The 144,179-nt window shown below is 50.7% G+C and overlaps 1 protein-coding gene across 2 annotated transcripts; it reads right to left on the reverse strand.

Annotated features, from left to right (window-relative positions):
- Nucleotides 1–7,652: 7,652 nt before the first annotated feature.
- Nucleotides 7,653–110,218, reverse strand: LOC144949318 (myocyte-specific enhancer factor 2C-like). 2 transcript variants are annotated; one of them, XM_078879275.1, is made up of 11 exons: nucleotides 110,079–110,218; nucleotides 105,616–105,750; nucleotides 71,700–71,917; nucleotides 68,857–69,060; nucleotides 35,976–36,101; nucleotides 33,368–33,488; nucleotides 29,278–29,334; nucleotides 27,064–27,245; nucleotides 24,171–24,255; nucleotides 16,875–16,995; nucleotides 7,653–15,154 (listed from the first exon to the last, which is right to left on the reverse strand). In XM_078879275.1, exons 3-11 carry the CDS (start codon nucleotides 71,751–71,753, stop codon nucleotides 14,743–14,745), a joined length of 1,362 nt encoding a protein of 453 aa, XP_078735401.1. In that variant the 5' UTR covers nucleotides 71,754–71,917; nucleotides 105,616–105,750; nucleotides 110,079–110,218; the 3' UTR covers nucleotides 7,653–14,742. The 2 variants fall into 2 exon arrangements, with proteins under 2 accessions (XP_078735401.1, XP_078735402.1); XM_078879276.1 differs by lacking the exons at nucleotides 105,616–105,750; nucleotides 110,079–110,218 and adding an exon at nucleotides 84,517–85,140.
- Between the last annotated feature and the right edge of the window lie 33,961 nt (nucleotides 110,219–144,179).

The following is a 144,179-nucleotide window of genomic DNA, read 5'->3' on the forward strand; positions in this document are numbered from 1 at the left end:
CTTTGCCTAGTTACATTTTGACTCGCCGCGCGCCTCCGTTAAGTCGGCGAAAACGCGTGTCTATATGTTTTTACGTCTTTCCATTGTTAACCTCTTTACTTTTCACCTCTCAAATATTTCCGTTCAATCGTTCCAGCTTACGGGCTCTTCCCGCGAAACGTTTTGTACGATTATTGTCGAGTTCGTCCGAAATTCGCCGCTTGACGCGTTCGACGCCGTTCTCGCGAGCGGCCCGGTCCAATTCCCCCTTCGTTGTGCGTGCACGTGATCGTTATTGTTCCGTTCCTCGTTTTTTCACGATTGCAATTCACGGCCCTTCCTCTCCAGCACGCGCGCGGCTCGCAGCCGCTGGGCTTTGCTCCTGAGCGGCAGTGGGGGGGGGGGCATCTTCCTGTGCCCTCCCCGCGAGCTCTTGTCGCTTGGCTCACCCGGGAGGGCACTGAAACCGTTGCCCTCCAGCGCTTCCGTGGCCGTCGTTAAGGTCTGGCCGCGATAAAAAGAAAAAATGTAAAATATAAAAAAAGAAAAGAGGTGAAACATGTGAGCGAGGTGACCGGGTGGCCGGCTGGCTCGGAGGAGGTCAGAGCGTTGAGTTGACCTGGGTTGGATTCCAGGTACAGCTGCCTGCGATTTAGACCGAGTGCTCAGAGTGTAATCGAGTTGATGGTCTAAGCCCGGTCACCAATGACCACACACAAAAAAAAATCCCACTGACTGTTTACTTAATTCTGGCCAAATTTCGTACTGAGAGTTAAAAACATCCGAATTTGACTGTCATGTGAATAGCACTGCTAGGCCGTAGCAGAGTGGGTGGGAAAGTGCTGTCCCCTATTGTGTGGAGCAAAGGTAGCTTCGAAAGGGATCTCTGTTGTGGCTCCATGACATCCACTTCTGTGGGCTGTTATCTTTACACGGAAAGGGTTTTGCGGCAGTGCGAGAAATCGGATATAAAAAAATATATATATATATTTTGTATCATGACATGGCAAAAACAAATATGGCCTTGTTTAAAGTTGACATTACACGGAAAAAAAATCGACTCTCCCAATTAATGAGACGGGGCAAAACACTGCAGTAGCTAAGGATTAAGGCTTTCTCGTGATTCCATTTAACGATCGATGTTTTTTTTTCATTCGCCACGGTGACGAATCAAGCGCCTCCAGTGGCTGAAGGGTTGAGAGGGTTAGCCAACTGCAACTTGCACAAATCGGCCGATGGATTTATCATGCCAGACCTGGGAGTCGAATCTCGTTTCAATGCCGAAAGAAAACGGTGAACGGAAATTATTTTGTTTGTTTGTTGCAATTACACACCGCGGTTTGCGAATCGCACAAATTACAATGGGAACCGACCCCCAGGTCCGTCTCGCACGCAGAATTCGACTCTTATGTATCGCAAGCCAGCGAATTGATTTTAATCGCCGAATCGACGGCATCCACCGTTTTAAACCTCCTGAACGTTGGTGATTTCCACGTTAAAAAAAAATGTGTACGGCGAGTCCTCGTTCAAAGTGCTGGTATCAGATGCCTTGCTGAAAAGTGGCACGTAAAAAGGGAAAAAAACACGAAAACAATTTCCCCCCCAAAAAATGATGCAACGGTCAATTTTGGCGAGATAACAATGTTAGCACACAACGCAGTGAGACTGCGGGACAAATAGCTGATGGTACGCCGCCGCGTTACTGTATCATTCCGCGTACCGTATCACCGTACCGCTCAGCCGCGGAGCTCAAAAAAGTAGTTCGTCGTCGACCGCTCAGAAACCGTGTTGTAACGACGCGTTATAACGGGGCGCGTTCCGCATTATAACGGGAGGGGGGGAGGCGCGTTCAGCGTTATGCGAAAAGTCTTCCCGAATGAAAGCAACAGCGTTGCAGCAAAAACGCTGTGTGAGCACCACGCGTTAAGCGAGGACACGCCATACAATCTTTGGGGTTTTTCGCGTAAGCAGTTGCTCGGCTCCCAAATCGGTGTTTGGGAGCCGAGGCTGTCGCAGCCACGCGCACTCCCAGGTGCGGTCTCGCAGTCGTACTTTCGCGCGTGGGAAGAAAAAAAATTCCCAAAATGCGTGCCTAACACGGAAGCTGCACTTGGGCTGTAAAGTTGGTGCGAATGTGGGGGTGGTAGAATGGAAGTGGCACTGGTGGCACGGTGGTGGTGGCACGGTGGTGGCACGGTAGTGGAACACCACCGGCACGGCTCCTTCACTTAGTGGGCGTGAGAACGTTGCCAGCGATGTTGGGGCGGAGCGCGTGTTCGCATTTGTCCGAGCAACAATGCACTTTGCCTCCCTGAAGCGAGGCTTGATAATTTTAAGAAGCTTAGAGAAAGAGAATACAAAGACAATTTAATAAAAATCATCCTTTACAATCTGTGACTGGCCCTCAAGTTTGTACGGCGCGCAGTTTGTTGTTGGTCGCAAATATCGTTTTAGTTGTTTTACATTCGTTCTGTTTCCCCCCCCCCCCTCGTTGTTTCTTAAATGTGTATTTGATCAAGTTCTGCTCTGCACTACCTGGGAGTAGGTGAAGAGATGGCACTACCGCAGGAGATTCTTGAATCCATCTGTGCGGAGCGTTGGATGTTCTCCAGGTCCGGAGCTGGCCCAAACATCCTGAGAGCCCAGCTAATGCGGCTCTCCTGGGCACAATTATTTGTATTCATCTTCTTGGTGCTTTCGGTAAGTCACGTAGAATTGAAATAATAAAAAATAAAACATAATAACTCTGTCTCCTCGACAGACCTGTTCTACACCTGAGGACGGCTGCTTGCGTTGTGGCCGAAACGTCGTGAGAATTATTTTATTATGTTTTATTTTTTATTATTTCAATTCTACGTGACTTTAAAGAACCAAGAAGATTAATCCCTGCAGTCACGAAAGCTTTAAATCGAAATTATTTGTATTATTACACGCTTTTTATTAACTCTGTTGATGTATTCTCAAATCTTGTAATTCAATTTTAACTCTCTTCCCAATGTGGTGTAGACTGCAAACTTGGTATACTTATGTCATACTGATGACAATACTATATTTTATCATAAAAAAATATGTATTTTTAAACATTTTTTATATGTTATGTTTCGGCTTGGGTCTAATTGTCCATATGTCAACTGACGTTGGCTGTAATTGTCCACGGTCCCGTATGTTATGGCAAGCTTCGGGGCCACTTCTTGGAGTCGTGGAGTTTTGCCATTACTAGTACATTTCATGAAAGCGTGTTTTAAAAAAAGTTTGTTTAAATATTACCTATTACGCTTAGTTTTGTTGTCCTTCCGCCGCACCTCCGATTGGCTACGTATGGTGCGAAAGAAGTTCAACCTACGCACACGAACGATTGGTGGCAGTAATCGGGTTTGGCCAGCAGACGTCGCCAGAAGGGATGGACCATGGCCGGAGGTCGACGAGAGAGACGACGACGAGTGGGCAGCTCGATGGGAAAACAAAGATCCCCCGTATAGCCTTAACAGACTTGGGGGCAAGTGCTGTTAGCGAGCGGCACCTATAAAGGCCGGAACAGAGTACGAGTGGGGGCGGGTGGCCAGCACCGCGCCCGTCCGCCGAGTTGGTGATGTTTTACACACCGCACCAGGTACTCACTTTTGAGGCTGAGTCGACCGAGGGGTACGCCAAACACCGGTTCACATAATCGTCACCGGTGTTGACCGTGAGCGAGAATCGAACCTGTGTCGTCGGGGTTCGTAGCGTAGCGCACTAACTCCTGCGCCACGGTCGCTTCTGTGGCCGTCTGGAAGGTTCTTTATTCCGATATTAGGAAGCCACTGGAGCTATGCCGGGTGAGGCCCTTCCTCACCCGGCAGTGGGCGCGGAATTGGTGACCGCGTGGAGGGAAGATGGGGGTGGTGGGGGGAAACGCGGAGATAAATTTGCTGAACGGTCGTGGTGGTCGCCGTTGGGTTCCGTGGTTTTCCCGACAGGAGCCCGGGCAGACGCACGGGGACACGCGCAGGGACACGTGAACGCACGTGGACGCACGCGGACACGAAGGAGTCAAAGTTGCGGAGGGGGGGCGACAGCGGCACGCAATGTTTAAAGCTTCGTTTATTGCCATGAAACGCCACAGTGTGCACAGCCATGTACACGAACATCTGCAATTCACTGTGTAACCCCCCCCCGCCCCAAAAAAACAACACCCGGGACCGATCCTATCACAGCGCAGCGTTGTCAACAACATCATCATCTCTGGTTTAAAACAAACGTTATATCCCTGTCTCCCCCCCGCCCCCCAATAGTTTTATATTTACGTCTCGTGTGTGTGTGTGTGTTGGTGGGGGTGCGTTTTTTTTGTTCATTTTTATAAAATGATTTTTCATTATGATAGATTTTTTTTGTTTTTCATTTTTTTATAACACCCACTCGTTTTTTTTTTGCAAATAGACGGAGGCAGCAAGAGCCAGCTCGTGCCTCTGGCCTCTTCTGCGGTGACACAGAGCCCCCCCCGCACTGAACCCCCCCCCCGAGCCCCCCCCCCCCCCTGGGCTCCCACAACCCCCTATCCCATGCGCAAGCGCCCGCGCAAATCCCCCCCCCCCCCCAAAAAAAACAACAACAACAACAACCACGCGCGACATCGCGAGAAGAAAAGAAAAACCACAACACAAGTCGTCGTAACAAACGCTCCGAGCTGGTTTCTCTCTCTCCGTTTGTTTTCGTTGGTTCTGCGAGCTTCTTCTCCCCGCGCTCTCTTCCCCGCCCCCCCCCCTTCCAGCACGTGGAGCGAAACGTCGGGACAAATCGTGGCCGATCGACGCCCGCTGAGATCCTGACGGACGGAAGGCGTCGGTAGGGCGATTTGCTGCGCGACCGTGTGTCCAAATCTACGCGCGTTTGCCCGAACAGCGGTTAACAACCGGGGCCTTAATTTCTCACTCAAAATCTATATTTTCGTTACTTTAGTTTTCCGGGTAGCTGGTGAGAGACTGAACTAAAGAGGAGAGTTGGTACGCGATGGATATTTAGTCGCAACCATGGCGACGGGTACACTCTGTGTGGTGTGGGTGCAAAAGTGTTCTCTGGGAGGCATGTAGATTTGAAGACATTTGGCATGTGACAATTGTCCCACAACCATTGACGACAGGAACGATGGATGTGGTTTGCAGGGTGCATGAATCTGTTTCGGTTCGCCGATGCAGGCAGACCCAGCTGAGATCAACTTTTCTTGTGTGTGTGTGGGTTTAGGGCTGCTGCGATCACCTATTTTATCAATTTGGTGGCGGCTCGCCCCAGCGTTAGCGGCAACGGGCCAAGAAGTTCGGGCCGGAGTTGTTGGTTGGTGGGTGGAGGGGCCCACCAGCACCCAAGATAACTCTCCTCCCTAGCGGGGTGCATCGTCACCGTTACGGTGGCCCTCCACACAAGTGGCTCAGCTGGTCTCCACCTCCCGAGAGGAAGGAGACGGCTCCGCCAGGTGTACCGATTGGGGCAGCTACATTAGTTTATAACAAACAAAACATTCGGGGGACGACAGCACGGTTGGCTGCGTGCGGTGGCGAGAAAGAAACTCAACGGACGTACATTTAGCGAATGGCGCCGGCGGCTGCTGCTGTCACGTGTCTGTGTTGGCATCTATGTGGTCGGATGGGCACCAGCGCAAGGTTTACCTCCGTGAGAAATTTAGCAAAGTGGCGAAAAATAAATGTTGCGGTTTTGTTTTGTTGTTGTTGCCCGAGTTCCACGTGCGTCCGAGCCGACCGTCGTTCGCTTTCGCAGAATGCATTTAAACCGGCGCGTGACCGCCCTTCGCTCCCCAATGTGCTCGTGCAGGATTGAAGTGCCACAGGGCGATTGTTTATTTAAAAGATATCCCACGCCGCTTTCAGTGAGCGCTGCGAGAGTGAACGACGCTACCGGCGAACGCCGCGCGTCACCCCCCCCCCCCCGCACGTACGTCCACGTGTCGTGTTCCACCAGCGCTGTGTAGCGGTCGCCCAACGCTCTTCCTTCCAATATTAGGAAGCTACCGGAGCTATGCACTTTTAAATCATCTAGATTGAAAACTAATTTCTTTAGAGCTGCTTTTTGTGTTTAGTTTGCTGTCCTTCCCCCGCGCCTCGCATTCGCACCGTTGGCTACGTACGGTGCAAAAGAAGTTCAACGTACAGTACAAAGTACAGATCGCTTAAACAAGAGACCGCTCGGAAAGGACAGCCGCGTGAATTCGTCCGCGAGAGTGACCGGAGGTCAGGCGAGGCCTTCGACGGAGTTGCCGGGTCTGTTCCAGATGACCGATCGCGTCGTGCCCGTTCTCAGAAGTTCGGCAGGGACATCGAATCTGGATTAAGTGCTCCAATGGGCGACCACCAACCCGGGCGTAAGAGAGGTGTCGTCGGCTGCTGCTGCTGCTCCTACGGTTCAGCAGAAGTCACCGTCACCGGATTGACAGCGCAGCAACGTCGCTTTGTTGCGCCGTACTGCTGCCATGCTCTCGACGTCTCTACGCCTCCCCCCCCGCATCGTTCGCCAAAACCCGGCACTGACCAGAGCGCGCGGTCAAAATAAAGCCCCGTGACCGGCACGGCGTGGGCAGGAAGGGCCTCCCCCCCTCCCCCCTCATCATCCAGCAGTGGACGTGACTCTCGGGAGAGGGCTGCAGCGTGTTCTATGTACAGGCATCCGCGACTCGCGCAGCCCCCTCTCTGGCCTCCTGCTCGTTTAGCCCGTTCACTACGACCTCGAGCCCGCCCATAATCACGAGGTGGGTGACTGAACCTGGCCACCACCTCCACCACCCCCCCACCCCTCACCGCGGAGGCCAAAAAAAGTTACCAGCCTTTTATAAGTTTGTCCACGTGCGCACGCACACACACATACATAAACACAGCTTGTGGACAGTCCAGTGCTTTTGCAAGTTGAAAACGTCTATTTCATGAAAACAAGATTTTCGTTTTTTTTGCCTGTAATTTCAATGGGTAATTTTGAGGCATGACTATTAGCCGTATCTCATTAATGAGACATTTTCAGCTTTGGCACACAATTTGGGGGTTTAAATTATTTTACGCGTGTAAAAAAAAAAAGGGGGGGGGGGGAGGAGTGGATAAAGGCGTAGCCCTGCAAGTGCTTGTTTCCACCACTGCTGGTGAAAGGAGCATCCTTATCAAGGGAGCTCTATGACAGCTCCCTCCCCACTGACCTACACTTCCAGACTGGCCAAGATATCTGACAAGTGGGGGGTACCCACACTTGACCCCACCACACGTGCCCTGGGGCTCTCATAGACGAACTTGCAGTGAATCTACTTAATAAAGTAGTGGGCGGGGGGGGCAAGGGGGGGGTATTTAAGAAACTCTGCCCCCATTATTTAAACTGCTGCGCCAGGAGATGGAATCGAACCGGCGACCTCTGGATTGCAAGTCCTGCGTGCTAACCATTACACCACGATAGCATCCCACGTGTATATATAGATTTGAAACTGATTTAAATGAAAAAGAGGCATTGTTCTTACTCCAAACACTGGAATGTCCAAAGCGAACCCTAAAGGAACACAACATTAAGTTATATATTTTTTTCAAGCTATAAATATTAAACCTCAAAGCATTAAAAAATAATGTGTGCAGCACGCACGCTGGCGTGCGGATGTGCTTTCACTGTTTTGCTTAGTGTGGCTTACAAAGGCCCCCCCTCCCCACCCGCCAGAAAAAAAAATGATATCTACCCCCCTCCAATTTAAAATCTCAACCAATTTCACACGCATGAAATTAAAAAAATAAATAACGTAAAATAATAAAAAAATACTCTAATGATAAAAAAGTACACACCATTCCAAAAGAGAAAAAAAAAACATCACATGCCACAAACCAAAACTTTTTTTTTTTACGGGAGCCATTATCAATCGGTAAGGGCTGAAATGTTACTTGCGATAAGTTGCGTTGAGCTCGAAGTGTTAAACGCGTACAATTATAAATAATATTCATCTTTTATTTTATTTACGTAAGGACCTCAGCGAGTCTCAAGCAGTCGTTTTCAAGAGGGCCCCTCTGCTACATTGGGATGTCAGTCCAATTCCATTGACGGGCAAAACTTTTTGCATGTGGGAGCAAACGCCAGTAGAGTCTGCAGAAAATGCACACAGACACACAAGAAGGGGGGATAACAACTCAAAACCTACGCTTCGCGTTCGCGATACAACTATGTACAAGAGGCGGTTTTAAACTACAGAACCTGCCCTTGAGTCAAGTCACATTCCCTCGAATATCCACAACTTCACTTACGGGACACCGTTTGCCAATAACAGTCCTTGAAATCATTCACTTTGTCCACCTACGTCGTTTCGTTGTTTACCGGGCCAGCGTATCAAACGTTAAAATGACGAGTGCCGCCGCAATGCCACATTTCCGTTTGGTGGTTTCCGATGACTGGACCGCTCACGCGGCCAACGCGAGATTTTTGTCCCACTGCCGCTGTCGCTTGCCACGGTCCCGAGCCATTGCCCAAAAGCTTCTATCGCCCTTTTGACAACTTTCTCACGACTTTTAACTTGTCGAAATTCGGACTCGGTAACTCCGGCGTAACTCCGGCGGGGCGACGAGCGTAGCTCGTCGCCCCGCCGATCCTCAAAAAACCAACGCAGATACATCGTCCACGTTTGCGTCGCACATTTTCTGTTAACTCTCTCCAACCACAATCCCATCAACAGCCACCGCTACCGCCACCGCCCCACGATCGTGGGGCGCTACATTCACACGACTCCCCTCCGCGAACCTTTGACAACGCTTCAGCGCCCCCTCAACTCCATCCGTCGCCTCCTCGACAGCCCACAGTTCACATTTCTCGCACAAACCTACACGTCAACATTCTCATCGTCGTCATCATCATGACGTCGTCTCTTATCCCCGTGCTCGGTTATGAAATAATAGTTTCGGCGTAATTTCTGGCCTCGTCTTTCATGGAACTGTTTTGTTAATTGGTGGTTGCAAGATCAGATTTTTAAAATAATTATTATTATTGTTGTTCTAACTCGAGGATAATTTTGTCTCCGTACACAACGGAAACGGAGTGAAAACGTTGAAAATCATGGGTGTAACGATGCATCGACCCGTTCATTAACATCGGCTATTATCGGTTATTAAGCTCACCGGTGCACGCATGGAATCGCGCGCGGGATATTTTTGAAGTCCTTCAATTTGTGTGTGCGCGCTGTGGGTTCAGGTCACCCCTGGAGCCACTCGAGACGCGAAACCAATCGCCGCAGTTTGGGGGAGAAAAAAAAAATATATTCAGTTCTGGAATCGAATTACGACCACGAAACGGCGTCAATTCCTCGCATCACTGCAAGAGTGGGCTGGGTTTAGCTGGTGAATTGCCAACCGCTGACGGAAAATACTTTTCAAATGACATCGGAATTACAAAAGGGAGGAGCAACCAATGAGGATAGTGGGTGGATATTTTGTGTTATCGTTTTTTAAAAAGTTTACCGAGTCAGATTATTGGGATTGTTGTTGTTGTTGTTGTTGTTTCTGTGTGTTGACAAGCAAAGTGCACACCTTACGTCAAAGCCACACTCCCGTGTCCATGTTTCCAAATGCTCGAAAGTTTATTTAGAGTTGTTAAATATAATGATGATAATAATACAACTCGACCCTGTTTGTAAATCCGTACATTTACCGAACAAAAAAAAAATGTATCACTGCTATTAGTAATTTAGAATTGTTTGAAACATTGATGATGCCAGGAGCCTTGGGTGGCTCAGAGGACGCTGCTGAGGTCCTGGGTTAGAATTCGGGTTTCAGGTCGTTCAAACTGAGTTCTTAAGTGAAGCGAGTTAATGGCCTCTGCCCTGTCACCAAACAATAGCAACTGCACACCAGAGACCCATCACGTTAACTTTGGTTACACACTGAATTTGGCTAAATTCCAGCTCGAACAATTATAAATATTAGTTTGACTGCCATGTGACAAAAGCCGATCTCGGAGCAAGAGTGCGTGTGTGTGTGTGGGGGGTGAAAAAGTCAGAAGAGCAAAGATAAGAGCCAAACGACCACGAAAGCTGCCCTGTGGGCCCTGGCAGGTCATTTGTCAATACTTCACAACGCTGGTTAATGCGGGTTGGTCAAGCCCCGTGAGCAGAGAGCGTGGGAGCATAGGTGTCGGAGTACAATTCTAGATTTGAAGCTTTCGTGACTGCAAGGATTCATATTCTTAGGTTTTTTCGGTAAAGTCACGTAGGTAAAAAATTTAAATTAATAAAAGGTAAAATAAAAATCACGACGTTTCGGAGGCAACACAAGCTTCCGTCTTCAGGTGGAACCGTCACAGCACGATAGCTGTATCAAGTGAGAGAAATTCCAAGAAAACAGTCCTTGTAAAGCGATGGGTATTACCTTGTTATCTCGGCATCTCTTTAGGAAGGCCAGCTCGTGTTGCCTCCGAAACGTCGTGATTTTTATTTTATTTTTATTTTACTTTTATTAATTTAAATTTTTTACCTACGTGACTTTACCGAAAAAACCTAAGAATATGAGTCGGAGTACAACTTTACGGATTTACCTGCCACTGCGTAGCCCTGCGGCATCCTCTACGGCAGCCGCTCTACGTGCGGTGGCGCTCGCCCGTCCAGGGCGCTTGCCCAGGCTGAGCTTCTGAGACCACACAGCAGAGGTCGCAACCGGGTACCCGATACCCGTACGCTACCCGATACCCAGCTACCCGTACCCAGCCGGGTACGGGTACGGGTAGCCGTTTGCGACCCTGGTGCGGCTGGGTACGGGTACGGCTAGGCCGTGAGTCACTGGTGAGTAACCGTTTGTCACTCATTTCGGGTAGGGTACGGGTAGGGAACGGCTACCTGTACCCGGCCGGGTACGGGTACGGGTACCCATTTGCGACTCTGATGCGGCCGGGTACGGGTATGGGTAAGGAATCAAAACCCGTTTGCGACCTCTGCCACACGGGCTCTCAGGACCCCCGTTGCTCCGTCCACGTGCACGCCGGCGATTCGGTTTCTAACAACGAGTTACTGAAACGAACGTGGTTTTCATCGTCGGCAGGGTGGAGGGGAGGGGGCGCGCTGTCATTGAGCCGTCATTCCGCGCCGCGTGGCACGCATTGGGGCGTCTTTGTTTGTGATGATGGGAGACACCTGGGAAGGTGAGGTTGGCTGATTTAATTAACCTAACGATGTAAAGTGTTAATGAACCGAAAACAAAAAAAAATTAACGGGGAAAAATACTGTGGGGCTTTTTGCTTTGTAAGTCGCGTTTTTTTTTACTGTTAACAAACGTGCAGGTCTTAGCTCCTTGGGATAATGATGGCGGATGGATGAGACTGGTGACAGAATGGCAGCCAAAGGATGGAATGCGCCCACTGGGCAGGATTCTAATGACAGCTACCACGAAAGAAAGAACGATCCCTGGGGGGGAAAAACCCGGGATGGATGGCGAGGCCTAGGTAAGACTTATAAGGCTGGGTAGGGACTTCCCACAATGCAATGCAACAAACCACAGCTACTAATCAAGTGCCCCTCCCCCCCCGTTTCTCACCCCAGGTGAGATGGGTGTCTTATTCTACACGATACATTTTCAACGATTATTCACATCCCCACCGTGCTCCCCCGCGCTGTTACAAAGTGGCATTCCTTCTTTTTGAGAGTGCCAGACAAAGTGTTTCTGTGTTCGAGTTCCATACAAAGTTGTGACGATGTGCGAAAGTATTTTGTATTTTTTTTGTTACTTACATATGGCTTGTTATTGCGTCGGTTCGCAAGTTAACAGTGAATGCTAAAACACAAATTTTGAATGTGTGTTTTTTTCCTTCCATTCACACTGCGAGATGCGACGTTTGCTCGCGTGAACTTGTGAAATGAACAAGTGCCAGATCGAGTCCGTCGAAAGATTACTCTCCTACGCAGTGCAAGCAGCCGCTGCCTTTTCCAAGAGAATATAAATATTCTAGGACAATAAATAGTAGTAGTAGTAGTTATAATATATATAGATATAAAAAGACAAGAGTCTTCCCATTCCTTCGCCGACCAAGCTCAACAAATATTTAGGGAAACCCAAAAGAAAATTCAGTGACGAAAGTCCACTCCGCTGGAAAAAAATATATTGTTTTCTCTCTAAAGCGTGAACATTTTTTTGAACGTGCGCAGATTTGAAAATAATTCTTTCTCGGCAGGGTGCCGATCGATTGTCAATGGCCGGGGCAGTTTTGCGCGGAGCGCTTGGGGTTAGAGGTCACGCAGTCAGAGGCATCTCCAAGAGACTCTTATGGCTTTTCACGTTTGACCAATCGTACATAGGGGGACGCCGTTTGTCCTCGCCCAATAAAACTCATTAAAATAACATGTACAATAAAAAAAACATCTACAAATGCCAATAAGTTGTTTTGTGTGCTCTCATTTTTACAATATATATTTTTTTAAATTAGCAAACAATATCCAGGGTGTGGCAGCCTGCGTTTAAGCCTTTGGCTGTGCGTCCATGATTGTCTGCAGCGAGGTCAGGCAGGCTGGGGGTCTCCGGTGTGTTTTCAGGGAGGCGGTTGTCGCACGTTGCGCTCCCAAGCACGTGGGGCGAAACGTCGGACTCCGGGCCGAGCAGTACGCAGGCACGCCCTGAAATCACGTCGGAGAGCCGCACTTCAGCGCGACTGCGGAGGAAAACAAGAAAAAAGAAAAACGCCCACGCAGCGGCAGCCGGTCTTGGGCGGCGCGCACCGCCACCGCACTCGCTCACTTTACCCGAAATAAATTCGCTCGCCGGGCTAGCCGCGACCGACGCGACGCAGCGGTGAAAACAAAAAAGCGGCGCGCGCGAATCTTGATACGGCGCCACCACTCTAACCCCCGCCCCGTTCGTCCGCGATTGTCTCGAGATGAGCGTCGTGTCGGGGAGGGAGGGAGGCCACGACGCGCGTCGCGATGCCCACGGGCTTTGCGGAGGGCCACGGCCTCGGACCGCTCGCGTCGTCGTTTGGCCGGTTTATTGCGCCGCCGCCGCCGCCGCCGCCATGAGAGAGGCGCCGTAGGTTGTGGAAGGGTGCAAAGACGAACGATCGATTCGCCAAATCCAAAAAAAAAACAATGCCGCTTGAAACGATCGGTTATGTAAAGCAACAAAGCCGTGACGTAATCGTAAATGTTTTCTCCAATTTGCGATATGTTGACTTGGGAGAGCTTCCCTGAGTCCCCAAGAATTTTATTTAGTTTATGAGAGTCCGCCTGCATGTAATGTTTGGCCAAATTACGTTTTTTGGCGATGAGCAAAGTTTGAGATAAAATTCTGCTGTGGTTCGTGACGGCTTCGCAGTTCACAGGCACGGAACGAATCGGATTAACATCGGTTCTTACACGCGTGTGTTAGAGAAATTAAAATTGTGTGGGTGATAGCCGATTGGTTATGACTTGTGTGTAATCCGCACGCAAAGGGCTACGGAAGGGCTAATGGAACGAACGAGACGGGACAAACGAAAGACAATTGACTCTGCACAAATACAAACGAGACAAAAACACAATCGAAGCTTTAAATAATCGGACGTTTGACCCAGCAATTGAATCGTGGTGGCGCCACGGGTGGAATAGGGGGGGGGGGTGGTGTAAGGGGCCAGTGAATCGTGCCTACGACCGGTTCACCATGCGGCCTTGCTGCCCGTGAAAATACATGGTGATCCATTTACAGACACCCCGCAGATATCTTCTCTCTCTTTCTCTTCTCAACGAGCGAGTGGACACTGTGAACGCGACTGCCCTCCGCCGCCACCGCACCCCGTGCCTTGAGGAGGCTGAGCGTTACAAGGTGCGAGGGGGAGCGCGTTGACCTTACCGGTGGGACTCCGAAATAAAAATCGTCTTTTCCCTCTCCTGGGTGACCGGCTCGCAAGTCGCCGTTATTCTGGCGGGGCGTCTCTAAACGGATCACCACCCTCCCTCCGCTTGTGGAGGGAACCGGCTCGAACGCGACGGGCGGTCGTCGAGGGTTTCACGTTCCCCCGCGACCGAGACGCACGCTCGTCGTTCCGTTTGTTCGTCTGTTGCTGTGCATTGTTGCGTGTGTGCGGCGCGCGCGTGCGCGAGCGTTGATTTTCAACATCTTTTTTTTTTTTAAACAGAACAGTTTGTATATAAAATAAAAACGATAACTCCTCAGCTTTGTTCGGCTCGCTCGCCCAACCGCTCAGCGGCTTTCGCACCCCTCTCCCCTCCCCCGTGCCCGCGGTTCACACTCGGAGGAGTGCCCCAACGTCAAGTTAACATGTTTTTGCTTATCTCTTTATTATTCTAAACGCCTCTCGCCCCGCGTCGCGAGGACAACGGCCCCGCCGAGCGACGCCAAACCGCGGCCCGTTGTGCCAGGCTAGGTGCACTTTTAATCTGTACAGGTACAATGCTCGGCCGTCTTGCTTTAAACGGCTCAAATTAAACGTACGCAACCCGTAAATGCCTCGCTCTTTTAAACGGCCGTTTTGGGGAATCGCGGCGTTTTCCTAAGAAAAAAAAAAATTTGCTCGTTGATGCCTTTGTTGATAGTTCTACTAGTTGTTGTTGTTGTTGTGGTGTGTGTGTGATATTTCACTCCAGTCTTTATGCTCACCTCTATTTTCTTAGAAATGTCTTTACTTATACCATTATTATTAGTAGTATTACAACTACATTAAATTAGAAAGTTTTCTCAATTTGCGGGGGGATGTTAAAATACGCGTTGCCGTTGTTTCTAACGTTGTTGTTGTTTGTTTGTTGTTACCGCTAACGACCGCCGTGGGGTTTCTCGTTTCCGTCGACGCCACGTGGCATCCCTACGTCGCCCAACTCTCCGTGAGCCGCGCCCTCTTCAACAGCGGCCCTTCCCCTCCGCTTGCCTCATGCTGCTGCTGCTGCTGCTGATGGAGGTGGTGCTGATGATGCTGCTGATGATGCTGCTGCTGCTGCTGCTGTTGCTGTTGCTGATGATGCTGCTGCTGCTGCTGCTGATGAGGATGCTGCCCCGCCCGACCCATCCCGGCGGGCATGAGGTAGTCGCCCCCGGTGCCGCCGCACGGGTCGTCCGGCTCGCCACCTTCGTAGGGGCTCAGGCGTTCGCTCGGACGCCCCAGGGGGTCCTGCCGCTGCATGGTGGCGGCCCCCGGGTAGCCGGAACCGCCGCCCGACGAGATGGGATCCCGCGACGGAGACAGCGGCTCCGACTTGACGCTCGGATAGCCGCACGACCTGCGACGGGACAACGCATTAGCTCAAGGTGCTCCGTGACGCAGTTTTACAAGCGGCAACAAAAAGAAACGCGAGAGTGGTTGAGATAGCGGGGGTTAGTGTAAGGGCCCGAGGGGCGTGTACATCGAAATTCAGGGCACGTGGGGGTGACGAAAGGGCTACAGGGGAGGGATGGGACGGAGTGGAGGGGCGAGGGGAGGGAAGAGGAAGGCAATGGGCGATGGAGAAGAGGTGAGGCTTCGAGAGAGGAACAGAAGGAGGTTAAGGAGGGGGACTGCTTCAAGCACAGGGGCAGTGTTGAGTATATGGGTAGTGTGAGTCTATGGGCAGTGTTGAGTCTATGGGTAGTGTTGAGTCTATGGGTAGTGTTGAGTCTATGGGTAGTGTTGAGTCTATGGGTCGTGTTGAGTTTATGGGTAGTGTTGAGTCTATGGGTAGTGTGAGTCTATGGGTAGTGTTGAGTCTATGGGCAGTGTTGAGTCTATGGGTAGTGTTGAGTCTATGGGTAGTGTTGAGTTTATGGGCAGTGTTGAGTCTATGGGTAGTGTTGAGTCTATGGGTAGTATTGAGTCTATGGGTAGTGTTGAGTCTATGGGCAGTGTTGAGTCTATGGGTAGTGTTGAGTCTATGGGTAGTGTTGAGTTTATGGGCAGTGTTGAGTCTATGGGTAGTGTTGAGTCTATGGGTAGTGTTGAGTCTATGGGCAGTGTTGAGTCTGTGGGCAGTGTTGAGTCTATAGGCAGTGTCGAGTCTGTGGTGCAGTGTTAAGTCTATGGGCAGTGTTGAGTCTATGGGTAGTGTTGAGTCTATGAGTAGTGTTGAGTCTATGGGGCAGTGTTGAGTCTATGGGCAGTGTTGAGTCTATGGGCAGTGTTGAGTCTGTGGGCAGTGTTGAGTCTATAGGCAGTGTCGAGTCTGTGGTGCAGTGTTAAGTCTATGGGCAGTGTTGAGTCTATGGGTAGTGTTGAGTCTATGGGTAGTGTTGAGTCTATGGGGCAGTGTTGAGTCTATGGGCAGTGTTGAGTCTATGGGCAGTGTTGAGTCTATGGGCAGTGTTGAGTCTATGGTGCAGTGTTGAGTCTATGGGCAGTGTGAGTCTATGGGTAGTGTTGAGTCTATGGGTAGTGTGAGTCTATGGGCAGTGTTGAGTATATGGGTAATGTTGAGTCTATGGGTAGTGTTGAGTCTATGGGTAGCGTTGAGTCTATGGGTAGTGTTGAGTCTATGGGCAGTGTTGAGTCTATGGGTAGTGTTGAGTCTATGGGTAGTGTTGAGTCTATGGGCAGTGTTGAGTCTATGGGCAGTGTTGAGTCTATGGGTAGTGTTGAGTCTATGAGTAGTGTGAGTCTATGGGTAGTGTGAGTCTATGGGTAGTGTTGAGTCTATGGGCAGTGTTGAGTCTATGGGCAGTGTTGAGTCTATGGGTAGTGTTGAGTCTGTGGGTAGTGTTGAGTCTATGGGTAATGTTGAGTCTATGGGTAGTATTGAGTCTATGGGTAGTGTTGAGTCTATGGGCAGTGTTGAGTCTTTGGGTAGTGCTGCAACTGAGCGTGCGAGTGAGCGAGTGGTGGAAAGAGCGAACGAGCGGTTGAATGAGTAAATGAATGAGCGACTGAGCGTGTGAGTGAGCGAGTGGTTGAATGAGCGAGACAGTGGTTAAATGAGTAAATGAATGAGCGAGCGAGCGAGCGATTGAACCAACGCCCTGTGTGTCACTCACAGCAGCTGGTTGATGTTGGTGCCCTGCTGGTGGTGCCAGTTGGAGAGGGAGCTGATGCTTAACGAGCCGGGAGAGTTGAACCCCGTGAGGCCTGACAGGTCGGCGCTCGACAGCGCGTACTCTGCGAGGAACAACACACGGACCACGGGTCACAGACGTACGCAACGTTGAACTTACACCATTGGAACCTCATTTGCCAGTAAAAAATATGCTAATTGTTTTTTTACCCTTCTATCTGGCAACAAAACTGACACCTTTTTTACAAGGAGTCATGTTTGCATAGACCACAATACCTGCAGTCATAATGCGCCTTTTGGCGTCATCTGGTCCAACACCATGTGAGACTAGGCTCTAAGGAAAGCTGTCTCAGGTGTGGACCAATCAACTTCAAGGATAGTGCACATTATCAGAGTTATGTTTTTTGTTTGCATTATGACTGCAGGTATTGTGGTCTATGCAAACATGACTCCTTGTAAAAAAGGTGTCAGTTTTGTTGCCAGATAGAAGGGTAAAAAAACAATTATCAACGTTGAACTTCTTTCGCACCGTACGTAGCCAACCGCCTCTAATCGGAGGTGACGGGAGCAGAAGGAAGACAAACTGAACGCAGAAAGCACGTCTGAAGAAATGGGTTTGTCAATCTGACGATCGACTGACGCGACACGGCCAACTCGATCGTGGCGGGTTCTAAATTCCCATCGTCGACGGCGACGACGACGACGACGATGACGTGAACGGTGGTGGCGCCGTCTGTAACGAGGTTCACGTGGCACAGGGCAGGTGTATGTTGTATGCATGTTGAACTTCTTGTGCACCGTACGTAACCAACCGTGATAATCAGAGGTGCGGGTGAAGGATAACAAACTAAAAGCACAAATTCTAGATTTGAAGTTTTCGTGACTGCAAGGATTCACATTCTTAGGTTTTTTCGGTAAAGTCACGTACGTGAAAAAACCTAAGAATATAAAAGCACAAAGCCCGTTTTCAAGAAATGAGTTTTCAATTTAATTTTGGTGGTGGTGGGTGGGCCGATCTCACAGGCCCTGGCGATGCATTGGCCTCAGTGAGTGAACCCTCTTTTGCAGACGCTGGAGGGCGCTCTTGAATTTTAATTCCGAAGCAGCCAGGGGCGGTAAGATCGTCATAATCATGATTATGTATACAACTGGCACGGCACACGAAGCGGTTGGGTGGTCAGCAACCACGCCCGGCCGCCTTTGTCTCCCGAGTAGCGATGTTACTAATACTACATCGATGTTACTCCATCGCCACTCCGGCGAAATGTCACAGAACTCGAATTGTAAATGTTGTGGGTTTACTCTCCAATACACCGGTTGGTGCTATACTCGTAACGAATTGGCACGTTCTGTTAACGTGAAAAGCCACCCTAATTAGGCTGTGTCGGGTGGTGGCGGGTTTAACGACACATATTTACGCGATCTAACCCACCCCTCCCCTCCAGCTATATTATGGGTAACAGTGGTCGTGAAAGCACGACTACCTGTTCAGCTTTACTACAACACAGCACCGGGTGCTCATTTTCGGCTGAGTCGACCTAGAGGAGGATGCCAAGGACCCGATTCAGATAATCGTCACTTGGTGTTGGCCGTGAGCGGGGGGGGGAATCGAACTCGCCCGCTAATCTCGACCACTCCTTGTACCGTACCAATCTACGACAACAACAAGATCAACAACAACATCAACAACAACAGCCCGTTCAGTCTGTCATCAGGCGCACAGATTCCTTCTGCAAGGTCAAGTCGGCAGTCGTGTGGACCCCCACACACCCCCACCCTCGGGCCCGCGTGGTTTATTTAAAGGGTAATCAAACACAAGGAAGGAAAAGAAGAATAAGCTCCCGTCAACACACTGGCAACCCTCCATGATACGTGGCTTTTTCTGGGGTTGGATCGTGTAAATATATGAATGTGTCGTTAAACCCGCCACCACCCGACACGGCCAACTAGTGAGCTTTGTCACGTGAACAGAACGTGGCCAATTCGTTACGAGCACAGTACGCTAGTTGTGTGTTGGAGAGCAAATCCACAACAGTTACAACACACCGGTTTGCTGTACTAACAACGAATTGGCATGTTTAACGACGCATTTCTAGATTAACGCGATCTAACCACCCCAAAAAATACCTGTATTATGGATGATATTGGTCGCAAAAGCCTACTACGTGTTAAACTAACAACCCTTTGGAAGCTAGCCCAAGAGGTGTGCTTATATCCAGAGTGAAGTGGTGTGCTTGTTTCAGAGGCGTATTTGCCGAGTAAAACCCATTGAAGCTGAGTATCCTTGTGTGTCCTCCTTTAACCAGCGGTGTAATGTAAGCAAGCAAGCACGTGTTGCTTATATCAGAACAGTGCTTAGATATGGTGTGCTTACATCCGGCTTTGACCGGAATGATTATTTTTTTGAGTTAAAACTCGCAAAAAAAATGTTGTAAAACGTTGCTTTATGTTGTTGTGTGAAGGCCGCTATTCTTCTCACACCCGAGCAATGAGCTCATACGTGCGCGGTGTTAATGTTTACACATTTGATTTCATTTAAAACTTCAGTCGGGTGAATATGGTTGAACTCACTGATTAATTCATAATAAAGGTTTTTGGGCTAGATCGCGAACTAACCCAAAAACCTTCATTATGAATCGCACTCGTCGCGAAAGCCCACGTGTTAACTCACTTATTAATTGTTGGTGTTCACTGTTTGTGTCTTCACCAGCACCCTTTGTGCGTTTGTTTATTTATTAGCTCCCACTCACTGGAGCCAATCTCGTACCTGGCAACCCCTTATCAGTGGCCCTACTTTACTACAGACCAATTCAGACCTTCTTCTTGGTTCTTTCGGTAAAGTCACGTAGAAGGGAAGTAATAAAAATCAATTCAGACCTTATTGGTCACTTATAAATCTCAACGTTCATCCTACAAAGTTCCATCACAAGGGAGACACACAAACAAATAGACACATTTTTCTTCTCTCGTATTGAAACGGCTGTACGCCGTATGGACCTGAAAACTCAATGTGTCTCTGTACAAGAATACGGAATAAACCGTGATGGGTTGACAGCTATGCACTTGACCAGTGTAGTGAAGTATGGTCAAACAACCCCACAAGGCCAAAGCTGAAGTGTTGGGGGGAGGCCTTTATCCCTGCAGTCCATTCAACAGTCATTAATTCTCGATTCAAAGCTTTCGTGACTGCAGGGATTCATCTTCTTGGTTCTTTCGGTAAAGTCACGTAGAATGGAAATCATAAAAATAAAACATAATGAAATAATTCTCACGACGTTTCGGCCACAACGCAAGCAGCCGTCCTCAGGTGGAGAACAGGTCTGTCGAGAAGACAGAGTCAGAGTCATTCTACGTGACTTTACCGAAAGAACCAAGAAGAGTCATTAATTCGTTATTTATTGCCGTTGAAATAATTATCATCAGTCTCCATATAATTTCACGGTTTGAAATGTTCTTAGATTTCACGTGATATTTTTTTTAGACACGTATATGTGTTGTTAGCTTGATAATTAACAACTACTCTCGCTTCAAAAGAAATATTCGCATCTGACGACGAAACATTTGAATGTCAACAAAAAATTACAATCCAGTCATGATCATTCCACTCCTGTATGAATGCATCTCGGACGCCAGCTGTCTATATCCTGTATAATGACTACACGAGACTTGATGGGAAAAATAATAATCGGCTTTGCCCTTCCCGGCGATAATCCAGGAGGTGTTTAAGATGTCCACACCTGTTTCAAGGCATCAATACAACATGCAATGTCCTTGAAACTGATTGGCCTACACCACAGCTACAGCCTCCTTGATGGCCTTGTCTCACCACCGGTGTTAGACCAGCAGAACAATGCCAAAAGGCGTAGAGCACAAAAGGAAATGCAAATGTCAAAACAATAATAAGCTCGGGCTAAGCAGTTCTATCTATTTGGACTCTTCTTTTCTTTGTTTGCCGGTATCAAAATGATGAAAAAAATTAACCCATAAAAACAAAGTTTTTCACTATAAATCCTTTATATGCGTGGCGGCTAGAGTCCTCTCGTCCTCTGGCTTGAGCTGGCTGCCACCTATGGGCCAGATGATTGCCTGCCACCATTAAGCAATTGGTAGTTAAATATAAAAAAAAAATCCTAAAAAGTGTAAAAATTTGGGAAAATAAATTTCACGAAAATTAATTGTCACGCACAACGAGTCTGTGTGCAAAATGTCAGCTCGATTGGATCACGGGAAGTGGGTTAAAAAACGACCGAAAGATTTGCACGGTCGTAAGCGCGCAAGCAAGCAAGCAAGTGAACTTAATATAAAGGATTTAAAAAGAGAACAGGCTTCACCACATGATGTCGAGATGTTCAAACATCAAATAGGCACCTCTTGCAAGGCATCAAGTCTGCATGGACCACACATCGTTTTGACACCGGCGAAAATTATCCCATAGTTTACAGCAGAGATGGCCTATGGTCGGCAGGTCGTATGTGGTGGGGTAGTAAAGTGTGGGAACTTCCACCAGTGCCAAGACGTTTGGCTAGCATGGAAGAAAGAGTAGGCCAAATCACCCTCCCTCTAGACGGGTCTTTATGGAGCTCGCTCCAGTCGAAGCCCTTCCGCTAGCACGGTGGTGAGATGTTAACCCCTTTTCCTGGTATACAGGAAGTTGTGGCTTCGATCCAAACCCTGATATCCTGTAAATGTGGAGTTTGCATGTTCTCCCCGTGGTAGCGTGGATTTTTCCTCCGGTTTTTCCCTCCGCATTTAGAATCATAGAGTCTTTTGGCCGCTATGAGCATCTGACGATAAGCCGCTTCGTTGAGCTATCACTTGTGTGGCCAAGTCGCTTCTGAAAAAGAGCTACGCAACTCAGTGGGCCTTACCTGGTAAAATTAAAAAAAAAAATATTATAGTTTCAGCAACGTGGTGGGCGGTCGAGCGAGCGAGAAGTTGCCGGGGCTGCGCCCGTGTTCCGGAACCGCTACTCTCGCGGCAAATGCAATTTCCCCAGATGTTTTCCGCCTCGCGCGTTTTTTTCCTTCCTTTCTTTCTCTTGCCGTACACCGGTCGGCGCGGTTGGAAGAAGAAAGAAAAAAAACACCGCGCCCGCCGTGTAAAGCCGCCGGTGGCTGCGGCCGCGCGTCGAGTGATTTGACGCCGCCGCCCCGGTGTGCGTAGTTGTTTGTTTTTTTCCCGACTCAAGCGTCTCACTTGCGAGACAGACACCAGACACCACATCTCGGTGGGTTCTCACCGTCGGTTAAAAACAAACTGGGCCAACCCCCCCCCCCCACCGCCGCCCCCCCCCCTCCACCAGATGATTTATCCACCCCCACCCCATCGGATTGAAAAGGCCCCTCCGATTGTCGATGCCAGTTTCGGGTCGTCCGCCCGCACATCCGATTAGCGCAGCAATTAGTGAGGTCATATAAGGGGGCATTTTTCAATGCCAAAAAAGGCGAGGATTGCAGTCAAAAAATTTCTGCGTTTTCTGAAGAACCTCCCAGGGCAACGTGGAGACATGCTCAAATTAAGTCGCTGAGGAAGCTGCAAGCACGTGGGTGGGTGGGGGGGGGGGGCGAAACGTCGGACGTCGTGCGGACACGACCCCCCGAAAAACTCTTTGGGAGAGCCGTGGAAAAAAAACTAAAACGCCGAGCGGCCCTGCCACGTTCTGTGGGTCCTCCCACCGGTCAACAGGGCCACCACCACCACCACCGCCGCCCCACCACCTGCGGCTACGAGTCGACGTTGGGCACCAACACGACTCGCCGCTATTCCGCGAGGGTTTCGCGTTTCGTTTTGTTTTCGCGTTTCGTTTACCGGAGGGAGGGAGGGAGGGGGGGAAATCTTAGGACTTTTATTCGGAAAAGCGAAACAGAGAAAGCGAGGAATGTTTGGCTTAAATTCCAGGCCCCATCAATGAAATGCTTTATTTGAAAGCCCCTTTAGGTGAAGTGTCCTTTTTTTTGTTTGACGAGAAAACGCAGGGAGGTAGTTTGTGACTGGAGTGAGCTGCCTTTCGAAGGGGGCCTCGTTAATACACCCACCCCCTGTGACTGTACTAAATTGTTATGCAATACATTTACTCACAAGCAAATGAGGGCGTGTAAACAAAATATATATTTAAAATACTCTCTCGCCAGCCCGCGCTGCTGACCAGAGCGAGCGTGGTGAGTTGTGGTCGATCAGCCCCCTGTGACCGACGCGACATTGGGAGGATAGGCCTTCGTCCAGCGATGGATTGAACAAAGTTCCGTAAATTATTGTTCCCATCGGCAAATCCCATCATCATCATCATCACGAGCAGTCATAGTCGATCCACTGCTGGACGAGAGCTATCCCCCCACACCAGAGGTCGCAACCGGGTACCCGATACCCGTACCCTACCCGATACCCGGCTACCCGTACCCCGCCAGGTACGGGTACGGGTACCCGTTTGCGACCCTGGTGCGGCCGGGTACGGGTACGGGTAGGCCGTGAGTCACTGGTGAGTAACCGCTTGTCACTCATTTCAGGTAGGGTACGGGTACGGGTAGGGAACAGGTACCCGTACCCGGCCGGGTACGGGTACGGGTACCCGTTTGCGACCCTGATGCGGCCGGGTACGGGTAAGGAATCAAAACCCGTTTGCGACCTCTGCCCCACACCGTCGCCAATCCTCAACAGTCCCACGGCGTCACAGTCCATCGCGGTCCTGCGCGTGAGCCGATCCCCTCGCTCCGTCTCTACGGTTCCCTCCTCTGTCTTCCATCAACCGCCGCCCCTCTCGTGGTCACGAGGTGTGCAGCCCCAGCGTCGCGTGTGTGTAAGTTTCTCAACAGTCAGCAGGCGTCTTCGACGGTCGCCCCCCTCCAAGCATTCTCCAGTCTCAAACCCTCGCCTAGCCTCCGAGATCTGACGCGAATGCGGAGTGGTCCGCTCACGGGTTCCGTCGCGAGCCTGTGGTGCTAAGAACTCGCCACCGACCCACCGACCGACTCGGCTAACCCAATCAAATCGTAGCGCGGAGCACAAGCGTCGAACGGCGATCGTTTCTGCGGCCGTCTGGAACGCTCTTCCATCCGATATGAAGAAGCCACTGGAGCTATACAACTTTTAAGTAATCTACGTTGAAAACGCATTGCTTCAGAACTCTTTTTGTGTTTAGTTTGTTGCCCTTCCCCCGCCCCCTCCCCACCGTACCTCCGATTCGCACGGTTGGCTACGTACGGCGGGAAAGAAGTTCTACATACGTACAAAGTCGCAAAAGGGGCCGCAGTGCAAGGGATTGTGGGAAGGAGGTTACACTCACCTGTGCTGTAGTTTGGTTGGTAACTGCTGAGTTGGCTGGGTGTCACCAAGGCTTGCAAAGCGTGGGAATTTGTTAACCTTTGATTCTGCAAGGGGATAGAAAGTCACAGAGACGTCGTTTAAAAATCAATCCCGTTACTCGTGTGTTCTTAAGAAGAAGAAGCAAAACTAAAGCTAACTCCTCATGAAATGTTTTAAACGAATGTAATTTTCCTGTTGGTGGCGATAAAAGGCCGCTTTATTTTGACTGTTGAAAGTAAGTATCGAATGTAAATCCCCATTGAGAGCTGTAAAGTGACTTCATACCAGCTCTAATGCAAACGTTATTGTATCTAGACCGCAACTTACTGAAATAATGTCTTGTTCACGGTAATAAAAACACGCATATATATGCTTATAAAAGCGATTTCATCTTTACGTGCCATTAAAAGCACTAGCAGTTGGCAGGGGGCAAAAGCAGATAAGGAAATGTTTTATAGAGAAACTGTCTCCTTAAGTTTAACACGTGGTAGGCATTCGCGACCAATATTATCTATAATAGAGGTTTCTGGGTTAGATCGCGTAAATACAAATGTGTCGTTAAACCCGCCACCACCCGACACAGCCAATAACTAAGGTTTGTCACATAAACAAAGCGTGCCAATTCGTTACTAGTACAGCACACCGGTGTGTCGGAGAGTGAACCCACTACATTCGTTTACGATTCGAGTGCCGTGACGTTTCGCCGGTAATTACAACAACAACCAACATCATCAGGCGACAGCCACAGAGTTGTGGAGAAATCCTCTTCCTGTTTCGGTCTTTACTAGAGGGGATAAATGTGATGTCATCACTTGTGAGCCAATCGGTTGCGAAGGTCAGAGGAGGAGGGGGGGGGGTCGTGGTTAATGTATGCATATAAATTACAATGGATAACCATTAACATTATCTCTCCTTAAGCCCTCTCGTGGCGAGCAGACCTCAACATTGGAATTTAGCTCTTGACGAGAATATTTGATCATCTTCTTGGTTCTTTCGGTAAAGTCACGTAGAAGGGAAGTAATAAAATAATAATTGTTTTATTATGTTTTATTTTTATTATTTTATTACTTCCCCTCTACGTGACTTTACCGAAAAAACCAAGAAGATGAATCCTTGCAGTCACGAAAGCTTTAAATCGAAATTTAATATTTGATCAAATACATTTTTAAACCCATAATGCACGGGGCCTTTGGCCAAATCCACTGCTCGATGAATGTCTCCCCACGTGACCATGTTCGCCCCGGGGGTTGATCGAGCACGCTGGTGACAGTAAGGCTTTGACTGGACATCTGCGACAAAGAGCTTCACAGCTCACCGGATTCCGTCCGATGGCTTTGGACAGCGCTCGCCACGGTGACGTTGGCCGTGGCCGGGAATCAAACTTGGGCTCGCCAGGTGCAGCTCGCTAACGACGTGTGTTATATAACATCCTTTGAATTTTGTCTATGTGTGGACATGCCTATATATATAGAAATACTTATTTTTAAAAAAAGTATATATGTAATTAATGCCCATCATTAGCGTTTTAACACGTTATCGTGGCTTGACAGGTCTTTTTAAATACTGTATTGCACGATCCGAAAGTCCAATTATTTTGCATAACACGGGCACACAAACGTCTCACGAATCGTCAAATCCCCATTAACACCCCTCCAAAGTTGTGATGCCAATTAAGCCGTCTCAGTGACCAAGACACTGAGCTGTTATATTCGGCACATTTTTTTTGTGTGTGTCGCTGTCCCCCCCCCCACCCCCCCCACCACCACCCCCCCCACCCATTCCCCACCCTCACCCCCTCTCCCACCGCAAACCGCACCCCCCCCCCCCCCGCTCAAACTGCAACGAAGGGACGGTGGGATAACGAGTAATAGATTATTAAATTCAAGGGATTTCGCAACAACACGATGGAGCGGTGAGCGTTCAGCTTTGTCGCGGACGACACGGTTTGCCCCCCTCCTCGCCACCCCCCCCCTTCGTCGCCGCCGCCGCCGCCGAGATCATCGGGGCGTGCGCACGGTGCCCACTCCTCCGTTGGCGCCGTCGAGGTTGGGCGTAAAAGACCGTCCCTGTTGGCGCGCTCGCCAAACTCACTTTTGGCCACGCCAGCCAGAAATCGGCCAAACCACCCAACTGCGCCCTCGCTCTCTCACTCACACGCTGACTGGCACACCACCATCACCCACACGCTTCCAGCCACACCACCATCACACACATACACACACACCTCCAGTCACACCACCATCACCCACACGCTTCCAGCCACAACACCAACTGTGCCGTCACTCACATACAGAGCGCCACACCACCATTACACACATACACACACACCTCCAGCCACACCACCATCACACACATACACACACACCTGCAGCCACACCACCATCACACACATACACACACACCTGCAGCCACACCACCAAATGTGCCGTCACTCACACACACACCTTACAGCCACACCACCATCACACACATACACACACACCCCCAGTCACACCACCAAATGTGCCATCACTCACACACACACCTTACAGCCACACCACCATCACTAACACACACACCTACAGCCACACCACCAAATGTGCCATCACTCACACACACACCTTACAGCCACACCACCATCACACACATACACACACACCTTACAGCCACACCACCATCACACACATACACACACACCTTACAGCCAGACCACCAACTGTACCATCACTCACACACACACACCTTACAGCCACACCACCATCACACACCTCCAACCACACCACCAACTGTACCATCACTCACACACACACACCTGCAGCCACACCACCATCACTCACACACACACCTTACAGCCACACCACCCGTACCGCCACCGCTGTTATCTCGGCACTCACCATGCTGCCAGCAGGATTCTTGCAACTCTGGGGTACAACCGCCCGCAGGTCTGGCTTGCGTAGGGGGTGCCCTTGCGGCGGGGGGGGGCTCTTGGCGGCCAGGCCGCCCCCCCCAGGCCGGATCACGTGACCACCAGGGCCCAGAATGCCCGGCGACCCTCTCTGATGAGGGTAGCCGTTTGCTGGTGGCACAGGAACACGACAAGCACGTGATGTACACGTACGCACAGACAGTCGTCAGAGTCGGGATGTTTATTTATCGTGGGGAAATCCGATGAGCCGTGAAGCTCTTTTTTTTAACAGATGCCCATTTAGGGGCCGTCAGTCATGAGGACTCTACAAAGCGTACCCATCAACAGATCACAGTTGCTCATCCTGTCTGTGCGGAGCAATGAGCGCTATCCTCCCTCATGTGCGTGGGTTTTCGCTGGGCATTTCAGTTTTCTCCTACGTGTACAAAAACACCCACACACCACACACAACCACAAACACAGACCCCCCCGTGGAGCCTTAACAGACTGTTGGGGCAAGTAGCACCTATGAAAGCCGGCATAGCACACAAAGGGGTGAGTAGCCAGCACCACGCCCGACCGGTGGCGATCTTTACACACCGCACCAGGTGCTAAGTTTGAGGCTGACTCGACCTAGAGGAGGCCCAGGACCAGTTAAAGAGGGTTCGTAGTGCAGTGCCCTAACTAGTGCGCCACCGCTCCTCACGCGCTCACACGCGCTCAAACTCACAATCACACTCGCACACATGGGTCTGCACACACGCTCACACGTTCACACAACGACAAAGATTCTCCCTTAAGCCTTAACAGACTGTTGGGGCAAGTGCCGTTAGCAAGTAGCACCGATGAAGGCCGGCACGGCACTGGAAAGCGTGCGTGGCCAGCACCACGCACCAGGTAACTCACATGAGGCTGAGTCGACCTAGGGGAGGCCCAGGACCCATTCAGATAATCGTCACTGATGTTGGTCGCTGGGTATGCAGCACAGTGCGCTAACCACTGCACCACCGCTCAGCGCACGCTCACGCACACGCGTGCTTGCACACACACATACACGTGTTCCCACACACACACACGATCTCGCTCACACACGCGCGCTCACACACTACATCACAGTCTTCGGCGCTGTGAGTGCGGCTTTGTGCCTGTTAATGGGTGTTTAAAAAAAGACTGTGTGCATGGCTGCCTTTACAAGTGTAAATTATACTTTATACTTATTTATTTATTTGTCTGGGATTTTCTGTCCCTAATAGCAGGTTGATGTGTTGCGTTGTACCTGTCGCATCCCCGCAAGTGTTCCTGTGCGTGTGCGTGTACGTACGCACGCGCTACGAACCCGTCCACCAACACCAGTTATGAATACCTGAATTGGTCCTGGGCCTCCGCTAGGTCGACTCAGCCTCACATGAGTAACCTGGTGCGAGGGGCTGGTGACCCCTCCACCTTCAAGTCAATTCCCAACATTTTTTTTATCACTTAATCATCAAAATACGTTTGTGTCAAATGCCTCAATGGGGGGGGGGGGGGGGGGACAGGCATCTATGATGTCTTCTGACCAAGCCCCGTTTGGTGGAATCAGGAGAGTGAACCCCTCCCCTCGGAGTTCCTCCAGAAACAGCAGGAAGCCACCGCGGCTGGCTCACATAGAATGTCCTGTGGACTACAGGGGGTCTGGTGGACTGCTTCTCACTCCAGTAACCACGAGGGATAGGCAGTCCTCCATTCGGGGCAGGAAAACTGAAGGTCACTTTCGATTTAAAGCTTTCGTGACTGCAGAGATTCATCTTCTTGGTTCTTTCGGTAAAGTCACGTAGAATGGAAATAATAAAATAATAAAAATGAAACATAATAAGATAATTCTCACGACGTTTCGGCCACGTCGTGAGAATTATTTTATTATGTTTTATGTTTATTATTTTATTATAATCCATTCTACGTGACTTTACCGAAAAAACCAAGAAGATGAAGGTCTCTTTGTGAGGGTCACTCTGGGGGTCACGCTCTGAGGGTCACTGTGTGAGGGTAGATATGAGGGTCACTCTAAGGGTCACTGTGAGGGTCATTCTGAAGATTCACGCCCTGAAGGTCACTTTGTGAGGGTCACTCTTGGGGTCACGCTCTGAGGGTTACTATGTGAGGGTAGATATGAGGGTCACTGTGAGGGTCACTGTGAGGGTCACTGTGAGGGTCACTCTGTGCTCACCTAAAGGACTGGTGCCTGCACCAGTCAACACCGTCAAGTCTCCTCCAAGCAAGCTTCCTGCACACACGCAAAAAGAGAAACGTTCGTTTTAGTAAAGAAACAAAAATCGCATGAATTTCACACGGCGCAAATGTTTCGGTTTGGTCAAAGTTTCTTTGAAAGTATCTTCTCACCCATTTAAAATAAACCTGAGGGCTGCGGGCATTTTCATTGCTGACCTTGCAACGGTGAAAATATTTCCACGTTCTTTTGGATGCTTTACGACGGAGGCACAGAACTTATTCCGGCAACTTAAGTTCGAACCTCAGCACTGGCTAAGATCCGAACTGGGCCTGGGTCTACCCTTCGCCATCTGACAGTTATAACAGAGTGGCAAAACAATCAGTCCGTCCAGAAAAACGCGATTATGCGATCGCAAGATTTCACGCAAAATCAGCCAAAATCCGCATATTTATGCGGGGGGCGCGTTTTTTCAAATACGCCGCACTTTCGCCGCATAAATTGCAGATTTCCGCGCGCAAAATATGCGGGCTTGCATGATTTCATAATCCCCGCATTTTCGTTGCAAAAAGTCACATATATCTTAGCAGAAAGTTGAAAAATGTTGCGTTTACTTCACACAAGCGCAGCCATTTCCCCTGTTGCCATGGGAACGTTATGAAGTGACGTCACTCATTACGCGACATCATTGAAAAGCTGCAAACCCCGCGATGCCAATGAAACCATGATGAAGCCCGCAAATCTTTCTCATTTGCCAACAAACATGAGCGCAAAAGACCGCGCAAAGCAGTTCCCCAGTGTGTTACATGACAGTGGGGGCAAATTATTTTGCATAGCTACCTCTGTAAAACAGGAAGCACACATTTTTTTTTTAATATTTTATTTATTCATTTTTACAGAAGTTGTAGCATATTCATTTTGTAAAGCTACAGAACTTGTTCGACTCAATGTTTTGTAAGTTTGAGCCATCTGTTTGTTAAGGTCTGAAATAAAACAAGATGAGAACTGAAATATTCCCAGCACTTTCTGTGATGTAGTATGCTTGCTTATCATAGGAAGTAATAAGAAATGACTCTTTACATTAAAGTAAATAGGGTGTTGGGGGAATCACTTTTTTTTCTCTTTTTCATCAAACCGCAGTTTTTGCAAGTTCCCGCAATTTAATCGCATAAAATTGCATAAATATCCCGCATATTCCATCGCATTTTTTAAGAAAACGTGCCGCATAATCAACGATTTTTGCCCGCAACAATCACCAAAAAACTCCGCGTTTTTCTGGAGGGACTGAACAATGTCTTACGGTACACAAGTTAAGCAACTTATCATAAAAAAAGTTGTTTCTCTGTAACGGGCCCAATGCATGCATCACGCACAATCTTCTTGGTTCTTTCGGTAAAGTCACGTAGAATGGAAATAATAAAATAATTAAAATAAAACATAATAAAATAATTCTCACGACGTTTCGGCCAAAACGCAAGCAGCCGTTGTGGCCGAAACGTCGTGAGAATTATTTTATTACGTTTTATTTTTATTATATTATTATTTCCCTTCTACGTGACTTTACCGAAAGAACCAAGAGGATGAATCCCTGCAGTCTGTCACATGTAGCGTATCTTGATTTAAAATGTATTCAGTGTGCACGGAACAAACCAAAATTAGGGATTGCAAAAAATGTATCTATCTATCTATCCCGTTCGCGAGTAGAATACGTGCACAATTTAGACATTTAGTCGATTTCCGAACAACTTTGATTTGAATCGGCGAGACTTATTCGAATAAAAAAGAGAAAAGAAGAAGCACCTAGCGTTTCTCGATGCAGGATGCTAGCGGCTTGTGGAGCTTTCCCCAGCAAGAACATTTTTTGTTCAAATCGAGTGGCGGCAAAACTTCCTGGGAGGACACGATGCAGATTGCCGTGGCAATCGAGGCGTGCGCCAGCGATGCCGCATCAGTTCACTCCGCACGATACTCGCTAAATTGTCCGGTGACATTTTTGGCGACTTTTTAGAAGGTCGATGCGGCTACATCTACAGACTTTTTGATGTTCGCTTGTCGACTTTCCGCTTCGGAGCGTTGACCACACTGCACCAGTGCGCACGACGCACTGAGCCATGCACGAGCACGCACACACACACACACGAAAACACAAAGATCCCCCGTATAGCCCGTAACAGACTGTTGGGGCAAGTGCTGTTAGCGAGCACCTATGAAGGCCGGCACGGCACACGAGGAGGTGGGTGGCCAGCACCACTCCCGGCCTGCCTTTGTCCCCCTAGTGGCGATGTTTACACATCGCACCAGGTACTCATTTGAGGCCGAGTCGACCTAGGGGAGGCCCAGGACGGGTTCAGATAATCGTCACCGGCATTGGTGGCCGTGAGCGGGAAACGGGTTCGTAGCGCAGCGTAGCGCTAACCGCTACACCACCGCTCCCCACACACACGCACTTATTACCCCACCCCCCCACCCCAGCGAGCCTTGTTGTTGTTCGCGACGTAATATCGGTAATTAGGTTTTCCTTTGTTCAACTAAGCGTTTCGCGAACGGGACGGGCGGTGAATCAGAAGGGGCCGCTGCACAGCGACGGCGCGACGAAGAGGATGGGGGGATGAGGAGGAGGATGCTGGGAAGGGATGGCAATGGTCGTCGGTGCGCGCAAAAAAAAAAAACCGAAGCGTTTTTTAAAAATCCCGTCTACAAATTTCACAGAAATTCCGCGCGCTTTCCCTCCAGAGTGAGCGGGGACAGCGGTGTTTGTGCGGCACTGTTTTTTTGCGCCGCGGCGTCGTTGTTGTTGTTGTTGCCGCGTGGCCACCTCCCCGCCAACTCTCGACGGGGGTCCGCAAGAGCCTCCCCGTGATCGGCGTGCGAAGGCGGCGCTCGCTCGCAATCACGGCGCAATCACCGCGAGCTGTTTAGAAAGCGGCAGCGAGGGGATTACGCCGCCGCGTTCGAGCGAGCTCCGTCCCTCTCTCCGTGTTGCGTCCGCGCTGGGCGGGGAGCGGCGGCGCATCGCGCTGCAAACCGCCCAGCGGTCAGCATTCGCTTCACGCTCGTGGCCGAAGCGCGCCGACTCACCGGTCCCCTAGGGCGACTCGGCCTTAAACGAGTACCCGGTGCGGCGGTGCGTAAACGCCACCCACGCCCCTCGTGTGCCGCGCGGGCGCTCGCTAACAGGCGCTCGCTAGCAGCACTTCTTGCCCGCAACTGTCTGTTGAAGACAATGCAGGGGGATCTTCGTCCTTTTCTTTGTCAGTGTGTGCGCGCGAGTGCACCTAGGCTGGCGCAAGCACTCTGGTGATGTCGGCACCACTGAGTGGCGAATGGTGGTGTGTTTTGCCGCGCGTGTATGCAATGAGTGTGCGTGTGAACTGTGAACACGGAGGCGGTATAGTCTGCTTATTTATTTTATTACTTTATATTCTCCACAACGACGCTAAGGATTATTCCGTGCATCCCCCGGGTAAACTTAGCCTTAAATAAGCACCTGGCCTAAATAGGCACTCCCCAAACACCACTTGCACGCGTGTATGTACGCACGTTCCGTACGTGCAACACTGCTTGACTAGATCTACCCAGAAACTGTAGGGTTTGTTGTACACTAACATCACTCACTGTGGCATCCTGCATGGGAGATCGCGGCCAATGCGAGACCACAAAAGTCAAGGACAAAGATCCCCCGTAGAGCCCCAACGGACCGTTGGGGCAAGTGCTGTTAGCGAGCACCTTCTGAACGCTGGAACGGTACACGAGGGGGTAGAACATCGAGGGATGGCTGTACACCTGGACACGCGTGCACGCGCACCTGCAACACTCGCGCACGCACACGCGCGTTGCCCACGCACACGCGCGTTGCCCACGCACACGTGCGTTGCACACGCACACGCGCGTTGCCCACGCACACGCGCGTTGCCCACGCACACGCGCGTTGCGCACGCACACGCGCGTTGCCCACGCACACGTGCGTTGCACACGCGCGTTGCCCACGCACACGCGCGTTGCGCACGCACACTCGCGTACGCACACACACGCACGCACACACGCACGCGGCGTGTGCGTGTGGCGCGCGCGATTGTTGAGGAGCAGTTACCCGTGCTCGCGGGTCGCATCCCGGGGCTGGAGAGCGTCGCTCCCCCCGTCACCCCGTAGCCCATACTCCCGCCGGAGCTCATGCTCAGCGGTAGCTGAAAACCGTGGGAAGGGATTCCAGCCTGCGGGGGGGGGAGAGAGAGAGAGAGAAGTGGGGAGGGGTGGGGGAGTGGGCGGCAGAGGAGAGAGGAGGAGTGGAAGGGGGAAGCGGAGTGGAAAATGCGGACGGGGGCGGGTGGTTTAGTCACCGTTGCTGTTATTATCGCAGACCTTCCCGCCCGCCTACCCCCTCGCGGCCCGCAGTCATTAGCCCCGCGATCACCGTCGCTCCTCTCAATGTCACCGCCCCCTGCACGCCGCTGACGCCGCGCGGACCGAGGGCCGGTGGCGCGGCGGGAACGCCCGTCACTCGCGGCAAGAGGGACCTGGGTTCGATCCCATGCCCAACACCGCCCCCTCGACCGTCTTGGGCCCTTTTACGCCGTTGGCGAGTTTTGTATTCTCTCTGCCCGCACCCCGGCTCCGTGCGAGTTTCTTTCTCCCGGGTTCCCCCGGTTTTACCTCCCGCAGCTAAAGACGTGCGACGACAATTCGTGTGTCGGTCAAACATTCTCAAGGCAGGACCCTCCTGTAAAAAAGTTGACGTTATTATTACATTCGCGTTTAATAACATCCGGCCGGGATAGTTTTACATCTTCGTCAAAGGTGGCCATTGTAAGAATCGTCTTGTAATTTTTTTTTTCATCTCTGCAGAATGATCATTTGTTCGCAATTTTAATCTTCATTAACTGTCACGAATATTGATCGCCAATATCGTTAGAGGCAAATATGATGATCATAAAAATGTACATAAACTCCAGAAAACAATATAATTTAGGTTGCAGTGATCATGAATAAGGTTAATGCCACCAACAACATTAAGGCATCAGCAGAAGCAGCATCACGATCATCTGCACAAGTAGGAACAGTAGCACCGTCAGGAGTGCTGTCATTATGAGCAGAATAACCATCAGTCATTATTGATGGAAGCAGCATCAGCACCATCATCAGCAGCATAATCATCAGCTGTACTGTAGTATCATCATCGTGATCAGAAGCAGCAACAGCATAGTTTAACATCTCAGCCAGCAGCAGCACCCTCATCAGCAGCACCACCACCATCATCATTATCACCATAATCATCATCATCACCAGCATCATCATCAGCAGCTTTATCATTACAACCATCGTCGCGCGCAAACAACATCTCCCGACTACCGCCAGGCACGGAGCGATTAAAGGCAGCGCGTTGCGTGTCAGGGAGTCCGAGCATAAACAGGAACGACAGTGCGGACGGAGGAGGAGGTTACGGTCGGTGGGGTGCGGTGGGGTGCAGGGGGGGGCAGTGAGTGATGTTGATGCAGTGAATGTTTAAGTGCAGCAAACAGGAAACCGGCGCTCGCGACGAGATGCTCGGAGGGCCGGGGGCAAAGTAGGTGCACGGGAGTGGCGTTTGTGGGGGGGGGGCATGGCAAAGGAGTGGAGGAGTTGTGGGAGGCTGTGTAGTGGGGGGGGGAGGTGCGAGTGGAGGAGATGCAAGGGTCCGCGTTGGGGCGCCGCAAAATGACTATCTCTGGCTTTACACGACAACAACAAAACCAGACGGGGAGCTGGCCGACTTGCTCAGAGGTCAGGAGAGGTCACAGCGCGTGAGCCGCTGAGCACCGCTGAGATCCTGGGCTCGGATGCGGGTTTCAGCCGCCGCCCGTGTTTAAACCGGGTGCTCAGGTGCGGAGAGCTGGCGGTACCAGCCCGGCCGCTATTTGAATGCGCACGCAAACCGAAGGGAGAGCCTCAGATTCGCCGAACGCCCCGCAGGGCGGTGGCACGGTAATAGTGGTAGTGAAAGAAAAAACAACGACCGCTTGCATTACGTCGCGCGACGGGAAGTTCTTGGTCACGCGCTGAATTTGGCCAAAAATTGCAGCTTCCGAGAAACAATTCGAAAAAAAATATATCGGTGCGACTGTCGTGCGGCGAGCCTCGCTCTCTGTCGGCAGAGCGGGTGGGAAAGCGCTGCCCCCCCCCCTCTCCTGCGTGCGGAAGAGGTCCGCTTCATGGGATCTCAAGTAGTGGCTCTGCGGCGTCCGCTTCTTCTCGAGCGTGATTGGTAAACATGCCAACGTTGGGCTCACGTTGGCTTGTCGTTGCAACCGTTGGATGCACGTCGGCCCAACGTCCAATGTCAACTTGGTTCCTGCCTTGACAAAACACGCGCATGTTTTGCAACTGGGTGGCTCGTGGCTCAGGCATTGGCTGTGCATGGTTAGCGCCTCTAGTGGCTGGAGCGGGTTAAGCGAACACACCGCATACAACGGACGCACACCGGAAAACACACATCCGCGCGCACACGCTTGGGAAGCCGACGTTAGTCAAGGATCCGACGCTTCGTGGTTGCACGGCCGATCGGAGGAGCGCCACCCGGGCACTGATTTCTTTAGCTTCGTTTCACGCCGATTTGTCGTCGGCGTGGGGGAGAGGGAACGATGCAGCAGCAGAGATTCGTCGACTGATGTGGAAATGTTCTGACGTGGATGGGGTGGGTGGGTGCGGTGGGGGGGGAAACTCACCCTCCCCGTCATGTCTCCGTCGTCGCGTAGGAACTTGTCCTGTCCCATGGGGCTGTGCGGGCCGAGCAGCTCATCCACGTCGCCCTCGGGGCTCTCGCACCCGTTCATGCCCTTCTTGCGCAGCGTCTGCGGGCACGGAGGGAGATGCGGGGACGCGGACGGAGGCGGGGGGAGAGAGATGGAGAGAGAGAGAAAGACAGAGATACGGGAGAGAGAGAGGGGGGGGGGCAGGGGGGCAAAGAGCGACGTAGGAGATGGAGACGCAGAGGGAAACGGGGAGAGAGACAGAGACACACGGAAAGAGAGAGAGAGACACAGAGAGAGGCACGATTTAGTTTGCCGTCACAGAGCCAGCACCACTGAGAGCCTGGGTTCGAATCCAGGTGTGAGCCTGGAACGCAGGCCGGGTCTCAACCCGGTCACCAACAACCGCACAAGTCAGGTCATCATATCACATTCGTTAACTTTCCAGCTCTGAGAATTTTAAAAACAAAAACGTGACAAACATTTCCCTCTAGCAGCGGAGGCGCGTGGGAAAGCGCAGCGGGTGCTCCCCATAAAAGTGTGTGGACAGCACCAGGCCCCCCCCCTCCCGAAGAGACCTCAGATGTACTTCTGCGATATCCCATTCCGCAGAGCGTCCTCTTAGCGTCCGGGGCGACGCACCGGAGCCGGCTGCGCAAGAGGAGTTCCGAGCAGACGCGTCACCTCGACCCGCGGCACGAAGCCAATACGGCCGTCGGGGTAACAGCCCGCTGGGGGGCAGCACTTGGGGGCAGTGCCTGGGGCAGCACCTGGGGGCAACGTTAGGGGGCAATTTTGCCGCTGTCCTACCTATCGTAGCAACGCGACGTTGCGCTCACGTTTAGGCTATGCTGGATCATCTTCACGACGATTCTAGATTTGAAGCTTTCGTGACTGCAAGGATTCATACTCTTAGGCTTTTTCGGTAAAGTCACGTATGTAAAAAAGAAAAAAATCATAATCAAAATAATAGAAATAATAATAGAAATAAAATAATAAATCACGACGTTTTGCCTCCAAAACGTCGTGATTTATTATTTTATTTCTGTTATTATTTCTATTTTTTTACCTACGTGACTTTACCGAAAAAACCTAAGAGTATCTTCACGACGGTCACCGCGTGCACCCGCCCCCCCCCCCCCCCCCCATTACAGATGGACAGAACGAGATCTACTTGAGTTTTTGAAAAATATATATAAAAAAACAAATGTAAGGCAAAGGCTCTTCGTCAGAGCAGAAACAGAAATTACCCAGCTACCCCGCATTTTCTTTTCCTCTCTTAAAAAAAAACACTCAAGGATAATATTGGTCTGGAAAGCCGACGAATAGGCTGATGGAATAAAACACATTTGTATTTGCGTGGGGAGAGACGGAACGGAGTTCTACTTATGTCTGCTCTGACCCATAATGTTCCGTTTCGGGTGCACGGTGAGTTTGTGCACGACACTGCTTTTTGCGTGTCGGGAACACGGTCCCCGCGGTTCGCGTGGAGTGCTCATGCCAATAGCATCCGGGAGTCCCAACAGCATTTGCTTAACGATCGTGGCTCTGCTCACGTGTCCCAGAAAGTCAGAACCGGTCCGGAATCGGTTCAGACTTCACGCTCTCTTAAACGAGCGCTGCCGCGGGGATAATATCGGTGTGGAAATCCAATAATTGGTATTTACAGTCCGTTCTCCTGTAACGTGGTAGTTGCGTTCCTGAAGTAAACCACGTGATGGGAAAATCGCGTTATAATAAATAATATATAGTCAATCACAGTCCGTGATAACACGCGAGATGCGTACGCAGGCTGAACGAAGACTTGAGGCTCGTGCGTAGCATCTAGACACATCCAGCAGCATCCCAGTGCCACGTGTGACGCAATACGCCGAGGCAGCCACACAACCGCACGACCACTTATTCCTAAATTTCGATTTAAAGCGTTCGTGACTGCAGGGATTCATCATCTTGGTTGTTTCGGTAAAGTCACGTAGAATGGAAATAATAAAATAATAAAAATAAAACATAATGAAATAATTCTCACGACGTTTCGGCCACAACGCAAGCAGCCGTCCTCAGGTGAAGAACAGGTCTGTCGAGAAGTCATTCAGACTCTGTCTTCTCGACAGACCTGTTCTTCACCTGAGGACAGCTGCTTGCGTTGTGGCCGAAACGTCGTGAGAATTATTTTATTATGTTTTATTTTTATTATTTTATTATTTCCATTCTACGTGACTTTACCGAAAGAACCAAGAAGACGCTTATTCCTACTCGCGCCGTTCACTCGATCGCGTTACATCCAATTCGCGTTTAAAAAAAAAATGTCTTCCCTCGTACATTCGTCGAGTTGCGTCCAATCCGTGTCACAAAAACAACACGTGGCATCATTGGAGGAGAGAGACTTCACGTGGCGTCCGCCCTTGCTCTGCGTAGCGCCAGGCGGCGACATCAGTTTCGCGAGGATTCGGCAACGGTGACGGCGTAAGAGAGGATCCGGCGCGGTATTTTCAGCCGAAGTTTCGACGCCCGCTTGCCAGCACGCGGGACGCAGAAGCGCCGTTCGAAGGCTGCGAGTCCGCCGCTCGTCTATTTTAGAACTTTGTTTTCCAGCGCGCCGCGGCCTGTCGGCCCGGCAGGGTCGGCGCGGGGTTGGGGGGGGGGGGGTCACGTAAACGCGTCGCGGCCTTCGCCGTGGTTCCTAGCCGTCGTCGACGCGATCGCGACGGGCCGCGTGGTCTGTCCGCTCGTTGTCGTTTGCAAGCCTCGAGGTCGTGCAGACAAAACGTTACTTTCGGGGTTTTTTTTTGGAGCCGGGACGAAGTGACACGGCCGTAGTCGGCCTCGCAGCGGCGGCGGCGGCGGTGGCGGTGGGAGCGGCCGGCCGGCCGGGGGGTGGCGGTGGCTGAGGTGGCTCAGAAGCCCACCTTTTACATTCTTTATGAAGTCCAAGAAGTGTTGGAATGATATTTAAAGTGCACGACACTTAACAGTGGGGCCGACCGCATCGTCATTATTCGTCGTGCAGCTGAGCACCCAACGGTCGTGCTGACGTCTTTGTAGAACAGGTAAAGGTGCAGCCCCTGAAAGCGCTTGCTCGCTCACGCCACTGCTGGCAAGTTTTGTCTGCTTGTTTTTTTTTACCAGGTAAGGCCCCACTGAGCTTTCTAGGAACTCTTTTTCAGAAGCGATCTGGCCACAAATGATAGCTCAACGAGAAGTCGCTTATCATCGTGTGGACATTTATATCAGCAGCCAAATACTCTGAACGCGTGGCGATGTTGATTCTAAACGTGGAGGGGAAAAACAGGAGGACCCGGAGAAAAATCTACGCGACCATGGCGAGAGAGACACGCAAACTACAAATATACAGCAGGCGTCAGGGTCGGGATGGAACCCACAACCTCCTGTATACCAGGCGAGGTAGTTAACATCTCCTAGCCACCGTGATGATGATGAGAGAGAGAGACACGCAAACTCCAAATATACAGTAGGCGTCAGGGGTCGCGATCGAACCCACGACCTCCTGTATATCAGGCGAGGTAGTTAACATCTCCTAGCCACCGTGATGATGATGAGAGAGAGACACGCAAACTCCAAATATACAACAGGCGTCAGGGGTCGCAATCGAACCCACGACCTCCTGTACACCAGGCAAAGTAGTTAACATCTCCTAGCCACCTCCCCGTACCCCTCCCACGTTCCCCTCCTCACCGGTCCTTCGAGCAAGGTCAGGCTGCGGGGTTGACCTTCAAACGGACAGGTACGGCCAGAGAGATAAGAGGGGGGAGCGAGTGGGCAAGCGGCGAGAGAGGGGGGGGGGGTGGAGAGTCTCGGGGGGGTCGTGATGAGGGGGGGGGGGCTAGGCAGAGGGAGGTGGGAGAGCCGTTGCCGCCGATGCTGCCCAGGGTCACGCACTCCGCTGGGGGTGGGGGGGGGGGGTCCTGCCTAAAATTATCCGCCACCAGAGAGACCAGGTCGGGGGGGGGGGAAGTAAATAGCCGTATAAATAAATATATAAATAACCTCCGGCGCAATTAGGCACGCGGTTGCACGCAACTGCTCCTCCTCGTCGCATGCGCGTGTGTGTGTGATGTGTGTGTGTGTGATGTGTGTGTGTGATGTGTGTGTGTGATGTGTGTGTGTGATGTGTGTGTGTTGTGTGTGTGTGTGATGTGTGTGTGTGATGTGTGTGTGTGATGTGTGTGTGATGTGTGTGATGTGTGTGTGTTGTGTGTGTGTGATGTGTGTGTGCGTGACTGTGTGTGTGCGTGACTGCGTGTGTGATGTGTGCGTGCGTGACTGTGTGTGTGCGTGACTGTGTGCGTGCGTGACTGTGTGTGTGCGTGACTGTGTGTGTTAGCGTGAGTTTGTGCACACTCACTAACAGCACTTGCCCTGACAGCCTCAAAATGCTGCACGCTCTGAGATCTTTGGTATTTTGCGCGAAGCGGCGGTGCAGCGGTTAGCGCGCCGCACTACAAACCCAGCCACCCGCGGGTTCGATTCTCGACCAGGGGCCCACATCGGTGTGACGAATATCTCAACCGGTCCTGGATGCTCCCCTAGATCTACTTAGCCTAAAATGAGCACCTGGGGCGGCACTGACGACGCAAATGCGGCCGGGCACGGTGATGTCCTCACATCCCACCTCGTGTGTCGCGCCGGCCTTAATTGGTGCGTGCGTGCCCGGGTACACGGGCAGCCGCGGTCGCGTTCTGTCCCGCGCGCCCATCGTGCCCATATAACCTCTCTCGCTCGCGCGATGGCAGCTCCCCAACCACACAGCCAGACCGCCGTCACTCACATCGCAAAGCCCCCGGCACCCCCTTCACTCCCCCCCCCCCCCACTTATGCCTGGCATCCTCAGCTGTTTTGCCACCTGTCTTCACACCTCCCTGCCCCACCGCCAACGGGCAACAACACCCACACGCACCCACATTCACCCACACCCACCCACACTCACCAACTCTCACCCACACTCACCCACACCCACCCACACTCACTCACACTCACCCACACTCACCCACACCCACCCACACTCACTCACACTCACCCACACTCACCCACACCCACCCACACTCACACTCACCCACCACACTCACACTCACCCACACTCACCCACACCCAGCCACACTCACCCACACCCACCACACTCACCCACACCCACACTCACCCACACTCACCTACACCCAGCCACACTCACCCACACCCACCCATACCCACCCACACTCACCCACACCCAGCCACACTCACCCACACCCACCCACACCCACCCACCACCCACCCACACCCACCCACACTCACCCACACCCAGCCACACTCACCCACACTCACCCACACCCACCCACACTCACCCACCCACCCACACCCACCCACCACCCACCCACACCCACCCACACTCACCCACACCCAGCCACACTCACCCACACCCACCCACACCCACCTACACCCACCCACACTCACCCACACTCACCCACACCCACCCACACCCACACTCACCCACACCCAGCCACACTCACCCACGCCCACCCACCTACACCCACCCACACGCCCCCACACCCACCCACACTCGCCCACACCCACCCACACTCACCCACACCCACCCACACCCACCTACACCCACCCACACTCACCCACACCCACCCACACCCACCCACACTCACCCACACCCACCCACACCCACACTCACCCATACCCACCCACACTCACCCACACCCACCCACACTCGCCCACACCCACCCACACCCACCTACACCCACCCACACTCACCCACACCCACCCACACCCACCCACACCCACCCACACTCACCCACACCCGCCCACACCCACCCACACGCACCCACACCCACCCACCTACACCCACCCACACGCCCCCACACTCACCCACACCCACCCACCCACACTCATCATCACCCACCACCGTCATCACCATCAATGCCAACAATATCCATGCCAGAGAGTGAATGAGTGAGCGAGCGGCGAGCGAGTGTGTCGATGAGCGAGCGAGCGAGCGACTCCCACCGCCATCAACATCCAAGTGAGCTAGTGAGCAATTGAGAGCAAAAACCTGGTGATCAAGTGAGTGAGTGAGCGAACGAGCGAGCGAGCGACTCCCACCATCAACAACATCCACCACCACCGCCCCTCCCGTCAAACCTCCCTCCCTCCCATCCATCCACTGCCCCCCTGCCTCCCACCGCTGCACCACATCCCTTCGGCTGCTCGCTCGCATGACCATACAAGGCGACAGGCGGGCAGCGAAGAAGGGGGCCGATGGGGAATTGGCACTCACGGAGCCAGGGCTGCGCTTGTGCCACGGGTCAGCATTGGCACACGAGGGACACGGGGGCGGGGGGTGTGGTGTGGAGGGGGGTGGTAGCACATGGGGGCAAGTCGAGGCAGGACAGGGGCAAGGCTGGGTTGCTGAGAACCTCTCCAGATGCTGTGAGTGACGGTCCAGCGTCAGTTTGTGGATTCATCGCTTCTCGCCGGCGCTTGCAAACGGGGGCCCTGGGGTGGGGGGGGTAGTTGGGGGGGTAGGTTGGTGGGTAGGTGGGTGGGTGGGTAGGTGGGTGGGTAGTTGGGTGGGTAGGTGGGTGGGTGGGTGGGTAGGTAGGTGGGTGAGTAGGTTGGTGGGTGGGTAGGTAGGTGGGTGGGTAAGTAGGTGGGTGGGTGGGTAGGTAGGTGGGTGGGTGGGTAGGTGGGTAGGTGGGTGGGTAGGTGGGGGGGTAGGTGGGTGGGTAGGTGGGTGGGTGGGTAGGTAGGTGGGTGGGTGAGTTGGTGGGTGGGTGGGTGGGTGGGTAGGTGGGTGGGTAGGTGGGTGGGTAGGTGGGTGGGTTGGTGGGTAGGTGGATGGGTGGGTGGGTAGGTGGATGGGTGGGTGGGTAGGTGGGTAGGTGGGTGGGTAGGTGGATGGGTGGGTAGGTGGGTGGGTAGGTGGGTGGGTAGGTGGGTGGGTTGGTGGGTAGGTGGATGGGTGGGTGGGTAGGTGGATGGGTGGGTGGGTAGGTGGGTGGGTAGGTGGGTGGGTAGGTGGATGGGTGGGTGGGTAGGTGGGTGGGTAGGTGGGTGGGTGTGTGGGTGGGTGGGGGTGCTGTGGCTCGGTGGTGGGAGCGAGCGGCTCGCGATCTGAGAGAGGTCGCGAGTTCGAATCCCGCTTTTGTGAGGGTTGACTTGGCCCACGTCAAAGCTCCGGGGTGTCCATAAAAATGAATACCCCCTATGGAGAGACTCGCCCGCCGTCCGTAGGGAATGTGGAATTTCCACTACTGTGGCTCTGCAGGGGGAGGTGAGCGCCGATGATGGCTCGATGCTCCCTGGAGCCGCGTGCTGCGGGGAGCTCGCGGTCTCTCCGCTGCCGAGATGGAGGCTTCTCCTGCGCCGTGTCCGTAGTGGGCGGGTTGTTTCACCATACTTCACCGTGCCGTTATCGCGGGGTAGGGGGATGCACGGGACCGGTTCGGGGTCGCTCGGCCACTCGCGTTAAACCCTGGCTGAGAATCGAACTCAGGCGGCGTGTGAGGGTTCGTAGTGCAGTGCGCTAACCACTGCGCCGCCACTCCACCATGCAAGTTATCTTATGCTTTCATAATTCAAGCTTTTGTGTACATTTAATGTAACAGCGTAAAGAGTTACCTCCCTAACATGCAAATGACCCAGTGTTAAATGCGTTACAAAGTTCAAAAGTATATTTAGTTGAGCACTGCATATGCATCTTAGGACTGGAATTAATTCCGAATTTTTGCAGTATTTTTTTTTACCGAGATAATTCCAGGTCGAACAATTGCTCCCCCCTCCCTTCCTCACTCCCTCCGCCCCCTGGCTCATCCGATAAATAATCACGATTCAGGGTCGCAATTTGATTGATTCGTCTTGAAACACCATAGTGGACATGGCAGACCCCAGTGTCTGCAACGAGGCGATTCCAACGGGCGTCACACGGCCCTGAAGAATCGCTAACAGGCGATTCATCGGCGCTCCGTCATATCGGCCCCCTCACCGAATTACCCAAAACGTCTAAAGCCCCCTTTGACGTTTGCCTGCCACTGTTCTGAATCCCCCCGAACCGACGACCAGCGGAGACTTATCGCCTCACCGCCGTGGCGTCAACGACGCCGCCTTCCGTTTGCAGACGTCGCTTGCGCCCGCGCCGATATCGCCGCGTGGCCTTCGAAGGAAAATATTTTACGAGCGGGCAAACGTTTCGGGCAATCAGCCCTTCTCAACAGTATACGTTTTCCCGAAGCGTTGCCTTATGAAACATATTTTCATTCACTGATGAAAGCTAAATAACGGTTTTGCTTGTAGACTTACCGAGTTACTATTTGAACTGCACGTTTGTTCGAAGTTTTAGTGGAGGATAATAATTCAAGGCACGGGTGGGGAGAGGCCTCATTTTAAGACCGGAGCCTGTTAAGAAGTGAGGTTTGATTGACGAATGTGTTGGGTTGTTGTTATTGTTTGCGAACCACCACTGCCGTTGAAGCAGTAGCAGCGGTAATCACCAGATACGTTGTTTGATGGGAAACGAGCAGAGCGACAGTGACCCAGTGAGCGTGGGGAGCGGTGGCGCAGTGGTTAGCCCGCTGCGTTACGAACCGGAGTTCGATTCCCGCTCACGGCCAACAACACCGGTGACGATTATCTGAACCGGTCCTGGGCCTCCCCCTAGGTCGACTCAGCCTCAAATGAGTACCTGGTGAGGTGTGAACATTGCTCCTGGCGAGACAAATGCGGTCGGGCGTGGTGCTGGCGACCCACCCTCCCGTGTGCCGTGCCGGCCTTCGTAGGTGCTACTCGCTAGCAGCACCGTGCCCCGACAGCCTGTTAGAGGCCACGCGGCGGGGATCTTTGTCTTTAAACTTAATTTGGAGCTTTCGTGACTGCAGGAATGACTCTTTGGTTCTTTCGGTAAAGTCACGTATAAAGAGAAAATAATAAATTAAATACTAGCATACGACGTTTCGATTGCAACACAAGCAATCGTCATCAGGTATAAATGAAATAGAAACACACATCTAGTATACTTAGAAATGTAATGTAATACAACAGAGAGTCGGATAACATAACAGTCAACACCCTACCTGGTTGATTACGTTCTTCCTGAGAATGCTAAATTTGAGAGAGAGATTAAACACAGAACCAGATACATATAGACAGACATATAAGCAGACAAATATCACAAAGATACATAGAGAGAGAACAAACATAGTTCTCTCTCTATGTATCTCTCTCTCAAATTTAGCATTCTCAGGAAGAACATAATCAACCAGGTAGGGTGTTGACTGTTATGTTGTATTACATTACATTTCTAAGTATACTAGATTTGTGTTTCTATTTCATTTATACCTGATGATGATTGCTTGTGTTGCAATCGAAACGTCGTATGCTAGTATTACATTTCTTATTTTCTCTTTATACGTGACTTTACCGAAAGAACCAAGAAGAGTAATCTTTGTCTTCGTTGCTCGAAAGCCGAGTTCGTTACTGCCGTGCGAGCCGTGCGTCACCAGCCAGAACTTTCAACGCGAAATTCCGTGAACTTTGGTCAAACCCGGCCTGGGCCCCCTCACACCTCCCCAAACCCCCCCCCACCCCTTCCCCACTCCACCATCGCCAATTCCCGCTCTGTGGCGCCGTTATCTGCAACGGAAGTGTGGCAAAAAGGAATTTTCGGCGGTGTAGCTGCAATTCGGCCGTGCCTTCACAACGGAAAAAAAAATGTTCAACACATGTTGCACGTATTTACATAACAGGAGTCTGGTCCAGTAGCCGGGGGGGATGGTGGTGGGGGGGGTCTCAGGCTTGTTGGGATGGTGCCCCCCCCCCAGCCCTGTCCCACCAACGCCCCCCACCCAACCACACAACCAGTGCCGGATTAAGCGAGTGTGGTGCCTGTAGCAGATGTTATAAAGGGGCCCGAAAAACACATACATATTAAAACGCACATTTGTAACTCGCACAGTAAAGTAATTGTATTTTTTCATTTGCTATACAGCCAGGTAATACGACAAATCGCTAACCTTGAACACCCAGTCGTTCGTAAAAAGTTGAAGGCGGTATAGTACTATAGTAATAGAGCAAGTGCAGAATCACTGAACCGGGAGTGACAGCTTGAAAGCATTTAGCGTGGGGCCCTTCAAAGTACGGGGCCCGTAGCATATGTAACTACTTTTGCGACTAGGATAATCCGGCACTGCGCACAACGTGGAACCAACCCCAGCAACCCCACGTTCAAGAGACCACAATATCAAAGGGGTCACGTCTCCACACGCTCCCACAGACTGTTGGGGCACTCAGCAGCACCTACGCTGAAGGCTGGCACGGCGCACGAGGGGGATGGGTGGCCAGCACCAAGCCCGGCCACCGTTGTTATCGCCAGGGATGATGTTTACTACACACTGCACCGGGCACGCATTTGAGGCTGAGTCGACCTAGGGGGAGGCCCCGCACCGGTTCAGATAATCGTCGATGTCGTTGGTGGTGGCCGTGAGCGGGAATCGAACTCGGGTCGTAATCGCGCGTATGCGTACTAGCACGCATATGTACTCGGACACGTGTACTCACACACACACACTTCTTCTCCAAGCGTCTACGGGCGTCATTTCCTCCGCTGGAAAAAAAACTCAGTGTGCAACACCTGGGAAAGAGCAGCACGGGAACGGCGCAGCCACGGCCACGTGCGCACTTCACACACGCACAGACTCACGCATACACGCACGGACTCAAAGACAAAAACAAAGATCCCCCGTATAGCCTTCGCAGACTGTTGGGGCAAGTGCTGTTAGCGAGCACCTATGAAGGCCATCACGGCACACGAGGGGGTGGGTGGCCAACATCACGCCCGGACGCCTTTGTCTCCTCAGTGGCGATGCTTACACAACGCACCAGGTACTCACTTGAGGCTGAGTCGACCTAGGGGAGGCCCAGAACCGGTTCTGATCATCGTCATTTGGTGTTGGCCATGAGTGGGGAATCGAACTCGGGTCGCCGGGCTCGTTGCGCAGCGCACTAACCGCGGCACAACCGCTCCCCACACAGACTCACGTACACACACTCACGTACGCACAGACTCACGCACGCACCAACGTGTGTTCCCGTTAAATTCCCTGCCCCCCCCCCCAACTGACCACAGAGAGGCAGTGCCAGAGGCCAAAGAAAACACAACACTTAGCCTGGTATCGGAAACTCGCAAATTCGTGTCCAAAGAAGACAAAGAAAGCTGACGGTTTTTTTTCTTTTCAGCGATCAAAATGAACATTTTTTTTGTCGTAGTTTCTGCGCGTGTGTGCTTTTTTAGCGGTTACTGTGCCTCCTTAGCCGGACGCGCTTGCCATTCCGCGGAGTTTTCTGCGCGTTTGTTTCGTGCGTTCGCCCGCCCGTGTGTTCGTTCCCTGCGCCGGCAAGAGCAATCATTTTCGCGTGTTTCTATTAACATTTCAAGTCGACAGTGGCGGCGATGAGCGGGCGAACCGCCGCCAAGCGTGACGATGACTACGGCTTACCCACCAAAGCGCGGATCCTCCCCAGTGATCACGGAACGCTGGGCCGACGTCGGGCCCAACGGTTCCAATCACATGCCAACGTTGGCCGAACATTGCATGTTTATTTTCGATTTAAAGCTTTCGTGACTGCAGGGATTCATCTTCTTGGTTCTTTCGGCAAAGTCACGTAGAAGGAAAATAATAAAAATAAAACATATTTTTTTTATTTTATTATTTTCCTTCTACGTGACTTTACCGAAAGAACCAATAAGATTGCATGTTTACTGCGTCCACCGGCGATAACTTTCACCGACGCGCTCGTTTGCGACGAAAACATTAGTCCGCTCTGTGTTTTCTCCGTCGGCGGTGACAACGAGCGGCCGAGTTCTCATCGAGCGTGACGATGTGCATGACCGCTGCCACCAGGAGACAGAAGCGCGCTCAAGGTGACCCGTAGACTCCCATAGACACCAACAGGCAAAGGGCTCGAGGTCACAGAATTGGTGAAGAGGATCAGAGACACTGAGCTGGGACCACTGAGATCCTGGGTTTCATTAAGCCGGCCATCAACCGCAGATTAAAATGGGTTCTCAGGTGCACTGAGTTGGTGGCCTCAGCCCGGCCACTAATGAGCGCACAACAACAACAAAATCAGTCGCGCTGAATTTGTTTTTCACTTCATGTTGCTAGACTCGAGCATTACTTTGCAGGAAGGCGCCGGACAGGAAACGTGCCAATGCGTTGTGCGTCCAGAAGATCACTTGGAAGTAATCTCAGAAGTAGTTGCGTGAGATCTGTTTCCGCGGGCCGTTTCCCTTAACAGCGCCGCGCTTTGCGTCCAGCTCTGGGCTTCCCCGAATTTACACCCCCATCCATTTCCCCTTCCCGCCCTGCGATGTCCCGGTAACTTGCCACCGACTGCTGACAGTCTTGGGCCGCGGTCACCCTTGGGGCGGTTGGCCCTCCTCGTAGCGAGAGATCGGCCCCACAAGGGGGCCTTGCTCAGCTGCAAACGAACGCCTGAGCCCGGAGAGAGTCAAGGAAGGCACCGGAAGACGTCGTCGGCCAAGCAGAGGTCGCAAATGGGTTTTGATTCCTTACCCGTACCCGGCCGCACCAGGGTCGCAAATGGGTACCCGTACCCGGCCAGGTACAGGTACTCGTACCCTACCCGTACCCGTACCCTACCCGAAATCAGTGACAAACTGTTACTCACCAGTTACTCACGGCCTACCTGTACCCGTACCCGGCCGCACTAGGGTCGCAAACGGGTACCCGTACCCGGCCGGGTACGGGTAGCCGGGTATTGGGTAGGGTACAGGTACCCGATTGCGACCTCTGCGGTCAAGTGCGGATAATGATTAAAAGTGGTTGAAGGAAAAGGGCCCAAACAGAATCGGCTAACTTTAAAGACGGGAAGGTACGTCCCTCACCACTCGGTGGGGCGGTGGGTGAGTGGGCCCACTTGAAACCCAGGTGAGGTCCCTGCAGATTTTTTGTACCCCCACCCGCCCCGACCGCGTCGCGGCTTATGCTCTTTATTGGGCTCGCGTTGAAATGCAATAAACAAAAATACATCTTTTATTTTATTTTTACCCGACGGTACGGAAAGTGTTGGACGCGGCTCGCGGCGGCGCGCGTTCGCCGCGACGAGGGTTCTACGTCGCGATCGGCGGCTAAGCGTGATTAGACCAAGAGACGGAGAGTGAAGGTCGAGTTTTCTTTAACGTCGGTTTAAGTCTTGACAAGTTTCCTCCTCCACCCCGCACAAACCTCCCCGCCCCACACCTCCCTTTCCTTGCGTCACTCTTTCGTGTATTTTTTTCTTTAAACACAATCCCAGCCGTTTCCCCCACCCACCCACGCCAGAGAGAGAGAGCCAGAGAGAGAGGGAGAAAAAAATCCCAACCAAGGGCACAGCGCTATTTTTAGCTCGGACGCCCGAGCTATTTTTAGCGGGCGGAGGTCACGAAAGTGGAAAAAAAAAATCCGGCCGCAAATGGGATCGGGATAAGGGAAGGAAAGGGTGTGTTTTTTTTCTGCCTAAGTACCCGCAGTTATGGAACACACACGAGGAGAAGAAGAGAGAGAGAGAAAAAAAGTTTAAGACGAAAATTGAAATAAATAACAATTAACAACGCTCTCACGCGCGCACTGTTTCTGCTGCTGCTCGTCGCAACGATCGTCGGTTTGTTCCGAGCGTTGCGAATGCATTGTGGGATTTTCACCAAAAGCCGGCGTTAAAAAAAAATCAACAACAAAAAAAGCCCCGGCGAAATTTTGAAAAAGAAAATTCTCTCTTATTCCGCGCGTGCGTCTCTCTTTGCGTAGCATTGGAGAGACAAAGGTGGCCGAGCGTGGCGCCGGGCACGCCAATCCGTCGTGCCACCGTACTCGCTAACAACACTTGTCCCAATAGCCTATGCAGGCTATACGGGGGAACTCTTTGTGCTGTATGTCTAATCCGTGGGTGGAGCGGTGACGCGGCGGTTAGCTCACCGCACACTGCAAACTTGCCAGTTCGAGTTTGATTCCTGGCCACGGCCAACATCAGTGAGGATTATCAGCATCCACTCGGCCTTACATGGGTGCCTGGTAAGGGGAGACGAAGGCAGCCGGGCGTGGTGCTTGCCACACACCACCCCCTCGTGCAAGCGTGCTGAGTTTCAGTGGGTACTTGCCAGCAGCACTTGCCCCAACAGCCTATGTAGGCTACAAGGGGGATCTTTGTCTTTGTATCCACATCCTGCCCCCAGCTCCGCACAGACCCACCCCGCGTGCCTGAGCCTCCCCTCGTTAGTCATCTCCCATAAGGAGGAGGAGGACGAAAATAAATAATCATTAAAATCCATGAAACACCGGCACGGCTGCTCATTACAATCGCCCGATCTACATGAAGACATCCACCCAGTTCCGAACGGACACAGTCAGCTTCAGCCGAGCACGGAATACACCGGCCATGTTTTCTCCACTGCTGGATGAAGGCCTCCCCACGCCGGCGCCGTCCATCGCGATCCTGCGATGCCACACTCTGTCTCGCTCATGCGCAATCCATCGCACCGATCTCATCGCTCCATCTCCGCACGTCAACGTGCTTTGGGGCTTATTCCCTCCTCTTTGGCTGACACTATAACTAGTCTCATCCATCATGATGATGACGATCATCATCATCATGATGGATCATCATCATCATCATCCCTTCCAGCCATGACGTGTCCTGTCCGAGCCCACTCACTTTCCTTCACGGTCAATGCGATGTCTCTGCCTTGCGTTTGTCCTCTGATCCACGTGTTCCACTTTGTGTCTCTCTCAGTGTCATCCCCAGCATGCATCTCTCTTCTATGCCTCTTAAGTGCAATGTGTACATTTACGTACTGCATGAACCCTTCCGCCAATCCACTGCTGGATGAAGGCCTCCCCACGCTGTGCGGGGCGTAGGGATCGTTTGCCAACTCATTAATTACCTTGTCACCCGAGCGATTAATTGCAGGTTTTGGTGAAGGCAGATAAGTGTGGACGTGGCACCATAGGAGTACTGCACAACAATGGGCATTTCTGCGCTGCCCTTTGCTGCCCACACTTTGTGTCGGTTCAGCGGAGCTCTCTTTTAATCGATGTCGGGGGGGGGGGTGGAGGGAAAACGGCGAGATTTGGAATTTAATTTTTGCAAAAGTCAAAACGCGCGTGAGGTGTGCCGTGGATTTGTGTTCCAGCGCGTGCTCGTCTCAAGGGAAGAACGGCGCTCTTTATGGTTCGGGACGACGCAAATCTGGCGGCTGGAAACGCACGGCAAGGCAATCGCGTTCCGTGCCGTGAGCGCTTACTGTACGCTAATTGCCATGATCTTCTTTCTAGGGCCCCCCTTCCCCCGTCCCCCCAAGACAGATTTTTCTCATTTAAAGGAAGAAATTAAAGAAATCAAATGCAGGAATGTTTGGCGGAGTTTCAAACGAACGTTTCCGAAATGGCTCCTGCTCGCCGTTGCTTTCGTCCCGAGTTTTTCCTTTATCGCCCCCGAAACATAAAAAAGGTGCGGCCCCTGCGAGGTGACCCCTTGCGACGCTGCTGGCGACGCTGCTCATGGGGGGGGGGAGGTATGAGAGAGGCACCCTAGAGGGCACCGGCGGTGATAACTCTTCCGCGCCGGCGACAAAGCCGAGAGAGGTGCGGTCACCCACGCTTTACCCCACCACCACACGCGACCTGCCGAAACTGCTAACTGCGGTGCACCCGCTCATGCTGCTGAGCGGACGGAGGCTGTGGTGGTGAGGGGGCTGAGTAATTCATAAATGTTCAGGCTAGGGTTGCTAATTTTGGCATTGTTAGTCACCGCTGCACGGTGTGACCGGTGGGAGCCCAGCTGCCCGGTGCTGTCGCTGCCACCGATCACGGCGGGACACGCCGTGCCGCTAAAACGTTCGCTCGCGCGCGCGTCAAATCCGGTCCGGGAGGAGACCGTTGCCTCACCTTGGCCTCGCTGGCCTCCTCTTCGAATCAACACGGAACGTTGGGCCCAACGTTGTGCCAATGTTGGGCCAATTTTTGGCCGACAGTTGCAACCACATGCCAACGTCGGAATGTTTACTGGGTTCAGAGGGCCATTGCGAGACACGTCGCCTGCTGTGAACTTTTTGGGGCAGCGTTGCTGACGAGTTTTAGTTGTTGTCGTTGTTGTTTGTGCTTGTGCACCGCCGCCCACGCGGTATCGCCAAACAATCCGGTTCGATTTTTGGAGCGGACTCGATGATGGGGAAGGCACGGATTTCGAACTTCGACAATCGATTCCCGAGGAGCGACGATCGCTTTTAGGTCACCATCGTTTCCGACGGCTCGCTAAGTTTCGGTCGCGTCGCTCGAAGCGGAACTCTTTTTTCTTCCTTCTCCTCCCCACATTCACAGTTTCCCACCCACCCCGACGATGGATGATGGCGCCGCAATAAAACCCGGTGGATGATTAAGCGCCGTACCTCGCGGCGCTCGCCGGCGAACGTGGCGCGAAAAAGAGCGAGCGCGCCAGATAAGCGAGATGTCCTGGAACAGCCGAGCGCACGAGTGGAAGCGAAACAAAACGCGACAAGCAACAACAACAACAATTACGGCAACGATGCAATTCGTAACGCCGCGCGAAGGAGGTGGGGCCTTCAAGTGCCTCTTATGAGTCGGTGTAGAGCACCTTGACGAGTTTAGCGGGCCATGTGAGCGTCCCTCCTTCATTTCAGTGGGCAGCAGGCTTGACATCGTGATCGTGCACTAACCACGACCCCATCGCACCTCTGATTAGCACGGTTGGCTAGGTACAGTGCGAAAATAAGTTCAACATGCATATATCATACATATACAACATATATACCGTACATACAAACAAAGACAAAGATCCCCTATATAGCCCTTAACAGACTGTTAAGGCAAGTGCCGTTAGCGAGCACCTATGAGAGCCGGCACGGCACATGAGGGGGTGGGTGGCCAACACCACGCCCGGCTGCCTTTGTCTCGCTCAAGGCGATGTTTACACACCGCACCAGGTACTCATTTGAGGCTGAGTCGATCTAGGGGAAGCCCAGGACCGGTTTAGATAATCGTCACCGTGAGCGCAAATCGAACTCGGCTGGCCGGGTTCGTAGTGCGGCGCGCCAACTGCTATGCTGCCGCTACCGTACATACAACATACATACATCATACGTACATACATGCATCATACGTACATGCATCACCCTAGGCCCACTGAGACCAGTCCACCACCACAAGAGGCCCTACGGGATGCATACGGCCCACGGGCTGCAGGTTGCCAACACTGGCGTAGACTGAACGCCACTGGCGGTGAATGTACAGCAGCAGCAGTGGGGACGATGATGGCCACATTCCAGACAGCGTGGGCTGCCACGGGTGTGTGTGTGTGAGTGTAGGCGTGTGCAATAGGTGGCACAGTTATCCATGTTTGTTTTTGGGCTAAGGCCACGTTCAAGTAGTTTGACGCGAAGATTCTTGTCAGTAACCGTCCACCACAAGATTGCTCTTCCTCAACGGTAGCGATGGAGAGAGTTCATGACAATCATCTGGGCATAAAACCAACTCGTGGCCTAACCCAGAAACAAATATGGGTCCTAGTTCTGGCTGACGGAGACCTCCATATTGGGTGGCACAGTTTGTTCAAGCGCTGCTCTCCTCCGATGCTGGTGACGCGCGAGTCAGATTCCCGTGTTCTCGTACTACCTGCCCTACAGCGGGCAGGAAAGTATCAGAACTTGTGCCGGGGCACGAGGTGTCCAACTCATCCTGAAATGGTGTGCGAATTTAGCTTTTGGGGGGGACAAGGGCGACCGGCCGGATAGGGTCCTGGCCATGCCAACCATCCCGTGTGTGCCATCCAGCCCATAACAGGTGCTTGCCCCGAGGGTCTCTTTGACTTTTGCGTGCGTGGGCGCGCGCGTGTGCCCCATAAATCAAGTAGCTGGACATAGCATTACATGATGTTATTAAAAAAAAAAGCAAATGGCACGTGGTTAAAAATAGGAACGTGTGTTGGCAATATTTTTGATAGCCGAGGTGAAGGATTATCCTGTTTTCAAGCGTGTTGCATCTAGTTGGCTGGTGTTAAGGGCTGGCTCAAAAGCCTGTAATCTATTAAATACATCACCATTCATTCATACATTCAGCCACACCCGAATTCATCCACACACTGTGACTCACACGTTTGCCGATTAATATCGCCGCAGCGGTTTAAACAGTTTCACTTAAAAGGTGACCGGGCGGGCCAGACGGTCAGAGACGCCGAGAGCCTGGGTTAGAATCCTGGGTTAGAATCCTGGGTTAGAATCCCGGTTTCAGCCGCTGCCTGTGATCCAACCGCGTCGTCAAGCGTCATTATGCGATGGTGACAACCCTGGTCACCAATTATTGTAAAAAAAAACGCATTAAGTTTTCGTTCCGCACTCAATTTATCCAAAATTTCAGCTCTGAAAGTAAAAAAAAAAATATTCCGTCACTCGTGTATAGGGCTGAACGATTTGGGGAAAATATCCAATTGCGATTTTTCTGACAGATATTGCGTTAGCGATTACATTTTTTTAAGTTCAGCTTCAGTTCAATATTCACTGTGTAATAGATGTAAAACATGTGATGGAGCATTATCACATGATACCATCAAAATATGAACTGCTCTATATACTCTAATGCAAGGATGAGAATTTAAAAGATATTAATTGCTTCCAATATGTATTTATTAAAATATTATAATTGAAATAGAACAATGAAACATGGAACAATTGTGAAGTTAAATGAATAAAGTTATAATAATTATAAAAAATAAAACAATTCCAAGAAGAAAGTAATAGGACTTTTCAAATCGCAAAAAATCGCAGCTTTTGCGATTTGCTAATTGCATTGTTTCAAATTACGATTTCGATTTTAAATCAATTCATCGTTCAGCCCTAGTCGTGCAGTCTACCCGCCATCATTCCTTCTATGCGGTGGATCCTGCCCTGGGCCGTATTACCCAAAAGGCCACAGTAGACACCGTGCCTAGGGCCTACGAAAAGTAAAAGGCCTAGGGAAAAAACATTTTTACCATGTTGTTTTTGTTTGTATGATAAGAAAAATGTAACCAAGATATCTTCTTGAATACATATATTTATAAAGCAAGGCTAGGCACAGTGTTTTATACAAAGAGGCAGAGTCATTCTAGATTTGAAGTTTTCGTGACTGCAGGGATCCATACTCTTTGGTTCTTTCGGTAAAGTCACGTACAGTAGGTATAAAGTAAAACAAATTAAATCGTGAGTCATGTCAATGTCAGTAGTTTTTTTTCACAAGGTGAGAGAGAAATTAACACCGGAGATTAACTTTTCGAAAAGAAAAAAAATCATTGATAAATTAGCAATAACATCTTCAAATGGTCATTTTCGCGCAATCTCATTCTCGATAGAGAGTGGCACAAGGGAAGACGATCGTTGTTGTCCTGCGCTTGATCGGAGACAGCGGCGGTAGTAACAAGGGCAGCAGTACAAACTGTAGAAATGTATGAACAAAACAGAAGTGCCTAGGGCCTACAAGAAACTTCATCTGGCCCTGGTCTTGCCCAAAGTCTATTGGTAAGTCTGGCCAATATTTTGTGCAATTTGGATAAGTTCCCTCCAACGTGTGTTTCTCTCCCTGTCTCCCAGAGCAATCCCACGCGTGCTTCCGTCTTGTCGTGCAACAGACATTGCCCTCGTAACGCAGAGCGAGGGTACGCAAAAGCGGATAGAACGCTCGCTCGAGATGCCCTCGAAAGTAGTTGTGCAGTATCCACTGCCGCGGGCCGTTTGGCAACGCGAAGCGTCGCGTCGCAGAGGGGCGACAGGGAGTAGACGTAGGGGCGGACGTCACAGACGGGATGAACCCGAAAGGGAAAAATTGCAGCAAGGGACGAAAACCCACTCGAACACTCTTACGCAAAATGTAAAAGAAAAAAAAGTAAGATATTTTTGGCAAGCAACCCATTACAATTATTACATTCTCTGTGTCCAGAGGCTAAGTAAAGCAGGTGTTTGTAAAAAAGGGAACGTTGTGAGCCGAGTCAACAATTTGTTGCCATGTGAGTGTTTGTGCGTGGGTGATGGCCGATGATGCTGTTGTCGTCGTGGTTCGCAGCAGTGCCTCCGCGTGGTCAGGGAAAACATAAACCACAACTTCTGGGTGTGGAGGTTTTGGTGGTGGAGTTGGGATATTTAGGAACACGGGCAGATGCGTGTACAAAGACAAAGATCACCCCGGCATAGCCTCAACAGACTGTTGGGGCAAGTGCTGTTCACAAGTAGCACCTATGAAGGTCGGCACGGCATACGAGGGGGTGGGTGGCCAGCACCACGCCCAACCGCCTTTGTCTCATTTGAGGCTGAGTCGACCTAGGGGAGGCCCAGGACCGAGTCACAGTCGTCGCTTGTGTTGGCCGTGAGCGGGAATCGAACTCGGGTTGCCGGGTTCGTAACGCAGCGCGCTAACCACTGCGCCACCGCTCCCCGTACAGACAAACATCCCCCCCTTACCTATAACGCCTCTTAGCCTTTGCAGACTGTGCCGTTGGGGCACGTGATGATAGCGAGCAAGTGTTAAGTAGCAATACAAAAGACCACCGCAGATAGGTCCTAATAAACGCAAGATAATCAGAAAAGTTACAAACGTTCCTTTGCTTGTTTGCTAAAGAGGACTATGCCAAGCACCTTTGTTTCTCTAGTAGAGATGTTTATACACTGCACCAAGTACTTTACTGACCCAAGACCTTAGCGATGCCCAGGACCGGTTCAGATAATCGTAGCCGGTGTTGGTGGCCGTGAGCGGGAATCGAACTCGCGTCGGCGGGTTCATAGCGTGCTGCGCTAACCACCGCTCCACCGCTCGCAACACGTGCACAAGCAAGCCACACACGCACGCACTTACGCACACACGCACGCACTTACGCACGCACGCACGCAACCACAAATTTCCACGAGGCTCCTCGAAAATGAAATGCCAAGCCCCGCGTGAACAAAAAAAAAAGTCCCTAACTAAAAACACCTGCTCCCCCACATTGCCGATCGGGTCGAGTTTATACATTAGAAATTATAATACCCCTAACCCCTGCCGCATACCATTAACAACATTTAATCTGGTACAGTTGGGATACACTACTCCACGTCTATGTGACAATGCAACGATTCATCATGTAATATCGAGTAAAAAAATGAATTAACCTTGTCATTGTAAGCGCGCATGGGACTGTACTGAAGGGAATGACTTCTCGGCTGATCCACGCACACTTTATGCAAATTAAAGTGCGCAAAAAAGCGTTGAGATATCAATCGCGTGCTTGGTATTGAACCGGAGTGATGAGGTCAGCTCTCGCGGTCCCGGGATTCAGATTCCGGGACCGTCTAGCAGTGGATTGATCGTGGCTGATGATGATGCGAACGTCACGTGATCGTCTCTTATGAATGTTCAGATCTCGTCGCAGATAAGAGGAGTGGCCCAAAACGTGGCAGTGAATGCAATCCTGTTTATCCGCATTTATCCACGGATAACCAAGCAATTATACCCGGAGTTGTTTTTTTGGTGGGTATGCGCAAATCGCCCCGACCCACCTCCCTCGCCCAAATATAGGCGCCGACAAGAGGCGTTTCGCGTGAATTTGAATTCACGAAGAACCCTCCGTCCCATCGCGGAGAGGCGGCGAGGTGGGATATTTGTCGTGGCGCGTTACCGAAAGGGATGGGTTGAAGAGACGCGGGGAGCGTTCATCCAGGCGTGGATAGATCATGGCTTGCAACACTGATGTTGATGAAAGCGTTTGAACGCAACTGCACCTCAACCACCACCACCACCAACCAACAACCACCACCACCAACCAACAACCACACTGCCGATCACAATGCTTCTCTTCCTGCTTCTCCCAGTCGCGCTGCTCCCCGTTGCAATTCCCTCCCATCGTAGTCCGTCGCTTTTCCCCAAGCTCTTAAAATAAAATCCTCGTTCAATTCAAGAAAAGCTTTCAATTTTTTTTTTTGCACACCATTGGTTGTGCTTTTCTCGCATCTTTTTTTTTCTTTCCTCCCGGCCGCTTGACATTTTGGACCTTTTCGGTGGCCCGTGCTCGGCAACTGGGTTAAAACAAAAACAACGTCTCGGTGTGCCGCGATAATCGAGGGCCATCGCCCCAGAGCGTTCGCCTTTATTCGCGTCGTATTTTTTTTCATCTCCAAGGAACTGTTTTGGCCGTCGGTGGCAACAGGCGGAGGCTGGCGAAATATTTTCAGCCCTGGGTTAATGTCAGCGTCGCGGACTCCGCCACCGCCACGGGCCTAGGCTTGCCACCGCCGCGGCACGAAATAACCGGAACACCGTCGTGGCAGGGTGAATAAGAATAAGAAAATCTCGCAACACCTGAAGACGGGAAGACCCGTGCGTAATCGCGTCGCCTTTCGTGGTGAATTATTCGGCAGGGACGCATCATTGCGCAATCGAGAGTTTCACCGGACGGGGAAGGCTTGCAGAGCTTTGCCGCGACAGCTGCCCATCCCTCCTCAACCAGAGGACTATACTGGGAAAACGAGGGACAGGTGGGGGCAACACTACCGCCTTAGCCACCACCACCAACCACACCACCATCACCAAGGGAGCCGAGTGTCTCTGATCGTCCCGTCCATTCCTGTGTGGGCGGACGAGCGGACAGGCGGGCGAGCAATCAAACGCGTTTTTCTGGTCCGCGCCAAAGGCGTCAACAGCAGCCGGGCTCGACTCGTTCTCGCTGCACCTCCCCACCCAACATCACCCCCACCGGGTGTGGGGGGGGGGGCAAGGCCGGGGAGAGAGGGGGGGGGGCATCGGTCGCCCACATCCAAACCCCCCCTCCGCCCCCCAACGCCAGGTGCACCGATGGACGAGGATAACGAACAGCGAGGGAGCATGGGAGGCATGTGAGCGCCTTCCTGCTTGGCAGCCGAGCTCCGAGTTGGATGGCGCTGCGTCCGTGAATTTTGGCGTAGCGTTGAGAAACGGAGGCGGCGGCGGTGGCGTTCAGGGTCGTGAACCTCTCCCCCTCGGTTTTGTGTGGATCGTGTCGGGCCACGTGTGTGTTGCTGCTGTTGTTGTTGTTGTCGTCGTTGTTGTTGTGGGTGTACACCCTGACACGTGGCTGCTGGGGTCGCCACCTGCCCTGCGTTTTTCCCGGCGTCGTAACTCATGAGTTGAGGGCAGTCACTGCGGTCGTGGGGAAATGTGTAAGTTTTTCCGCAACATTCAAGGGTTCAGGTTTTTACGTCAGTTTGCGCAATAATCCACCACTTGAGACAACGCATTGGCGAGCAGCCCCCCCCTCCCCCCCCACCAACCTCACCTTTATTTTGGAGCTCAAGAGTTGGCCAACCCTGGTTGGGTCAGTCTTTGCTATTCTTACCCCGCGCTTGCAACATTTAATCTTTTTTAATGTCTTTCCCCACGCATGTTTTTTTTCGCCCAACTTTCACCGATTCTAATCCGATGGTGGTATTGGCGGCGGCGGTGGCGTCGTCGCCAGGTGACTTAAGGATAATTTCGTAAACCCCTTTCGGTGAGGGGGATCAGTCTGCTTTGGCGCAACGGGATTCATTCCCCGTCTTTCTACCCCCTGCTTTTTACAACCGGTTCAGTTGATGTTTGACGGTGTGTACGTGCGTCACGAACGTGATGTAACGGGCCCGTGCATTGCCTCAATGAAAAAAATATATTAACAAAAATATAATCATTTCGGAAATCTCGCAAAGCTGCGGGCCCCGGTGTTGTCAGAGTTTGAGATATTTCATGGGACCTCTCCCCAAAAAAAAAAAATTCCTACAAGCCGGCCCCTTTATGCTTTACGAAGTATAGGGTGCACTTTCCCACACACTCTTAACACGAGATGGAAAGTTAAACTGACGTTTTTTATTTATTTACTCCGAGAGAAGGACTTTTGCCAATTTAAGTGCAAAAACCAACTTAGTGACGGCGGGATGGGTTTGTGTTGGCAGTCTTTTGGTGAGCAGGCTAAGGCCATCAACTCGCTGGGATTGAAAACGATTGTGCAAAATTAGAAATGCAAATAACGAAAAAAACATAAACATTGCTGGATGAAATGCAGTCGTGGGACTTATTAAATTAAGTCTCAGGCCCACCTGATTGAAAACTCATATCTTTAGAACTTCTCTTTGTGTGTTTGTTGTCATTCCCCCCCCCCCCCGCAGCTCCGATTAACACGGTTCGCTACGTACTGTGCGAAAGAAGTTCAACATACATACAACATAATACTGTACATACAAATACAAAGATCCCCCATATAGCCTTTAACAGACTGTTAAGGCAAGTGCTGTTCGCGAGCACCTATGAAGGCCGGCACAGCACACGAGGGAGTGGATTGCCAACACCACGGCTGGCTGCCATTGTCTCCCTCGAAGTGATATTCACGCATTTGAGGCTGAGCCGACCTAGGGGAGGCCCAGGACCGGTTTAGACAATCGTCACTGATGTTGGCCGTGAGCGCGAATCGTTCTCGGGTGCCCGGGTTCGTAGCGCAGCGTAGCGCTTAACCGCTACACTGCCGCTACTGTACGCACAACGTACGTGCGCACACACACACACACGTGTGAAGTCGTGGGCCATGTTCAGCCCCGTGGGGCCTCACGAAATGAAGCCTCGGCAGTGCCCCACATCTGGCTCGCGTGCCGTAGGATCCCCGACCCCTCACCCCGTGGGCTCGTCGGGCCGAGGGCGGTTGTCTGTTTTAGGGCCGCCCTCGCGTGCCTCCGCTGCGAGGACCGGGCGCTGATTTTGGTCGCCGTAGACTCACGGCGCCGCTAATGAAGAGCTCCTGCCGCCTGTGACCCCGCCGAAAAAAACACAGCTGCGCCGTTACATTTTTGTTATCATTATATATTTTTTTGTTTCATGCATCAAAACCATCGGTCGGTGGGTCTGCAGTCGGTTAGCGATAAAACAATAAACAAAGCACCGGCTTTTCTTTTTGATTCTCACATTGTGGTTCAGTGGCCACGTGGTGAATCCGTGTCCGCTTTTCTGTGCGAAATCCGGTACGCGTTTTTTTTTTTTATTGCTTTTCTTACCAACCCAAGCGTGTGGGTTAATGGAGTGCCACACTCTTTCTTCACTTCACCGGGGGTGGTTGTTTGACCATACTTCGCCACGCTGAGCAGTGGGGGTAGCTGAAGGCGTGCGGTACCCATGGACGGTTCAGATTTATCTCCTTTAGGCCTGTCAGGGATATCAAACCAAAGTCGCTGGATCCATAGTGCAGTGGTGTGCGAACCGCTGGGGCAGAAACCTGGCATTAGGACTGTGGTTTTCTGCGGAGCCTGAACTTCGAAAGCCGACGATGGGAGGAGACTCAAAATCGGCAGAAATGTGGCTCTACCGGACTGCTAATGTTGATAATTCCGCATACGGCAAAAAGTACACAAATGAGCTTCGTTTGGCAGCTATGTATGTGTGTATGTTGAGCTTCTTTCGCACCGTACATAGCCAACCAAGCTAATACGAGGTGCAGGGGAAGGACACCAAACTAAACACAAAAATCTGTTTTAAAGAAATGAGTGTCGATTTAAAAGTGCACAGCTCCACATCGGAAGGAAGAGCATTCCAGACGGCCGCAGAAGCGCATCCGACAGCGCGCGATGCGGCCACCGTCTTTGTTCGACGGCTAAACCAAAAGCCGCTGCCGCTGCTGCTACGAGGATGACCGAAGTCCAGATGAGTTTTCCTTGGACACGGGGAAACTTCGCTGGTGGGTGGGTGGAGGGGGGGTGATGATGATGGTGATGGTCGTCCACCGGCTCAGCGCAGAGGAGGACCGACTTGTGCCTGGGGGGAAGTAGCTTCTGGCTGAGCGAGGACGACGAGAGAGCCGCGCGCGGCGGTGGGAGTCGTCGTCGGCCTGTGCCCTCCGGCGTGAGAACCGGCGTCGCCACCAGCGGCTCGCGCGTATGGAGGTGGCGCGTGGGCGTGGGAAGGGGGACACGCGGCGTCGCCCGCCACGTTCCTCCGCAGGAATATATGCGCGTTTTCAAAAAATGATTTAAACCTTTTTCAGCCGCGTCACGATTTTTGGCTCGCAAGCAGGGTTGGTGGTGGTGGTGGTGGGGGGGGGGAGAATTATGTTTCGTTATTTCTTTTAAACGACGCGTTTATATATTTATTTGCTGACTCGTTTACTTAAGATATTATTATGATTATTTTCTTCTCCTGCAGTGGAGCACTGCCTTGATGTGGCAAAGATACTTGGCGAGTCTTGTAAGCCACGCAGACCCAAATAGCTCAACGACACCGTAGCGGCTTGTGGCTTGCAGGTCACAACAACTCACTCACTAATTCACTCACCCACTCACTCACACACTCACTAATTCACTCACCCACTCACTCACTAATTCACTCACCCACTCACTCACACACTCACTAATTCACTCACCCACTCACTCACGAATTCACTCACCCACTCACTCACGAATTCAGTGACCCACTCACTAATTCACTCACCCATTCACTCACTAATTCACTCACCCACTCACTCACTAATGCCCTCACCCACTCACTCACATACTAACTAATTCACTCATCCACTCATTCACTAATTCACTCACCCACTCACTCACACACTCACTAATTCACTCACTACACTGCAGGTCACAACAACTCACTCACCCACTCACTCACTAATTAACTCACCCACTCACTCACACTCACTAATTCACTCACCCACTCACTCACCACACTGCAGGTCACAACAACTCACTCACCCACTCACTCACTTACACACCCATTCATTCACTCACCACACCGCAGGTCACAACTCACTTACCCATTCACTCACTCACTTACACACCCATTCACTCACTCACCACACAGCAAGTCACAACTCACTTACTCACCCATTCACTCACTCACACGCTCACTGATTCACTCACTCACTTACACACCCATTCACTCACTCACACGCTCACCCATTCACTCACTCACTTACACACCCATTCACTCACTCACACGCTCACTGATTCACTCACTCACTTACACACCCATTCACTCACTCACACGCTCACCCATTCACTCACTCACTTACACACCCATTCACTCACTCACACGCTCACTGATTCACTCACTCACTTACACACCCATTCACTCACTCACACGCTCACTGATTTACTCACTCACACGCTCACTGATTCACTCACTCACTTACACACCCATTCACTCACTCACTTACTCACCCATTCACTCACTCACTCACTCACATTCACTCACTCACACGCTCACTGATTCACTCAATCTGCAGGTCACCTCACTTCTCCTTTTGCTTCTTTCCCCATGCTGCTCCACTTTGAAATTCCCTCCTCCCATCGTCACCATCGTCTCTTTTCCCAAGCTCTCATAACCTTTCTCAGATATCCGAGGGGACGTATTGACTCTTACATTTAATCGCAAATGTTAAAAGCTCTGTTTATTGCTGACCGTTAGACGTTTTGGTCCGCAGGCCCTGTGCTTCGTGACCAGTGAAGGTAATCAGGGGTGGAATCGGCTGGTGTGTTGGTGCTAGGTAGACTATTGTGGGGAGTGATAGGGTAGCGGTTAGCGTAGCGGTTAGCGGTAGTGTAGTGATACTGCAGTGGTAGTTCAGTGGTAGTGCAGTGATAGCGTAGCAGTTAGCGGTAGTGCAGTGGTAGTGCTGCGGTAGTGCAGTGGTAGTTCAGTGGTAGTGCAGTGGTAGTGCAGTGGTAGTGCAGTGATAGCGTAGCAGTTAGCGGTAGTGCAGTGGTAGTGCAGTGGTAGTGCTGCGGTAGTGTAGTGGTAGTGCTGCGGTAGTGCAGTGGTTAAGACGCTGCTCTACGAACTCGGCAGAGACCCGAGTTCGATTCCCCCTCATGGCCAACAACACCAGTGACCATTATCTGAACCGGTCCTGGGCCTCCCATATGTCGACTCAGCCTTAAACAAGTACCTGGTGCGGTGTGTAAACATCGTCACCGGGGAGACAACGATGGCCGGGGCGTGGTGCTGGCGACCCACCCCTCGTGTGCTGTGCCGGCCTTCATAGGTGCTACTCGCTAACAGCACTTGCCCCAACAGTCTGTTCAGGCTATAGGGGGGGGGGGTCTTTGTCTTTGTTATTGCAAGAAGAGTGGGCAGAGAGAAGACTGATCTTGGCCAATGACGATTGCCAAGTTATTTAGTAAATTTCTCGCCAGGTTTCTTGACATTGCGGTGACGATAAACGACATTTAAACATGTCACCCAAATAAAATAATAAAAAACTACAGTTTAGGTAAAAGAGAAAAACATAAAATGACCTTTAGAGAGAATCTTATTTTAGATATTGATTTCATTTATTTAAAGATCTTGGCTGGAGCGGAACTAGGGCTCCGGGTCATGTGCTTGCAAACTGATCCAGTACAGACTTTGCAAATTCCTTGACAAATGTCTGGCCCATGCAGGCGAATGCAGAGGGAGTTCATATGCAAGGGCCCGTAGTCAATACATGTACACAGACAAAGGTGTCCCCCGCATGGCCTCGCACGGACTGTTGGGGCAAGTGCTATTCGCGAGTAGCACCTATGAAGGCCGGCGCGGTATGGCCTGCACTATACCCGGCCGCCATTGTCCTTCCAACGTTGATATTGAAACACTGTATTCTTGGTTCTTTGGGGTAAGTCACGTAGATAGAAAATAAAATAAAAGATAATAAAATGAAGTGAATGAAAACAATGTAAAATTTAAATGATAAATTGAAAATGATAAAAGCAAAAAACCTGCGACGTTTCGATCGCAACACAAGCGGTCCTCTTTTCTCTCTGCCTGATGAAGACCGCTTGTGTTGCGATGGAAACGTCGTGGGTTTTTTGCTTTTATTATTTTCAATGTATTCTTTAAATTGTATTTAATTTAATTATCTTTTACTTTATTTTCTATCTACGTGACTTTACCGAAAGAACGAAGAATATGAATTCCTGCAGTCACGAAAGCTTTAAGTAAAAATGTAAACACTGCACCAGGTATTCCTGTGAAGGTAGAATCGACCTGGGGGAGGCCCAGGACTGGTTAAAGTAATCGCCTTTGTCTCCCCAATACTGATACTTACACACTGCACCATGTATTCACGCTAAGCTTAAGTCGACCTAGGGGAGGCCCAGGACCGGTTCAAATATTCACCACTGTTATTGGCCGTGAGTGGGAATTGAATCCGGGTCGACGGGTTCACGCGCATACGCACACGCCCACGCCCACACACACACTCAAGCATGCCAACATGCGTATACATGTCAACACACGTACACACACGAAGCCTCCTTTTAGCCTGGCTGGGCTGGTGGGGCAAGTGCTGTTCGCGAGCACCTGTTAAAGCCAGCATGCAGAGAGGGCATGTGGAAGGTATAGGACCACACACACACACACGCAATCAATCAGTGGCTGCCATTCCCTCCCCAGTGGTAATGGTGCCACGTAGTTTTGGTGCCGAGTCAACCTAGGGAAGTTCCATACAAGGTGAAAAAAAAAACAAATTTCCACTTGTGTTCGTGAACATCGCAGCCAGCGGTCGAACCCTGTTTGCCCGCGAATGAATTTAATTAAATACGATGACGGAGAGGATGCAAAGAGCGGTCAGCGCGCTGCGTTATGAACCTGGTAACCCCGAGTTCAATGCCCAGCCGCGGTTAGCAGAAACAGGCGTGTGACATCTGCATTTGTCCGGAACCAACGACCCCTCCCCCCCTCCCTTCGGTATGGCAAAGTACGGTCAAACAACCCCCACGGCCGACAAGGCATGCAGAGCAGAGGTCGCAATCGGGTACCCGATACCCATACCCTACCCAATACCCAGCTACCCGTACCCAGCGGGTACGGGTAGCTGGGTATTGGGTAGGGTACGGGTATCGGGTACCCATTTGCGACCCTGGTGCGGCCGGGTACGGGTACAGGTAGGCCGTGAGTCACTGGTGAGTAACCGTTTGTCACTCATTTCGGGTAGGGTACGGATACGAGTAGGGAACGAGTACCCGTACCCGGCTGGGTACGGATACCCATTTGCGACCCTGGTGCGGCCGGGTACGGGTACGGGTAAGGAATCAAAACCCGTTTGCGACCTCTAATGCAGAGGCCTTCGTCCCGAAATGGCTTTACAGAGGGGTTGCAAATCGTAATAATTACGACATTTGGTCGTATGCTGAGAGCACGTATTGCAACTCAGAGCACTGATACGGAGGGATATGAAAGTTTACTGAGGTTCTCGTTAAGAGATAAAAATGTGTTTTTTTACTTTAATCTGCTCGTCTCATTACAACCGTGCTGCCTTAAATTGAAAACAGGAAGTACAAAAGGTCATATCACAAGAATTGTCTTAAAACCCTTAACAGAGCTGTTTCTATAGCATCGAACCACGCATGAGTGTGTCTCTGTGTGTCTACACGCATGTGTGTGTCTGTGTGTCTGTGTGTGTGTCTATCCGTGTGTGTGTGCGTGTGTGGGGAGCGGTAGTGTAGCGGTTAGTGCGCTACGCTACGAACCCGGTGACCCAAGTTCGATTCCCGCTCACGGCCAACCACGGTGACAATTAATTGAACCGGTCCTGGGCCTCCCCTAGGTCGACTCAGCCTCAAGTGAGTACCCGTGTAAAACATCAGCACTGGGGAGACAAAGGCGGGCGGGCGTGGTGTTGGCCACCTCGTGTGCCATCCCGGACTTAACTGGTGCTCGCTAACAGCACTTGCCTGAACAGTTCTTGTTAAAGGCTACACAGGGGACCTTTGTCTTTGTGTAGGCTTGTACACCCGGATCCTACTGTCCACCACGAACCCTCCCCACACGCACGCACATGGGTACAAAGACAAAGATGCCTGTATAGCCTTCACAAACTGTTGCGGCAAGTGCTGTCAGCGAGAAGCACCTATGAAGGCCGGCACAGCACCCGAGAGGGTGGGTGGCCAGCACCATGCCCGGCCGCCTTTGTCTCCCCGGTGACGATGTTTACACACCGCACCAGGTACTCATTTGAGGCTGAGTCGACATATGGGAGGCCCAGGACCGGTTCAGACAATCGTCACTGATGTTGGTGTCCGTGAGCGGGAATCGAACTCGGGTCGCCGGGTTCATCGGGCAGCGCGCTAACAGCTAAAGCACTGCTCACACACAGGCACAGAGGTGGACACACAGGCACACACACACACGTGTCGCGGCGCGTGAACGCACGTGCAGTCTTGCACGATTGCCGCGTATCCGCCCGGCGCCAGATTAAGGGCATGAGCGTGACCACCCACGCACACGCACGCACGGCGCGCACGCACCCATACACACACACACACCATACACACACACACACACACGCACCCATTCAAACACACACACACGCACCCATTCAAACACACACGCACGCACCCATTCAAACACACACGCACACGCACCCATACAAACACACACACACACGCGCACGCACCCATTCAATCACACACACACGCGCGCGCGCACCCATTCAAACACACACACACACGAGTACATGTGTGCATGAAGACAAACACACGTGGACACGCTCACACACAAAGATGAAGACAAAGATACCCCACACGAGGGGGGTGTGGGTGGCCAACACCACGTCCGCCCGCCTTTGTCTCCCCAGTGGTGATGTTTACAAACTGAATCAGGTACTCATTTGAGGCTGAGTCGACCTAGGAGCGGCCCAGGGCCGGTTCAAATAATCATATACTGGGGTTAGACGTGAGCGGGGAATCGAACTTGGGTCGCCAGGTTCGTGGCTAAGCGTGCTAACCGCTACACTACCGCTCCCCACATATATAGACACACAGACACGCACACACGTCCATAAAAAGACAAAGCTCCCCTGTGTAGCCTCCACAGACTTTTGGAGCAAGTGTGGTTAGGGAACACCTAATAAGGTCACGCACAAAAAAGAAAGCCCCAACCGAAAGCCGTTCAGCCCATGAGGTCAAGTGCTGTACACACAGACGCACACGCGATCCACACTCCCACGCATGTGCACATATTCACACACACACACAAAAGACAAATGTTCCCCGTATAGCCTACACAGAGAAGATGCTGTCCACGAGTACCTAGAAAGGCCAGTAGAGCACACAAAGAGTAGTGTGACCAGTACCACGTCTAGCCACCTTTGTCTCTCCCAGAGGTACTGTTTATACCCTGTACCAGGTATTAATTTGAGGCTGAATCGACCCAGGGGAAGCTTTGGTATTCGCCGCTGGTGTTGACTCTGAGCGATATTCGAACTCGGGGACGCCGGGTTCACAGCGGAGTGCTAGCGACACACGCACAAGCGCTGCACACGCACACACAAGTGTACACACACACACATGTGATCACTCATGGGGCACACACACGGACATGCACGCACGTCAACACACATTATCACCCGTGGGGCACACACACACTGACACACACACTGACACACACACTGACACACACACTGACACACACACTGACACACACACATACGTACAGACACATGATTGCCCGTGGGGCACACACATACATGCAAAGACAAAGATCACCCGTATAGCCTTTAACATAATATTGGGGCAAGTGCTGTCAACGTGCACCTATGAAAAAGGCCCAGGCACGGCACCCGAGTGGGACGGTGGTCACCCCGACGCCGGCATTCTACACACCGCACCAGCCAACTCATTTAAGGCCGAGTCGACCTAGCAGGGGGCCGAGAAGACCGGCCGGGGGGTGGGGGGGTGGGGGGTCGTAGCGCACGGACGCGCAAACGCACGGTCGCCCGCGGGACGCGCACGCACGCACGCACACCGGCATGGACACCGACACGGACACCGACACGGACACCGACAGGCACACCGACACGGACACTGGCACAGACACCGACACGGACACCGACGCACCTCCAGGATGTCGGAGTTGGTGCGGCTCTCGTGCGGCTCGCTGTACTCGGTGTACTTGAGCAGCACCTTGTCCATGTCGGTGCTGGCGTACTGGAAGAGCTTGTTGGAGCTGTTGAAGATGATGAGCGCGATCTCGCAGTTGCACAGCACGCTCAGCTCGTAGGCCTTCTTCATGAGGCCGAACTTGCGCTTGGTGAACGTCACCTACGGCGCGGCGACGAAGCACGGAGAGAGGTGGGGGGGTGGGGGGGCGGTCGTGACACTGTTAGGACTTGCGTGGTCGTCGTCGTCAGAATCACTGTCATCTTCGGCATCACCAGAATCACTGTCATCATCGTCATCACCAGAATCACCGTCATCATCGTCATCATCATCACCAGAATCATCGTCATCATCATCACCAGAATCACTGTCATCATCATCATCGTCATCACCAGAATCACTGTCATCATCATCATCGTCATCACCAGAATTACCGTCATCATCGTCATCATCATCACCAGAATCACTGTCATCATCATCATCGTCATCACCAGAATCACTGTCATCATCATCATCATCGTCATCACCAGAATCACCGTCATCATTGTCATCATCAACACCAGAATCGCCGTCATCATTGTCATCATCGTAACCATCATCAGGATCATCATCAGTATTTCATCATCATCATTGTTGTCACCGTTAAAACCGCAATCATCAAGCGACAGCATCATCAGCGTTATCAGGAACAGCAGCAGTAGGAGCGGCATCATCGTCATCGTGAACATGACAAACGCTCGTTCATACATTTGGCCAGACAGCCCAATGCAGTACCCTCTTGAAAACGAGTGTTGAGTCTCAATTGGGCTCTCCTGGTTAAATAAAATGCATTATTATTAATTACATTCATCATTATCATCATTATTCTACACAGTATGCTGCAACTGCAGCAGATGACACGATACACACACACACACGAATTAATAATCGGGTCAGAGTTCTAGAACTTGCTCTCAGGAGGGTCCCTGCTTTGTGATGTTTGGCCAGAGCCTCGCGCATGGCTCCTCCTCTGCAAAACTAACGTCGCAAACGTACGTCGGGAACCTTCTTGCTGTACTGCCCCATTGCCCCTGCAGGCAGGAGCCCCGAAGTAATAACACGCGCCTGGCACGATTCGGTCACGCACATGAATGTACGGCCCCTTTTGTCGATCCGCTGCTGGATGAGACCCACGCAGTGGGGGTCGTGTGGGCCGTTTGACCATAATGCACCACGCTGCTCAGTTGTTTTCTCTTTCAGCCCCCCCCCCTCCCATTTTCGCTGCACTTGTCTCTGCTGCTGCTGCTGCTGCTGGCCGCATGGGGCTGTGTCTTCGCCCAGGGTCGTCGTCGGCGCTACCCGAGCAAAGCGCCGAAAGAGCGGGCGAAGAGCGGAAGGCAAAAACCGCGGGCGAACGCGCACGCAAATAACGCGGCGTACAGACTGGATCGTCGCATCGCCGTGGATCTGGCAAAGTTTTTTTTGTTTCTTTCCCAACGTGTCGTTGGTTGTCAAGTACGACGTCGCTCGCGCGCCCATTGGTGCGGGACGGTGCGATGAGAGCGCCGATGTTTTGCTACGTTCTTAACTCGCGGCACTGGCCGCGTCCGACGTCGTGTTTGACAACCAGCGACGCGTTTAGAACAAAAAACAAAAAGAATAACTCGGGCAAATCCACAGCGACGCTCCGGTCCGTCTGTACGTCGCGTTATTTGCGCCCGTGCTTGTTCGCCCGCGATTTTTACCTTCTGCTATTTGCCCACTCGCTTATGTATTTTTTTTTAAAGCGCAGAGGATTATGCCATGTGCTGTACATCCCTCCCTCCCACCGCCACCTCTCCCCACCCCCACGCTCGCGTCAGCATGGGCCAAGCGGTCAGGCTGAACCCACCGGGGTCAAACCGGGGCAGCTGACATGACCCTCGACGCGTCAGCCTGGTGCGCGCCGCGTTAAACGTCAGCTCCTCCGGGGGAGACCAAGGTGGCAGGGCGTGGGGGCTGACCACGTTTGCCCCCTTTTGTGAATCATTCCGTGATAATCATCGTCATCATCATCATCACCACAATCCATAGGCAGATAGCCCCGTAGGTGTCTGCTGCACATTTCGTCATTTGTTTCCACTTTCCTCTCTGTCTCTTGTGTCTACATGCTAAAGTAGTGGCCCAAGTCTTTCTGGCACCAATCTCTTACGTGTCGTCGTCAAGCCATCCTCCGTTAGGTCTTCCTCTATTTCATGTTCCTTCCATTTTTCCCGAACGACAACAACACTTTTAGTTACCCTGTTGTTGTCCATCCTGCACGTGTGCCCAAAAAGTGGACGTTTCCTTCTCATCGCTGCCTGCATCATCAGGTCGTCTTCTATAGGCAACCTTTTTTCTTACGAGGCGTCGTGAACAGCAGTTAGACCACTTGATTGTCGTGCCAAGTGTTTTTCAATAAAGCCTGACTCTGCTGATGAGACACAGTGCGTCAAAACAGGCCCAGAGTTTGCTTGACATGAATACTGCTCAAATGATGCACTCCGAGAAGGCCGTGCGGCTGATGGGTCGCGTAAGAAACACTTTCACATTTTATGTATGACGCAGCGGGGTTTCCCAAACATCTACGAACAACACGCACCATCATCGACCCTCAAAGCGGACAGAAACACCAGGCCCCCCGAAAAAAAACACAACATAAAAAAATTTAAATCGAACTCCAAATCGTGGTGTCTGCAACACTTTCTACGGACAACTCCGCACGCCATTGGGACCCCAACCACCCATCCACACGCTGGTTGGGCACTGCGGCTCTCTGGACCGTGCCAGTGTTTGTGTCTTACCTGTCTGTTTCTCTCGTCCATTATTTTCGCAATTTGTATTTTTTTCCGCCCCATCTTCGCGGTTGTCTGCTCTCCCCCTCACTCTCGCTCTCTCCTCTCTCTCTCTCTCTTCTCTCTCTCTTGTCTTTCTTTCACGTCCTCTTCTCCAAAATACTCGACACCTCCTCGAATCCGCCCGCAGAACCCTCTTCTCAAGTCTTCGGCACCTCCCGTTAAAGCTGCGGGGTGTGGGGGGGGGGGGGAACGGAGAAACGAAGAGGAGACTTAAGAAACATGGCTGGCGACGAGGGCAGGTCAAAGGTCAAAACAATGCAGGTGGGTACCGGTCAACATGCAACGCTGGGGCAACGTCGGGACAACGTTGAGACGTGGTTGGAACCGTTAGGCCCAAAGCCACAACACAACGAGGAAGAAAAACCGTGTATACGGATGTGTTCTGGAACGCTTTCCAGCTTCCCACTCATCCTTGCCTATCGTGGCCCGGATGACGAGCAAGGCGGGTGATGTGATCAGCACCATGCCTCGCCACTTTTGTCTCCCCAGTGCGGATGTTTGCACGTCGCGCCAGGCTGTGCAACCCAAAGGGGGGCAGCCCTCTTTTTTTGGTATCGATTTCGTAAACGCCTTTGATACATTTGTCATTCAGTCATCTTTAGGAGCGTTACCGTGACCCGCGTGTTGCAGACAGACGGACAGACATACGGACGGACCGAGAGCTAGAGCGTCAGCGGTTTCAGCCGCCGTTGGAGAGCGTTGCGACACGATTCAGAAGCAGCTAAAAATACATCGCATCCAAATCTGTCCTTCAAAAAAAAAAGATATATCACAGCAATTAAGACAACATCTCTTTGTGAGGATATAAATATACTTTTATTTCATTCGAAATCCGGAAAAGTGAAAATGCGCCAAATTGCTTGTGACTAATGGTGCAAGGTTAAATTATGTGTGCAGAATTTATTTATTTCTTTTGCTTGGCTTTTCGCACAAGCGTGACTGTATAGCTCTCCCCTTCCACCCTATTTGCCCCCCCCCCCCACCATCATCCCCCACCCCCCCTGCCCCCCCCCCAAAAAAAACTTGGGCACTCGCTCCGAATTCTAAGAAATTTAAACAAAACAAAGGAAAAAATGTATTAGCGCCGCACGTGCACTGCGCATATTTCTATTTAAACTCCACAACACTGCAGAAAGTTACTCGTCTTACATCGTTACAATTGCGTCATTGATCTGCTCAAAACATAACCCCCCCCTCCTGTCAGACATCGTAAATAATGAAATAACTGCAACGATGACCATCATTTACCCAGGGAAGCGTCATTGATTCTCAACTCTCTGTTTGCAGTCACGGTTTTTTTAAATGTACAATGGTAGCGAACCCGTTGCTCTGTAGTGGAAAATAAGATACACATGTCATGTGTATATATACGTTGAACTTCTTTCGCGCCGTACGTAACCATCCGTGATAGTCGAAGGTGTGGGGGAAGGACAACAAACTATGGGTGTCTGTGTGGTGAGTCTATGGGTCTCTGTGTGGTGAGTCTATGGGTCTCTGTTTGGTGAGTCAATGGGTCTGTGTGTGGTGAGTCTATGGGTCTCTGTGTGGTGAGTCTATGGGACTCTGTATGGTGAGTCTATGGGTCTCTGAGTGTATGGGTCTATGGGTCTCTGTGTGGTGAGTCTATGGGTCTCTGAGTGTATGGGTCTATGGATATCTGTGTGGTGAGTCTATGGGTCTCTGTGTGGTGAGTCTATGGGTGTCTGAGTATATGGGTATATGGGTCTCTGTGTGGTGAGTCTATGGGTCGCTGTGTTGTGAGTCTATGGGTCTCTGAGTGTATGGGTCTCTGTATGGGTCTCTGTGTGGTGAGTCTATGGGTCTCTGAGTGTATGGGTATATGGGTGTCTGTGTGGTGAGTCTATGGGTCTCTGTGTGGTGAGTCGATGGGTCTCTGTGTGGTGAGTCTATGGGTCTCTAAGTGTATGGGTCTATGGGTCTCTGTGTGGTGAGTCTATGGGTCGCTGTGTTGTGAGTCTATGGGTCTCTAAGTGTATGGGTCTATGGGTCTCTGTGTGGTGAGTCTATGGGTCGCTGTGTTGTGAGTCTATGGGTCTCTGAGTGTATGGGTCTTTGTATGTTGAACTTCTTTCACACTGTATGTCATCAACCGTGCGAATCGGAGGTGCGGAGGATGGATAACAAACTACTAAACACAAAAAAGCAGTTATCATGTCCATGATTTTCTCACAATTCTCCTGTACTCGGAGCACTCAATATAATCAGTTTTTTGTATTGTTATAATAAGACAATTGATCTCTTTATTTAACCAGGAAAGCCTCACTGAGTCTCAAGACTCTGTTTGCAGGGAGGGTGCTGCTACGTTGGTATGTTTGGCCATGGAGATTCCATTCATGAGAGTTTGGTTTCGTGTCGAGAGGAAACCCAGCATTCACGCATATAGTATGGCAAAGTAACACTCAAAATCTCCGTACGGATGGATTTAAGAACTAACTTCTGTATAGCCACATCCAGTCCCAGGCCCCTCACAGCACACGCGGTATAGCATCTGATATTACCGCTCCCCACCCAATTACTAGTGTCAATTGTAACTAAACTAGCGATACAAATATTTCTAAAAAACGTCCAAGCGCGATGATGACTGTGACTGCTGCCCGGCTGAGAGCCAAAAGCGCCCCATCCGACCGTGACGTCGAGACACAAGCAACGAGTCCGCGCGGCCACGGTTACACCTGAGATCATTCGTTGACCTTCACTGGAGAAGAACGCGGCGCACTGAGCAAGACCAATCGCCCGTTATCCCGCACACGCGCGCTTCAACAGATTCCGCCGAGTTCACCGACTGGGCGAACCTGATAACGCCGGGGAGGAAGAAACGACGTGCGGCACTCACGCCCAACGTGTAATCGCCCACGGTGGACTCAAACGTGACCGCCGCTTGAGTCGAACGGACTCAGGGGGGGGGGAGGTGGTGGTGGTGGGGGGGGGGCGAAAGGAGCGCGTGAGATGTCCGCAGACCCGAGACTCGGCGCAGGTGGTCGTCGACGGGACCCACGCCACCCAGACGAGAGGCTGCCGCTCTTCCACTTTCTCAAGCAGGCTCGCTCCTGCTTGGCGTTCGAGTTTCGATAGAAATCGGCTGCGATCGGTGGCGGCGGAGGAGTTAGGGGGCAACGGGCGGTGTATTTGGTCCGCCTGTTCATTTATAATACGTTTACGGCGCTGCGAGGCGCCGCGCGGGTCCATCGGTCCCTCGCAATATAACGCTATCTCTCGGAGCTGTCCGGGCGCCAAGGAATGGACTGAGCGAGATGCCTGGCCTTGACTTTGAACCCCGGCGACTTTGACGACGAGGCCGGCGGTGGCGATGGTCTCAGCAGGGCTACGGGCTGCTGCCTCTCTCCGCACTCACTCTCTCTCTCTCACGAACATCCCTCTCCCCGCACACCCAACAAGGGACGGTCCCACGGGGCTACCCCGGAGGTTACCCCCGGAGGTTACCCCGATTGATCTCTCGTCGCAATTCCGGGGATCGCAATCCGATTCGAGAAGACGCCACGTACGAAATTGTAATTTAAATTTGTAATGCCACTACGCAGTAAACACGGTACCCCGGCCCAATGGTACAACAACCACGCATACCAACAATGTTGGCCCATTTCTGTTCGTCATTTTTCATGTTTGTTGTTGAAGCCATTGTTGTTTGTTGCCGATGAATTTTTTCAAGGGGTTTTTCTTCATCGTTTCATGTCTACGTAACTTTGTGCTGCTTGCCTTGGAAGCTACTGTCTTATTTGTGCCCATCTGTCTCGGTAGCGCTGTCTGCCTTGAGCATTCAATCACATTGGTAACGTCTGTTTGCACTGTCTCATTAACAGTGTCTCATTTGTACTGCCTGCCTTGAATCTTCCGTTTCATGTACACCGTCTGTCTTAAATGTCGTCTCAGTTGGACTGCATCATATGTGTTGTCTCGTTAGTCTGTTCCATTCATACGTGTGCTGCCTGTCTTATTTGCACTTCTCTAATGCGTAGTGTCCATGTATTTGTCTCAAGTACTGTACCATCAGTCGCATCATCTGCCTCTTTAGCTTCATGAGCCCCATTGTAACTTCAGCAAATAATAATGATCCATTATCACACGCATTCTGAGTGTACGAATCAATTGTTATCGACTTATCGACGCTGCGGTACGCTGCTAACTCCACAGTCCACCCTCCTCCAACGGACAGATGGTTTCCAGAGCAGATAAGGGGACACAACAGCTCCAGCAGATCTCAAACCTGTGACCCCCCCTCCCCTCCTCCCTCTCCCATTGAGCCACCATGAAACTAAACTATTTGTCTAAACAATTTTTTTTATTTTACCAGGTAAGGCCCACTGAACTATACATCTCTTTTTTCGCAAGCGACCAGGCCACAAACGATAGCTCAACGAAGTGGCTTATCAAGTGGAAATGTATAAGCAGCCAAATACTCTAAATGCCTTATGTTGGAGGGAAAAACCGGAGGACCCGGAGAAAAATCCACGCGACCGCGGGGATGGAGACACGCCAACTCCAAATATACAGCAGCAGGCGTCGTCAGGGTCGGGATCCACGGGTGGCAACGAGCCACAACGACTGCAGCGCCAGTTCTGATCTCACTCGCCGCTGGTGTCGTTTAACCACGGACGGGTATCAAACTCGTGACGCCAGGTGTCGTTGGGAAGCGCGCTATCCACCGTACCACCCGCTCCACCGCAGAAAGAGAACGTTGGCCAAAAAGGGAATTTGGTCAGATGGCCCGAAGCTTGGGTGGATGCTGCCCCTGTGGTTTTAATGGTCAGCACGCTGCTGGACTTGCGATGGGACAGCTCGATGGTTCTATTCCATCTCCCGTCGCAGCGAAAGTTGAAACAATGGTCGCGAGTTTGTTCAATAAACCACCCTCCCCATCGCCTCCCAGCAGTAGACCATGGGTCCACCATAGATGGTCGATTGGCAGGTCGCGTATGGTGGGGTAAAGTGTGGGCACTCACACCTGTGTTAAGGCGTCTGGCCAGCGTGGGCTATCTACGGGTGTCTCTAGTGGAGGGCCCGTCCGCCAGCAGTGGCGTGAGCTTGCAATTGCGGGGCTGCGCCTTTTATCTAAGCCTGAGCTGGATTTCTGTGTGAGCATCTTCCACTGCCCCATCCTCTTTCTCCCTCCCTCCCTTCACATTGAACCTCTGTGTGTAGCCAATACTATGCTGGACACTATGCCTCCACCACCAAAACCACGATCGCCACAACTGCAGAATCTGCTGCCACGTCCACCACCACGAACATTATCACGACCACAAACATCGCCAGCACCACAACTACCTTGGCTGCCACTGCCTCCACTGTCACCACCATCTGCACCACCACCACCACTGTCACCAAAGATCCCCCGTATAGCCTGAACAGAGAGAGCTGTTAGCGATCACCTATGAAGGCCGGCACGGCACACAAGAGTGTGGGTGGTCAACACCACGCCCGGCTGCCTTTGTTTCCCCAGTGGCGATGTTTACACATGGCACCAGGTACTTATTTGAGGTTGAATCGACCCAGGGGAGGCCCAGGATCGGTTCCGATAATCGTGACTGGTGTTGCTAGTTGTGAGCGGGAATCGAACTTGGGTCGCTGGGTTCATAGCAAAGGGCGCTCACCACTACCAAAGCACCAAAAACTCCCCCGTAAAGCCTTCGTAGACCACTAGGACCGTTAGCGAGCGCCATTTCAGCAGGCTGGCATGGTGCCGCCACCACTGACGCTTACCAATATCACCACCGCAAACCCAAACTCTGGTGCCACCACCGCCATTGCCTTAGCGTTACATCCGCCATCAAGGGGCCATCCATTTAGTAGATACGCAAAAATCTGTCAAAACATGACCCCTCCCCCCCCTCTCCCTGTACGCACGCATCCTTTTTACACCCCCCCCCCCCACCTGCGTACGTATGCTTGACGCACCCCCACCCCCCCGAATCCTATAAAACGGTCGATATTTAATCCACGCAGCAACGATCAATGATTAATAATATTAACGTGTTTAAGCAAACAGATAGTCCACCGCCGGACTATCTCACTCATTTGAAGGCCAATGTAGACAAATTATTATCGAGGCTTCACTCCGCCCGTTTCCTATGCGTGCATTGCCAGTGTACCTCCCCCCCATACGCAAGCTACGCATTTGGGTCACCCTCCCCCCTCCATGCGTACGTACTAAATGGATGGCCCCCAACCACATCAATGCCACCACCCACTGCCACGGCCCGCTAATGTCATAACCACCGCCAATGCCACCACAATAATCGTCGTCATCACAAAGGGGGGACCCAGGCACAAAGCGTGCGGGGAGGGCAGGGGAGTATTTAATTCGTTTCACCAGGGGCCCCATACCGACCAGGCTAAGCCACTGACCATCACCGCCACCATCTCTCTCTCTCTCTCTGGGTAAATGGCTCCTCCGATCAATTCTGGTTTCCTGTCACTAATGAGCGCCTCTGCTGCTAATGCGAGCTCCGTATTGTGTTACACGCCCACCCTTCCGCTCAGCTCTCACTGAGAGAGAGAGAGAGTTGGAGGTTGGCGGTGGGGAGATTTTTTTTTTAATCAATGGAGTTGAAGGGTAAGTGGAAAAGGAGGCTCCGTGACCAGTGTTGAAGCTATCGAGTGTGCAGGCAGTGAGATGGCACCCGAGTTTCCGCTGGCCAGAGGGAGCCTAAGTACGACCACCACCCCTAGACTCATATAGTCCCATAGACACACAGTCAGTCAGTCCCATGGACGTACAGAAAGACTCACAGATTCGCATAAGGGGCCGTCCATAAATGATGTCACGCGATTTTAGACGATTTTTTTACCCCCCCCCCCTCGTCACACGGCGTCACAAAAAGTCAGACCCCCCCCCCTCAAATATGACGTCACAAAGCTATGCCCCCCCCCCAAAACCATATTTCCATTTTGAAAATAAAACATGCTTCAAATCGCTTTAAACGATTGTTTTTGTAGTGCGTATTTAATGTGGCGCTGCACTCTGATGTTGTAGGAGAAAACGTTTATTAAAAAGTATATTTAATTAAGAAGAACGTGTTGTCTATATTTATTTAAAATTGCGCATTTTGATGTGACGTCACATTTCTCAACCCCCCCCCTCGTCACACATCGTCACAAATGTCTGACCCCCCCCCCCCAAGGTGCGTGACGTCATTTATGAACGGCCCCTAAAAGCCTTTCCAGTATTATGGCATAGGACCATCGACTTGCATAGAACCCACATACGGGCACTTATCGGCTTACGAACCTAATTCGTTCCTGAGAACCGTTCATAAGTAGAAGGGTCCATAAGTCGGTACACAATAATACGGTCAGTGTTGTGAAAAGTGCTACGTTTCAACGAGGGAAGCATCGTTAAACTCGTTACATCTCATAGTTCAGTGGTTCCGTTTTCAAGTGCGACTTCGCTTTTTGAAGTCGATGTAAATTTTATAAAAAATATATATTTCATGGAAGCTGCTTCGTTAAGTACGGGCGTTCGTAAGTCGAAGACTGCCCGTTACTGCGATAGCGTAGGACCCAGAGCAGAGGTCGCAAACGGGTTTTGGTTCCTTACCCGTACCCGGCCGCACCAGGGTCGCAAACGGGTACCCGTACCCTACCCGATAACCAGCTACCCGTACCCGGCTGGGTATCGGGTAGGGTACGGGTGCCCGATTGCGACCTCTGGGATGAAGCCATGTTGCAGGCGCGGGTGGATTGATTCTAGGAACTTAAATTGTGAGAAGAGACAAGACGTTGGGAAATGAGTGACAAACGGTTACTCACCAGTGACTCACGGCCTACCCGTACCCGTACCCGGCCGCACCAGGGTCGCAAACGGGTACCCGTACGGGTAGCCGGGTATCGGGTAGGGTACGGGTATCGGGTACCGATTGCGACCTCTGACCCAGAGTCACCTAGCATAGGAGGACCCAGCGATGGAGTAGCTGCTGGGCTTGGCAATGCTTCTTCTCTCTCCGTCTCTCTCTCTCTCTTATCCCGAGAGATGAACTTGAGCGAAAAGCATCTCTCATCATAATCCGATCAAATTGATTTTTGGGGGAGGGGGAGGGTGGATGTGGGAGGGAGTGATCGTAAATTCGCGTGTAATGAGCCAAATCTGCACTGCTGCGTCACTCACTGATGATGGGAGAGCTCTGGGAAGGGGGGGCTGAGGCGTGGAGGGATTCTGTGACACCAGAGCCCCCCACCACCACCACCACCTTTCTTTGAGTCCCCATGAAAATAACATTTTGTTTGAAAATTTGGGACAGCCTCCATCTCGCCCCACCCCCCCAACAACTCATCTTCCTGGGAAGCTGTGTAGACCTGCCCTCTGATGTTGTTTGCAAGATTCACAGCGTTACTACACTATGAACTACACGTATAAAACATGTGTGCAACATACATGCTCATGACCATGCGTGCAGCACTATATATAACACCCTATACACAAACATGCAGTGTACAGTATGCTCAATGTACATTGCAATACATAATACAGTGTACACTGCATACAGCATCCGCTACATACACATCAAACGCAGCTCTTACACTGTATACACTACATACAAAGCACGCACCACTATTGCACAAACGTACACTCGCCAACCACAAACGACTATGTCCTGTGCAGTAATACATACACACAGTACACAATATACAGTAAACTACACGCATACCAAATACAACATACTCGTTGTACTTTATACATGACAGGACGTACAAAAAGACAAAGATTCCCCTTATAGCCTTTAATGTAGTCGCAAGTGCTGTTAGCGAGCACCAGTACACACAGTACACACACTACATGCACACAGTACACACACTCATTACACACAGTACACACACAGTACACACACACACTACATACACACATTACACACACAGTACACACACTACATACACACAGTACATACACTACACACACACAGTACACACACAGTACACACACTACATACACACAGTACACACACACTACATACACACAGTACACACAGTACACACACTACATACACACTCTACACACACACTACATACACACAGTACACACACACTACATACACAGTACACACACACTACATACACACAGTACATACACACACACACTACATACACACACTACACACACACAGTACATACACTACACACACACACCACACACACACTACATACACACACTACACACACACAGTACATACACTACACACACACACCACACACACACTACATACACACACTACATGCACACAGTACACACACTACATACACACAGTACACACACTACATACACACACAGTGCACACACTACATACACACACAGTACACACACTACACACACTACACAGCACAGCATACTTAAAATGAACACCGGATATCTTTACAGCACCCAAGCTAACACTGTATATGAAAGATACACAGTATACTGTACACACCATGAAAGATATACACAACATACCTGGCATACTGTAGTCTGTAGAGGAAATGCAGACACCTCAGAAGCGACACACACCCCATATAACACACACACCCCCATACAACACACACACACATCCCATACAACACACACACCCCACACAATACTCACACCCCATACAACAGACACACACCCCATACAACACACACACCCCACACACTACACACACCCCATACAACAGACACACACCCCATACAACACACACCCCCCCCCCATACAACACACACACACATCCCATACAACACACACACCCCACACAATACACACACCCCATACAACAGACACACACCCCATACAACACACACCCCACACAACACACACACCCCACACAATACACACACCCCATACAACAGACACACACCCCATACAACACACCCCCCCCCCCATACAACACACACACATCCCATACAACACACACACCCCACACAATACACACACCCCATACAACAGACACACACCCCATACAACACACACACACCCCCCATACAACACACACATCCCATACAACACACACACCCCACACAATACATACACCCCATACAACAGACACACACCCCATACAACACACACCCCCCCCATACAACACACACACATCCCATACAACACACACACACCACACAATACACACACCCCATACAACAGACACACACCCCATACAACACACACACCCCATACACAACACATACACACTCCATATACAATACACACACACCCCCATACAACACACACCCCATATACAACACACACACCCCATACAACACACACACACCCCATACAACACACACTCCAAATACAACACACTCCATATACAATACACACACACCCCATACAATACAAACCCCATACACAACACACACACCCCATTTACAACACACACACACACCCCATACACAACACACACACCCCATACACAAAACACACACCCCATATACAAACACACCCCATATAAAACACACACACACCCCATACACAACACACACACAACCCCCATACACAACGCACACGCCCCATATACAAACACACCCCATATAAAAGACACACACACCCCATACACAACACACAAACCCCATATACAGAATCAGAATCTGTCTTTATCCTGGAGAAATCCGATGAGCTATGAAGCTCTTTGTCACAGATGTCCAACGTACACCCCCCCCCCCCCATATACAATACACACTCCACAAATACAGACACCATACAATGCACACCCTACACAGAATGCAGATTCTTAGCGACAGGAAACCCGAATTGAATGTAGGAGCTGTGATGAGTAGGATGTTGTTTTTGTATGTTGGCCGGAGAATCGAATTGGGGTCACTGGGTTCGTCACATGCAAAGGACGCTAATCACTGCGCCACCGCTCCACCAATACCCAATATCCACCATACATAACACGCATCATACACAACATACATCATACACAACACACATCATACACAACACCTATGAAGTCCGGCAACGGCACACGAGGGGGTGGGTGGCCAACACTACGCCCGGCCGCCTTTGTCTCCCCAGTGGCGATGTTTACCCCATCGTACCAGCTACTCATTTGAGGCCGAGTCGACCTAGGGGACGCCCAGGACAGGTTCAGATAATCGTCACTGGTGATGTTGGTGGCCGTGAGCAGGAATCGAACCCGGATTGCCGGGTTCGTAGCGCAGCATAACGCTACCGCCCCCCACACAACACACACAAACACACAACACACGCTACCATTCACAGCGTAAACAACACACAATACAGTAACTTAAACGTGTGAGTCATCACGCTGACGTGAGCCCTCCCTCGGAGTCGGCTCTGCCAAATGGCCACGTGTTGAGAGAGCTTCTCTGAAACGTGCACATCCCATGAACCAAGTGATGATTATTCCACCACTGCCTGCACACATATACAGCAACGACTGCTCGATTATTTTTTTAATTATCAAAATCCACACTTTTTTTTTTTGGGTACTTTCGGTAATGTCACGTAGGAGGGAAGTAATAAAATAATAAAAATAAAACATAATAAAATAATTCTCACGACGTTTCAGCCACAACGCAAGCAGCCGTTGTGGCCGAAACGTCGTGAGAATTATTTTATTATGTTTTATTTTTATTATTTTATTACTTCCCTTCTACGTGACTTTACCGAAAGAACCAAGAAGATGAATCCCTGCAGTCACGAAAGCTTTAAATCTAAATAAAATCCACACTGTTGAGTGACGTGGTTTCGGCACAATTCAAAAAGTCTGGCGTTTGACCGAACTAACTTCAATTGGGGTGGGAGTGGAGGGGTGTAGGAGGGGGGGGAACGTGGAGTTTTAACATTTTGACCGAATCCTCGTGAACCCGTCGGTCCACCGAGAAAATTATTTCACGATCTGCCGGGGGCAAGTGGTGGTGGCTCCAGGCGAACGACGTTAAACCGAGCAAAAATCTCGTGCGCTCCAGATGCTCAAAGGGCCCGGGGTGCACGTGAAAAAAGCGAGCGGTGCATCAAACATCAGCTCACATTCAAATCCTAATAAACAACGATGCATCATTAACATAAAAGTGCATTCATCTCTCTCATCTGCCTTCAATGACTACCTCTTCTCTCATCTCACTGCAACATCTCGTTTTTTTAACACGTCTCTCATCTCACGACTGTACTGTACGTCTCTTATCTGTCGCCTCTTCTGTCGTCTCGCTCGGATTTTATTCATTCAAGAGGGGCGCCCCTCCCCCCCCGAAAGTGATAGTGGCTAAGGACCCCCAAATGTGGTAAACACCGCCACTGAGTGTCCGAGGGCCCTGCAAACGTGCATCCGAAAGCGCACGGGTCAACATCGGCAGCCAAGAGTATCCATCCAATGCCCGTCGTCGACAAAGCCAATAATTTTTTGTTACAAAATTCGCCTTTAAAAACCAAAACCACCATAAGTTGGTTGTACAGATGAAAAATGTATACAGCCCAGTAGAGCACACTATGATGATGATACGTGCGCGCGCGTGGGCGTCTGTGCGTATCATCAAACTACAAAGACGTCACCTGGTCACACACCTCGCACCGAAACAGCCCGTGGGCACTCGCATATCAAAGGTGCTCACGACCTTCACACTTTGACCTTTCGATTTTGGAGGAGGCGTCGTGTCCCCGCGCTCTATCCGACCACGGCACAGCAATTCTATTTAGTCAGTTGGCGTCCATCAACACATTTATCAGTACAAGGTCAAACGTGTCTCAAAAAAAAAACCCACACAATCTTTGTCGTTTTATCTCTTAATTCCTGACCCATTTCAAAACCCGGATGGACAGAGTCACCTGTTGAAGAATTTTGCCCGTGGCTCGATCCATGCCTTCCATCCTTCCTTCCTTCCCAAGGACGCCGAATGATCGGCGAGCCGCCAAAGAACGCGTTGAAGCCCACGGCGCTCAAGAGCGGCACGATGCCAGCTGACGAACGGTGACAGCCGCGGTCGAGTCAAGAGGACGAGAGGTCGCTTCGCGCAAGCTTCCAACAAATCTCCTACCGCTCTCACCCGTAATGGAATTAACTTCTTAAGGCTATTTCCATTCAATCAACGGTCGGGGTCAGCGCTCCCTCCCGCGCGGCATTAGAAGCGGCAAGAAAGAAAAAAAAGAACTTGGCGACGTGATTCTCAGCAGCTCCACCGCTCTCCACGGTCGGGTCGGGCGGTGCGTCGTTCAGTCTCCGGCGCAGGGCTACGACCCCAGTTTTTGGCGTTGAAATATTTCGTCTCCGAGCGCGAAACGTGCGCCGCGGGGTGCTGCCTGCTTGCGGGGTCCGGGCTGCACCTTGGGATTTTTTTTTGTTTTGGCGAAAGCACGAACGCGCACGTACGCTCGAACGCATGCAACCACCACAAACGGACGAGAGAGAGAGAACGCCACCCCACCCTCGCTTCCTCGGCTCCCACAATCACCGCTGCCTCTCCGGGTCCCTCTCTCGTCCTCCTCCCCCCACCACCACCACCTCTGCCCTCCTCTCCCACATGACGCCTGCTTTTATGACAACCGCTGTAATGGGGTAGCAACCTCTAGTGCCTTGTTACGGCGACCGAAACAACGTGTGTGTGTGTGTGTGGGGTGGGGGGGTCACGTTGCCGATCTCTGCTCGAATTCTAGGGGCGGCTGGGATGGGATGACCCCCCCAATATTCATCTCCGTGAGGTGGCTTGGGAGGATAGGCGCTTCCGTGTTTTCGTTGAAATCTCGTTGTTGTGATCTGTTTCGGCCGGGGCAGGCATTTCTGTTTTTAGTTAAGGGATGGCTGCAATTATTGGGGAATGTTTGAACGCTATAATTAACTTGCGCAGTAGCAACGTATGCACATGGGCAGCCCCTGAGAAACAAGGATTTTCTTGTTGAGTTTTTGTCCTTGTCTTATTCCCAAATGTATTCTCAGTTGTGCTACGATCGGCATCATGCCACCATATGAAGGATCCATATTGAAGCCCACGCCGAGAGGTGTCTTGTCTCATATCTGAGAGGAATGGCCCTTTTTTAAAATACTGTACGTTATAAAATGTGTTTTTTTACCATCAGTTTCTCATTGACTTAACCACTTTGAGCCTTGGTGGAAATCCCACGTACCCATGACCGGGCTTAGTGTCTCTCCTTACGCAACCCGCCAATGAATTCCCTCATATTTTTCCGTGGCAAGGCTTCACCAGTAGGCAAAGGTTGCCACCTCAAAGGTAGAACAAAACCAAGGACATTTCATGGGAAGGAAAATATTTCTCAATACCAGGCAAAGAGAGGACGACACGCCAATGCATTGCGGGTGGTTCGCCATCATCATTATTATTACGCAACTGACAAAACGCAGGACTATTAATGTCCCAGGAAGACGTACAATATTTCCCAGGACATCAGCTACCCTAAAAAAAACAGGATGATGTTATCCTGATTTTACAACCCCACAGAAATTATAACATCAATAATGATGACGATGAGCCAGAGTCAGCTTGACCAGATAACGAGCTACTTATCTTGCCACCATAAGCCAGCTTGATATATATACTGAGTAAGCTATCCCAGTACTGTAGTAGTAGTATTAATACACATTCTCTCTGCATAACGAGCAACAAAATGTATCCAATTAAGGTAAATTCCTACTCCATTGATTCGGGTCATGTGACGCACGTTCGGCCAATCAGGCTGCTGCTTGACCTCCATTGCCTCTCCCGATCCCAACCTGTTGGCATGGAGACGACACTGATTGGCTGGTGCTGTTACGTTGGTGATGTATTTGTTAACCATCTCCTCTCTACAATGCTGCAGCAGTAGCAACAGCAGCAAGATCAGCAGCGGATATAACAGCAGCATCAGTAGCAGTTGTAGCAACAGCAGCAGTAGCAGCATCAGCAGCAACAACAACAGCAATAGCTGCAGCAGCACTAGCAACAGTAATAGCAACATCAGCAACAGCAGTAATAGATTCAGCAGAAGCAGCAGTAGCAACAGCAGCAGCAACAACAGCAGCAGTGGCTTCAGCAGTAGCAACAACAGCGGCAGTAGCTGCAGCAGCAGCAGCCGTAAGCATTAGCAGCAGCAGGCAGCGGAGGAATTTTTCCTGGAGCAATTATTGCAAAAGGTGAATTAAATTGTCATCAGTTTCCTCCGAGACTGCCCGCCCTCCCCCCCCAACAAGAGCATTAATTATCCCGCAATGCTTAACGAGCGCACACACAGCGAGAGGGTGAGCGCACGAGCAATAATCATCCTGTCACCTCGGATCTCACAGTCACAGTTTATTTATATATCATTTCCTTCAATTGAACAAGATCGACCGCCCCAAACTCGGTCCCACCAAGAGAGGTGGCGGTGGGGGGAGGGGAGGTTAGGAGGGGCTGACCCCCCCCCCCCACCGTCTTCTGCCCCCCACTGCTGAAGACGAAGCCCACCCACAAAACTCATTTTTCTGCCGTAGCTGGAGGGTTCTTTGAGACAAGACGCGAAAACGTGTACAGTGCCAATAGGGCAGCAGGGGTCGGCGACCAAAACAACAACAACAAGAAGAGCCATTTTTTTCGAATTTGGTGGAATAAACCCCACCCCACCCCCGACAATATTTCAAGAGCCGCAGTGCAGTGCACTATGGTGGTGAGGAAGAGACGGTGGTGGTCCCTTAATGAACAACGCCACGGAGCGGTCCCTTAAAAGAGCCGCCGCAAGCGGCTCCGGAACCGCGGGTTGGCCGACCGCTGCCCATGGTAAACTGGGATTCCGTGGTCAGGGGTAGGCAACCGAAGGAACAAGAAGGGCCACCCTTTTTCGGATTTCAAGCGCCGCAGCGCAGTTCGTTAAAAGAGCCGCCGTGCGTGGCACCGGAGCCGCGGGTTCGCCGACCAGTGCGATGGAGCGATGAGAGCCTCTCCTCATGCACGCCGAATGGAACAGCATGCACGACAAACACAGGGCGGCTCACACACACACACACGCTTACTCGGTCTGTGCTACGTTTAACGTTTCTTTCTTCAAAGTTTGTTTAAAACATTGGCTGTCATGCCCCCCACCCCCCCCCAAAAAATGTCTGTATGCCCCCCCCCCCCCAACAATCGTGTGCTACAAAGTAAGCACACTCTGCTGACGTTTGCGGGACGTAAATTTCCCCTATTTATTAGGAATGAAAAACAAAAACGACATCGAGATATACGGGCGCCACAGTCTTGCGATGCGCAGCCCACATAAGCGAAACTCCCTGGTAGGCAAGCCAATGTTGGCCCAACGTTGGCCCAACGTTGACCCCAACATTGACGAGTTTACTGGTCCATCGCCGGTCACTCTCCGCCATGAGTCACCGAGTGTCAGCCGGTTTGCCCTTCACGCTTACAGAGACTAAAAACCACAGTGCCTTCGCTCTTAGTTTATCGCCTTTGAGCGATAAGAAAGGGGGCGCAATTAACCACACGCACTTGTTATCTCTTTGTTTGTAACTGCACCGTCGTTCCTGATGTCACTTCCAGCAAGAGCCCTCGCTCGCTCACTTCGCAGAGAGCCGATGATGCGCCGCCGCTGCGAACGCAATCTGAGGCTCGCTTGAAAGGGCCATGGGCAGAGCGGTGGCGCAGCGGTTAGCGCAACGCCGCTACGAACCCGCTGACCCGAGTGCGAAGCCCAGGATCGGTTCACATCGGTGGCGAGCGATGTCTTGAACTGGTCACGGGCACACTCCCTTGCACCAACCGGCGCTGCCCAGTAAACGTGGAACATTGTTGAACCAACCTTGCATGTTTTACGTTACCAGCGAAATCAAGTATGTTCAAACAACCCGCAAGACTGGCACGGCGCGCGGGGAGATAACCTTCATCTAGCAGTAGATTCACGAAGAGGAGCTGTACGTTATAATATCTCGCGTGCGGCCCATGCAATCACTCCTTCCCGATTCGCTTTAGATTCCTTTACGCTTTTGAATTTTTTCTTTTCACGAAAAAAGTCTCAAGAAAAAACAAAATTGGCGGCGGGACCAAAAAGCCACGTGGAAAATGCCGGGAGGCAGCCATCATCATCGCTCAGCGGGGATGCGTGCGTGCACGCAAGCGGGCACTCGGGCGTCTGTGAAGGGCCTTTCTTGTTTGGTGAGAGGACCCCCAGAGGTCACTGGCCCCATCGCTCGCCGCAATTAACCTCCCCTCCCTCCCTGCCGCCCTTCCTTCCGCACCTCTCTCCCCGCCGCTCGCATCTCGCGTTCGTTCTGCCGTTAAAGTGGCCCCATTATCGCCAGCCTCCCACGACCACCAACTCCTCCTGTTGTCGGACCCAATCGAAAGGCTTCTGTGAAAAATGTATCCCCCTCCACCACCCACCACTGCTAGGACCGCCACCACCACCGCCGCCCCCTTCGAGTGACATCGCTAAAAAGGCCCTGTCACGGCAAAGTCTGGCCGTCGCAAAAGTGAATGCAGTGTGTGCCCTCGAAATAATGTGGGCAGATATGCCGTGTGAGGTTGCCACCTCCGAGCTACAAAAGAAAGAGGGCACGCACATCACGGGGAAAGGAAGAATATCTCGGAATACCAGAAGGCAGTAGAACTACACGTACACGCGTTGTCTCGAGTGGTGCATTATTGCCAAGCCTCCGATTCGCATGGTCGGTTACGTACGGTGCAAAAGAACTTCAACATACATACATGGAAACTAATGTCTTGCAGATTTCCTAAGCGCGGCTGTCTCAAAAAGAGGACGATGTTGGGAAAAGCAGGAGAGGTGACAACGCGTAACACGAGGGCTTAGTGGTGGACCCAAAGAAGTTGACATTTTGAAAGAAAAAAACATTTACAACTTCTGTAGCTCGATAACCGAACACCGTGCGTCGCAGGGTTTCCTTGCTGTTCGCTACGTCTCCACGCTGCACAGAACGTCACGCACCGGTGCAGTCTGTGTACCGTGCTGGACTGTGCAGTAACTAGCGTCGCAATCTGATTGTGCGTTCCACCATTGGCGAACGATTTCTGGTGATTTCAGTCGTGTTTTGGTTTACCCTTCATTTGATCATTTTTAAATTATTACTGCTTCAACTTGTAACGCGTCGCTGCCACCGCTCAGCATTCACTCGCTCGCTCTCGAAGAGAGAGGACGACTCAGAGAGAAAGAGAGAGGATGACTCGGAGAGAGAGAGGGGACAACTAAGGAGGAGGAGCCACAGACGAGCAGGGAGGCAGCAGCAGCCACGTGGTGGCGAGCGTCTAATTCCCCCACAAGCTCTGCAGTCCTCTATATATATGAAGCTGTTATCGGACAATTAATGAGCGGTTTACATGCGAGACAAAAACCGTCGCACCCGGAGAAAACCCGCATGTGCGACAGTGGCAACACTCGATTCCATACAGATGTAACAGATGGTGATTCGTCCGCACTTTGCTGCACTGCCTTCTCATGGCGAGCCAAAGTACGGCACGAGAAGGGAGTTTCGCAACAACTGCGTGCCGTGATCCACCAACCCTCGCTGCCTCCACAGTGCTGGATTACAGGCGTGCTCCATCGCTGCCCGGCAAGCTGGCATTAGCAGCTGTCAATGAGATGAGTTTGGTCTTCATAGAATAAACGGGGTTTTTTGTGAAGAAAACGGATATTGTGGGGCACACCGCACGCCTGAATTGGCCCCGGTATTTCAAAACACACACACATCGTGATATTAGTTTCCTTACTTCCTGCAAAAAGCAGAAAGGTGATCAAAACTGAAGTAGCATTTTTCTTCTTGGTTCTTTCGGTAAAGTCACGTAGAATGGAAATATTAAAATAATAAAAATAAAACATAATAAAATAATTCTCAATAATTCTTTTATTATTTCCATTCTACGTGACTTTACCGAAAGAACCAAGAAGATGAATCCCTGCAGTCACGAAAGCTTTCAATCGAAACTGAAGTAGCATTGTCGACGACACTGCGGTGGTGAGGATACGAGGTAAAGGTGCAGCCCTGCAATCGCTTGCTCACGCCACCGCTGGTGGAAGGACACCAACTCTAGAGAGGGGGGGAGCGACCCCCTCTCTTGATCAGGGGTCGGCAACGAAAAATAACAAGAAGAAGCATTTTTTCTTCTCGAATTCGGTACAAAACTGAACATTTCAAGAGCCGCGATGCGTGTGAATACGTACACACACGTACACGTTACGTGGCGAGGCGGTCCGATCCCTGCTTTCGAGTGTACGTAGGCCTATTTTTCACCGCTTAGTAAGAGCGTGAGGCCACGGAATGAACCTCGACTGCAGGAACTTGCGCTCACCACTCCTGAGTTGTTCAAAATCAGCGTGTCTTTGTGCTGATGTGACCCTGAACTCAGTGGTGTAATTTCCATGTTGCTATGGCAAGGATGAGTCACTCCAGGAAAACCGCTGTTAACTTCCCATCAAGAGGTTTTGGCCGGATAACGATCGTGCCTGGATATATATACACACACACACGCGCAGACATAGTACACGTGTAGCGTGCATTACGATCGAACATATACGTTTTGTTGCGCCAAAATGTGAAGCCGCCGATGCGAGCGCGTTACACGGGGAGGGAGGGAGGGTCTACAGGGTCTACAGCGGCTGCGTGCAATAATGGCAAAGCAATCGCCACCCCGCACGATCCTGTGATGTAACAATCCACCAAACATCCATACACGTACGTGCGTGTGTATGTTGAACGTCTTTCGTATGACTGTATCAGTCATGGGAGTTGTTGGACCATAGTTCACCACGCTGGTCAGTGCGGGTTGTTGAAGATGAAATGTCAAGATATCTGTCGCCACTAATGTTAGCCGCTGTGGCTGACAATAAAACTCAGGCTTTGGCTTTGTAGCCCAGTGTGCTAACCACTGCACCACCGCTCCATTCTCAGTCATCAGAGTCCCCTTTATTTGTATGTATGTTGAACTTCTTTTGCACCATACGGAGCCGATTCCACGAATTGGAGGTGCGGGAGAAGGACAACAAACTAAACACAAAAAGCAGTTTGTAAAGAAATTCGTTTTCAATCGAGATTTAAAAGTGCATAGCTCCAGTGGCTTCCTAATATCGGAATGGAAGAGTGTTCCAGACGGCCGCAGACGTGCATCTGAAAGCATTATCGAACCACAGCTCGGATTTTCGTGCAACTTAAAAAAACAATCATATCTGCATCATAAAAGTTAATCCTAAACAGAACTTCCGATTGATGGATGTCAAAAAAACTATATATTTTTTTTCTGACCAAATTTTTGTTTTTATTAAATGAGCAAACTTTGTGACGGTCCCCTGCATCCAAGTTTCAGATTCCAGCTCTTGCACCAATGCATCATCGCAACAGTGTGCGCTTCTTGACATCATCCGATATCGAAAACGAAAAATATATAAAGATCCCTTTTTTAATTCCATGCTTCTCATTAGCTCCCCCCCTGCTCGCCCGCCCTAAGTAGTGATGCTTTTCATTTCAGATTAGGATTTGCATGTTATAGTGGCACTTGCTGAAATGCCACGGAAACTCCAAGTGCGTCCGTGCGTGCGTTTAAATCACATCCCATGGCAACCATATGCAATGCCCTGCTGCTACCTAGCCAGGGGTTGGGACCCCTCAGTGGCAGCTGTCCCTGTGTGACAAATAAAACTGAGGACCCGTTGAATGGTCAGCGCCGAATTACAAAGTCAAGCGCAAGCGTCTCCAATTTTTACTTTGTATTTCGGAGCCACGGTGGAATACCGCAGGATCTTTTAAATATATAATGGCACTTACCCCATCTGCTTACAGCGCTATGAATGTATGCATGAATTTAAGATGCGTTTAAATGGCTCCGGCGTCCGTTGCGAACGAGGTGGGGGGGAAGGCGGCGGGGGGGGAGTTGGCATGGTCGTACCGCCCGCGAGACGGCTCCGTAAGACGAATCCCCGCCGGCCCACGGCACTTGCCGCGGGCGCGACGGTGCCTTGGCTCGTCGGCGGACGCCGACGCGGACGATTCTATATCGACCGCAGTGCCCCTCGAAGTGTGCTTATCATGGCGTCAAAGAAGCGGATGCCTTTCCAATCTACTACGCGCCTCTCGCACGGACGTGTCCAGCAGACTTCGACGGTCACTGGGCGACACGGGTGCGTGTAACGCGGCGAGGCACACGTGCCATTTCGCGTCGTGACCCTTTTCGTTCTTTAGAAATGTCGGGGATTCTGCCACCGAGCCACGCAGAGGAGAGCCACGCTCTGTTTATGCTGAGCCACACGGAGTTTTGCAACTTCTCTACGGAGCTCTGAGAGTCAAACAATGCGGATGGATTTTTCTATGTGCTACGTATGTTGAACTTCTTTCGTACCGTACGGAGCCAATCAGAGGTGTGGGAGGGGGGGGGGACAACAAACTAAACACAAAAAGCAGGTCTCAAGAAATGAGTTTTCAATCTACATTTAAATATTCATCCGGTGTGGCGGCGGTGGTTTGCTACGCTGCACATGGCTGCCTGTGTAATCCAGCGCTGTGGAGGCAGCAGCCGCAGCGAGGGGTTGGGACAGGGGTCGGCAACCAAAATAACAAGAAGAGCCATTTCTTTCCAATTCGGTACAAAATTCAGTATTTCAAGAGCCGCAATGCATCTGAGTACGTACTCATCGTCAAGAAGCAGCCCGTAAAGAGCCGCATGCGGCTCCGGAGCCGTAGGTTGCCGACCCCTGGGTTGGGAAAACTCCTCTTCCCGTGGGGGGGGGGGGGTCCAGGAGGAGCCACATGCCCTGGCTCGACAGGAGAAGGCGGCACGGCAAAGTGCCGACCAATATCACCTTTCCCTTCTGTATGAGATGGTGTTGGTCCCATAAAAGAGTAGGTCTTTCGATTTAAAGCTTTCGTGACTGCAGGGATTCATCTTCTTGGTTCTTTCGGTAAAGTCATCACGTAGAATGGAAATAATAAAAGAATGAAAATAAAACATAATAAAATAATTCTCACGACGTTTCGGCCACAACGCAAGTAACCGTCCTCAGAACAGGTCTGTCGAGGAGACTGTCTCCTCGACAGACCTGTTCTCCACCTGAGGACGGCGTGAGAATTATTTTATTATGTTTTATTTGTATTATTTTATTATTTCCATTCTACGTGACTTTACCGAAAGAACCAACAAGATGAAGAAGAGTAGGTCTTCTCCGGGGTGCTCCGGCTCCCACGCGTATAAACAACTCGTTAATTGGCGGAACACATCCTGACATAGGTGGGATCGCGCAGCTCGGGAAATGTTGTAATCGCGATCAAGAGAGGTTGCACTTTGCACGAACGACGACGCGATGTATGAAACTAAAGCGAACGGTAACTTTAAGTGCATTTATAACAGCGGCCACATTTAACTGCATCTCCAGACTCTATACAGAGTGTGACACGCGTCGTGTCAACGGCGATATATATACACGCTGCGTGTTCAAGAGAAGAGGCAATCGGTGGTCGAAAGATAATCATGGTTGGCCACGTATGGTGCGAAAAAAGTTCCACATTTACTACTATATTTACCCAAAAAAATGTCAGTGCGTGACGTCACTCCACATCGAACAGCCCCCCTCATTAATTAACATGAGCAGGTGACGTCACTCCACATCGAACAGCCCCTCTCAATAATTAACATGAACAGGTGACGTCCTCCAAATGGACACCCCCCCCGCGATAATAATTAACGGGTGACGTCACTCCACATGGGGGGGAGGGGGGGGGCGAGGCGCCTCCTCCCCCCTCCTCGGCGTCAACTCACAACCCTCACGTCACGTGATCTCCGTGACGCTGTTGAGACATCGAAGTAAAAATGACGTCATGATGAACAAGGGATTATAACCTTTAAATTAACTAAGTCTGTGTCACCGCGGCCTTACAAATTGCACACGAATTGATGCAATGAATATATCACGTCGCGGTCTGCTTTTCGCTTGCAAGTTTCCGATTTACTGCAATACACCCGTCCTTGGACGGGCAAAAGGCGAGTGCATACATGAAAGATCTGGGGCCTGGACCAGAACAATGTGCTCGATGCAAATGGAACGCTAATGTTAATTCTAGATTTGAAGCTTTCGTGACTGCAATGATTCATATTCTCAGGTTTTTTCGGTAAAGTCACGTAGGTAAAACATTAAAAGTAATGAAAGTAAAATAAAACAAAACAAAAATAAAAATAATAATAATAATAAATATAATTATATTTTCATTACTTTTAATGTTTTACCTACGTGACTTTACCGAAAAAACCTGAGAATGCTAATGTTAATATTTAGGCTAAAATGGAGCGGGCGAAACTTACAGACAAGACAGGAAATAAAGCTGAGGATGTGAACGGGACGGCGAAACCGAATCGACGACGACGACAACAACAACTCCGGGGGATTTGACTCTTGATGCTAATGGAGACACCTCGGCTGGGGGTCGGTCGACGAAATAAAAAAAACTAAAGACGGTCAAAAAATAACAAACCGAGAAGCAACGCTCAGCCACCTTGAACAATCCACCGCCGGATGAAGGCCTCCGCGGAAACGCTCTACCAGATCCAAGCGCCACGGGAAATACGGACGAGGCGCTAAAACGCGCCCCTTCCCTCGGTCTTCGTCGCCATCCCCGGGGAAGAGAGGAGGAGGAGGTGTGCGGAGCGGACGATGGAGACGATCGGTTACAACGGCTGCCCCCCCCCCCCCACGTGTGCTCCGCTCGCGCGCGTGTCCGATGTTTCGCTCCCCCTGCCCGCCAGAGACACGTGGAGCGGAACGTCGGACGTGGCCCCCGGAATATGAAGTCCCCTACGAAGCGGTACGGTCAGTCGCCTCACAATAGCCAATGCACTTAAAACTTGATCTTCTGAGAAACACGACCCTGCCGCTTGACCCCCCCCCCCTCCTCGCCCACCCCCCACTTCTCTCCCCCCCCCCCTCCATTATGATCCTTCTCTTCGTTGGCGTCAGCAAAGGCTCGGCACTGGAGCTAACATTCGGTGCTAGAACTTGTCCCTAATTATCTTACGAAACTTTGCGGTGGGTGGGTGGGCGGGCGGTCTAGTGGGCGGGTAGGTGGGATGGGAGGGAGGTGGGGTGGGGGGTGGTGGGCGTTGGGGGTAACCAGAAAAAAGGCTAAAGTTCTGCAGGAAAGAAGTTGGGAGGTAAAACAATGACAGTTGTGCAAAGGAGGAACTCACTTAGCATCCTTCTAAAATACGCGCCGATGAAGTCATGACGTTTAACTTTTTTTATAAAGATAATAATAATAGTAGTGTCTCATTTCAGGGATTGGTACAAAAATACCCGGCGCACGATAATACATGCCGTCTTCGGGGTTATCGCACGTTCGTGAGCTGTGTTTGGCCTCGCACCAGCGCTGGAGAGACAAAGACGTCTGGGCGTGTGGTGCTGGCCACATCACCTGCGGCCTTGGCCTTTAATAGACGCTCACGAACGGCACATTCCCCGCCAGCGATGAGGTCGCGCGGCCATACTTCACCACGCTGGTCAGTGCGGCGGGCTTGGCAAAGTAAAGAGGGGCGGGTCAGAAACCCGTTTTGGATGTCGCTCACCACCGATGCCGGCCGTAGCTCGCCTGGTTCTTAGCGCGCTGCCCCAACCACGGCACCAACCCGACTTGCGTCCCACCTACCCCAGCGGTGGCCAACTGGCATCTCCTGAGCCGCATGCGGCTTTTTAATCCACCACCTGCAGCTCTATCGAAGGGCACGTAACGTAGAACGCACGACCACAGCAGTAGCAAAGAATAATGAATGTATTCTAGATTTGAATAATGAATGTCTCCTGTGCTGTGCCGAAAGCTGTCAATATATATGCCCACACACTTGTCTCTTTGCAGAGCTCTTGGCGACATTCTGGCTCTTGGTCTGATACAGGTTGGCTCACCCCTGCCCTCATCGAAGTAACAGCATCCCTCTTTGCTAACGGCGAGGAATTCCAACGGCGGGTGTCCTACGGATGTACTCGGTCTCGCCACAGCAACAGGGGAGTTTCCACCACTGGGTCAGGGCTTGTGAACAGGCAACGAGCACCGATACCTCGATGCTCGCGTGAGCAGGGAATCACCTCTGGCTTCGTGGGCGTCTCTGCGAGACTAAGCGAGGGCATCGCACCCCCCCCCGCCCCCCCCCCGATGAGCACCTCCAATTAGCACGGTTGGCTACGTACGGTGCGAAAGAAGTTCAACATACATACGTACGGGGGAAGCGAGGCAAGGCTGCATTGGATGGTGGTGGAGGGTCTGGACGACACAAGCGCACGGTCAGATCATTACGTGGCCCAAACCCGAAAATCGATTATGAATCCTTGCCGTAAATTTAATTGACGGGGCACTTCCGATTAGTGTGGTTGGCTACGTACGGTGTGAAAGAAGTTCCAACGTACGTACGTACATATCAAGAAGTGGGCATGGGTCCCATATTACAAATCTCGCATTGGCGGGTGGTGGTGGGTGGGGGGGCGGCTGGTGGGAAGTGGGGGGCAGCCCTGAGGGGCGAGCCCGTCAGCAGATGGGCTGTGGATCTGTGCGATGCGCCCCACTCCCAAAAATCCCTCCTCCACAACAGGCCTAACCCCTTTGTAGAAAAGGATGAACTGTCATTTTGAAACAATCGAATTCTGTTTTTAACTAAACGATGTTGCTCCCCCCCCCTCCCACCCTGCCCCCGATTTATTTTTTTGAGTCCAATCCTGCGACACTCTGAGCAACACTGGGATTTTTGCGAACAAAAACAAAGGGAAAGGCGCAGCTCTGCAAGAGCTCGCTCCCGCCACCGCAAGAGGCCGCTCTATGGAGCTCACTACTCTCCCTACTCAGCCAGACGTCTTGCCAGAGTGGGGAGTACCCACACTTAACCCAGCCGCTCGTGACTTTGTGATCGACAAACTGCGTTATCTAACGACGTACACTGCCGGGTAGACAAAGAGGTGGTGGGGGCAGTAGTTACGAAACTTTCCACGTGACGTTTCAACCGTCTGTCGCGCCGGGGGTTCGTACGGAAGACTATTTGGCTGCTATAAATATCCACGTGACGAGCCAATTCGTTGAGCTATAATTTGTGGTGGCCAGGTCGCTTCTGACAAAGAGCTAGACAGCTCAGTGGGCCTTGCCTGGCAAACGAAAAAAAGTAGTTTATAGTTGAATAGTTGTAATAGAACTCGCGACCTCTGGATTGGAAGTGCGGTGCACTGACCATCGTACCACGGCTGCATCCCGTGGGACTTTAAGTTTCGTACAAAAACAACAAATTCCATCCCATTCTCAATCCACCAATGGATGAAGGAAGCCCTCTCGACAGAAAGCAAAGGCAGTTTTTTTATTCCTATCGTACTCCACGACGCCGGTCAGTGCAAGTTGGTGAAGAAGAGGGGGAGGGGAGTTGGGGTGGTGGGGGGGGAGTTGGGGTGGGGGGGGCAGCCGGGGAAATCCTGGTACCAGTTGGGATATCGGTCGCCACGGATGTTAGCTGTGACCAGCGACGATAACCGCTGCACAGCCGCTCGCTGCGCCCCTGGTATGTTAAGTATTGCGGAAGAAATTAATTGGGGCGAAAACAGCGTTCGATAACATCCAACAGGTCACGCCAGCCCCCCTCTCGCACGCACGTGCCAGCAGCCTTTCACGGTCACTGGGCGACACGGGTGCGTGTAACGCGGCGAGGCAAACGTGCCATTTCGGGTCGTGACCCTTTTGGTTCTTTAGAAATGTCGGGGATTCTGCCACGAGCCAGGCAGAGGAGAGAGACGCACCGTGAGCGCCGTTCTCTGCCGCAGCTCGACGGCGTGTTTATGCTGAGCCACGCGGAGTTTTGCAACTTCTCTACGGAGCTCTGAGAGTCAAACGATGCGGATGGATTTATCTATGTGCTATGTATGTTGAACTTCTTTCGCACCGCACGTAGCCAACCGTGCTGATTGTAGGCGTGGATTTAGGTTCGCGGCGGGTGAAGGCCATGATGGTTTAGGCTGGGTTTTTTTGTTTTAAACCACAGTTCACCACGCTGGTCACTGCTGGTTCGTGAATGTGGTGGGGTGGGGGGGGCAGGGGTTGGCCCAGAACCAGCTCATAAATCGCTCGAACTCAGATCGCCCAGTTCAGAGCACGGCGCGCTAACCACTGCACAGCGGCTCCATCCCCATTGATTCAGGAACTTAAATTGTAACGTTAGCTGTGCCCTCCCACCACACGTGTGCGGTTGCTCCGGGTGCTACAGGCGCTCTCTCAGAAGAGAAGAGTGTTTTCTCCGTTCTCCCAAGGAGAGATAACCTGAGTTCCCGAGGAAAATCAACACGTGCACGGCAGAGGGGGGGGGGGGGACAATTACAGTTACAATTTGAGTCTTGGCTAAACATCCCAATGAAGCAGGACCCTTTCGAAAGACAATCTCGAATCTGTTTAACACGACGTAGGTTTCCGCGACCAATATTATCCGGGTTTAGCGACACATTTATGTTTACCCGAATTAACTCCAAAAAAAAACCTCGACTATGGGTAACCTTGAATCTTAATGAGTCTTTCCTGGTTAAAGAGCATCACACGCTTTCAGGAGCGCTTCTGCGGGCCGTCTGGAACGCTCTTCCATTCCGATATTAGGAAGCCACTGGAGCTAAGCACTTCTACATCTAGACTGAAAACTCATTTCTTTACAACTGCTTTTTTGTGTTGAGTTGAGTATGGTGCGAAAGAAGTTCAGCATGCATATAAATGAAGAGGGACTCTATGACTGAGAGTGGAGCGGTGGTGCATTGGTTAGCACACTGGACTACGGACCAAGGGCCTGAGTTTTATTGGCAGCCACGGCGACTAACATCAGCGACGAGAGATATCTGAGCAGGTCATGAGTGTCCCCCTCTCGCTAACAACCTGCACTGACCAGCGTGGTGCAGTATGGTCAAACAACTCCCGTGACTGATAGACTGAAATGGGGCCATAAAATAGAATTACTATCATCATTAATATTCATTAATAATTATACCCGGATCACGATTGCTATTACTCTTTAGTGCTCAGACACTGGCAATGATTTGGAACGCAGCACTGCAATTAACAGCAACACTAATTGCTGGATAGAAGAAGTAAGCCGAGCAAGATCACAGCATGACGCCGGCTGGAGTGGCGAGTGAGGCCGTCTCCTAGGTGTGCGCTGTGGTGTGCGTGTGTGCGTGCGTGTGGGTGAGACACGGGGGACGCGCGTGCATCACGGCAGGATTCCGCTGGCCCGGGGGAGAGTGAGGAACGCGTGGGATTCGAGGACATACCCGAGAGGGCGAGATGACAACGGTCGTCGTCAAGAAAAGTAAAGTGGTCTTGGGGGCAGCGGGGAAGGGGTCACATCATCGCAGGCAGGGTGAGGGTGTACGGTGGTCGAGGATAATCACAGAGTGGCAGCCAAAGGAGGGAAACACACGCCAGGGAGGGCGTCCACAAGCGTAGACGGAGCGACGGGATCTGCCCGTGCAGAATCAGAATCGTCAGAATCTAGACTGGAGGAATCCGATGAGCTATGAAGCTCTTTTTCAAAGATGTCCGGTAGGAGAGGAGCCGCACGGATTGTCGTGCTGCGAGGTCGCGAGAGAATGACGACGGCTTGATGGGTGGTTGGGGGGGGGGGGCTTCATCTGGCAGCGGATAGATCATGACTGCTGATGATGCCGATGATCGCGATGCACCGGAGAGAAGTTTGGGTTTGAACACTGTCACGTGTCGTCTGACGCAATCGCCCGAAACGCGATCGCGAACCTGAACACCTAGGAAGTCGCCAGGTAGTGCAGCTGTCGTGTTTCTAGCACACGCGTGCATGCGTGTGCACGTGCGCTCGTCACCTGATATGATCCCCTACGACACAGCCCCTCTGAAGTGGACAGCGCAGAGTCCTTTACGTTAACGCGGTGGTTGTATCAGTCGCCGCCGCAGCCGCCGCACTGCGATTCGTGGGTTTCTGAGCACGCCCCTTCCTTCACTGAACCAGCATGGCGAAGTATGGTCAAACAACCCCCCACCCCCCCATGACTGGCATGGTGACGGGAGGCCTTTATCCAGCAGTGGATTGACACTATTATTATGTCCGCGCTGTATAGGGCCCTGGCAAAATTTCGTAATCAACCCGCTCACCACGGAGTTACACGCAACATTATCAGTCGCCACGATCACTCCGCTGCTGGCTGAAGGCCTCCCCACATTGAGTTGTCCTGCAATTTTCTATTGAAAGCTTTCGTGACTGCAGGGATTCATCTTCTTGGTTCTTTCAGTAATGTCACGTAGAAGGGAAGTAATAAAATAATACAAATAAAACATAATAAAAGAATTCTCACGACGTTTCAGGCCACAACGCAAGCAGCCGTCCTCAGGTGGAGAATTCTTCACCTGAGGACGGCTGCTTGCGTTGTGGCCGAAACGTCGTGATAATTATTTTATTATGTTTTATTTGTATTATGTTGTCCTGCAATGTAAAAACAAAAGTCAAAGCGACTTTTCAGTGGGGCGGTGCTCATCATTATCATAAGCGACCCTCGTGACGTACATTACACATTCTCATGGCAGGGGCCAGTCCATCCATCTGGACCCACCACCGGAGCTGCCGCTGCGTTTTTCCACAAAGCGGCAAAACAAGATTCTACCGTGCGCCACCCTCTCTAATCGTACGAGCCCATCAAACTACGTCGCGTTACAATAAAAATAAAAAATGTTCTAAAATGTAAACCGCGTTGCTGTTTTGTGTTGGGGGGGTGGTGGATAGTGGGGGGGGGGGAGTTCAGCCGACTCGCTGCCAAAAGCCACCGCGTGTGCACGGCTGGGGAAGAAAAGAGGCTCCTTAACAACACAACAACAACAACAAAACCCCAACAACAACAACATCAACGAAATGTTTCCACTGGGTTCACAGAGCACCGACACGTACACGTTATCGCGTGCCCACATGTGTGTGCGTGTGTGCGTGCGTCCCGGCCAGCGGTTTGAACGGAACCAGGGAGCAACGCAAATGAGCCGACGATTTTTTCTTTCATTTAAACGCTTTCACAACCTAAAGGTCGAGAGCTCGAATGCATCAGATGGTACGCTCACGCCGTCTCACCCAAAATAACACCTCTATTATGGACAATATTTCGTCGCCAAAGCATACGTGTTGAACCGTCTCTGTCCGTCCCTCTGCCTTGCACGGCAGGAATGGAAGCTCTCGTGAGGACGGTCCCAATATGGACCAAACGTTGCGTGTCGCCATCGTTATTAAGTTCAACGATAAATATTGCCAATGAAATACCTCCGAGAAAGAAACGAAGACGCATTGGCCGATGTTAAACCCTGTCCAGTTATCCGAGTGTAACCGGGAGATGTAAGTGCGCTTCAGTGTCACCCCCTCGTAGACAGCGTCTGTCTGCTTGGCGCTGGGTTGTCTCAAGGTTTTACAGCCTCCTCCTCCTCCAAACACCAATTCGGAACTCCTCTCGCGAACGATTTACCAACTACAACCAAATGATGGGATCCATGACGTCTTGTGGTTGTTGTTGTTGTTTGACTTGCATCCCACTGGGATTTTTGCACACAACGTTGGTGTACGGTTTTTTTTCTGCAAAATTTTGCTGTCTTTTCTTGGATTTTCTGTTTGAACTTAGTTACATATTCACGTTAAGATGTTTTTTGTTCATGTTTTTGTTTTTTGTTTGTTGCGGTTGCACCCGATTCAAGAGCCGAATGGCTCACAGGGCTATACCTAATACATGAACTTGAACTTGGAGCAGCACATTCCCGAACACACGCAGCTTGAGACTCGGCAAAAGCATGTCCTGGGTAATTAACTGGCGAGCCTTATTATTAGGATGCCTCGGGAGATAAATGAATGATTGTAAGGACTCGTTAATTTAAGAAAAAAGGTGTACTATTATTCAATTCCAAACGGAAAGTTGTACAGTGTCGATTAAAAAAGAGAATTATTTAATTGCTCGATGCAAAGACTGCGAGACACGAAAATTAATTAACCATTTAAACATTTGCATCTAAGAAATGTACGACTGAATTATATACTATAACTGTATTACATTTAATAATGTAAATATATATAAATTTACCCAGTTTTTAGTGACAGAGCGTCTCATGTAAATTATAATTGTGAACCAGGTTTGCTTTCCGGATGTCCGATGGCCTGCCACGACTAACATCAGTGGCGAGAGAAATCTAAAGCAGTCCTGGGCCTCTCGCCCCTCACCTTCACCAACACGCAGTGACCGGCGTGGTGAAGTATGGTAAAACGACCTCCATAACCCACAAAGCAACGGGGTGGCCTTCATCCAGCATCGGCCCAACAAAAAACATAACTCTGAAAATGTGCACTGTCCTTTAAGTTGATTGGTCTCGGGTGTGGACCAATCAACTTAAAGCACAGTGCACATTTTCAGAGTTATGTTTTTTGTTTGCATTATGACTGCAGGTATTGTGGTCTATGCAAACATGACTCCTTGTAAAAAGGTGTCAGTTTTGTTGCCAGATAGAAGGGTAAAAAAACAATTATCATATTTTTACTGGCAAATGAGGTTCCAAAGGGGGCTTTTTTTCGGTAAAGTCACGTAGGTAAAAAAATCTAATCAAGTAAATGAAAACAACTAAATTAAATCACGACATTTCGAGCGCAACACAAGCGTTCTTCTTCAGGTGCGGACAACGTAGTGAAAGCACAACTGCTCAAGTGTGTCTAAGAGATGGCTGTGACGAGGAATTATATAGTCGCGGGGGATGGAGGGAGGGGAGGGGGGCCATGGTGAGTGTGTGGGCGGACTGTGGACTGGGAGTCAACGTCCTGAAAGCATTTCTGAGACACACTTAAGCGGTTGTGCTTTCGCTACGTTGTTCCCCACCTGAAGAGGGATGCCTGTGTTGCGCCCGAAACGTCGTGATTTAATTTAGTTGTTTTCATGTATTTTATTTTATTTTTTTACCTACGTGACTTTACCGAAAAGAAACCAAAGAGTATGAATCCTTGCAGTCACGAAAGCTTCAAATCAAGGGGGCCGTGAACTATCGTCGTTTTATCGGTGCGAGACGTACCCAGTAGACATTCTAACGTTGCGCCAAATGTTCCGCCAAAAAGCCGGTCAAACGTTTTGCTGGGCAGAGGCTTCGAAACAAAGCCACGTTTTTTTCTTTCTCTCTTCAATCCCTCTCCATTATTGTCGTGGAGAATCTGTATATGGGTCAGTCTGCAGACGGGCGTAGTCGAGCAGATGCTGTTTATGACGAGTTAACGCTTCTCGCAAGATGACGACGCGAGTGACACGCGGGATTCTGTGTACAAAGATACAAAGATCCCCCGTATAGCCTCATCAGACTGTAGGGGCAAGTGCTGTTAGCGAGCACCTATGAAGGCCGGAACGGTACACGAGGGGGTGGGTGGCCAGCACCACGCCCGACCGCCTTTGTCTCCCCAGTGGCGATGTTTACACACCGCACCAGGTACTCATTTAAGGCTGAGTCGACCTAGGGGAGGCCCAGGACCGGTTCAGATAATCGTCACTGGTGTTAGCCGTGAGCGGGAATCGAACCCGGGTCACCAGGTTCGTAGCGCAGCGCGCTAACCGCTACACCCACCGCTCCCCTACACACACGCGCACGCGTTTCGTGCGTGTACTGTCTGTGCACCGCATTGTGTGGCATCACGTGAAGCTGTAGGAAGAACCACGCACAAACGGATCTCTGCACTTGTAAAGCAAACGCGTAATCACACACACGGACACACGTATATAGAAATATTTCACACCATCACAGAAAGGAAATTGAAGCCGTAATCCATGTACGGTAGTTTGGTAGTTTTTTTTTTTTGGCAGAAGGCTGCCTAACTGCCGCATCTGTATATTCCAGTCAGAGCCGTCCATAACGGAAGATCTGTGACCTGGAGCCAACCCCACCGTGCCTCCCCACCGCTCTCCCCCAAACGCCTTCGAATTAAACCGGAGAGCATCACATGTGATACCGTGACATTGGAGCGTGGGCCCCCCCCCCCCCCCCCGATTCGCCGTGCACCCTAAGGGCACGGCTCACGATTCCGGCGTTCAACTTCGATCGAAATCGGGGACGCTGCCACGATGGTGTAACAACGGCGAGCGCCGCTGGAACTTGCAAATCCAGAGGTCGCCGGGTCCGACCCTGTCTGCCGCTGCGGCGTTTGAAACGACGGCGCGAGTTCCATGAATCGCCGTCTTCCCCCCCCGCCCCCCCCCCAGCAGTATAAATCAGCACAACACAGTGCGAGTGGACCGGCAGGTCACACGTGGTGGGGGTCAAGTGTGTGTACTCTCACCCCTTCCAACAACGTCTCTATAGGGGCCCCTATAGCGGGGAGGGGGGACCCTTTACGCCAGCAGTGGCATGAGCGAGCAGTTGCTTGCTTCCTGCGCCTTTGCCTCTAGTTTCGATTTGTTAAATGAAATGCGTCTTTAATTGCACATTGCGTAATGTTGTACATTACGCAATGTACAATACGAATTAGCGAGTGCTCCACGTACGAATAGCAATGGTAATAATCATCATCGGTCATTGCTTATCCACTGCTCGATGAAGGCCTCAATGTGGTCGCCCATCCAAGCAACATCCAGGCTCAAAATCTGCTTAGCTTTTGAGATCTAATGGAGATCAGGCACATTCCAGAGTAACGTGGAATTTCCACCCACGCTCGAGCGACACTTGACACACGGCCACGGTGATAGTTAGCCGGCACGTACGACGCTGGCCAACGCTGCGATCCCGTACGACTAACGCCCAGCCCCGGTCAATCCACTGCTGGATCACAGCATCCCTCATCAGTAGCAGCAGAGGCCGAGCATTCCGTCCGTGTCAGATACTTCACAGCCACTGCTTGTGGGGGGAGGGGGGGTGGGGAGGGGCGGAGGCCTTCATCCAGCAGTGGATCGATCACGGCTGACGACGACGGTGGTGTCAGAAAAAGACGTTGAACGTGAAGACACCGCGAGCTGTCGGTCGGAACTCACCTCGACGGTTCCTCTCGAATCGCTTCGAAATGAACTTCAGCGCGAATCCAGCCGCATTGAGATGAGCAGTGGGTCGGTCCGTCAGTCCATGCGCCGTCCACCAATCGGAGACCTCTTCTCAGACTCTGTGCCAGCCTGGGCACAAAGAAAACACGTACATGTGACCGCCTGCTTTAATGAAGAGCCGCGAGCCAGTGTTGGATATTTCACAAAGTGTTACTCGTTTTTATCGACCCCGCAGTGATGATGGGCTGAATCCACCTCCCCCACCCGCCTCCCCCAAAACCAGGAGTTGAACTCTGCTGATCAGCCACCCGGTCGGTTAATATTACGACAGTTTCGTGGTCCTCAATGATAACTTATCCTCCAGTACTCAGGGGTTGTTCCTCGTTCTGCCTTTGGTTCTCAAATTACAGGCACAACGATTGACATGGATATTTCAATACATCGTTCAGCGCTATTAGCATGATAACGATGATAACATGAACCGCATTCTTCAGGTTATAAGATGTACTTTTTTTCCCCCCTTCTAGTTTACAGCAAAAGTTGGGAGTGCGTCTTGAATATAACCCAGAGAGTGTGTGTGTGTGAGAGAGAGAGCATGAGACCAGATTTATGATGGTGTGGGTCTTACTTTCTGGAGCGTCTTATACTGTGATCTAAAGTGTGGCGAGCAATATTGTGGAGGGCGGCGTCTTTGATTAACTCGATATTTGTAAAATTACAATGACGATTATGATTCCAGAGTTTGTCGCTGTTTTGTGACTCTGCCATCCCTCAATGAAAGGCTGTCTGGCTATCGAGCAATCACATTCAGTGTTCTGCCTCCTCGCTGGGTTAGGGCAGGGTCACACTCACACTTTCTCTCGAGCAATTCACGGTGCATCGTGAGAAAGGGAAGGAGATATGGTGTCGCAGGTCTGCTGTTGTTGATGTTCAACCTCGCCCTGCCACTCTCGCATCTCGATCTATAAGCGGAACGGCAATTTAATTCCAATCGATCAATAGCACTCCGATTGATTTCATACATAGGCCGTCACGGCCGACATCATAATTCACCGTTGGTTGCGTTTGCGACAGATCATGTAGGTATGATGTCATTTGGAGTTATTGACATTATATAGCTCTAAGTAGCAAAGCTAAACTATTTAAAATATTTTTATTTTATCAGGTAAGGCCTACTAAGCTATGTAGCTCTTTTTCAGAAGCGACCTGGCCACAAATGATAGCTCAACGAAGCGGCGTATCGCGTGGAAATGTACTGCAGCAAAATGCTCTGAACGCACGTTGCTTCTAAATGTTTCGCGAAAACCCGGAGGATCCGGAAAAAAACCCACGTGACCAGGGGGAGAGAACATGCAGACTCCAAATATACAGGCATCGGGGTCGGTATCAAACCCACGACCTCCCGCACACCAGGCGAGGTCGTTTACATCTCTCGCCACCGCTGCGGCCAACTGTGGTACCCGTGGCTACACCACAGGAAGGGGAGGAGAGTCAAGGATGTAAAGACAAAGGAACGGCAATACGGAAGAGAGAAGAATGGGAAATCGGGAGGAAAATGACCGACAAAGGAGCGGAGAAACGGCAGCAGAGAGGGGTCAGGAGAGGTGAGGATAGGAAGGTGCCACAGCAGGGCCTCGACGCTGCTTCTGTTTTCAAAGGGGGCGGATTCAGAGTGGTGGGGGTGGAGACTCGTGATTTACGGGAGGACCCAGCTGATGGAGATAGATATATTTACCAATCACCGTACCTACACGGATCTAAACCAATTTTTAATTAGCTGTATGATTATTGCCTTGGGGTCATTGTGATAATGATAACATAATGGAAAGCTTCATTCAGCAGTGGACTTACCATGGCTTGATGAGTAATACAATAATAATAATACAACGGTAATAACAGACGTGGATTACAGACAAAAAAACATTGATACATATCCGCGCAACTAAACGCAATAGCGGGTGATGTAGCAATGCTGTGCGGCAAAGTTGAACACGTCCATGGCATCGGATGCAGTCAAACGCAACAACCGTAACGTCCGGATTATAAGACGCGTCGGGTAATTAAAACCACAAACTTGTTCCCCGGTGTCGATAAAATTACAAAAATCTAGCCACGCACGCGGCTACACGTATTATACGACGCACCCCCAACTCTTGATTTAAAATGCAGCAAAGTGAATCTTGTAATGCGATGAATACAGTGAATGTAACTTGAATGGGCTCTACAGACTAAAGCATGCCTGTCAACCCACACGGTTTACCCCGTGTTCTTGTGCAGGGAAATTGAGTTTCCAGGTCCGTACGGAGTACAGACGTTTCAATACGGTCAACAACACAATGTGTCTATTTTTCTTCTTGGTTCTTTCGGTAAAGTCACGTAGAAGGGAAGTAATAAAATAATAAAAATAAAACATAATAAAATAATTCTCACGACGTTTCGGCCACAACGCAAGCAGCCGTCCTCAGGTGAAGACCAGGTCTGTCGAGGCCGAAACGTCGTGAGAATTATTTTATGATGTTTTATTTTTATTATTTTATTATTTCCCTTCTACGTGACTTTACCGAAATAACCAAGAAGATGAATCCCTGCAGTCACGAAAGCTTTACATGGAAATGTCTATTTTGTTTGTGTGTTTCTCCCTTGTGATGTGACTTTGTAGGATGAACGTTGATATTCATAAGGGGCACGGGGGTGACCACTAAGGTCTGAATTGAGTCTGCAATAAGGTATGGCACAAGTATGATGAAGGCAAATATGCCGCTCATAACAAAACGACTTACACAACAAGATACAACTTCTTAAGCAGCGGTCGTAAATCATGGCGATTCTCAACAGCAGAACTGTAACACGCGTTTATATGAATGCTCGACTCGAGAAACTGCACCGTGAACTTGCCACGTACCACCGATAAGCAGAAGTAGAAACAGGCACGGGCGAATATCAATGACACATTTGCGAGGAGCGGTGGCGCAGCGGTTAGCGCGCCGCAGCTCTGAAACCGGCGGCTAACATCAATGGCGAGTGACATTTGACCCCCGTCTTGGGCCTCTGCCCCCCCCCACCACCACCAACACCTCTCACCAAACCTGCACTAGACCAGAGTGGTGAAGTATGGTCAACCAAACAGCAGCGGTTGATTGACAAACAGGGCTGGGAACTAAATATTCCCTATCACATTCTTGGTTCTTTCGTTAAAGTCACGTAGAAGGGAAATAAAAAATGAAAAAATATCAAACAATAAACATGTCTTTTTTTATTATTTCCCTTCTACATGACTTTACCAAAAGAACCAAGATTATGAATCCCTGCAATCACGAAAGCTTTAAATCAAAATCCCCTATCACGTCGATTATTGTATTGCATACGTGCACGTGTATCGACGCACAAACTCAACAGGTATATTTTACAATCATAACAATTGTTTTAAAAAGCAGAATACTACTAATTTCACACTTACGGAGCAAGTAACTAACAGAGTATACACACAGTCCCGGGTATTGTGATGCTTTGCTCTCCAACGCCGTAAATAATCCAGCAGTGAATCGACCCTGTCAGTGTAGAGAGCGACCCGACACTGCCAATGTACACTCGTGGTGCGGTGTGTTTAGTGTGGTTATAAATAGCTGGCTATATAGTTCGTCATGTGTATACACTAACTAATAATACATTACATAGATACTGAACGAGTGTTTTTTTTCTAGCTAAAGCAGACTACACAAACTATTGTTCGAAGCAGTGTAAACCGACTGATACACCGTGCGAAAATAGTGTCACTAAATGAAATTGTAGCAAGGCATGAACGGGAGTGATGTTCTTACTTCCATATAACTATACACCGTCACGATAACACACACAGCAACAATACAATGTATTTAGCATATATATAAACGCAACTGCATTGTGAAGATTTATGTACGCGTGTCAATGTACTATGTAGAATTGCACATGCATACAACTGCATGGTTTGACACCATATATCTCATATATATACACACACACATGAGTGCACTTCGCATGATTACACACTATACCATTCAGCACACATATACCCATCAATATACTACAGCGGGTAAAATGTATGTGCACATCAATACAAGGATTGTGTTGGCACAACACACAACTGCATGCGAAAGACGCTCTAATACGCATTATCCATCAAAGGTGCCAGACAGTCTAACACACGTCCTATACATTAACCCAAAGACACTACTATATCTACTGCAGGCAGATAACAAGCAACCCAAATATCCACAAACCACACGCGCACACACACAACTACAACTACACAGCTGTTCTAAGTGCAGGAAATAGCATTCGTAACACGCGTGCGTCATACCACAGCAGTAGGAAGCGATGTGTGAACGCGCACTCACAAACAGCCATAGCACAGCACACAGCAAACAACACTCGGACGGACACACACACACACATCGACAGCCACAGACATTGACAAGTACCATCATCATCATGCTGCTGCTGCTGTTGTTGTTGTTGATGATTGTGACGGGGCTGGCTGGGTGGTGGGGGAAGACACGCAACTCAGCATTTGCCCAGTCCCGAAACAGGAGAAGAATCCACAGCCACAGCTCTTAGCTATTTTTACCGACAGAGTGAGAGAGAGCAGCAGCAGCAGTGGGAGGGAGGGAGATGGGGAGGTTCGAAGGGAGATTTGAGAGTGTGGGAGGGGACAAGGAGGCATGGCACTCTAGGGGATATAGGAGGAGTCAGGGTAAGAGGGTGGAATAGGTCTTGCGTTACCCAGGGGGCCCAAGACTACCTTCTTTTTTTTAAATACCTCCGACAGCCACGCATAGCAAGAGACAAATATTTTTCGTGTAGGCTACACAGCATGTTTGAGGCTAGTGCTGTGAGCGAGGATTTGTTTAGATGGGACTGGTGGTCAGTATCACGCCCGGCCGCCTTTGTCTCTCTCTCCCCCCCCCCCTCCACCTCCCCCTCCCTCCGTCCAGTGGTGATGTCTGGTTGCAGGTTGGTAAACAAATTTAAGGTTGAGCCGACCTAGGGGAGGCCCGGGACCGGGCGCAGTGTGCGACACGCACACACACAAAGTCGCCCGAGGTATTTAAACAAAAACTAAATATATACAATTAATAATCTTGTGATCTACATTTATTTTAACGTTGTTTTTGTACACGAGCGTATTGCTCTCTGTTTCATTTTTGCCCAAAATAATTGTGAGGCGCAGCCCTGCAATTGCTAGCGACTGCTGGCAGAAGCGCCTCCACTCGATGTTTTTTTAGTTTTTGGCCTTCCATGCTGGCCAAGACGTCTTTGAAGAGGTTTGAGTAACCTACATTTTAATCCACCACACGTGACCTACCGGTTGACTAACTGTAGTGACACCATGGGAACCTCATTTGCCAGTAAAAAATATGATAATTGTTTTTTTACCCTTCTATCTGGCATGACTCCTTGTAAAAAGGTGTCAGTTTTGTTGCCAGATAGAAGGGTAAAAAAACAATTATCAAAATAAATCTTATAACTGTAGTGACTTTAAAAACTCGCCAATTTTCAACTTCTGCGTCGGAAGTTCCAATTGAACCGATGACCTGTGGATCACATGCCCCAGTGTGCTGGAACCATTGCGCGTCATTGTCCACGATGTGCATGGCCCACCATTAATCGCATGCGCACAATCCATGGCAGATGCAGATACTCGATGCACAAGTGGGAGGGAAAAAAACCTAAAAACGCTCCAGTAGTTTGCGACTGTGGTCATCCAGAACAAGAGGCCGTACAAGATGTCCCATCCACGAACACGAAGGAGACATCGCAGCGATATAAAACTTCCGCTGCTCGTGTCTTTTCCACCTGAATGTCAAATCGTAGTTGTTGCTCTGCATCGACACCGGCAGCCGTACGGAAGACGAAAAAGAAGAAGATTGTCCAATAACCAAGAGAACGATGTTATGACTGTCGACTGAGTTGCAAATCGGCCCCCTTGCTGCAGTGACGGAAAGAGACTGAGCCGCGGCGATACAATTGGAAACACCGTGACGTTGACAAAGGGTCACACGATGAATATTCCCACCCCTCCAGTAGCCGATCAGTGCGGACAAGGTGCTCGCAGCCAGCGATTAATCCCTCGTAAAACACGGGAACGTCGGCCCAACGTTTGGCCCAAAGGTTCCAACCACTTGTCAACTTCTGAACCGCGCGTGCCATGCGTCTAGCGGGTAAAGTATGTTCGAGTTTTGCGGTTTTTATTATTTTAACCAGGCGGGAATTCTCAAGACGCACAGATGTGGGTATCGTGTTGTAAGAGTGTGTCTGGGTCACCAACATCATTAGTGGTCGCCATCATATGAAGGTCGCATCTTTCTTTTTGGTTCTTTCGGTAAAGTCACGTAGAAGGGAAATAATAAAATAATAAAAGATAATAAAATAAGACAGCGTCTTTCCGACAGACCTGTTCTTCACCTGAGGACGGCTGCTTGCGTTGTGGCCGAAACGTCGTGAGAATTATTTTATTATGTTTTATTTTTATTATTTTATTTTTTCCCTTCTACGTAACGTTACCGAAAGAACCAAGAAGATGAATCACTGCAGCCACGAAAGCTTAAATCGAAATTTAAGGTCGCATCTGTTACAATTTCTCTGCCAATGTCCGTGTCACCGAAGCAATGTTTTACACTGCGCTTAATTGAGAACGGGGGAAGTCACAAAGTTAAGTAAAGCATAATTATTGTTTTTTTACCCTTTTATCTGGCAACAAAACTTACACCTTTTTTTTACAAGGAGTCATGTTTGCATAGACCACAATACCTGCAGTCGTAATGCAAACAAAAAACATAACTCTGATAATGTATGCACTGTCCTTGAAGTTGTCAGTTTTGTTGCCACATAAAAGGGTAAAAAAAACAATTCTCATATTTTTTCTTCTGGCAAATGAGGTTCCAATGGTTTAAGTAAAGCAGTCAACAAACGTGAAAATACAACAAAGCTAAAACTTAAACAGAAATCTCGGAAAACATCTTGCAGGTAAAATAATCATCAGCAGCCAGGGTCGATCTACAGCTGGATGAAGGCCTCACCCCCCAAGTCAATGCCACCTCTCACGATCCCGCGATATAAATATTCAACCCGGCACCTGCATCCATGCTGGTTTCATCACTCCATCTCCTCGTGTCGACTTACTCTCCCGGGCGCGTTCCATCCCTTGGGCTGCCACTCAGTCATTAGTCTTGACCGTTGCCCGCACAATGCCCCCTCCTATCCGTGACGCGCCCTGCCTCGCCTGTGCACACTTAAACTCTCTTAACAGTTGGAAGGATTCATCTTCTTGGTTCTTTCGGTAAAGTCACGTAGAATGGAAGTAATAAAATAATAAAAATAAAACATAATAAAAGAATGATTTTATTTTTATAATTTTATTATTTCCATTCTACGTGACTTTACCGAAAGAACCAAGAAGATGAATCCCTGCAGTCACGAAAGCTTTAAGTTGGATGGATGTCGTGAACCCGCGCCTGTTGTCTCACCCACGTGCACCTCTTTCCGTCTCCCTGTGTATACCACCGAGGCATGCATCTCCTGCACGCTTCTTTGCTTTTTGTTCCAATATTTTGGTTCAGCGTCGCGTTACTGAACGCCGTGCACTGCAACACCAGGTTGCACGCTCCAAGAGGAAGATGAAAAAAAAACAGAATTTCCAAGTGGGAGATTGGGGGGTTGGGACGTCGTGAGTGGTGTGGCGGGGGGGGGGGCACGGGGTTGACGGGGGGCAATGGGAGGTGTGATGGGATACGCACTGATCAATCTTGTTTTTAAATCATAGACTTTCGATGATCGCACGAAAACTGCCATGCACTGCAATAAGTTACGCCGATGTCCGCTGCTCTGATGTTGTGTTATCGGCCGCTTGGGATTCTGCCATCCCCGTGCGGTGTTTGCGAGGTATCTCTTAGTCTCGCAGGCGAGCCTCATGTCTCTCTCTCTTTCTCTCTGGGTGCTCCAATTTCCTCCCACGTGCAAAAAAGCTAAAAATAGCAAACGACGAAAAATCCACGGCAGGGCCCTCCCGAAAGAGGGTCTTTAGATTCGGCAACGCTTCCCGTGACGGAGAAAGCGGATCAATGTCCCATTAAGGGCGATTGTGCCAGGCTAGGTGCACAACTGGAAAACGCATCAGAGGGCAGTTGTTCAAGGCGGGGCCGGGATTGAAATGGGTGAATAGAGCGACCACGAGCCGGGTAGGAGTGTTTTTGTAAAATAATGAAAAATTTAATTGCAACGTGTCTCAAGCAGACGCTAGTTAGCACGGGGCACTGACAAAGAAAAGTGTCCAACGAGGCATGGAGACGTACATGCTCGGAATTGCACGGCTGCAACGCAAGTTAGGACCTCCGATTAGCACGGTTGGCTACGTACGGTGCAAACAAAGTTCTACATACATACACACACACACATACGTGAAGACGACTTCATTACTGCTAGGAATGTAAGTGGGCTTTGAAAGGACACGTGACAGAAACAAAGGCGTGATGGCCGGTGGTCGAGACTAAACATGGAGTGTGGCAGCCAAGGTGGGAGGAGGTGCCCGGGGGTGGATTGTTACATCGGTGGACTGTGACAAGTGGCGACGGCTCGCGGGGAGGGCGATGCCTTCATCCAGCAGTGGAACGATCATGGCTGCTGACAATGATGAATGCAACGCACCGCACAAGTTTGCTTGGCATGTGTAGCGTTGTTCGGCGTTGCTGTATTGAGGGCAAGAACCAGCTGCTATGCCCGCTTCACTTGCCCCGAGGCCTCCCTCCAACTTTTGACGGAAGCACTCCACTTTATTTAGAAGAGAGGAGAGAGAAACCTGCAAATGAATCGAAACTTTATCGTTTTTGTTCGCAGCCCAGCCAGAATTCTCACAATGTCCGCTGCCACGGAGGTGATAATTGTATTTTTCACGGAGGCAGCTCGACTCAGCGGGCCATCTCTCGTGATGAGTAATATTTGGCAAGGGCCTCGCGAAACTCCAGCACTGTGTATTTTACCACCGCCAATATTACATTATTTTTTTTTCCTTCTACTTTTCGCTGCTAGTTCTGTATTTTTTTTTATTCCGTAACTTCTAACTTTTTTTTCGCCGGTTTCGACAACGTCTCAAAGACGCTATTGTTACGTATCGAGACACGCCGTCTGAACCGATCCAGAGTTGAGTTCGTCTTGTTTTGGATCGATACTGTTGGATGTATGCACTACCGTTTGTGACTGATGGGTCGTGGAAGAAATACTTTTATTTATGTTTTTTTTTTATCTGGATAGACTAATACACGAAGAAGACATTGTCTGGTGAACTATTTGAGTTATTTATATTCTCCACAATGACGCCAATGATTATATTCTAACATTTGGGTCAGCCCAAACGGTTTGATTTTCATAAACAAACAACTCAGTGGCCAGCGAGTTGAGAGGCTTGGGGAGGACACACGTCACAGCCAGAAGGGATAGTGACCGGTGGTCGACACTAATGAAGGATTGGCAGCCAAAGACAAGAGGGAGAAATGAAATCATCTCCTGTTGCAGATTATATAAGATGGGGTGGGGGGCGGAGGCCGACATCCAGCAGCGGATTGGTCATGGCTGACGATGACGATGAAATTTGGTGAAATGGTGAATTCCAAAAAAAACTAAAAAATATGTTCATGTAACTGTAGCCCTAAAGTAGATTTTTGTTCGACTATGTTGGTTTCTTCAGTTTTACCAATTAACTCGTTTCGTGGAAAATTACTAAATCGCCTTTGTGCTTCGCTCGGGTTTTAAGTGTTCCACACAGAGACCGCTGGAGGCCAGAACGACGCACGAGAGAGTGGGGTGCCTAGCACAGTGCCCGGCCGCCTTTGTCTCCCCAGTAGCACTAGGTCCTCGTTCTGAGGCTGAGTCGACCTAGGGGGAGGCCAGAACGACGCATACACGTGTTGTGTAACAGTACTTGCGCGCACAACCTTGATAACACGCGGTGTGCAACCAGCCAATGTCACAGTCATAAGTCATTTTCACAAAACGAGTGTTTACACACGTGTGAATAACGTACACCTGTGTGTGAATTCACGCCTGTTTCAATATGCACACGCGTCTTTATGGAAGTGCCAATGCACGCGTGCATGTATATCGGTGCATTTTTGTATACTGTGTACGGCGGAGCGGTGGTGCAGCGGTTAGTGCACTGCGCTACGAAACCCGCTCACGACCAACCAGCATCAGCGACGATTATCTGAAGCGGTCCTTGGCCCTCTCCTCGGTCGACTCAGCCTCAAAGAAAAAAATAGTTACTGTGCCTGGTGCGGTGTGTAAACATAGACCACTAGGGAGACAAAGGCGGCCGGGCGTGATGCTGGTCACCCCACCCTCTCGTATGCCGTGCCGGCTTCCATTGGTTCTAATCGCTAACAGCACTTGCCCCAACAGTCTGGTAAAGACTATACGGGGGATCTTTGTCTTTGTTCATACATACACAGCGGCTCGCGCACTGCGCTACGAATCCGGCCATCCGGGTTCAATCTCCGCTCTCAGCCAACATCGGTGGCTTGACATCTTAAACGGTGGCGGTTCTGTGCCTCCTCTAGATCGACTCAGCCTTAAATGTTAATATCTAGTGCAGTGTGACAAAGGCGACCGTGAATATGCTTGGCCACCGACTTTCTCGTGGGCCTTACTTTGCCTTGAATTGCTGATCGCTAACTCCCCTAGCCCCTCTATATGTACTCAACACAGTATGTGTATACGCACGTGTAGACGGCACATGTATGGGTGCCACGGTGGCGAAATGTTAACTACCTCTCCTGGTCTACAGGAGGTCGCGGGTTCGAGCCCGACCCTGACGCCTGCTGTGTATTTGTAGTTTGCGCGTCTCTCTCCCGCGTGGTCGCGTCGATTTTTCTCCGGGTCCTCCGGTTGTTTCCCTCCACATTTAGAATCAACATCGCAACGCGTTCAGAGTATGTGTCTGCTGCTATAAATGTCCACACGATGATAAGCCACTTCGTTGAGCTATCATTTATGGCCAGGTCGCTTCTGAACAAGAGCTACTATATAGCCCAGTGGGCCTTACCTGGTAAAATAAAAGAAAAAAGTGTTTTTATATAGTTTATTACGTGCGCGCACACACACATTACGTTATTTATTTGTGTCACTCTTCGCCAATGGGCCACGCCAACAGTGGCTGTTTTTTTTTATACCCCCACCACCACCATTCGGACCCTTGTAGAAAGAAAATGTTTGATAAATTAGATGTTGATTCGTGTCCGAGACGTACCCATGCATTTACTGGCACTGCTGTGAAACTCTCCGCTCCTGCGTGCAACGTATACCACCCATGATTTATGTCCGTGCAAAAAAAAAATTCGCCACTCCCTTTCATATATTTGTTACATTTTAGAAATACTTTCCGACCGCAATTATTTTGAATGCTCGGATGAATATTCCAATTGTATTTATTTGTTATTTCAAATCGAACTGCACGCCGGCCGCTATACGCTGTCGTCGTCATCATGCCGTGGTCAATCCACTCCTGGATGAAAGCCCTCTCTCCTCTCATGCGCAGGCCATCGCTACATCACTCGGTGCTGCGATGGAATAACTGCGAAGCCGAGTCGAACGGCTGCTCTCGCGTGTTGGTGGAGTAAAGTGCCAGTCCTCCCACCTCTTCCAAGACGTCTGGCCATCGTGGAAGAGTAGGCCAAATACTGTTACTCTCAAGAGGGGCCCTTTAGAGCGCCCTAGAGCGGATGTCCCTTACGATTGCGGTGGTTTGATCCAGACATTGCAGGGATGTGCCTTGCATTGACCAGCGTGGCGAAGTATGGCAAGATTATCCCCCACATTTCACGATTTAAAATTCAATAAGCTATCCTTTGTGATAGCCAGGTGGCTTTTAAAAAAGAGCCATACAACTCAGTGGGCCCTTACCTGGTCAAAACAAATAGTTTAAATAGTTTAGTTTGGCTACTTATAATGTCAATAACTCTCAATTGACATCATTCCTACATGATCTGCCCCAAAAGCAACCAACGGTGAATCATGATGTCGCTCGTGACGGCCTACCTATGAAGTCATCCGGGGTGCTATTGATCTATTGAAAATAAATTAACTGGTAAAAATAAAATAGTTTTCAATAGTTTAGTTTCACACTAGCGGATGCAGAGACCGGGCGAGGCACGGTTCCCTGCGGCCTTGCTGCTGTTTGCTACCCACGGCATCCGTTTCACTCGGCCCGTGTCCACACGAGGTCCCGGTATCATATTGGAGGTGTCCGCCGACGATGTTTAGTGATTCGTGCGTTCGTCGCTGCAAGCGTCTCAGCCGCACGGACCGGGCTCCTCGACTTGCCGTGGTGGGGATTGTCGACAACATCTATCTGAAAGTCCGATTCGCTCCTCGGTCACGAGGTGGTTCCCCGTTGAAGGCTTTCGCGACCAATATTCTCCATCACGAATAGGGTTTATTTTGGGGGGGTGTGGACGAGGGGTGTTAGATCGCGTAATTATAAATGTGTCGTTAAACCCCGCCGCCACCCGACGCAGCCAATTGGATGGTTCCCCAGCTCTGCGGTGTGCAGCCTCCTTGCCGTGTGACCTGGTCGGGACACCTGCGCATGGAAAACCAACATTGCGCTGCATCTCGTCAACTCTCGATTAGTATCTGGGGTAAATCGAGCGCGAAATATAAAAAAAAACTACAACAGAGAACACTGAATAACGCAAATTTGGGACGACACAATGGCGGTGCTTAGCTATGTACCCGGTGGGATGTATTCGGTGTATGGGATGAGCCGTGTGATTGTATTAGCTTCTCTCAAGTAATCAGTCATCCTTGTTTGGTCACCCGAGTCACAAGCGAAGAGGCGGTTTATTAATAGCCACGGCGCACACGCGCGTCGAAGCCACGGACAAGCGCTGGAATAATACCGCCACGACCAGGGGATTCGTTTGTCACTCGGCGAGGTCTCCATTCCCGAACGCTGTTTGGGAGGAGTTGGAAGTATGGAATTACACTGGTCAACATACTTTTTCTGGCATAAGATATTCCAACGGGTTGAAGGCAATTTTGGCGATGCTGATTCCAAATCTGGCATGAGTTTTTGTCTATCACGTCAGGTTTTCGAGATATCAAATATTGCATTTTCAATAAAAACTGCGGAAGAAAAATATTAAATAAATGTGGATATCTGCATAAAATGATATTATAAACACACTATCCTAAAAAGACAGCAGCATAGTTTAACACTAAAGCAGTCACTGACTCGCAACAACTTGCAATCATAAGTGACAGAGTTAATTTCGGGAAAAAATCAATGAAAATGGGGTATGCCGATAGCATACAAATGAGATGTGATAGAGCAGATTTGGAATCAGCACCCCGAAATTAGTCTAAAACAGCTGCAAAAGTCCAGGCCAGAAAAAAATGTTGTTTTTTGTTTGACCACTGTTATCAACGTTCGGGCACCACCACTGGAGTGCACACAAGGTCAAGTCAGTTCATCTCGGGGTTAAGGTCCACGTGGGCCTTAAGGAGGTCATTTTCATAACAGTGACCCGGCCAGAACGGCCGATGCGATGGATGGTAGCGAGCGCGGTACACGCGGCGGCGTCGATCAAAAAGCTGGGCAATGTTGTTAACGTGACTAAGATATCACGATAATATAACAGCAAAAAGCTGTGTGCGATGGAAATCCGGTGAGCGATCCAAAAAAATTGCATTATACGTAACACTTGTTAGAGAAACTCACCTGAGCATTTCACATGGAAATTATAACAACCATAATTGCAATCAATAATCCCGTTTGACTGTACTCTCCTTATGTATTCATATAATCTTACGGACAGATTTATACGGGGGATATGCTTGCGGATAAGATTTCAATCAAAGGGAGAAACGCAACTTAGAAGCACGTGTAGTTTAAAAAAAACAACCATCCAATAGTATCGAATAGTAAAGATGCAAAGACTCTCTCTTGCCTCGTTCAATCTTGTGCCACACTGCCCCCGCCTGGCTATCTGCGGCATCCCATCCTCGCCTGGTTCGCCAACCTCGCCCCCCTTATAGCGCACAAAGGAATACAGGGTTGGAGTTGGGGGGGGTGAGGTGACTCTGTAAGTATTTCAGGGGGGCTTACGGCCGCGCTGCATGGATACTGTGCAGGAGCAATTTCGAAACAGCGACAAAAAAACACACACACAAAACACGAATACACAACAATGCATAATAGAGGGGTTTTTGTTGGGTTAGATCGCGTAAATATTAATGTGTCGTTAAACCCGCCACCACCGGACACAGCAAAGTAGTAAGGTTTGTCACGTAAACATAACCTGGCTATTCGTTACTAGTTACAGCACACCGGTGTGTTGGAGTGTAAACCCACAACATTTACAATTCGAGTACGACGTTTCGCCAGTAATTACAACTAGCATCATCAGGCGACAGCCAGATTTGTGAAACGCACGCACGCCTGTCACAAACACACACGAGTGTAGGTATTGTACGCTTATCAACTAGTTACTAACAAGTTTATATCGACCATGACGTCGGCACACGATGGCCCTACTCTTGAAAATTACGTCATGGGATCTTTAACATCCACTGCGAGTGGTGCAGTCGGCGCGTAGTGCAGTTGTTGTTGTTACGGCCAATACTGCAGACACCGCAGCATTAAACCAGGGCGACCGCTAGGTTCGAACCGTGAAAGTTCTGCTGCAATGTAAATCCGAATCTTTATTTATCCCTGGAAGAAATCCGATGAGCTATGAAGCTTTTTTTTACAGATGGGTGGGTTTAGAAAGCTACAACGACAAACACAAAACAATAAAAACAACGATAGGAGTGTAAAGTATAGGAACGATGACAACAAGCGGACCAAAGTGTTCCCACTAGGCCATGTCATCATCGCTGGGGGACTGTTGTCATCCAGAAAGAACCGTACAACATATAACGACGCAATGCCCCGGTCCACAAACACGACGGAGAGACAAACCACGGCAGTGGATGCGGTTGCCCGATGCACACACGGAAAAAATTAACCCGTAAAAACAAAGTTTTTCACTATAAATACTTTATATGCGTGTTCAATGGGCCACAACCCAGCCCACATTGGTCTTTGAAACGGGCGGCTAGAGTCCTCTCGTCCTCTGGCTTGAGCTGGCTGCCACCTATGGGTCAGATGATTGCCTGCCACCATTAAGCAATTGGTAATTAAATATTAAAAAAAAAAATCCTAAAAAGTGTAAAATTTTGGAAAAAATTTTTCACGAAAATTAATTGTCACGCACAACGAGTCTGTGTGCAAAATGTCAGCTCGATTGGATCACGGGAAGTGGGTTAAAAAACGACCGAAAGATTTGCACGGTCGTAAGCGCGCAAGCAAGCAAGCAAGTGAACTTAATATAAAGGATTTAAAAAATAAGAACTCTCCAGTCGTGTGCGACTGTGGTCATCCAGAACGGACCGTAACAACATGCCCGGCCCACAAGGACGAATGAGACATCACAGCAATAACGCTTCGCTACTGCTGCTGATGTGACCTTCCTGAATGTGAAACTGTAGTTGTTGATCCTACATCTACATCAGCCGTATGACAACCACAACAACAAGAAGACTGGCTGTTGTCTTTTTTTAAATCCTTTATATTAAGTTCGCTTGCTTGCTTAGGACCGTGCAAATCTTTCGGTCGTTTTTTATCCCACTTCCCGTGATCCAATCGAGCTGACATTTTCCACGCAGACTCGTTGTGCGTGACAATTAATGTTCGTGAAAAAATTTTCCCAAAATTTTACACTTTTTAGGACAAAAATATTATATTTAATTACCAATTGCTTAATGCTGCCATGCAATCATCTGACCCATAGGTGGCAGCCATCTCAAGCCAGAGGACGAGAGGACTCTAGCCGCCACGCATATAAAGGATTTATAGTGAAAAACTTTGCTTTTACGGGTTATACTTGTATACTTCCATCGAGAAGCTCCTGGAGCCAGGAGGGATGAGCGCTCACCTCCGACGGAAACGCAAGCACGGGTGGGCACACAACAGACAAAGATCCCCCGTGTAACCTTTGACAGGCTGATGGGGCAAGTGCTGCGAGCGAGCAGCACCTATGAAGGCCGTCACGGCACACGAGTTGGTGGGTGGCCAGCGCCAAGCAAGCTCAGCCGACCGCCTTTGTCTCCCCCGGTACTGATTGTTGTTGCACACCGCACTAGGTACTCATTGAAGGCTGGGCTCGACCTAGAGGAGGCCCAGAGACAGGTTCGGATGTTCGTCAACGACATTCGGCTGTGTGCGAGTGGAGAATCGACCTCGGGTCCGCCGGGTTCGTACGAGCAGTGCGCTAACCGCTGCGCCACCGCTCCCCCTCCACCCCACAACGGGCGGGTGCAACATAATCGCGAGTTATTCTTTCGGTAAAGTCACGAAGAAATAAATTAATTTAAATACAATTAAATACTAATATTATTTTGTTCTTTCGGTAAAGTTAAATAGAAATAAATTAATTTAAATAAAATTAAATACTAACATTCTTTGGTTCTTTTGGTAAAGTTACGTAGAAATAAATAAATTTAAATAAAATTAAACAATAATATTCCTTGGTTCTTTCGGTAAAGTCACATAGAAATAAGTTAATATAAAATTTTTTTTTATTTGGTTCTTTCGGTAAAGCCACGTAGAAAGCAATGACATTAAATAAGAATTTATTTCTACGTGAAAGAACCAAATAATAATTCCTGCAGTTACGAAAGCTTCGAGTCTCGTTTTAACGCGAGTGTTAAAGAAGCCACCTCCACCAAACCCATCGCCGCCTGTTGCTTTACGCACGCCACGTGTTGGTCACAGTGACACGCGGCGCCAATGTTGTCGTGCTTTCTATTTTATATTCTCTGTTGATGTACTCCCCGCTCGTTGGTCAGAGTGGCACGCGGTGCTAAATGTTGTTACGCTTTTATTTTATTTTGTCTTGTTGCTCGATCTTCCATAGGCTGCGACGGGAGGTCGCTCATTCTAGATTTGAAGCTTTCGTGACTGCAAGGATTCATATTCGTAGGTTTTTTCGGTAAAGTCACGTAGGTAAAAAATTTAAATTAATAAAAGTAAAATTAAAATAAAATAAAAATCACGACGTTTCGGAGGCAACACAAGCTTCCGTCTTCAGGTGGAACCGTCACAATACGATAGCTGTATCAAGTGACAGAAATTCCAAGAAAAAGTATTTGTATATATACTGGTAGGCCCTGGATATTATTTTTGTGAGGTTCGGTGCGGCTGAAGCACGCTGTTAGGAATGAGCCTTTGTTGTGTAAACTAGGTGCGGATGATGTAAAGGTGCGTGTAAAATGAACTGAGCCTCATTGTTATGTAGAGATGATGCGGCTGAAATCGCTGCCAGGAAATGAGTCTTTGTTGTGTAGAATGGTCGCTCATTCTCCTCTGCTGCCGCTCAAAGAGTCTCGCAACGCCGCTTTCTCCGAGGCCATCCGTGCTGTCGACGCCAGATATTAGTATCGCCCGGGGGGGGGGGTGTCGGCCAACCTGCGGCTCTTTAAAGGGACCTGCTTCGTGACGTCCATTTATTAAGGACTCGGTCACCGTCTCGTATCTACCACGTGGCATTGCGGCTCTTGAAATATTGAGAGTTGAGTTTTTTTTTAAAGCGCATTTTGACAAAAAAATGGCTCATCTTGTTATTTTTGTTTGGCGACCTCCTGGTTATATCCCAATTGGGATTCACTTTGGCGAGGAGGGGAGGGGGGCGCATTTGAGTGTTTTACAAGATGTGGCCGACATTGAAGAGCGTTATCACAACGGATGTCACGCAAAAAAACTGGTTACCTAATGATAGCACCGTACAAATAAATCAAGTGGCGTCGTCAATGAACGGATTTATGAATTTAAACTCTGCCACACCTTGGCACCGTCACGCAAGTGGGAGAGAGAGAGAGCGAGAGAGAGAGGGCGAGAGAGAGAGGGCGAGAGAGAGAGGGCGCGCGGTTTTAATAGCACCGAGAACGGCCCGTTCTTCCGACGGGGGCAGCCGCTGCAAATTTCGAACCATAACGGCTTGGGGGGGGGGGGGGGTCACGTAAGTGTCCCCCCCCCCACGCCCGGTGGTGTGACGAAACCCGCTCCACCGAATTAGCGCCGCTTGGCTAACGAACGGTGCGAAAGAAGTTCAGCATTGCATACACTTATGGCACCTCCAAATAGTCTCAGCAATATATGTAATCGATTCTGAGCCTTGAGATACGATGTCGAGCACTTCTCGATTTTTTTTCTTCTTCTTGGTTCTTTCGGTAAAGTCACGTAGAATGGAAATAATAAAATAATAAAAATAAAACATGATAAAATAATTCTCACGACGTTTCGGCCACAACGCAAGCAGCCGTCTTCAGGTGGAGAACAGGTCTGAGAATTATTTTATTATGTTTTATTTTTATTATTTTATTATTTCCATTCTACCTGACTTTACCGAAAAAACCAAGAAGATGAATCCCTGCAGTCACGAAAGCTTTAAATCGAAATTTTTTTCTTCTTTTTTTTTGGAATCTGTTAAAATGCTGGACTTAAAACCAGGCACGGATTAACAGGACCGGGATTCTGGATTCCAGATTCCGTTAAGTGATGGACGAGGCAGCTGTTGCATGCCCGGTGCGCATCGGAGGGAGGCGAGCGGTCCGGGTGCCCGGCATGAACGATTATCCGCTTCGGGATTAGCGAGACTCCCCGCGCCAGGTGTGTATGCAGCGCGGGTCCGTAGTAAATCTGAATATAACTCAATTAATTCGCTCTTCTCTTCAATTATAGATCTCATAGCCTCCCTGTGGAGGGTGTAGCTGCCGGATGTGGGGAGTGTGGAAAATCCGGAGCGGATCACATGGTATTCCCGTTCACTAGCACTCCCTAAATGTTGCCATACTGCGCGAGTGCGTACAACTAGAACGTACGCGCAAAGCCCTTTCGTCAAGCCACTGCTATATGAGGACCCATTAGAAGACTTGTGGGTTGACGGGCTTAAGTGCGGGTTGGTGACCGCGGGGAGCGCGAGCGTGTTACAGTCCAAATGATGCACTTCGCTGCACCGCTGTCAGTAGCGGATAACACCACGGCAAGCCTATAACACCTGTTACGCACGGTGGTCTCCCATCCGAGGGCGATCCAGGTTCAACCCCGCTTAGCCGCGCATCAGAGGGGATACGATGCCGAGAACTCCGCACAGATGGACTCAGGAATCTCGCGCCGTGCTGTTATCTCCTGGCCGACTTTGTAGGGATGTCGTCAAACGCCACCACGACATTGGAAGTTAATCGATTGTCTCCTCTAATCGCTAACTGTCTTTCGGTCAATGACAGTTTGACTTCATTGATAAATACAAACTGATTTAGGGTGATTAGCCCAAGTCGTGGGCATAGCTGCATTAGCTATAGTTCTGTGTAAATGCTATCCCCTTAGCACTAGCTCTGAAAAAAATGATTTTACGTTATTTAATATTCGTGAAAAGATCTTTCTTTAAAAAAAAAAATCCTCCCATGGTGTTCTTTCGGGATCACGGGAAGGTCAGCTGCATATTGGCGTGAACAAAAACCGAGCCTCTTCCTAATTAGACTGAGACCTCTTTAATTGCCCGTGAACACTGCACACACACACACACTGCACACACACACGCACACGCGCGCGCGCGCTGACGATCCATCATCCGACATTCAAATACCAAAAAAAACCCGTCATGTAGATAAACGTACAGTTAAATCGTCTCTATCATACAATGAATGATTGTGATGATGGGATATGCATCGTGCACTGCGCGATGGAGCCGGCACGCTGAGTTCGATTCCCGGGCCACGGCTAGCATCAGTGATGCGTGATATCTGAAGCGGCTTTCACCAACTCGCGTGGTGAAGTATGACTTCAAACAACCTCCATGACTGGACAAGGTGTGGGAAGAGGCACTCAACCAGCAGTGAGTTGACAAAGGCCTGAAAATTACCGTTATTAAAATAATAATAATACAAGCGCTATGTATTGCATTTTTAAATACACGTATCATAAATATACTGCAGCGTGCGCAGTGTATTTGGTGAAAGGTTTCAGGAGACGTGGTCGGCGGTGATGGTGGTGGTGTCGGCTCACGTATGCGCAGGGATGAGAGATGGTGGGACACAGCATGGGTATTGCAGAGGGAGGGATGCATTTACATCGGGGCCTGGGGGAGGGAGGGAGGGAGGGAGGGGGATTCTTCCCCTGACCGATGACCGAATAGAAATCTCCGAAATACCATTGCCGAGCAGCCACACGTGACCACACACACCTCGGCATTGTTCAATAATAGCGGTGAAAATAACAACAGCAATGCCCGAACCGACCAACTATACAGACCCCCCCCCCCTCCCCCCCACCTTGAAGTGACAGGCGAGTTGAGCGCCACGGTAAAATTATGAACACAGGTGTTTGTTGCCAGGTCGAAAATATCCCCCCTCTAGTACCCGATAAGTGCGGCTAAGATGCTTGCGGCGACGGGGCGAGCGATGGGCTCGAGGAACCCAGAGGGCGCGGAGTGCGGCGAAGAAGGGGGGGGGGGGGCACGGTGGAGGAGACAGCTTCTGGGCAGCAGATAACTTAAGAAGAGGAGAGTGAACCAGTAGGAATGTCTGCGTCAAATGAAACCACTTAAGGACCGATCCCGTCCAATCACAGACAGGCACAATCAGGAGGCTGCTGTTTCAAACAAAGCAAATGCTTTACAACAACAACCGCCATTCGCCACTAAGTGGTGGTGACGTCACCACGACGCTTGTGCCAGGCCAAGTGCACCTTGAGGCTACCACGTGATGTGTCGAACGCCCGCTGGCAGGAGGTCACGGGGCAGGCCCAGCAGGTGCCACGGGTCGACTGACCGAGATGACCGAGATGACTGGCAGCACACGATGCCACAGCCACTTTGCACCAACCACCCATGCAACCACAACCACCACTGACACAAAACCACCGACTGGCACTCCGCACGGATTAGTTGGTGGTGGTACAGGCTGCTGTGATGAAGCTGCTATGGAGCTGCGACTGAGTTGCTCTGAAACCACGCTGAAGTCGCTCTCCGCGTGTAATTATCGAGTAATTGGCGAGTACTCCACTCTACCTTGTCTGACGCAGACCGGCCCTAGTCAGCAGTGGAGAGAACACGCGGGCACCACCCGTGCTAGCCTGGCACCCACGTGGCACCCACGTGGGAGGTGGGGGGGGGTGTGTGGAGAGTTGCCACCTCGGAGGTACAAAAAACCGGGACATGTGCCACTCGCATAATCACTGTGGCTATCTTCACCACCGCAACTCACATCTGCCACCACCACTGCCGCACAGCAAGTTACCGACAATACATGAACCATACACGGACAATACACGGACAATACACGGACAATACACAAACAATATAAACAATATATAAACAAGACACAAGACACAATACACAAACAAAACACAGACAATGCACAAACTCGATGCCATCTCGTGGCCACCTCGCGGCCCAAACTAACAAATATATAAATATACAACATAGAGCGTCTGCATAACGTGTTCTCATATTAAAAGGTAAAAGTAACAAAAAAGACAAAGACCCCCCCCCCCCCGTATATCCTTTAACAGGCTTGGGGCAAGTGCTGTTAGGCGAGCACCACCTATGGAGGCCGCACACACTTGCTAAGTTGCAGGCTGTTGATTGTTGACTTAATGTGCGATTATGTGCTATGAGTAAGGACCATTGCCCAAAACGTCGCCTAATTTGTTTTATTCTTCGAATGCCGCCGTGGTATTGACGACTGTGTTGCATTTTGCTGTTGTTGTTTGTGCTGATGCACTACTACAAACGCAGCAGCAGCATCATCAAATATTATTTCGTACGTTATATTTAGAGAGTTTGGCGAATTTAGATGCGATTGTGAAGACGCGGTTGCGTCGTGCCGAGCGTAAATCTCGAACAGGGCAACCAGACACGTCATTTTACTTCTGAATTCGGTACAAAAAAATTGAAATAAAAAAAACCTCAACATTTCAAGAGAGCCACAATGTACAGTGGTGAATGAAGTCACGAATCAGTTCCTTAAAGAGCCATAGGCTGCCGACCTCCCTTCCTCCTGAAACTGAAAACAACACGGTGCGATGTCTTCAAAACTCGTGCGTAAAGAGGGTGGATGCTGTCACATTGGGATGTTTGGCCAATTCCACGTCTCAACGCGAGTTTCAGTTTGCTTCGCGATGGAGAAAATCAGAGGGTCGGGAGAAGCCCCATGAACTGTTCACCACACAAAGACAAAGATCCCCCGTGTAGCCTTAACAGCTTGTAGGGGCAAGACTGTTAGCGAGCACCTATGAAGGCCGGCACGGCACACGAGGGGGTGGGTGGCCAGCACCACGCCCGGCCGCCTTTGTCTCCCTAGTGGCGATGTTTTTACGCACCGCACCAGGTACTCATTTGAGGCTGAGTCGACCCAGGTGAGGCCCATAACCGGTTCAGATAATCGTCACTGGTGTCGGCCGTGAGCGGGAATTGAACCCGGGTCACCAGCTTCGTAGCACAGCGCGCTAACCACTACACCACCGCTCCCCACACGCACACACTGACACACACCCCGGCACAAACAACCCACTTGATGTACTGCCATCTGACTTCATTAACGGCTAAGCTCACTTACATAAACACGTTACAAACAGATATGAAAGCAACATTTTATCTCTTGAAGATCAGACGCGCTCAGTCGGCAAATGCACGCGGTTAAAGGCGCGGCCCTGCAAGTGCCCGCTCAGGCCACCGCCGTGCGGAAGGTGCCTTCACGTGAGGGCGCTCTAGCGCAGGGTGTTTGGCCTACTCTTCCACGCATTGAACCAGACGTCTTTACCCCACCAGGGAACAACGCGTTTTCCCGCACCTCCGATCGTGCGCACGGCTGCCGACGGTACGGCGCGAAAGAAGTTCAACATGCTGGATGGAGTTTGCGAGGCAAGTGCGTCGCTAACCCTTCCACCACCACCACCACCACAGCAGCCATCCATCCCACCACTGTCACGGACTTTAGTCAAGAATCAAACGAGATGAGAGGATAAATGCGCGCGCACGCGTGAAATCCGCAACGACTCCCAACACGCGCTCGTCCACAGGAAGCGCTTCGTTGGCGGTGATGGAAGCGGAAGGGTGGTGGTAGCTGTCACGGCAAAACGCGTTTGTCCATGTACGACACGTAGAGTTATTTTTAAATCCTTTATATTAAGTTCACTTGCTTGCGCGCTTACGACCGTGCAAATCTTGGTCGTTTTTGAACACACTTCCCGTGATCCAATCGAGCTGACATTTTGCACACAGACTCTTTACACTTTTTAGGAAAAAAACCATTATATTTAATTACCAATTGCTTAATGGTGGCAGGCAATCATCTGACCCATAGGTGGCAGCCATCTCAAGCCAGAGGACGAGAGGACTCTAGCCGCCACGCATATAAAGGATTTATAGTGAAAAACTTTGTTTTTACGGGTTAATTTTTTAGCGCTGGTTTAACGTCTCAATGCTTTTGGGCAAAAAATAACCTTCCACTGAAGCGGTGCACTTTTACATCATCTACATTGACAACTCGTTTCTTTTGGAAGCGCTTTGTCTTTTTGAACGGGTTAGTTTGTTGTGCTTTCCGATGAGCACGGTTGGAATCGTACGGCGCGAAAGAAGTTCTCTATTTAAGGCCTCGTCACAGAGACGTTCTCTCTCTGTGTGCCTATGTGTGTTCTCTCTCTATGTATTTCTGTGATATCTGTCTGCTTATATGTCTGTCTATAGTTTTCTGGTTAGATTTTTGTTGCTATTTCATTTATACCTGATGACGATTGCTTGTGTTGCAATCGAAACGTCGTATGCTAGTATTTAATTTATTATTTTATCTTTATACGTGACTTTACCAAAAAAACCAAAGAGTAATTCCTGCAGTCACGAAAGCTCCAAATTAAGAATGTATACATACAGACAACTTTCAACCAAAACGTTTCATTTATATCGGGTCATCTTTACACGGTTATCGTGACCACTGCTCCCCCCGTCACGCCGGGGCTAACGAACTTACTCACCAGCTCGAGGAGGGCCTCTCTTTCTCTCTCTTGCCTTGTCGTCAGCCGTGCCAGTCGGGCGATTTTCTCTCGATCTCACACCAAAAGAAAATATCGCTCCTCTGTCTCTCTCTCTCTCTCTTCCTTTCTCCCTCCCTCCACACCAACCCACCTCCAACACCACCAACCCACCCACCCACCAACCCACCCCCACCCACTACCACCCCAAAAAAAACAAAATCAAGAACAAATCTCTTCACCGTTTCCAACAAAAGTAAACTTTACGGGCAGAAGAAGAAGAAGCTGGAAAAAAAAAGAAACGGGTGGGAAAAAAAATGCAGATGACTCAGAAAAAAAAGAAGAGATGAAACGACGCAGAAAGTAAATGTTTAGCAAATAAATTTCGACCAGCGGCTTTCTTATTTTTTGCGGTGTGTGTGTGTGGGTTAGAAGAAGAAAAAAAAACAAAAAAAACCCTCTCCTGGATCTTCTTGGGGTTTTCAAAGCCAGACCAGCTGGCTTTTCCCAGGCGAAGCGTCCCGTAGGTCGTTGCACTGCAGACTAACCCACGCAGACTCAGGCGCTGCCAGTAGAGTTGCGAGGTTCTTTTTTTTACAATCCGTGTTGGGGAGGGACGAGGGAGGGAGGGAGTGGGGGAGGGAGGAAGGGGAGGAGAGGGAGGGGTAGTTAGAGGGGTGTACAGCCATGCGGCCTTTTTGGGAGGGGGTGATGGGGGGGGGCTAAGGGGAGTTGTGGGGAGGGGGGGCGAGATGGTTTGCGAGCGGGCACAGGCAGAAGAAGGTCACAAGAGTGGACAGTGGAACGATTGACTGCGGGTGACATTTCTGCAGTTGGGGTGGAGGCGGTGGGGGCGGTGGGTTTTTAGGGGGGGGAGGTTGGGTGGGCAGAGGGGCTGAAGAGGTGAGGGGTTGGTTGTGTGGCGATGGGAGAGCGAGCGAGAGAGAGGGCGGACCGCTGCTGTGGATGGAGTGTTGTGAACGTGGGTCCGTGTGTGTGTTGCTGTTGTTGTTGTTGGGGAGCGGTGGTGCAGCGGTTAGCGCGCTGCGCTACGAACCCGACGACCCGAGTTCGATTCCCGCTCACGGACAACAACACCAGGGAGGATTCTCTGAACCGGTGCTGGGACTCCCTTAGTTCGACTCAGCCTTCAAATGAGTAACCTGGTACGGTGTGTAGTCAACACCGCCACTCGGGAGGCAATATCGGCCGGGCGTGGTGCTGCCACCCCCCACCCCCTCGTGTGCCGTCACAGCCTTCATAGACGCTACTCGCTAACAGCACTTGCACAAAACGTCTGCGTTGAGCACAAACCGTCGTCGTGTTTGATGGAGGATTACCACGTTGTCATTGATGGCTTAACCTCGGTGGAGCAGCTTTTGGCTGCATCAATGTGGGTGGCTCATATCTAAAACTCGCAGAGTATCCAGCGGACATTCATTGGACTTCCACCTTAACGCCGAACGTTGATCGGTGCATCCTTCTCACCGTTGCACAACACATTCCTGCGGAGGGAGCTGGTAGCAACGTTGTGTTGCTCGGTCAATGGCCAGGGTCAACGGCGGCGTGGTGTATTCCGCAAATATGCCCGACTGTGAGGGCGGACACAAGCCGGCGTGAGTAGGTTAAACGTTGAGTTTTATAAGGGCACCACGGGGTGACCAGCCCCTCCCTACCCAGCCCCACCCCTCCCACCCCCCACCCTCCCCTCCCCACCCAGCCCCACTCTCCCCACCCAGCCCCTCCCCACGAAGCCCCTCCCCACCCTCCCCACCCAGCCCCTCCCCACCCTCCCCACCCAGCCCCTCCCTTCACGACGGACGGACGGACACAATAATCCCCTGTGGGCTGGTGTAACCAGGAGGTTCCTACTAGTATTATTTGTCTTCGTTAACAATGTCGCGTGGCCAGTTTAAACATTACATTTGCCTGTCAGCCCGAAAACGGCTTATCGGTACCGCGTAGGGTGGCAAGTGCTACCAATGTTTTTTTCCCCCCCGGAACATTTGATCTCTAGATCAAAACATATATGCATGATAGCAAGGTCAACGAGGTAGCTTTGAATGATGAATGGACAGACAAAAAAAAATCACCGCAGTATGTTTTATAGGGGGGAAAGAAACGTAGTGAGCAAAGTGAAAGGAATAGCGAGGGATGGGGGGGGGGGTCCATTAAACAGACAGTACACCACGCTCACAATTTTTCCACGATGTTGGCAACTACAAATAGTGGACACTGCTCGTGGTGGACACTGAGAGTGGTGGACACTGGTAGTATTGTCCACCCCCTGTTGGTACCGTCCAACCTCTTGGCTCATGGGCTCACTGTTGGCGCGGGAAGGCAGCCGTCATTGGTTTGGTGATATCTTAGCGTTGACGTGTCATCTTAGAATAAGACACTGATGATGATGATGATAACACTGTGTAACACATTTTTTTTGTGTTCCTGGGTAGTAAGTGTTATTTCCTAATTGTTTATGCCTCAAAAGTACAGAAGATGGCTATTATTCCCCATAAACTTTGCTTTTGTGACCAGGACAGTGATATTTTGAAATTGACCTATTTTCAATGAGAAAACGTGATGTGTATTTGTGTGATTCCTTCACGTAAAGTCCTGTTCACAAAAGCAAAGTTTGTGGGGAATAATAGCCATTTTTTATACTTTTGAGGCATAAGCAATTAGGAAATAACACTTATTACCCAGGAACAAAAATCGTGTTACACAGTGAAATCATCATCATTATTATCATCATGGGGATGAAACTCGGGGATTCATTTCAGGGGGATCTCTCTGGGTCGACCATCTGCCAAAACAATGTTGTCCCGCACCCAGCACACAACATCCAGTATCCAACATCCACCCGCTACGCCTGGGACCAACCAGCGGCCCGGAGAATATTCAGCGAGAAACAAAGCCCCTTTGGTGGTGGTGGTGATGGCTGCGGTGGTGGCGGTGGTGGTGGTAGCGGTGGTGGTGGTAGCGGTGGTAGTGGCGGTGGTGGTGGTAGTGGTGGTGGTGGCGGTAGTGGTGGTAGTGGTGGTAGCGGTGGCGGTGGTAGTGGTGGTGGTAGCGGTCGTGGTGGTGGTAGTGGTGGTGGTGGTAGTGGTGGTGGTGGTGGTGGTAGTGGTGGTGGTGGCGGTAGTGGTGGTGGTAGTGGTGGTAGCAGTCGTGGTGGTAGTGGCGGCAGTGGTCGTGGTGGTGGTAGTGGTGGTAGCGGTGGTGGTGGTAGTGGTGGTGGTGGTAGCGGTCGTGGTGGTGGTAGTGGTGGTGGTAGTGGTGGTGGTGGCGGTAGTGGTGGTGGTAGTGGTGGTAGCGGTCGTGGTGGTAGTGGCGGCAGTGGTCGTGGTGGTGGTAGTGGTGGTAGCGGTGGTAGTGGTGGTGGTGGCGGCAGTGGTGGTAGCGGTGGTGGTCGTGGTAGTGGCGGTGTCGTCGATTGTCGTCATCTCTGTGCCGTGCGTCCTCCGGCGTGGCGAGCGGTGGCCGCCGCCGCCGCGTCTCGCCGTGGGGTATTTTTGGCGCAACACGTGCGCGCGCACCCCCCCTCCTCCTCCTCCAGATAGCGACCACCCCCTTCCCCGAATGCTTCCGCACGATAGCGCCCGGTGCGGACGAACAACGGACGGACAAACGAGACGGAGAGGGCAGCGAACATAAAACAAATATATATAGCACAAAACGCACATTGCACCCCCCAAGACCCACCCACCCCACCCCACCAGCCTCTCCGCGCAACAGATAACGACTTGCATCACGTAGAACATCGGCAATAAAAAATAAATCAGAACAGGGCCACGCCTTGGACGCAGGGAGTCATCGAATAAGTCGAGGTGGTGGTAGTGGTGGTGGTAGTGGTGGTAGTGGTGATAGTGGTGGTGGTGGTAGTGGTGGTGGTAGTGGTGGTAGTGGTGGTAATGGTGGCGGTGGTAGTGGTGGTGGTGGTGGTGGTAGTGGTGGTAGTGGTGGTGGTGGTAGCGGTGGTGGCGGTAGTGGTGGTGGTGGTGGTAGCGGTGGTGGTGGTAGTGGTGGTGGTGGTGGTAGCAGTGGTGGTAGTGGTTGTGGTGGTAGTGGTGGTGGTAGTGGTGGTGGTGGTAGTGGTGGTAGTAGTGGTAGTAGTGGTGGTAGTGGTGGCGGTGGTAGTGGTAGTGGTGGCGGTGGTGGTAGCGGTGGTGGTAGTGGTGGTGGTGGTAGCGGTGGTAGTGGCGGTGGTAGCGGTGGTGGTGGTGGTAGTGGTGGTGGTGGTAGTAGTGGTGGTGGTGGTAGTGGTAGCGGTGGTGGTGGTAGTAGTGGTGGTAGTGGTAGCGGTGGTGGTGGTAGCGGTGGTGGTGGTAGTAGTGGTGGTGGTGGTAGTGGTAGTGGTGGTGGTGGTAGTGGTAGCGGTGGTGGTGGTAGTGGTGGTGGTGGTAGTAATAGCGGTGGTGGTGGTAGCGGTGGTGGTGGTAGTGGTGGTGGTAGTGGTGGTGGTGGTAGTGGTAGCGGTGGTGGTGGTAGTGGTGGTGGTGGTAGTGGCGATGGCTGTGGTCCACTGCCTGCGGTGTGCCACCAACTGCACCTACCAAACCACCCAAGGAAATATTTCCCCCACCGGCACATCACATCCAGTATACCCCTCGCTCTGGGCGGCGGCTCCTGACCAGTCACGTGCCGTCCACTCTGCTCTACCGGCCACGCAGAAGTTATCCAAGTTCATCGCATTGTGGTGCCCGGCTCAGCTTCACTACGAAGGTGCAAAGCCTCACTGCAATCGTTCTGTCCGTCTGTCCTCTCTGTAACGGTGGTGGTGTAGGTGGTGGTGGTGGTGTAGGTGGTCTTGCGGTGTCAAGATCGGCCTCAGTGGAGGAGGCTCGTGAAGGACGCTACTGGGCAGTTGGAGGCAGTCGCCCTCCGACAACAACGGAGGGCGGAGGAGCGACGCTCACAACAACGAGCGGAGCGCCGGGTGGCTAAAGCACAGCAAGTTGGCACAGTAGGGGGCACAGGTGGTGCATCAGCCAGTCATCTCGGTCATCTCGGTCAGTCGACCCGTGGCACCTGGGTCTGCCCCGTGACCTCCTGCCAGCGGGCGTTCGACACTTCACGTGGCCTCAGGGTGCACATGGCCTGGCACAAGCGTCGTGGTGACGTCACCGCCACTTAGTGGCGAATGGCGGTTGTTGGTGGAGGGTCACGATAACTATCCTGGCCACGGTCCGACACGAGCGAATTCTCCTGCCGTGCGCCTGGGGACCAACCCCGGGCAGGGCTCGATCGCACAGCGGCCCAAGGGTTCCCCGTCACCCTCCAGAGCCTCGAGCCGCCAATCCGAGAGGCGTCGTGCCCCCACCGCGTGCGGCGATCTTCAACGCTCATCCATTGACCCCCCCCTCGCCCCCCCCCTCGCCCCCCCCACCCCGCCCCCCTCTGAGGGCGCGCGCACGCGTTACGGAACCCGCGCGCGTGCGTGTTTTTTTCTTCTCTGCCGTGTATTTATTTGTTTGTTTATTTGTTTTGTCTGTGTACCACACAGACTCTTCCCCATCTTCTTCTTGGTTCTTTCGGTAAAGTCACGTAGAAGGGAAGTAATAAAATAATAAAAATAGAACATAATAAAATACAATTCTCACGACGTTTCATTCAGACGCTGTCTCCCCGACAGACCTGGTCTTCACCTGAGGACGGCTGCTTGCGTTGTGGCCGAAACGTCGTGAGAATTATTTGATTATTTTTCTATTATTTTATTACTTCCCTTCTACGTGACTTTACCGAAAGAACCAAGAAGATGAATCCCTGCAGTCACGAAAGCTTTAAATCGAAATCTTATTATGTTTTATTTTTATTATTTTATTATTTCCATTCTACGTGACTTTACCGAAAGAACCAAGAAGATGAATCCCTGCAGTCACGAAAGCTTTAAATCGAAATCTTATTATGTTTTATTTTTATTATTTTATTATTTCCATTCTACGTGACTTTACCGAAAGAACCAAGAAGATGAATCCCTGCAGTCACGAAGGCTTTAAATCGAAATCTTATTATTTTTTATTTTTATTATTTTATTATTTCCATTCTACGTGACTTTACCGAAAGAACCAAGAAGATGAATCCCTGCAGTCACGAAAGCTTTAAATCGAAATCTTATTATGTTTAATTTTTATTATTTTATTATTTCCATTCTACGTGACTTTACCGAAAGAACCAAGAAGATGAATCCCTGCAGTCACGAAAGCTTTAAATCGAAATTTTATTATGTTTTATTTTTATTATTTTATTATTTCCATTCTACGTGACTTTACCGAAAGAACCAAGAAGATGAATCCCTGCAGTCACGAAGGCTTTAAATCGAAATCTTATTATTTTTTATTTTTATTATTTTATTATTTCCATTCTACGTGACTTTACCGAAAGAACCAAGAAGATGAATCCCTGCAGTCACGAAAGCTTTAAATCGAAATCTTATTATGTTTTATTTTTATTATTTTATTATTTCCATTCTACGTGACTTTACCGAAAGAACCAAGAAGATGAATCCCTGCAGTCACGAAAGCTTTAAATCGAAATCTTATTATGTTTTATTTTTATTATTTTATTATTTCCATTCTACGTGACTTTACCGAAAGAACCAAGAAGATGAATCCCTGCAGTCACGAAAGCTTTCAATCGAAATCTTCCCCTCTTCTCGCGAGGAGGGTGACGGGTTGTGTTGCCTCGCGTCATCGCCGCCGTCGCCGGGTCAAAGGTCGCCGGCCGCCGCCTCGGCTGCGCGCTCTTCCCGCTCGGCGCAGATGACCTTTGGAACGGTGACCCCCCCTCCCCACACACACAACCCACCACATCCAGTGTGCCTCTCGCTGTGGATGTGATCACTACTTAGTCGTGTCTCGTGGCTGTGAACGGGAATGAGCACCAATGCCTCAACGCTCATTTGAACAGAAATTCACTTTGAAGCGAATAACAATGATCAATTATCAAAGACAAACACAGATCCCCCGCGTAGCCTCGGCAGCCTGTTGGGGCAAGTGTTGTTCGCAAATAGCACCGATGAAGGCCGGCACGGCACACTCCCCGTGTCCCACCACTCCCCGTGTCCCACCACTCCCCGTGTCCCACCACTCCCCGTGTCCCACCACTCCCCTGTCCCACCACTCCCCTGTCCCACCACTCCCCTGTCCCACCACTCCCCGTGTCCCACCACTCTCCGTATCCCACCAGCTCCCCTGTCCCACCACTTCCCTGTCCCACCACTCCCCATGTCCCACCACTCCCCGTGTCCCACCACTCCCCGTATCCCACCACTCCCCCTGTCCCACCACTCCCCCTGTCCCACCACTCCCCGTGTCCCACCACTCCCCATGTCCCACCACTCTCCGTATCCCACCACTCCCCATGTCCCACCACTCCCCATGTCCCACCACTCCCCCTGTCCCACCACTCCCCGTGTCCCACCAACTCCCCATGTCCCACCAACTCCCCCTGTCCCACCACTCCCCGTGTCCCACCACTCCCCCTGTCCCACCACTCCCCGTGTCCCACCACTCCCCGTGTCCCACCACTCCCCATATCCCACCAGCTCCCCGTGTCCCATCAGCCCCCCACCCTCTGCGCTCTGGAGGCGCTGGTATTCGGAATAAATCCGCGAGTTTCCCCGCAGCTCGCTCCGCTCCGAGCCGTACCGCTCCGCTCGGCGTGCCGCTGCTGCTGCCAGCAGCTGTCGCAGTCGCTCAGAGCCCCGGGTGGCTATTTCGAGCCGGTCAGGTGCTCTCTCCGGTGCAAAAGTCATCCTGATCACCCACTTGCCCGCTCGCCCACTCACCAACTCACTCACTCGCTCACTCGCTCGCTCACCCGCTCACTCACTCATTCACCCGCTTGCCCACTCACTCACTCACTCGATCACTCGCTCACCCACTCACTCACTCATTCACCCGCTCGCCCACTCACTCACTCACTCACCCACTCACTCACTCATTCACCCGCTCGCCTACTCACCAACTCACTCACTCGCTCAACCACTCACACACTCACACCGCTCACTCGCTCACCCACTCACCCGCTCGCCCACTCACCCACTCACTCACTCATTCACCCGCTCACCCACTCACCCGCTCACTCGCTCAACCACTCACCCGCTCACTCGCTCACTCATTCACCCGCTCGCCCACTCACCAACTCACTCACCTGCTCACCCACTCACTCACCCACTGGCCCGCTCACCCACTTACTCACCCGATCACCCACTCACTCACCACTCATCCATTCATATCACTCACTCACCGTCCCACTCACCCACTCACTTGCTCACCACCCCTACCCCCCCCACTCGCTCATCTTCTCATCCACTTAACCCATTCACCTGCTTACCACCAGCTCACCCCACTCACCCTCCCACACACCCAGGACTGGTGTCATTGCAATACATTTTCGGACTATATACACGCAACAAATATTTACGATTTAACTTTAATGAGTAGGTGGCTGTAAAATAAACTATGCATTTACCTAATCCACAACAGCGGATCATTCTTTCTTACCTGATGATGGACGCTTGTATTGCGACCGAAACGTCGTGTTCTTTTATGATTGTTTTCTACCCACGTGACTTTACCGAAAGAACCAGAGAGTAATCTCAGTTTAGTTCTCAAATAAATTAGTTTTTTTTTTTTACCAATTTTCGGTCTATCGGCTTCAGATGAGCGCACAAAAGCTTCGGATCTCTGAGAGAACGGCACGACCCTTTGCGGCGTGCGCCCTATAACAGTTCCGATGCTGAACAAATACCTGGGAATCAAACGAGTGAGATCACACGCAGCAGCAGCAGCAGCAGCGGCATTGGCAGCTGTCTCAAAAAAAATCATTAGTAATTAGTGGAACGACCCTCTTGCGATATAGACTCTTTTGAGATGCGTTGAGGAATTCTCGTGTAAACAAAAGCGTCACAAGCGATAGTGAACCGGGCTCCCAGAGAGGGGATTAGAGACAACACGCAAGCGACATTATAGACATGGCAGTGATTTTTCGATTTAAAGCTTTCGTGACTGCAGGGATTCATCCTCTTGGTTTCTTTCGGTAAAGTCACATAGAAGGGAAATAATAAAATAATAAAAATAAAACAATAAAATAATTCTCACGACGTTTCGGCCACAACGCAAGCAGCCGTTGTGGCCGAAACGTCGTGAGAATGATTTTATTATGTTTTATTTTTATATTTTATTATTTCCCTTCTACGTGACTTTACCGAAAGAACCAAGAAGATGGCAGTGACTGTCACGAGGAGCGGAGGCGCAGCAGTTAGCGCCCCGCGCTACGAAACCTCGCCACACCAGAGTTCGATTTCCGCTCAGTGCCTTGTATCTGGACAAGTACCGGGCATCCCCTGGGTCAGCTCAGCCTCAAATGAGTGTCGCGGGGGGACAAAGGTTAGCTGGGGCGTGAGTGACGCTACTGTTGTTGTTAATAGGCCCTCGCTAACCTCACTTTGCCCAACAGTCTGTTGAAGGCTGCAACGGGGCGATTTTAGTAGTCGCGCGTTAGTGTCTGAGCGCGTCCCGCGGCTGGCTGCAGACACCTTTTCAACAATCACGAAATCACAGGGAGCGCTGCAAACCAAATGCCCATCTCATGCCTATCGTGAAGCAATTACCGGGCGCACTTAATTAATGAAATAACCCCCCCCCCACCCCGATGGAGTTATTTTTAATTATTTAACTCATCCCCGTGTCACCTTTCGAGAAACTTTTTTGCAGCAACAAACTCCGCGTGACGAGCCGCGAAGCTGCTCACGCAACAAAGACAAAGATCCCCCGTATAGCCTCCGAAGGACTGTTGGGGCAAGTGCTGTTAGCAAGCACCTATGAAGGCCGGCACGGCACGCGAGGGGGTGGGTGGCCAGCACCACGCCCGGCCGCCTTTGTCTCCCTAGTGGCGATGTTTACACACCGCACCAGGTACTCATTTGAGGCTGAGTCGACCGAGGGGAGGCCCGGGACCGGTTCGGATAATCGTCACCGGTGTTGGCCGTGAGCGGGAATCGAACTCGGTTCGCCGGGTTCGTAGCGCAGCGCGCTAACCGCTGCACCACCGCTCCCCACTCTCACACAACACACACAGACAACAACAACAACAACACGCACACACAACGACACACACACACAACGACACACACAACGACACACACAACGACACACACACACAGATAGAACTCAAAATAGCGGGCCAGGTATTCGCAGGACACATTTTGCACGCAAGTGTGCACAGAGGCAATTAGACTGCTACTTAATTAAGTTAGGGAATAAGGAAGGTTGTGGGAGGGTGGTGTGTGTTTTGGGGGGGGGGGAGAGATGGGGGGTGGAGAAGGAGGGGGTTAGGGGGGGAGACAGGAGCGGGTGTTGTCGGGAGGCTAGACGCGAGTCTGTGAAAGAGGGGAAATCAGAGGAGAGCAGAGAGAGCAGAAGCAGATCCAATCAGCCGCTCTCTCGCTCAGCCACTCACCCACTCACTAACTCACCCACTCACTAACTCACCCACTCACTAACTCACCCACTCACCCACTCACTAACTCACCCACTCACTAACTCACATACTCACCTACTGGCCTGCTCGCCCACTCACCCACTCACTAACTCACCCACTCACCCACTCAATAACTCACCCACTCACTAACTCACCCACTCACCCACTCACTAACTCACCCACTCACTAACTCACCTACTCACCTACTGGCCTGCTCGCCCACTCACCCACTCACTAACTCACCCACTCACCCACTCACTAACTCACCTACTCACCCACTGGCCTGCTCGCCCACTCACCTACTCACTAACTCACCCACTGGCCTGCTCGCCCACTCACTCACTCACCCACTCGCACACCCACTCACTAACTCACCCACTGGCTCGCTCGCACACTCAATCACTCACCCACTCGCACACTCACTCACTAAGTCACCCACTGGCCCGCTCGCACACTCACTCACTCACTAACTCACCCACTCACCCACTTGCCCACTCACTCACCCACTCACTAACTCGCCCACTCACTCACTGGCCTGCTCGCCCACTCACTCACCAGATCGCCCACTTGCCCGCTCGCCCATTCACTTACGCAGCGGAGATCACGCCACTGTAGCCGTCCGAATTCCCACTTCGTGTCTAGACGTGGCTAAGAGACACCCACAGCGTGTCTAGATGTGACTAAGAGACACTCACAGTGTGTCTAGATGTGACTAAGAGAGACACCCACAGTGTGTCTAGATGTGACTAAGAGACACCCACAGCGTGTCTAGATGTGACTAAGAGACACCCACAGAGTGTCTAGATGTGACTAAGAGAGACACCCACAGTGTGTGTAGATGTGACTAAGAGACACCCACAGAGTGTATAGATGTGACTAAGAAAGACACCCACAGAGTGTCTAGATGTGACTAAGAGACACCCACAGCGTGTCTAGATGTGACTAAGAGACACCCACAGAGTGTCTAGATGTGACTAAGAGAGACACCCACAGTGTGTCTAGATGTGACTAAGAGACACCCACAGAGTGTCTAGCTGTGACTAAGAGAGACACCCACAGTGTGTCTAGATGTGACTAAGAGACACTCACAGCGTGTCTAGATGTGACTAAGAGACACCCACAGAGTGTCTAGATGTGACTAAGAGACACCCACAGAGTGTCTAGCTGTGACTAAGAGAGACACCCACAGTGTGTCTAGATGTGACTAAGAGACACCCACAGAGAGTCTAGATGTGACTAAGAGACACCCACAGAGTGTCTAGATGTGACTAAGAGACACCCACAGAGTGTCTAGATGTGACTAAGAGAGACACCCACAGTGTGTCTAGATGTGACTAAGAGACACCCACAGTGTGTCTAGATGTGACTACGAGACACCCACAGCGTGTCTAGATGTGACTAAGAGACACCCACAGAGTGTCTAGATGTGACTAAGAGAGACACCCACAGTGTGTCTAGATGTGACTAAGAGACACCCACAGTGTGTCTAGATGTGACTAAGAGAGACACCCACAGTGTGTCTAGATGTGACTAAGAGACACCCACAGAGTGTCTATATGTGACTAAGAGAGACACCCACAGTGTGTCTAGATGTAACTAAGAGACACCCACAGAGTGTCTAGATGTGACTAAGAGACACCCACAGCGTGTCTAGATGTGACTAAGAGACACCCACAGAGTGTCTAGATGTGACTAAGAGACACCCACAGAGTGTCTAGCTGTGACTAAGAGAGACACCCACAGTGTGTCTAGATGTGACTGAGAGACACACACAGAGTGTCTAGCTGTGACTAAGAGAGACACCCACAGTGTGTCTAGATGTGACTAAGAGACACCCACAGAGTGTCTAGATGTGACTAAGAGAGACACCCACAGTGTGTCTAGATGTGACTAAGAGACACCCTAGGCGTGTCTAGACGTGGGACACTTGTTTTAATCGTCGGATGAGCTGTGAGTGTTTTTATGCACGCGCGCCGCTGTTGCTGTTTTCGAAGCCTGGCATCCATCCACCCCCCTCTGCTTCGGTGCGTTCGTCTCACGCGGAGTTGACTTCACTGTTTGGTGATGCCGCCGCCGCTGCTGCTGCTTCTGATGCTGCTACATTGACCCCGTGGTGCACAATTAGCAGCAGCAACTCAACACGTCCGTCGCTTATACGCCATGAAGAAGGATCATCGCCCGAAACGTTTGTTCCATTCAAGGCGCCACGGTGTTACTGACGAACGTGCTGAGTGTCTGGCTACACAAGTCGAATTTGGGTCCGATCGTCTAGGAGGGCGCTAAAACTACAAACTATTAAACTATTGTTGTATTTATTTCACCAGGTGAGGCCCATTGAGCTACATAGCTCTGTGTCAGACGCTATCACAAATGATCGCTCAACGGAGCCGCTAATCATCATCACGTGGACATTTTTTCGCCGCCAAATACTCGAAGCGCGCGATGTTGATTTTCAATGTGGAGGGGAAAACCCGGAGGACCCGGAGAAAACCCCACGCGACCACGGGAAGAGAGAGAGAGACATCGCAAACTCCAAATACACAGCAGCAGCAGGCGCCGTCAGGGTCGGGATCGAACCCGCGACCTCCTGCACACCAGGCGAGGTAGTTAACATCTCCAAGCCATCGTTATGATGATAAAAGACACGCAAACTCCAAATACACAGCAGGCATCGTCAGAGTCGGGATCAAACCCACGTGGTCATGTTTACACACCGCACCAGGTACTCATTTGAGGCTGAGTCGACATAGGAGAGGCCCAAGACTGATTGAGATAATTGTCACTGCTGTTGGCCATGAGCGGGAGTTGAACCCGGGTCACAGTGTTCGTAGAGCACCACTACCGCACCCCACACACAGACAGACCCACACACTCTCACCCACACACACAAACACTTTCACACACACACACAGACAGGCACCCTCACACACACACACAGACACTCTCACACACACAGACACTCTCACACACACACACCCACACACAGACAGGCAATTTCACCCACACATACACAGACACTCACACAAACACACTCTCACTTACACACCCACACACTCTGACCCACACACACCTACACACTCTCACCCACACACTCTCACCCACACACTCCTAAACACTCTCTCACACACACACACATACACTCTCACCCACACAGACACACTCTCACCCACACACACACACTCTCACCCACACACTCCCACACACTCTAACACACACACAGACACTCTCACCCACACACTCCCAAACACTCTCTCACACAAAGCTCCCCCGTATAGCCTTAACAGACTGTAGGGGCAAGTGCTGTTAGCGAGCACCTATGAAGGCCGGCACGGCACACGAGGGGGTGGGTGGCCAACACCACGCCCGGCCGCCTTTGTCTCCCTAGCGGCGATGTTTACACATCGCACTAGGTACTCATTTTAGGCTGAGTCGACCTAGGGGAGGCCCGGGACCGGTTCAGATAATCGTCACTGGGTGTTGGCCGTGAGCGGGAATCGAACTCGGGTCGCCGGGTTCATAGCGCAGCGCGCTAACCGCTGCACTACCGCACCCACACACACATAGACACTCACCCACACACTCTCACCCACACACACACAAGCACTCTCACCCACACACTCCCAAACACTATCACCCACACACACACACGGGCACTCTCACCCACACACACGTACACACACTCTCACCCACACCCACACACAGACACTCTCACCCACACACACACACACACACTCTCACCCACACACACACACACACTCTCACACACACACACTCACCCACACACACCCACCCACACATACAGACACTCTCACCAACACACTCCCACACTCTCACCCACACACACACACTCACCCACACATACAGACACTCTCACCCACCCACACATACAGACACTCTCACCCACACACACACACTCACCCATACACACTCACCCACACATACACACACTCCCACACACTCACACACCCACATACAGACACTCTCA

Source organism: Lampetra fluviatilis, chromosome 53 (genome assembly GCF_964198595.1).
Source record: "Lampetra fluviatilis chromosome 53, kcLamFluv1.1, whole genome shotgun sequence".
NCBI classification, from domain to species: Eukaryota; Metazoa; Chordata; class Hyperoartia; order Petromyzontiformes; family Petromyzontidae; genus Lampetra; species Lampetra fluviatilis.

Bases quoted from the DNA above. Each gene is read 5' to 3' on its own strand.
- LOC144949318 (XM_078879275.1), bottom strand. From the start codon at position 71,753: ATGGGGCGGAAAAAAATACAAATTGCGAAAATAATGGACGAGAGAAAC. The intron at 24,256-27,063 runs GTGAGTGCCGAG...ATCCCCTTGCAG, and splicing joins AGAATCCTGCTGGCAGCATG to AATCAAAGGTTAACAAATTC. The intron at 16,996-24,170 runs GTGAGTGTAACC...TGTTCCTCGCAG, and splicing joins CCAACCAAACTACAGCACAG to AGTACGCGCTGTCGAGCGCC.